This window comes from Hypanus sabinus, chromosome 9 (genome assembly GCF_030144855.1).
Source record: "Hypanus sabinus isolate sHypSab1 chromosome 9, sHypSab1.hap1, whole genome shotgun sequence".
Lineage (NCBI taxonomy): Eukaryota > Metazoa > Chordata > Chondrichthyes > Myliobatiformes > Dasyatidae > Hypanus > Hypanus sabinus.
Window position 1 is genome coordinate 43,046,320 of NC_082714.1, and position 144,179 is coordinate 43,190,498.

Here is a 144,179-nt window from a genome sequence, read left to right on the forward strand (position 1 = left end):
CCTCGCGCTAATTTCAAACCGGTGTTTTCCCACAAGACGCGGCGAAACCGGATGTGACGTCATCGCATGCCGATATATTTTACATGCAATGAATACACTTTAAACACTTCTAATTCTAACTAGAAAATACTATTGAATGAATTACTAAGCGAAAATATTATAAACTAAATAACTGTCGTAAAGACAGCACACTCCCCGCTTGACCTTCGTAAGGTCACAATGAGCAGAGTACAAAACTTAGTCTCTTAATCAGTCATTGGGTAGAAGTAGAATAACTTCTGTAACTGGCCCTTGGTAAATTTTCACATCGCCTTGGTTGGTAGTCTTCAATTCGATCTTCCTGACATGTCCATCCCCGCTAGGGAATGTAGCAGTGATTCTGGCCGTTGGCCAGCTGTTGCGGGTGGCTTGCTTGTCCCTGAGCAGGACCAAGTCTCCAACTTGAAGATTCCTGCGGGGTTCTGTCCACTTTCGTCTCTGTTGCAACGAGTGTAGATATTTCTGTCTCCAGCGGGACCAGAACTGATTTGCCAGAGCCTGGACTTGTCTCCATTGCTTTGTGTACAGATCCCTGTCTGAAAAGTCTCCTGGTGGAGGAGGTGCCCCTGCCTTCTGTGTAAGGAGCATTGATGGCGAAAGTATAAAGGGGTTTTCTGGGTCAGAAGACACAGGTAGGAATGATTGTGCGTTTATAATGGCTGTGACCTCTGCATTTAGGGTGCACAGTACCTCGTGGGCCAATCGCTGTATCTCAGGTTTCCTTTTCCAGGTTTTCCGTAAGGACGTGAACCGTTTGACTGCCTGCTCTTTGTTATCTGGTGAGCGCTGGCATGGTTCTCTGATAGGCAATGGGGCAACCCCATTATTTGCTTCATCTCTGAAGACCTTGGTGTCTTCGGTTTTTAAAGAAATGGTATCTTGAGCTGATTGTGCAAGTTTGTCGTCATACTTCGTTAGAGCGAAGACTGACTGGCCCAGCGACTCGTCGCTTGCCTCGCGCTTGTTAACGCCTTGTTGTGCTTCCTTGATGCACGGGACACTCGGGCAGGGTTGAAAGATTGAATGGCGGCCACTCTCTAGCACATTGGTCTTGAGTGTGTTAACCATCGGTTTGTGTACGTCACCGAGACACACCTCTCCTATCACCACCCAGCCCAGATCCAGACGTTGCGCGAAGGGGGCGTTGAGTGGTCCATTGATCTGCTGCCTAACCTTGTGTACCTGGATAACATCTCTTCCTAATAGCAGGAGTATTTCCGCTTTCGGATCCAGTTCTGGGATGTGTTTGGCGATGTGGTGGAGATGCGGCTGGTGTAGCACCGCACTTGGTGTCGGGATCCCAGCGCGGTTATTCATGATTTCATTGCACTCTAAGAGCGGAGGGAGACAGATGACGACTTTACCATCCAGGGACTCGATCTGGATGCCTTCTGCCTTCCTTCCTTGGGTTTCCATGTTGCCTGAGCAAGTTTTGAGGTAGTATGGGAACCGCTCACTCTCAATGTTGAACAATTTAAAGAACTCTGGACTGACTAGTGAACGATTGCTCTGATCGTCCAGAATCACATAGGCTTTGATGGCCTTGTCTTTGGCTCCTCTAGGGTACACCTTAGTGAGGCAGATCTTGGAACAAGAACGACTTGACTGAGCTTGACCGCAAACTTCTGTACAGTTCGTGCTGACAGCTATTGACCTAGAGTGAGCCTCTCCCTCCCCGCCGTCCTGTTGTGGGGGTGAAGGAGCGCTCTCGGTTTGCGGTGACAGGTCAGGATGCATGGCCTCGACGTGATCTGGGCTGTCACATTCCGGACACTTCACGGCGATCGTACACTCTCTGGCGAGGTGAGAGGTTGAGGAACAGCATCTAAAACATATTCTTTTCTCCTTGAGAAGAGCCGTCCTCTCTTCAAGGGGTTTTTCCCTAAACATTCTGCATGCTTTCAGGGGGTGAGGTTTGTTATGCAATGGACAATACTTGCCAGGGTCGTTGTTAGTCGTAAGGGCTTCGGTCTTGAGCACTGACACGGGTTTATCAATGTTGAAAACATTCGAAACGGATCTGCCTGGCTTGGTGTAAATCGAACTGCTTCCTGGACCTACAAGGCTAGGGTCGTTTCGCCTCTTCGCCTCCTTGCACACAAACCTAGTGAGGTACTTAAAGGGAGGAAATCGACCATCGTGGTCTTCCTTGTACTCTGAGGCAACAGTCAGCCACTTGTCCTGCAGCCCAAATGGAAGTTTGTCCACAATTGGTCTAATCCCGGATGGAGTATCTAGGAATACTAGACCAGCTGAATAGCCATCTTCTTTGGCGCCTTGGATCTCCATGAGTAAATCTCCGAATTCTCTTAACTTAAAGTGATCTTTGGCTGACACCTTAGGAAAGTTTTCCAGACGTCGATATAGCGCCGCTTCAATAATGTCGGGGGCCCCATATCTCTCCCAAAGTCTCTCCCACGCTTCGCTTAAGGCTAGCTCAGGTTTGTTGATGTACACTGAACGCATGCGTCTCACCTGGTCGCGTGATTCTTTCCCCAGCCATTTCGCCATAAGGTCCAACCTTTGGGTTGCACTGAGCTGGACCCCGTCAATCACGTTGGTGAATGTGGAGAGCCAAGCACGGTAATTTTCGGGTTTATCGTCAAACTGGTACAGTCCCGAAGTGACGAGATCCCGTCGTGCTAAATACTGCAGCGTGGGATCGGCTGCAAGCGGCATGCGGGCTGGAGAAGTACGTTGGCGCCCATATGACTGAGAACGCACGTTTCTCATGGAATTTGCCATCCTGGATTCAACCTCCGCGTCTCTTCGCATCGAACTTTGTAACTTTGGTGTCAAAGTATATTGGTTGTCAGCTCTTTCATTCTTGACTTCATCGCGGGGCCGCGAGGGTAAATTCTCTTCCTCGTAGCTGGGGAAGTTATCGAATAGGTATGGAGAGGGGAGACGAGCCTGCCTGTCTGCTTGATATTGTACATAGTCGCTCGTGCGTTCCAGTCTGGTCCTTTCTAAAGCAGAACTTGTTTCGGTCAGATCACGCGACCCTTCAGCTTCTTCTATGTACTCTGCTTCCACCCTGGCAGCTTCTCCTTCTCCTTCTAGCTGCAGCACATGCAACTCTGTCGATATTTTTGTCATTTCCAACTGGGTTTCGGCTTCTCTGGCGGCCTCTTCTCTTTGTCTGGCAGCCTCTTCTCTTTGTCTGGCAGCCTCTTCGGCTTCTCTGGCGGCCCTTTCTTTCTGGATTTCGGCTTCTCTGGCAGCCTCTTCTCTTTGTCTGGCGGCCCTTTCGGCTTCTTTGGTGGCCAGTTTCATTTTCAAAACTGCCTCTTGTTTGGCGTAATGCAGTCTCACCTTGGCGGCTTCTGCCTTGGCTCTTGCCTGTGTGGACTTACTTGATGTCGTTCTACTGCCCTTGTCGCTGGGCGCCATCGACTTGATCCCGGATCGAGCTGACATTGCAGCACTTGGAACACCTGATAACGCCTGGGTGGGCTTACTTGATGTCGGTTTACTGCCCTTGTCGCTGGGCGGCGTCGACTTGATGCTGGATTGAGCTGACATTGCAGCACTTGAAACACCTGATAATGCCGCTTTTTCACTGTAACGTTCTCCTTCGGGTGTAACGAAACGCCGAATTTAACGTCCGGATAAACCACAGCCAATGCAAACCAGATCGCAGTAAGATTAACCATTTACTGTTCACTCTTCACATTAACATATGGTGAAAAAGCGTTGCTCTCACTGTGATTTCTCATGCCTGCAAAACTACTTCTGCTCAGGTGAGCCTCGTGGAAAGCCCCCCCCTCGCGCTAATTTCAAACCGGTGTTTTCCCACAAGACGCGGCGAAACCGGATGTGACGTCATCGCATGCCGATATATTTTACATGCAATGAATATACTTTAAACACTCCTAATTCTAACTAGAAAATACTATTGAATGAATTACTAAGCGAAAATATTATAAACTAAATAACTGTCGTAAAGACAGCACAACTCGTATGTCACAAAATGTGTTTTTTTATGCGGTAGCAGTACAGTACAACACAATTACAGTACTGTGCAAAAGATTTTAGGCACACTAGCCTTGTATGTGCTAAGAATTTTACACAGTTCTGCAGGTCCCATTTACACTTGCTCAGCTATGATGTCATTGACAAAGCCTGACACCATGCTACTAATTCTAATACCATTCAGAATTCTAGCACAGCAAGAGGTTACTGGATGGAGAAATGAAGTGACTCGAAGCTTCCTTTCCTCACCACGGTAAAAAAAACTCACTCCCAGCCTGCAAATATACAAAGTGGGAGCAGTATTCAGTACGATACCAATAACTGTGCACAGAAACCCTGTTTTAAAATTACTTCCCAAATTCACTAGCCCAGCAAGAGTATGAACCTCACACTGATGGTGGCTGATGATACTAGAACTGGACCCCAAATGAGAGCAAAGAGATCATAATGGCCCTTAAAGCAATTTGAATTAACAGTGAACTATAAACATGCCAACAATTCTACTGAAATAAAACCAAAATCAAATTAAAATCATGAAATTATAATTAACAAGAGCAACACACCAGGACTGGCATTATAAAGTTTAACTATAGTTACTTAATGAGCAACATTTGCCAAATCTTTAACCGTAGAATGATCTCTATTACAGGAATTTTAAAGCCAAAGGTTTTGTGAATTGGTCACTTATTTGGAGTCAAATGAACCTATTGCGGGGAAAAAAAAACTACCTCAATGAATGCAATATCCATGGCCTATGCTTCTTCTTGACAGCAGCACTTTGACTAATTGATGTATTGGCAGTCTGCGAAGCAGTGTTCTCATTTACATCATCTGTTTCAAAATACAAATGAGTGTTGTTTCCATATAGACTGGATTCTTGTTCAATGCTAGAAGTGGAACTGATGGAAATACTGTCCTCATTTGTGTGTTGTGCTTCATCCATCACTCCATCAGTAATATTTTCTGATTCACCTGAAAAATAAACTAAACAGCTTGAAGTTCTTCGCAACATCTTCAGAAAAATTAGACACATTGAATCTTAAAGCAGCTGCAAATTAATTTTTATATTTTATCTGAATTACAAATGCTTGTTTGCTAGTCAAAATTGTGACAAATAGATTTAAATATGTAAAAAAGTGAAAATTCAAACGCTTGTCTGAACAAATGAAAAGGTACCTAAGGTTAAGTAGTGTGTACTCATGACTAAGTTGTTCTTAAGAAAATTCTAATTCAATTGCAATGTACAAGTAGATTTAAAAAACTGAACATTTAATACAAAACGCGGGTATATTTCAATTAGATGATGGTTAAAATGGGCAACAGATTGCATTAATTCAACCAGCAACGATTACTGCAATCAGCCCAGTTAATATGCCAGCCCTTCCCCAGGTTTTCTTAAGTTATGGATAAGTTAGTTAGATGGACTACTACTCTACAGTACAGAACTACAATAAAGTAAGTTCACTGAAAGAAAGTAATTATTACCTGCACTTGGCAACAGATTTTGTTCTTGGTAAATTGAAAGCTTTAATTTGCATTTAGCAGCTTTCTTAACAGTTTAATTTTAGAATACACCAAATTGTCCTTGGAAGTATTTGACTAATTTATAATTTCTCATTATTGACTTCAATTAACAAAATTTTAATGGATAACTGAATCCTTTAAAATGTATTTAAGTAGTACAATGGTTTATAATTGTAGCTTTGCATTTATTGCTAATTTTTACCTGCCTCCCATATGATCCTGTAATAAAATTCAAAATATATCAAGAACTATCATCCCTTCTTTAAATTGAATTGGGATTCAAAACTGCATCTTGGTCATCAAACTGATAGAAGCAGATGTGAATATTAAACTCATGTTCACATTTAGGACAAAACAGAACACATGGGGTAACTACATATCCAATCAGAAGAATATGCATGTCTTCAAAAGAAAATATCTTTGGCACAGTTGTTTTGAAAGTATCATCTGACCCACAATTTACATTCGAATACAGATGTGGTATTATACAATTTAGTAATCGTCTTATCCACTTGAAGGCTCCCTAGTAGATTTTCTGTTGCACAAGAGGAACTTTTAAACATTAGAACAATCTGAAATCTCAAGGCTGATAGGCCTGCTGATAGAGAAATTCAGTTTCAGACAGAAAAACCTTTACTTCAAGTTCATTAAACCTAAAAAAAATTATATTCAAAAGAGGAATGGTGACCTATTACCAGATCCCATTTGTTTTGATTCTGATAATCAATCTGTCCAATGCTTCATATGTATTTAAAAGTAAAAACAATGATTGAATTGATCTATTTGTAACTAATCTGCTTTTTAAATCTTCACATGTAGTGTTTCTTACTTTATCAAACCCTTTCAACCAGTAGAGCTGCTACTTGTGGCATTCATTCGCTGTCCTGGTCTTCACTCCTTCACAGAACTTTTGTTCTCTCTAACCTTCCCTGATATGAACCGGAAACGTTAGACGTTTTGAAATTGCAGAAGATGAGAAGTTATCAAGCTAAAACTTTGATCATCTTCAGACGATCAGTTGTATTTCCAGCATCTGTAGTATTATGCTCTTGGGTTTTGGCATCAGTTTGAATTGTTGATCCCAGATGATAGCCTGAACTGCCAAACATTTATATTCAATTAATCAATGAATTCTTCTTCCCAATTCACCGTCATCCACTGGTGGTGTTTTTGCCATTTCCAAAGCTGATACAAAACTCCTGGAATACTGACTTTCATTTTCACAGTATTCCAAAGCATTAAGTATGTTCCTGTTACCTTTTTCTTGGCCTTCTGTGGGGTTGCCTGATATATTTGGAAGAAATTAATCTGGTGAGCTTGTCAGTACTATGAAGTATTCCTATAGTATGTTCCAACATCTGATAGGGAAACCTAGAGATCATAGTTAAGGACATTTTGTTGTGTATTTAATACTTAAATAAAATTTGAGTAATTTTGTAAATATATTTGGTTAGCCATTTTGTTGTCTTGCATAATTCATCACAGGTTACATGTGGAAGTACGTGAATAGCACATGTCATTACACCACCACATAACGCGCACCTCACTAAAGTAAAAACTAAATGTAGACGAGTTATCCCTAGCTCATGTTTTTCTTTCAATTAGTTTTATATTTTGGAGTTACAAAACATAACATACCTGTGCTCAAAGACAGTGCATTCTCTAGAGTGAATAGTAACTTCACTAAAGTTGATCTCTTCTAGTACTTTATTCAGGTACAATTTGCATTAAAACAAACTTCAATCACATTACTAATTTTGATCTTTGGTCTGCTTCCATCTCAGTGTTTCAAGGAACATCCTTTTCTGGGATGCTATCTTCTATTCAAAAGTGCATGAAAAAGTTAAAGATGGTAATATTGACAAGGCCAAATTTAATCACACCTTGCTACTTTCCAGGTGGATTGCCATGTATCTGACTTTACAAAGCCATTTTTGTTAACAGTCAACAAAAATTAATGCAATACATATTCTGAGTCAAGAACTTCTGTCAAAGTGATACATGCAATTCCCCCCCAAAGACAAATCAGTCGAACTTAAGATAAACAAAGCAACAATGCTCATTAATCCTGGTCCTAGTCCATAGGCTAGCAGGTGTGCTGTTTGAATTCAGTCAGCAATTTCATAGGATTTGAGAGAGATTTACTGGATTAGTTGCCACTACTAGCGATCCATCTTTAGTTGTGGTGTTTGTGATCACAATGCATTTGAGACATTATAATGCTGTAACAACAGTAGTTTCTGTACTCACTGTCTTCATTAGTTTGTATAGCTTCTTTACTGGGCTATTACCCCCAAACCATTCAATCATTCTTGTCTTCATGCTGGTGAGGCACCACTGTGAGGATCATGTTTTTTGATTTCTCATATGCCCTCATTGCTGGGGGAGAAGCTCCATTCAATGTAGGTTGGCACTTCCATTGTATCCTGGATAATGGACTATCTGACTGACAGACCACAGGGTGTGCGGCTTCAGAGCTGTGTGTCAGACATGGTTATAAGCAGCACTGTGCCCCACAGGGAACTATATTGGCTCTCTTGCTGTTTACCATGTAAACCTCAGACTTTTAGATACAACACTAAGTTGTGTCATCTGCAGAAATTCTCTGATGACTCAGGAATAGTTGGGTATATAAAGGGAAGACAAGAGGATGTATACAAGGCCCTGGTGGAGGACTCCGACAAATGGTGCAAGCCAAATCATCTGTAGCTCAACATCAGTAAGACAAAGGAGATGGTGATGGACTTTAAGACTAAGCCTGCACTGCTCCCTATTGATGGTGAGGATCTACAAGTACCTGGGGGTGCACCTGAATGATAGTCCTGAGTGCAGAGGCTTTTTACAAGGGCCAGAGTCGCCTTCCTGAGGAGACTGAGGTCTTATGGAGTATGCAGGCCTCAACTTCACATGTCCTATCTGTCTGGTGTCACCAGTAAGATCTTCTATGTGGTGGTGTGCTGGGGCAATGGCATCAATATGGGTGATGCCAACAGGCTCAATAAACAGATTAGAAAGGCTGGCTCTGTTTTCGGAGTCAGACTGGACACACTGGAGGCTGTGGAAGAACAAAAGACTCTACAAAAATCCTAGCAATTCTAGACAATGTTTCTCATCCTTTGCATGCCACCTTGGCTGAACAAAAGAGCACATTTGGCAACTCGGACAACTGCGCTGCTCCAAAGAACACTATACATGAGGTCATTCTTACCCTCGACCATTAGGCTCTATAAAAAGTCAACTTAGATGGGGAAGTGATGATCCCCTCCTGTTTGAGGTAACTTTTTTTTATTCTTTCTTTTCTAATATTTGTATATCTGTGCACTTGTAATGCTACTGTGACACTAATTTCCCTTGGGATCAATAAAGTACCTATCTAATACATTCTTCAGCTGTCATAAAAAAAAGTCTTATGTTACATATTGGGAAAGAACTTGAAAGCAAATGAGATTTTTAAAAAGACCCTTATACATTCCTCTCTCATTAAAAGCTAGGATTTCCAATCTTCCAGTTCAATCAATGCAAATAAATTGCCACAAAATTATGTGAAAAACATTGAGTTTCTATGGTTTAAAATATTAAACAGTACCTTTCACAAAATTTAAACTCAATTCTCTTTGTTCTTTTACAACTATGCTCAGAATCCAATCTATTCTGCAATAATTTGCAATTACTCACCGGCATCTTCACAAACGCATGATTCCAACAGCTGTAAGTGATTGTCTGCAGTCAAATTCTGCAGAATTTCTTCCACTAACTTTAAACGATGGTGCATGCAACTCAAGCGCCTTTTAAGAACTGTAATCTTTCCCTTGTATTTTCTTTTAGTGTCCCTGTAACAGTTGTGCTCCTCTAGCTGGTTCCGGGTAAGTTGGACTCCACATCCCATCCTGCATGGCTGGTTCCAATGTTCGCAAACTTGTTCGTGAGCAGCAATATTCTTATGAAACATTTCAGTGGCACACCCTTCATACCTGCAGCTCACTATTCTATATTCACAAGCAGCTTTGTGCTTTTCATACTGTTCGAGTGGAAAAGTATACCGGCAACCATAGATTTTGTTTTCGCACTATGTAAACATACAAATAACAAAATAGCAGTGAGCAATTTTTGTTAAATTGAGCACCCAGAAACAAAAGCACTGATATCCTTTTATTAGGAGGCCAATGCAGAAAAAAGGAAATTAAAAAATGAGGACAAAGTCTAGAACAGAATTAAGCAAAATTATTTGAATCAATGCTACCTTAACATTTTGCAGGAAAATATCCAGCTTCTGAACAATAATACCCAACACAGTACACACATTTTTCATCCCTTAAATATTTGAAAATCAAAGTTAAAGTGCCTACTCATTCCTTTTATGCAACACAATACTATCCCAGACCAAGTCATCAGACTAAATACTAGGCACAAAAATTGATCTAGCTGAAATATTGTTAATTTATCTAGTGCTCAGGTGTTAACGATAGGATTTTCTGATTTGGTTGGTGGTCAATCGAATATGATGGCAGATGAGACTGTTAAAGGATTATATTTATCTAATGGGTTTAATGTTCTTTCAGCTTGTTCAGATAAGAACAAGGTCCATAGCGTAGTTGAGCCAACCAACTATAGCACTGCACAATGTGAAATTATTCAAATGTGGAAGCAAACAGGAAGTGGTAGTCTGGGCCAATAATACAAGAGTGATTGATACCAGAAGAGAGCAGGAAATGTATTCTGAGGTGGGTCATCACAGAGCGTACGATTAACAAGTAAGAGGTGGACTAAAGAAAATGCAGTGTAGAAACTAAGCCAGGCAATAAGTTTAGAAAAATCTCAAAAGTAAATGTAGTTTCCAGAAAGTGAAAGCAAGACAGAAAAGACTAATGGAAAATAAGGAGATTGGCGGGGGAGGGGGGGGGGTCAAATCAGGGAAACTTCAAACTGAGATATACAAGGCATGTTTTATTTAATTTAATAACACACACAGTGCTGGGTGCCTGGAATTCATAGCCGTGGTGATAAAGGACACAAATGTTGAGGCTCTTAGATAGTGAATAGATATGGACTTGGGTAGGCAGAAAAGACGCAGACATTTAATTAGTTTGGCACAACATCATGGCTCAAAGAGCTTGTTCCTGACGGTGATGTTCCATGTTCTTCCATTTGGTAAAATGTATTGTGTTGGTTGTCACAGGAACTAAGGTTGTGGCCTCAATTTCTTACAGTTTATATAAAAATGACTTGAAACCACAATTTTTAAATTTGTGAATGACAAACTGCAGATTGGAAAGCAAATTTTGGAAAGGACACAACATTGCAGAAAGGAGTATTGACAGTTTAAGTGAATAATGATCTAGCAAATAAAGCAAATACATTTAATGGCCACTTTATTAGGTACACATGCTCATTAATGCAAAAATCTAATCAGCCAAGCATGTGGCTGCAACTGAATGCATAAAAACACACAGATGTGGTCAAGCAGTTTGGTTGTTGTTAAACCAAACATCAGAATGGAGAAGAAAGGTGAACTAAGTGACTTTGACAGTGGAATGATCCTTGGTGCCAGGCAGGGTATCTCAGAAACTGAGGTTTTCACACACAACAGTCTCTAGTGTTCACAGAGAATGGGAGAATGGTGCAAAAAACAAAACATCCAGTTCTGTGGTTGAAAACGCCTCATTAATGAGAGAGGTCAGAGGAGAATGGCCGGACCGGTTCAATAACAACTCAAATAACCACATATTACAACAGTGGTGTGTAAAAGAGCATCTCTGGGCTATGGTAGAAGATCTCACTAGGTTCCACTCCTATACATAATAGAGTGGCCACAGTGTATTTGGGCAAAAATGTGAAATTGTCCATATTGGCAAATGAAAGCTATATGCAACCTAAATGGCAAAATACTGTAGAACTGTGAGTTGTGAAGAAATCCAGTACAGCATTCACAAGTCTGGAATTCAAGACCATATAGAGGTTATGCTTTAGTTACCTACAGGACATTTGCAAGATCACATCAAGAGAAGAGTATCAGCCTCCTTGAAAAAGAATTTAATCCTTGTAATTAAAGTGTTACAGGAGTGTGGCGGTGGATGAATCCAAGTACAGAACATGAGGGCAGAGACAGAGTTGGGAGACATTATTGACGTAGTGAGCGTGGAATCGGTATCCAGGAGCGATGCTAGACTTAGAACTGGCAGTCCTAAGAACCGTGAAATGAGGTTCCTCATACCAGAGTTGACCAATGAACTGGCAGTTCCTTGTTGTGATAACAGGGTCTTTATCCTGCATTTTCTGATGGAAAGCAGATGTGTGTCGTTAGTGGAACCTGGAAATGATTGGAAACTAAACAAGGGGATTGAGGCCCAATTCCTGAGGTAAATAGCAAGGTGGGGGATTGCCAGAAGGAACCATGACATAAAGATTTTCAGAAGAAATTTAGCAGAATGGGCAGGTTGTCTTAAAATGCAAACTTGAACAAGCTAGGTTTGTATCCACTAGGTCTTCAAAACAGGAGATTTGATTAAAACTAATAATCCCAAGGCATCTTGACAGGATGAGAGATGAAGCTTTCCATGAACAGAATTTAGAAAATGGCATTACCCATTTAAGACGCAGATGAAACAAAATTATCTCATGTTTAAGTTCTTTTCAAAAGGAGCAGCGGCAGAGTGAATAAATTGTTTATCAAGCAAATGAATCCTTTGCTTTGGAATATTTAATGATAAGAATTCTTAAAGAGTTCTTACTCTTGGTCTAAAGATTATTCCTAAATCTCTATTATACATACCAAAATGAAAGAGGAAATCTAGAGGCCTTCTAATTTTTGTTTCCATTCACCCTTCCCACACCCACCTCTAACTTCAGTATCTTTCAAGCTCAACTAGCACACTTCAGGAATAGCCCAAGCAGCACGCTTCAGGAATATACACAGAATCCAATATCTGTTTACAGAAGCCCTCTGTATACTACCCTAGCTTCAGGATGAGGATTTCAACTGATAAGTTTTCAGTTATACCTTAGTCAATTATACCCATAATTTACCTTCATTATTAGTCGTCCAATCATGTTGTGAATCATAGGTATCACAGATCGAGTCACACCTTTCACCTTTTTCCTGCAATATGGACAATCATGCTTCCTAGAAGACAATATTACATTAAGCACAAGGATGTTTGTGATTTATTGCCAAATGTATTGCATTCAGAATGCGCAATATGACCCATTCATTACCTTTTTAAATACAGAGCAGTTGCTTGTACCTTCTACATAATAGCAGTTCTGACTAGAAAAACTGGCTTATATTTATCTAAAAGGGTGGCAATAAGATTGTAGGTCTCACACGAGAGTGGCGATCTCAGGACTCCTACTCAGCCAACTACTGCCATCAGTTTTATTACAGGGATTCCGATGCATCACTGTTGATCTCCTCATGCATGTCCCGCTGAGGACAAAAACATCTGGAGATTGCAAAACTTAACCTGCCCTTGAACCTGCACAAAAGAGCAATAGAGAGAGGGACAGAGAGCAAGAGAGTGAGTAAAAGAAACATGGTTACATGGTTTAACTAGGCTTAGAACTCTTCTGATGGCCCAGAGTAATAATTTTAATACTGAAAAAAGTGACACTGGTTTGAATCAGCTGAGTGCCTGTTTTCAAGTGGGAGATTAAATCAGAGCCTGGTAGGAGCAAATAGCAAGTTTTACAGCAGCAGAGTGAAAATCTTTGGTTTATACATTTGGTACTCTTGTAGTACAGCTTGTAGGTATAATATTTTTCTGTATTAGAGTTATACAGCATGGAAACAGATCATTCAGCCCAACCAATTAATGCCAATAAGATATCTTCCTGAGTTAGTCTCACTGCACTGTTTCTAGCTAATATTCTTCAAGTTTTCCTAACCATTTAAACATTATAATTGTACCCATCTTTATCACAAATACCATGCAAGAGTTAGAATACATACAGGAACCAAGGAACTAAATACATTCTTATAATATTGGCAGACTCTTTACTGTTAAATATGAAATATGCCACTAAAAAGGGAAAACGTTTTCCCAAAAATTGACATACATCCTTTCTTTAAAATAAGTCTTCAAAAAAAGTCTAGACATACCCAGGTTTTGTATTTCCCCATAGGTTTAAAACCATTTATAAATAATATTCAAGATAATTTTAAAATGATCAAGTAGCTTTTACCTCACAAGCCAGCTTGAAATGCAGCCTTTGCAAAAGACATGTTGGCAGGAGAGCTCTACGGGACCTTTGAGCACGCCGTGGCAGATAGTACAGATGAATTCAGGATCTGGGGCATTTACAAATAGCTCGATATCATATCCAAAATCCTATTTAAAACCAAAATAGAAACGACAGAATTGGAAGTTTGAAACAAACAAAAATACTGTTGAATGTTAACAGGTCAGACAGTACAAAAGAAACAGACTTCAGATTTTCAATCAATGGCTTCTTATTTCAACTAGAAGATGAAGCTTTGTACTGCAATGTTAGTCTGGTTTCTACTCTACAGATGCTAAACACGTTAGCCTTTCTGTTTCAGGCTTTAAAAAAGAATGGTTACAGAAGAATGAAAAGATAAAAATGCTTACATCAATTCTGGGAAACTGAAATACAAAAAATAATCAGATAGAATTGGTCGAAGTATCACAGACACCGGAGACAAGCTAAATCTACCAAGTAGTGTTACACAGCAATTTTGCGAGTGGATTAGTCACAGAACAAATCTGGTCGTGCAAAATTAAGCATTTGCGGCAAACATCAAAAATATACACAACCAAAGGTCTGTAAAATCACGGCGGTGGGGGGGGGGGGGTGATTGCTGGGCGACGCCTATTCCGCGTGGTAACTCAATGAATAAACAAACAGTACCACACAGTACAGACCCTTCATCCCAAGGTGTTAAACCGAACTTTCACCCTACTCCAGGATCAATTTACCCTTCCCTCCCACAGTCTCCATTTTTCGTTCATCCATTTACCTATTTACAACCTCTTAACTGTCCCTAATGTGTCTCCCTCTACCACCACCCCTGCACACGTATCCCACGCACATATGTACAAAACTTACCTGATACCCCCCCACCATACTTTCCTATCACCTTAAAATTATATCACTCCGCCCCCCCCCCCCCCCCATTAGTCATTTTCACCCTGAGAGAAAGTCTCTGGACTTTTGCGAAGCCAACAGACGGAGGGATAAACATGTGAAAGAAGTTAAAGCAATATAGGGTAGAGCAAAAAGTGGGCGACTGGGAGAGAAGGAAGAATGAACAAGATAAAGTACTTGACGGACTAACAGCCATCATGACGGTACAATACAATCTGTTCCTATGAGGGAAGTCTTTGCCTCTGATGATGGAGGACGCCCGATAGAGACTGAGGACCATCTCATTTATGTCACGGTCAGTACACTGAAACGCTGAAAAGTAATACTTGACCACGAAAAAAATCGCATTAAATGGCAATACTGTAGTCATTTAGTAGAGAAACATGCACAGAATGCTGGAGACCGTTTAACGAAACACCTTAGACATTTAAAAAAAAGTTAGCTCGATTCGACCGGTCAATTTACGAGTACATTCTATTTTAAGATGAACTTAGTACCTGTACACTATACGCTATAGTACATAATTTCTTTACAGTCATAGTACACCACTACCCCTTACCTGTTCCGACTCCTGTTCCTCAGCCGATTCCATTCCAGTGAAACGTCAATAACTGGATAAAAAGTAAATTCTGTTTTTCCCTGATCAAGTTCTTACGACTCAGCCTCCAATCATATGTGGGGACTCTTGATTAATCTGTTACAAGGCGCGTTTCTTTAACAAAATCCGGCGTAACACGCAGGATACTTCTATCTGTAGGCACTTGAACACAGGTTGCTGAGCTGAGAATGGGGGCTTGTACTGCAAAACAAAACAACAATGTAGAAGCCCGTGGAGTGCAGAGAAATTGTAACGAGTGAATGGAATTGTAATCGAAAAGAGCTGAATCGCACGGGCCAGCCGTGAACACACTGAACTAGAACCGACTGCGCTGGACGCTGACTGCAATAAAAGGCAAAGCATATCTATGTTTAGAAAGGTGTTGTGGTTAAATGAGTTTTCGTTCTTTGGTACATAGACTAGATAATACAACTCCAATCGAGCCAGTTCTGATATGAAGTGCATCATGGTCAATCTATAATATCACGTACCTATATTTTTTTTTACTTTTAAGGGTCATGAGTTATAAATATTATTTTATGTTTTGCAATCTTCCATTGCTTTAGGCTGGACAACGTCAATGGGGAGAGGAAGGAGGGAGTTCTACCATAACCTGGACAACTTTTACGCCTTAACCAACACTTAAGATGCAAAATGATTTTGCTACTTATTTTGTTGCAATTTGTTTGTTTTCTTTAGGGAAAAATAGGAAGTCATTTTTTAGACTGCAACAGTGACTGCAGCTCAGAAAATGCTGTATTTCACTTATTTGTAAAGCAGTTTATGACAATCTTTTATTCACTTGCAATTCTTTTTTTTTAAAATTCGTATTACTTATATACGGGTCCTCCCTAGATTATGAATGCCTGATTTAAGGACAACCTGTACATATGAACAAGCATTTGAGTATAGGATGGATTTGCCAGTTGCTCCTGGGCCTCAGACATCGTGTGCTGTGTGGGAATTAGGTTGGAGGCAACATCACTGCATTTTGCAGAGACATTTGAGTGACTGAGTTAAATGCTCTGGTTGGCCCTTATTTTTGTGCAAGTATATTTTCAGAGAGCTTACAAACTGTTTTGGTTACAGACAGTTTTTGGGATTGGAGCCCTGTTGTAATCCAGGGAGGCCTATAGCAGTTAGTGTGATGCTATTACAGCTCGGGGCAACAGACTTCAGTTTCAACATCCTTTGTGAGCAAGTTCCTTACCGTGTGTGTGGGGTGCTTCAGAGCCCCCCTGTAATCTAAAGACCGTAGGTTATTTTAAATTATTCCATGATTAGGCTAGGGTTACATTAGTGAGTATAGGGCAGAGTGGCACAAAGGGTCAAAGGCTGTATCTCTAAATAAATAATAGTTACTATTGTATGGGCTAGCCGGTGGTGTAGTGACCTCATCACTGGTTCGAGCTGGATGGCCCAGAGTTCAAGTCCGGCTGTGTCCCAACCTGGGCAGCAACAGTATCTGCACAGAAGAAAGGCTGGCAACCTACCTCTGTATCTTGTCACAAAAAAACTATGGACAAATACACTATCCATAACATCGCCATGAGTCAATGATAACTCGACGGCACTCAACAACAGCAACTATTTTCATCTTAACAAATTGCTTTTTTCAGCAAATTAACATTGTTCCAATATGTTGACAGAATTGGATAGTCTAGAGGCATGATGCACAGGTCTCAATGACTGTTGTCCAGTTACCGCTTACATCCACAGTGATGAAATGCTTTGAGAGGTTGGTGATGAAACACATCAACTGCTGCCTGAGAAGTGACTTGGAACCACTCCAATTTGTCTACCAGCACAACAGGTTCACAACAGATGCAATTTTGTTGGCTCTTTACTCAACTCTGGAACACCTGGACAGCAAAGGTGCATACGTCAGGATGCTCTGTATGGACTACAAATCAAGCATTCAATACTATAATCTCCTCAAAACTAATCTATAAGCTTCATGACTTTGGCCTCAATACCTCCTTGTGCAATTAGATCCTCAGTTTCCTCACTTGCAGATCCTACTGGTTCAGACTGACAACAATATCTCCTCCTCCACAATCTCCATCAGCACTGGAGTGCCACAAGGCTGAGTGCTTAGCCCCCTGCTCTACTTGTATTACCTATAACTGTGAGGCTAAACACAGGTCCAATGCCATATTTAAGTTTGCTCATGACATCAGTGTTATAGGCCAATCTAAAGCTGAATCAGAATATAAGCCGGAGATTGAAAATCTGGCTGAGTGGTGCCACGATAAACAAACACAATGTCAGCAAGACCATGGAGCTGATTATTGACTTCAGGAGTAGGAAACCAGAGGTTCGTAAGCCACTCCTCATCAAGGGATCAGAGGTGGAGAGGGTCAGTAATGTTTAAATTCCTCAGTGTTATTATTTTAGAAGATCTATTCTGGGCTCAGCGCATAAGTGCAATTATGAAGAAAGCATAGCAGTGCCTCTACTTCCTTAGATGTTTGTGAAGATTTGGGATGACATCTAAAACTTTTGACAAACTTCTATAGATGTGTGCAACCTCCCACTTTCTGCAGTGATTGCTTCCGATGCAGCTGCTTTGTCCATTTATCCCTCACCACTGAGCTCCCTTCAGCTACTTACCCTTGCAAGCAGAACGAGTGCCATTCCGGCCTCCTCCCTCATTGCCATTCAGGGCCCCAAACATTCCCTCCTGGTGAGGCAACACTTGTGAGTCTGTTGGGGTTACCTACTGTATCTGGTGCTCCCAGCGTGGCCTCCTTTATATCAGTGAGACTCAATGTAGATTAGGAGCAGAAATAGCAGGCCACCCATTTCAATTCCACTTCCACTCCCATTCTGACATGTCAGTCCATGGCCTCCTCTGCTGCTGCAATGAGGCCACACTCAGGTTGGAGGAGCAACACCTTAAATTCTGTCTGGGTAGCATCCAACCTGATGGCATAAACATTGATTTCTCAAACTTCTGGTAATTGCCCCCTTCCCCGTTCCCATTCCTGTTTCCCCCTCTCACCTTATCTCCTTACCTGCCCATCACCTCCCTCTGGAGCTCCTCCCCCTTCCCTTTCTTCCATGGTCTCCCACCTTCTACCAGATTCCCTTTCCTCCAGACCTTTATCTCTTTCACCAATCAACTTCTCAGCTCCTTACTTCACCCCTCCCCAATCCTGATGAAGGGTCTCAGCCCGAAACATTGGTTGTTTACTCTTTTCTATAGATGCTGCCTGGCCTGCTGAGTTCTTCCAGCATTCTGTGTATATTGCTTGCATATGCAGCGTCTGCAGATATTCTTGTCCACGACCCAGTTCAGCATGGGTAAAGCCCTCCCCACCAATTGAACACATCTATAGAGTGCTGTCTCAGGAAAGCAGCTTCAATCAAGGACCCCCACCCCCCTGCCTATGCTCTCTCCCTGCTGCTACTATCAGGAAGGAGGTACAGGAGCCTCAGGACCCACACCACCAGGTTCAGGAACAGCTACGGTCCTCAACCACCAGGCTCTTGAACCAGAGGGGATAGCTTCGTTCAACTCCACTTGTTCCCATCTCATTTTTGATGATTTATTTATTATGTTTTCCTTTGTATTTGCACAGTTTGTTGTCCTTTGCCCATCGGTTGTTTGTCTGTCTTCTTGGTGCAGTTTTTCATTGATTCTATTATGTTTTTCATATGGTGACATGTATGTATGTACTATTACTTTGAATCGTGGCGCAGGCTCAAATGAGATAATATTTCCCTTGTTCCTACTTGTGCTGCCATGTTCAGAGGGATGTTCATATGAAGATTCTAGACACGAAACGTCCACTTGTCTATTTGCCCCCACAAATGCTGAATGACCAGCTTGCTTCATGGGGCTGAGACAATGGCAATGCGGCGATCGAGTGCAATATTATTAGCAAACGTGTTGATACGAGTTTTGGCCCGAAACGTCGACTGTTAACTATTTTCCAAAGAGGCGGCCTGACCTGCTGAGTTCCTCCAGCATTTCGTATGTGTGGCGTGAATTTCCAGCATCTGCAGATCTTCTCATGTTTGTTAAAACTAAACTCACCTGGCCAAAACAAACCCCCCGACGGGAACAGTTTGAACTGGAATTGGACGCTGACAACGAGCGGACGGACGAACGCTTTACCGCCCTGTTGCTATGGGAACGAGGGACCGAAATAATGTGGACGCTGTTCGTGATGTCATCAGAACGCACCGGAAGTCTCTGTTTGCTGGCAACGTGCTGCAAAGCAGCAGCCTGGTGGAGATCGCCTTGTTCTTTTGCTGATGTGGTGTGAGCGTGAAGTGAAGGGGCCGAAACGATGGCTGCCGGTGGAGTGCAGTTCAAGGCAAAGTGAGTGCCGCCAGCCAACCCTCCTCCCGCTTCCCCTGTTAAGAGATGAGTGCCGCTGCATGCTTTAAGTGGGTTTGCCATCAGCTTTTCTTCATCCGGTCATGAACGCTGCTCCCCTGCTACCCTGTTGCTGTAATCTTTCGCTTTAAGGTCACTGAATTCAGGATCTCATAAATAAGCATTCATTATATTGGATATTCATGGTTTCAGATGTCTTTGAAAACGACAAATAGTGCTGGAAGGAGCTCAGCCTGGTCAATCAGCAATTGAGCATCTATGAAGGGATTCGTTTCTGTTCCAGGCCCTTCATGTATATCTTCATGTGTTTACATGAAGAGTATTAACGTGAAACGTTGACTGTCCATTCCTACAGATGCTCCCTGGCGCGTTGAGATCAGAATCAGGTTTATTATCACCGGCATGTGTCGTGAAAATTGTTAACTTAGCAGCAGCAGTTCAATGCAGTACATAATGTAGAAGAAAATAACAAAAGAAAATAATAATAAATAAATCAACTACAGTATACGTATATTGAATAGATTAAAATTGTGCAAAACAGAAATAATATATATTTAAAAAGTGTTCAAGGGTTCAATGTCCATTTAGGAATCAGATGGCAGAGGGGCTGTTCCTGAATCACTGAGTGTGTGCCTTCATGTTTCTGTACCTCCTATCTGATGGTAACAGTGAGAAATGGGTATGCCCTGGGTGTTGGAGGTCCTTAATAATGGACGCTACCTTTCTGAGACACCACTCCTTGAAAATGTCCTGGGTGCTTTGTAGGCTAGTACCCAAGGTGGAGCCAACTGAATTTACAACACTGCAGTTTCTTTTGGTCCTGTCCAGTAGCACCCCCCACCCCCCATACCAGACAGTGATGCAGCCTGTCAGAATGCTCTCCACGGTACATCTATAGAAGTTCTCGAGTGCATTTGTTGATATGCTAAATCTCTTCAAACTCCTAATAAGGTATAGCCGCTGCCTTGCCTTCTTTGTAACTGCATTGATTATGTTGCGACTAGGTTAAATCCTCAGAGATCTTGACACCCAGAAACTTGAAACTGCTCACTCTCTCCACTTCTGATCACTCTATGAGGATTGGTATGTGTTCCTTTGTCTTACCCTTCCTGAAGCCCACAATCAGCTCTTTCATCTTACTGACGTTGTGCTAGGTTGTTGTTGTGACATCACTCCACTAGTTGGCATATCTCGCTCCTGTACACCCTCTTGTCACCACTGAGATTCTACCAACAATGGTTGTATCATCAGCAAATTTATAGATGGTATTTGAGCTGTGCCTACTCACACAGCCATGGGTATAGAGAGAGCAGAGCAGTGGGCTAAGCACACACCAATGAGGTGCGCCAGTGTTAATCGTCAGCGTGGAGGAGATATTATCACTAATCCACACAAATTGTGGTCCTCCTGTTAGGAAGTCGAGGATCCAATTGCAGAGGGAGGTACAGAGGCCCAGGCTCTGCAATTTCTCAGGATTGTGAGGATGATGGTATTTCTTCAGCAGCTCATTTTTTTTTTGCTGTGGAAAAGCATTTTGTCCAGTTCAAGTGACAGAGGCTTAATTTATATAACAACACAAAATACAGAAAAGAATTATGATTGATGACAAGTATGTATTCACCATGTGGCTGGTCAAGGCATTTTGGGTTCCAGCAAAAGTAGAGCTGTGCACATGCTAGTAGCTTTATTCTGCAATTTCTTCACCAGAGTATGGGAGAAGATACTCTCCTCTCAGTACTTAATTTAAAACTGGATTGGTATAGGTGCAAAAACCAAGTAACCATATAACAATTACAGCATGAAAACAGGCCATCTCGGCCCTTCTAGTCCGTGCCGAACGCTTACTCTCGCCTAGTCCCACCGACCTGACCCTCCATTCCTTTCCTGTCCATATACCTATCCAATTTTTTTTTTAAATGACAATACCGGACCTGCCTCTACCACTTCTACTGGAAGCTTGTTGTACACAGCTACCACTCTCTGAGTAAAGAAATTCCCCCTTGTGTTACCCTTAAACTTTTGCCCCCTAACTCTCAACTCATGTCCTCTTGTTTGAATCTCCTCTACTCTTAATGGAAAAAGCCTATCCACGTCAACTCTATCTATCCCCCTCATAATTTTAAATACCTCTATCAAGTCCCCCCTCAACATTCTACGCTCCAAATAATAAAGACCTAACTTTTTCAACCTTTCTCTGTAACATTGGTGCCGAAACCCAGGTAACATTCTAATAAATCTTCTCTGTACTCTCTCTATTTTGTTGACATCTTTCCTATAACTTGGTGACCAAAAAACAGGTTGATGTGACACGACTGTACTGAGTCAAACTGGATTTACACTTGTACTATTGTAAATACTGAATTAGTGTTTTTATTCATTTTAGAGATCAATTATTGCTGGCAAGGCCATCCCTAATTGTCTTTGAGGATGGTGGTAAGCTGCTATTTTGAATAGCTGCATTCCTGATTAAGATACCCCCACAGTGCTATTAGTAGGAAGTTGCACCATACAGAAACATGAGACTATAGATGCTGGAAATTATACAAATGATCGGAAAAATTAAGCAGGTTGAGCAGCATCCGTAAGGCAAAGAAATTGTCAATGTTTTGCATTAAGACCCAGTATTATAAAGTATTAACAATATACAATGGATTCTGGTTATTTGGCCAATTAAGTAGCTGTTCCAATTAGCCAAAATTTCATGGAAATGGTAAAAAAATGTATTTAAAAAAAAGACAACTGAGTAACAAATTATGCATTTAAATGAAATACAGAACAAATTAGAACACTACCAAAACTACTACAGTACTATAAAACTGTATTAGTTCCAGATAGTTATCAATAGAATTCATCCAGTGTTCACTGCCATGTAAATTAGCAAAATCAGCGCAGTCACCTACTGTAGATAATGGACTGCCGTCATACAATGTTTTTGAATATTGCATCCTCCAAATCTTCACTTTCATTGTATTATTCAAGATTATTGTTGATACCTTCAAATTCTTTGTATTTTCTAACTTGAAGTAGTGAAATACTTTTTTTTACTTCTGTGCATTTCTGGCTTCTCCAAGCTTGAATGCTTGAAATTGCAGTGAGCAAAATGGTTTTAAATTCTCTCACTGCTAATTTCTTGCCAACTGTCAGTATTTAAAGATCCCTGCAACTTTTCAACACACAACACATGCAACTGACGCTACTTAAAAACTTCACTCTAAGCACGGTGCAATGACTAATGGCCACACAAGTGCACACTAGATGCTAGTTAGAAACTGTGCAAGCAGCATCATGTCCCAAATAAAAGAAGGGAATGATGACTATTTTAACAGTTAGTTTTTGTTCTTTAAGAGTTGTCCCAAATAAGCATTTGTTCCAATTAACCAGAATACTCTGTATTTCAAAGTCAATTTTTTTATGGAAAAGATTATTCAAATAACTACAATATACTATGCAATATTTAGACTTCATAAAATACACTATTTCCAGTTTCCAATTAAGTTACAGCTATCACTGTCTACAACACACTTGACCTGAGGAGCTCATGTCGTGTGTGACTTGGAAGGGAGCCTGCAGGTGGTTCTATATACCTGGTATCCTTATCTTTGGTGGCAAAGGTTGTAGATTTTGGAGGATATGTTGTGGATAAATGCAATGTATTCTGTAGATGGTACGCATTGCTCTCAATGCTGATGGAGAAAATGAATGTTTATCGGTGCTGATCAACCAGGCTGCTTAGTCCTGCAGGTGTTGAACTTGAGAATTGTCGATGCTGTAGTCATCCAGCCAAATGGAGAGTATTCCATGACATTCCTAACTTGTGCCTTGGGTAGTCTGGAGAACAGTTGCTTGCTACAGGACATCCAGCCTCTCAGCTCTTGTAGCCATTGTACTTATAGGGCTGGTCCAGTTGAGTTTCTGCAAAAAATAATCTTAAATGAGCTATTAAGTGTTACGTGATCTTAGTTGTGACACTATACAAGATTAATTGGATCATGGAGTAGCGAGAAAATCATTAAAACTGGATTGGTTTTATGCATTACTGAGGACTTTGGGTGCCTTAGTGCTCGTAAGTGGAATTATATGATGCTGTGAGTCCATGGCTGGAGGTCTTTGCAGAGAAGTGAGGGATAGGCAGGTAGCAAGCAATGAATTAAACTGAGGGGTGGGTAGAGCAGCCAATCATTGCCGACAGAGCGTAGCGGCCTATTCTAACAAACCGCAGCTGGTGACCCCCACGGATTATTATTCCTGTATGATGTGCCCCGCAATTTTCCAGTAATGATGTTCCACAAAGTCGAAGAAACATATTTGATCCTTTATTAGCAACTAGCAAGACATACAATCTTGAAGCCTTACCATTAAGCGTGATGTCCAAAAGATGTGACATCCATCAGTCTCCAGTTCCAAGCTGCCCAGAACAAAGTACAAATACATAGCTTGTTCCCTATGCATTTACCATACCCCCACGCACATGACTAGTTACCATAATACAAATAATAAATGACGAACATGAAATATAGTGCAGATAGGGATCTGATGTATGGCTCATATAGTGAGAATGCTGTAATTATATCTTGTGTCCCTCAAAGTTGTGGATCTTCCACTGATGGGTGAAATGTTATTGATCTACTTAATAAATGACAGGACTGGCCATCAGAAAGCCCATCCAGGACTGTGCATGGGTATTCCTGCTACTTGTTTAGTTTATTTCCAGTCCTATTTAGTTTTTTAAAATCGTTTTTAATTCTTTTCTTGATTACTGTGTAATTCAATATTTGCATCTCTTCCAGCTATGCTATTTCCAGCAAAATTGAGCCATTTTACAAAGGAGGAAAAGTACAGGTATTTTTCAGTTTGATGAGATTTTGATTTGTGCTTTAATATTTGTAGTTACCAACTGATTCTCTTTTCTTCGTCATTTGTCTTTTTCCCCAATGTTTGCACACTTAACAGAATGGAATTGGAGCATATATTCTGTTTATTTTTGTAATGCAAACAGAACACCTTTCATTAAAAGTGAAATACTACAGATGCCAACTTTCTAAAATTTAAAAAAACAGTTGCTGTACATAATCAGGCAGCTGCTGTGTGGAGAGAGACAATTAACTTTCTTTCAAGTCATTGGCCAGCATTCGAAGTTTGAGTTAAACTGCAGATGCTGGATATCCAAAACAAAACCAGAATTCTGTAAGTGCTCACCATGTCCAGCAGCATTTAGTTGGCATCAAAGGTCAAGAACCAGTTCTATTAAAACATCTTTGGCCCCAAATATTGACCCTGTTTCCTTTTTCATTGATATTGCATCATTTGCTGAGTACGTCCAGAATTCTGTTTTTTTGTCATATTAGAGCTTCTACAAATGCAAGAAGTTTCATCAAAACAACCACTTTATGGTGAATAAACTCTTCTCGGGCTTCCAGCTGGGTACAAGTATCGATTATAACCGACATTTCGATGACAAATTTTGCTATCTTCATCCCTGATTACAAAGACAAACTCTGGCATCTTTATCAGGGATGAAGATGGCAGAAAATGTTATCGAAATGTTGGTTATAATTGATGCCAGTACCCAGCTGGAAGCCAGAGAAGAGTTTATTTCTCTCATACACTGAGAAAGTGCTAGATCTCTTTTCACAAATTTTATGGGTTATTTTGCCATACTTTAATCTCCTGTTCTCCATGGGAAAAATTTGAAATTTTTTTAAATGAGTTTTGCCATGTTCTTAAAAATATGCTATTCTTGTCTCTTCCAATATAGGTGAATAAACATGGAACATATATGTTCTGCTCATGTGGAACTAAGATCAATATCTTAGACATTGCAACAGGAAAGATCTCAAAGAGCATTGAACAGGTAGGGAATAACTGACGGGGTGCTGGACTATTTATGTTTTAGTATGAATGCTCATTCCCGTTGCTTCTGGGAATCTATTACTGCAAAACAAGACACGGTCTGCATGAGAAACTTTGCCTCCATGTCATCAGAGGACCTAGTATTGTACACTTGTACACCTGAACATATGCTTGACCACGAGTGGCCTAAAGACATTGATGTGCCAGCATGTCCTCTGCGCATTTGAGGAAAATAACCAAAATAAATGCTGCTGGCCATGAAGAGATGTGCAATGTTCCCTCAATCTGCTACCAACAAGCCAATATGTCCAGTAGCAGGCCATGATTCCCAGCATTGAAGTCCAGTGGTTAAACTTTTATCATTTGCCCAATAGATGCACAAAGGATATTATTCAAAATGCACTGGAAACTTACTTAGGGACATGGAGTTATAAATCCTCACTGTTACGTCCATTTCTTTGGCTCATGATAATTCAAAAAGTGGAAGCGGAGCATTTGAGATGACATTGAGAGATTAGAGTCTGTGTGTTAGGACCATGTGGAAGCTCTGCATAAACCTTGGAAGGAGCACATCACCTTCTAAACTACCCACCCCAGCACCTCCTGTCCTGTCTGGTGCAGCTTATAAGTCTCATACTGCATTGAAACACAGATTGAACAGTAAAAGATACAGATGGTGGAAATCTGAAGTGAAAGCAAAGAACACAGGACATACCTAGCAGGCTAAGCAATATATTTGAGGTGAGTTACTACTTCACATTGATGACCCTTCATCAGAACTAGAAGTAGCTCATGTTCTATTTCAAGGTTGTACTCATATTTCAGTTCACAAAAGTCGAACCTGGTGGCCAAGCTCCAGCTTTGAGTGTAAAAGTCAAAGTCTGCTGTTTTTGAGACCTCTCTAAAGTCCTTCAGTCGCTGCTTCAGCCATCATCTGATGTGATTGTCAATTTAAGAGTAGCTGGTAGCCACTGAATGATTTATAACCATCTTGAATCCTTCACTATTTTGTTTTAGAGTCTGTCTTCAATGTGGAAGAGTATTGTTAGTATTTCTGTTACATGTGTTAATTTAACATATTTTGTTTTTATTTTGTTATGAATATTTAAAAAATAGCAGTAGGTTGGACAATGGGTCAGATTGTGTATGATTTGCCCCATTGATTTGGAGGCCTCCACTATCTAGCCTTTTGCAAGACGTACTGGCCAGGGTACCAGGAGGTCCCATCTTCAGCAGCACGCCTTTGTCCTGTAACATCTCCCCAAGGTGTCTGCTTTGCTTTTGTTGATTCAAATTGATGGATATTATGTTCTCAAAGTACTTAAGTGTAAATTTTCTATTTTAGATACAAATAAATTTATTTATTTATTTGTATCTAAATTTAACTGTTTTAATTACTGGTTAAAATGAAAAAAAGAAGCCTAACACATAACCTTTCTAATAACAGTAAATTACCCGATTGGAATACTGCTTTGTATGTCACTGGAGTTTAGAAGAACGAGGGGCAGGGAATCTCATTGAAGCCTATTGAATATTGAAAAGTTCTAGATAGAGTGCAAGTGGAGGAGATATTTCTAGTAGTGGAGGAGTCTAGGACCTGAGGGCATACTCAGAATAGAAGTTCATCCCCTTAGAACAGAGATGAGGAGGAATTTCTGTAGTCTGAGGGTGGTGACTCTATGGAATTCATTGCCGCAGAAGGCTATGGAGACCAATTCCCTGGGTATTTTTAAAGCAGAGTTTGATAGGTTCTTGATTATCGCTGAAGCCCGAATGAGCCAAAGCCCTACCGCTGTGCCTCAGATCACTCCGTTGATGACCACTCCGCTATGCAGTGTCACCCTTTTATGCCTGAACCTTCCCTGCTATCTATTTCACGATTTGTGCTCCGTTTTTAGCCACTGATAGGCCACGTACAATGGACAAACACTCTTGAGGCTCCCTTTTTAAATAACCGCCACCGACCTGCAAGAAATCCCTCTTGGTAAGGCTCTGTTGACGCTGCTGATAGGCCACGTGCAGAATGGGTTAAGAGGAACAATAAATCAGCCATGACGGAATGGTCAAACAGACTCATTGGGCTGAATGGCCTCATTCTGCTCCTGTGTTTTATGGTTTTCATGCTGGCTTTACAGAACAAGTCAGGCCCCTTGTCTTAGTGTGTTTGGGAATTACTGCTGGACTTCAGCAGGAAGTCAAATCCTTGCACATTTCAGGCTTCCATGATACAATGTACGGACTCACAAAACCTTAAGGAAATTATGTTAGGACTTCAGTTGAAGAAGGAGATTGGTAAACTTGTAGGTATTTTACTTCTGGAATACTTGGCGTTGTTAATTGGTTTCTATCTAAAACGTTTGAAGAAGATGGCGCCCGTGATCAATGCGACCAAAGGCGACATCCAGCAGACAGTTCACAAAACTATTTTGTTTACTACTACTTTCAGATATGATTCTGCTGTGTTGGAATCTGGGATTTATGTTTTGATGGTGTGTTTTTGGGCCAATTGAGCAATCTGGGGCTTCGCGCTCTCTGAGGGAATTGGGTGAGGTTTCAAGTAGAGTGAGTGATCTGGAGCCCCAAAAGCCTAGACACTTGATTTCTCCCTGATTAAATTATCCAGCGATATTCAGATCAATGCGGATAAGAGCAGAAGGCAAACAGGTGTTCAGTGCAGTCTGCCTGTATTTGACTTCTTCCTTCTCTCTCTCTCTCTCTCTCTCTCTCTCTCTCTCTCTCTCTCTCTCCCTCTCCCTCTCCCTCTCCCTCTCCCTCTCCCTCTCCCTCTCCCTCTCCCTCTCCCTCTCCCTCTCCCTCTCCCTCTCTCCCTCTCTCCCTCTCTCCCTCTCCCCCTCTCCCCCTCTCCCCCTCTCCCCCTCTCCCCCTCTCCCCCTCTCCCCCTCTCCCCCTCTCCCCCTCTCCCCCTCTCCCCCTCTCCCCCTCTCCCCCTCTCCCCCTCTCCCCCTCTCCCCCTCTCCCCCTCTCCCCCTCTCCCCCTCTCCCCCTCTCCCCCTCTCCCCCTCTCTCCCTCTCTCCCTCTCTCCCTCTCTCCCTCTCTCCCTCTCCCCCCCTCCCTCCCTCCCTCCCTCTCTCTCTCCCCCTCCCTCCCTCTCTCTCCCTCCACCCCCCCCCACCCCTTCTGCGCACTGCTTCCGCAGGAAGTTGCTTCTGTTTGACCAGTCTCTCTTTCTCCTTCTCGCTCAATGTTGCCGGCGTCTTCGGTTTTGGACGAGTTTTAATTGACATGGATTGTGAATTGGACTCCATAGTTCATGTTATGTGCTTCTGGCTACTCTCTTTAATTGTTTTGTGCAATTTGATAGGGGCGGACTGGCTGTGCGGTCTGCAGCCAACAAACGACACAGCACTAAATCGAACTGAACTAACTGAACATTCCTAGACTGTTCCAATGACTGTAGGTTGATGTTTTATATTCTGCATTTTTCACTTGCTTTCTGCTGTTTGCACGATTTGTTCTTTGCACGGTGCGTGTTAACGTTTTTTTTGAACAGGTTCCATAATGTTTCTTTGTTTCGTGGCTGTCTGTGAGAAGACAAATCTCAGGGTTATATACTACATACATACTTTTTCGATAAATGCACTTTGAATCTCTGAAAGTACTATTTGTTCTGTTAGAGGGTAACAGTTGTGGAGTATTATACAAAGCTGGTCATCACTTTAATCAAAGGGACATTAAGGCTCATAATATACCTCTTTATAAATTGTGTTGGTGGCAAAATAGCTTACAATTACTTTGTATTATTTTTATGTTGCAGGGTATCTTTAGCTAGTCTCATGAGTGTATATTGCTTTGAATTGTCTCAATATTCTCATTTTCCTTGCAGGAGGATCAGGAAGATATTACCTGCTTCAGCATAAGCCCCGATGATGAGGTATTTATTGAAACTGAAATGCTTTACACACTTTCAAACTATAATTTAGGAATAAATGTATGATTATGCTAGTTCTGATATTTTGTTGTGCTAGCCTGCATTGGTGTACTGTGGTAACAGCAATTATGGTAATAGACTAAGTTTCCAGAGGTACTGAGAATGAATCTGAGCTTGGGCTTTGGGGTTCTAACGTTTAACTGTTGTTCATTCTTTGGGGCACTCCTCTGTTTTCATGGATGGTCGTGAAGAAAAAGCATTTCATGATGTATATTGTATACATTTCTCTGACATTAAATGTACCTTTGAAACCTTTGAATCCTACTTGAACTGAAGGATTTGAAATATAAAGCTTCTACATAAAGCTAACTAATTCAAGAAAGTCTATCTGCTTTTTTTAAGTCTGGCCTGTATATCTAACCAGCTCTATGTAACAGTTGATCCATTATATTATCCATATGAGAAGACATTGATCTGTACCTCCCAATTAGAGCACAGTGATTTACCTCACTGTGTTATATGGTGACTGTAGCACTGTCAATCATAATCAGTTATTCTGTAGAAAACAAGGATGGGTATATTACCTAGAAATTGTTGGGTGGGGCTTGTTTCCCAGTCACCACTTAGATACCCATTTGTCCTACACTTACAGTATATGATTTGGATCTGTAAGTCTGAAATTGCTGGTTGAGAGCATCATAGTTGGCAACTGAGCCTTGTGCAGTTTAACTAGGTCTTGTTTACAGGTTGCAAACGTGTTGTCTGAATCTGCTGCAAGCTATGGCAAAGCTGCATCCCATCTTTGCTGACTATCGGATTTGATAAGATGTGCAAATTTCAATGAGGGTCTTTAACCTACCTGCTGTATTATCCGTCCTGCTGCATCTAGATGATGCTTAATCCCACTTCACTATTCTTGATATTGATTGCTAATTTTTTTATTATTTCCTTTTTGATTTGTCTTTTGCAGACTGGGTTGTGCAGCCTTTCATACTTTCTGTTGGATTTATTGAGTATGTCCACAAGAAAGTGAATCTCAGAGTTGTATATAGTGACATATGTATACATATTTTGATAATAAATCTACTTTGAACTTTGATTCTTACATATTGCTTGACAGATCCTGGTGACTGGCAGTCGTGCCTTACTCTTGAAACAGTGGGACTGGAAAGAGAATATGTGTATTCGTACTTGGAAAGCTATCCACACTAGTCCAGTGGCTAGCATGGCTTTTGACTCTACCTCAACTTTGTTGGCCACAGGTATGACTCCTTACCTGCTTTTATTGCTTTTATCTGCTTTCAGAGTACAGGCTTGCCCAGTCGTGATTGTCCACACAAAGGTAATAGTGACTGCCAGATTGAACTGCTGTAGTGCTAGTGCCGTGAGTAGGGAGTTCCAGGACTGAGATCCAGAAGTGATGAACGTCATGGTAATGGTTCAATTTGGAGATAAATATACAAGTGAAGTTGTTCTACGTACTGTTGTCCTCCTCTCCACCTTTGTGGGAGAGATGGTATTGTGTTTTTAATATATATTTATTCACCAATTATCATTTTAGGTCATGTGGTCAATTTGTTTGATTTGTACTGTATAGATATGAAACTATTAAGGGCATGTCTTAAGTTGGGTGATTTAAGCCATTTCTGTTTGGAGTGAAGGAGGATGAGAGGTTACTTGGCAGAAGTGTGCACAATACTAGGCATAGAGAGGTTATTGCTTAGCAGGTGTAGGCAGGTAGGAGCAAAAGAGATGCTTATTGAGTATAACAAATGCAAGAGAATGCTTAAAGAAATCAGGAGGGCTAAAAGAAGCCATGAGATTGCCCTAGCAGACAAGGTGAAGGAGAGTCCTAAAAGGGATTCTACAGATTTGTCTCTGGCAATCCTTTTGCACTTAACATAACTGGTCCTTTGGAAGATCAGAATGGTAGTCCATGCACGGAGCCAAAAGAGTTGGAGGAAGTCTTAAACAGATTTTTTTGTGTCTGTATTTACTCAGGAGCCGAAAATAGAGTCTCGAAAATGAAGTTCGGCAAAGCAACATCAACTTCATGGGCCCCATGCAGATTATAGAGGAGGAGGTGTTTGCTGTTTTGAGGCAAATTAGGATGGATAAGTCCCTAGGGCCTGACAGGGTGTTCCCTTGGACCCTGTGGATGGCAAGTGCAGAAATTAGGTGGCCCTGGCATAGATATTGGAATCATTCTTGGTGACAGGTGAGGTAGCAGAGAATTTGAGGATAGCCAATGTCGTTCTGCTGTATTAGGAAGGCTTTAAAAATTAACCTGGAAATATAGCCTGATATCAGTAGTGGGAAAGTTATTAGCAGGTATTCTAAGGGGCCGGATATATAAATATTTGGATAGACATGGACTGATGAGGGATAATCAGCATGGCTTTGTGTGTGATAAGTCATATCTAACCGATCATAGAGTTACCAGGAAAGTGGATGAAGGCAAGGCAGTGGATGTTATCTACAGGACTTTAGCAAGCCATTTGACAAGATCCCACATGAGAGGTTGGTCAGGAAGGTTCAGTTGCTTGTCATTCAAGATGAGGTAGTGAATTGGATTAGACATTGGCTTTATGGGAGAAGCCAGAGAGTGGTAGTAGATGGTTGCCTCTCTGACTGGAGGCTTGTAACTAGTGGAGTGCTGCAGGAATCCATGCTGGGTCTGTTACTGTTTGTCATCTAATATCAACTGTTTGGGTGATAATGTGGTTAATTGGATCAGCAAATTTGCAGATTAGGGATGTAATGGACAGTGAGGAAGACTATCGTGGCTTGCAGTGGGGTCAGAACCAGCTGAAAAAATGGCAGATGGAATTTCACGCAGACAGGTGTGAGGTGTTGCACTTAGGTAGAAGTTACCAGGGCAGGTCTTACAGAGTGAACTGTAGCTCTCTGAGGATTGGTGTAGAACAGAGGGTCTGGGAATACAGGTCAATAATTAATAGAATGTGGCATCACAGGTCATAACGAAAGCTTTTGGCAGATTGGCCTTCATAAATCAAAGTACTGAGTACAGGAGTTGAGATGTTATGTTGAAGTTATACAAGATGTTGGTGAAGCCTAATTTGGAGTTTTGTGTGCAGTTTTAGTCCCCTATCTACAGAAAAGATGCAAGGTTGAATACTGAGGAAAATTTACAAGGATGTTGCCGGGTCTGGAGGACCTGAGCCTGAGTTATAAGGAAAGGTTATAGGTTAGGGCTTCCTTCCTTGGATCATAGAAGATTGAGGGGAGACTTGATAGAGGTGCACAAAATTACGAGGGGTATAAATAGGGTAAATGCAAGCAGGCTTTTCCCACCGAGGCCACAACTGGAGGTCATGTGTTAAGAGAGAAAGGTGAAAAGTTTAAAGGGAACAAGGGAGACAGTTCTTTATTCAGAGGGTAGTGAGAGTGTGGAACAAACTGCCAGTGCAAGTGAGCTCAGCTTCAGTGTTTGAGAAGTTTGAAAGTGTATATGGATGCTAGGAGTGCGGAGGGCTATGGCCCTGATGCACGTGTCAGTGGGAGTAGACAGTTTAACTAGATTGGCTGAAGAGCCAGTTTCTGTGCTGTACTTCTCTAGAGAGTGGAGAACTTGACTTTTTCCCAGGATGGAAATGGTTAATACAAGGGGGTGTAATTTTAAGGTGATTGGGGCATGTCAGAGAAGTTTTTTTACACAGTGGTGGGTGTGTGGAGCTCCCTGCCAGGGGTTGTGGCAGAGGCAGATACATTAGAGGCATTTAAGAAACTCCTAGATAAGCACATGAATGATAGAAAAATGGAGGGTTATGTAAGAGGAGCTTGGAGTAGGTTAAAAGGTTGGTACAACATCGTGGGTGAAAGGACCTGTTCTACGCTGTAAACTTCCGTGTTCTATGTAAGATACTTAGATTTGCTGGTTTTGTTTTTCAGGTGGATGTGATAGCACCATCAAGATCTGGGATGTTATCAAGCAGTATTGTACCCACAATCTGAAGGGCTCTTTTGGAGTTGTCCAGTAAGGAAAATTAACTGACCTAATGTTGAAACTTGTTATACTTGGCTGTAATGATTTAAGAATTTAAAAAACATTGCATTAAAAGTCAAAAAGTCTAAAATATAAAAGTAAAATAGGATGAAACTGATTACTCCTTGTGTTCTTGATGCTTTCAAGGACTCCTCGTCTCATGTTCTTAATATTTATTGCTTATTTATTATTATTTTTTTCTCTGATGTCTTTTGCACATTTTGTCTGTCCTGCGGGGTGTGGTTCTATTGTTTTTTGGATTTACTGTGCATGCTCACAAAGAAACGATTCTCAGGGTTGTATAAGGCGACAGGAATGTAATTTGATAAATTTACTTTGAACTTTAAACTTACCTCTTTCCCATGCTACTCTTCACTGGCAGCCTTGTTGAATTTCATCCTGACATATCACGTCTCCAACTTTTCTCCTCTGCGATGGACAATAAAATACGAGTCTGGAATCTGAACACGAGCAAGTGTATGACGATACTGGATGCTCACTACAGTGCTGTGACTTCATTGGCTTTCACTTTGGATGGAAACACGCTTGTCAGGTACTGCCAACATTAGTGATAGCTATGTGATATACAGTGTATCTTGCTGTTCTAGTCCTGCATTTTGAGTTAATCAATAGACTTGCACAGAGTGTTTGCTGGAAAAAATGTTTGTAATTTGTAAGCTATAAACAGAGTTTAGTTTTACAGCTGAACAAATTTGCTTCTTTGTTTTCCTTTACATGTGGCCATTAAAAAAAAAATATTTGAAATACCATTTTTGTTCTAAACATTTACTCATCAATATTTTGTGCATGCACTACTGCTAGATGACATCTCAGATCTTGATGATGTTAATGCATTGTAGCTACCATGAAATTTTAAAGATGATATGCAAACTAGAGTGAAGATTTAGTCTAACATTCTAGCTTAATAAAGCTTTCTTTTTCCATAGCTCTGGCCGAGATAAAATATGCACTGTGTGGGACTTGACGACCTACAAATCACAGAGAACAATTCCTGTGTTTGAAGTGAGTTGAACCAAGAATTTCTAACATTAACGTAATTCCTGAAGTGTGAAATTTTTATATAAAATAAATTCCTGCTATTATCCTCATCATGTGACTTTCAGCTAGGTAGATTTTTTTTTCTTTCAGATGTGCACGTGGGTTGTCATTTGTGGTCAAAAGGTGAAAACAGGCATTAGGTATTTAAGTGCTTAGAATAAAATATTCCTATTTGAACACCCAAATTTAATACACTGTTTAGGACCTAATTGTTAATGATCATAATTCAATCTTGCTTAAGGTTGTCAACTTGTCTAAGGGTAAATTCCCGACAGTAATCTGTCATGTTACCCCATCGCCAGTGAGCACTGATAGACAATTCAGGTGACAGTCAACCCTTGGCAACTTTGTCAAGCTTCTAAGTGATGGTTCCTTCCGTAAGCTTCATATCTTTCCATGATGTTTTGCATTCAACACATTAATTTCAGTTCAAGATCCATCAGGCAGCCTTTGAGGGTAAAAGGGTAATTTTGAACAGTTCTCCAGTTAACCAAATTAGAGAAGGAGTTAAGCCAGGTTGCAAATGGTGTAATTGATAAACACGAGGGATTCTGCAGATGCTGGGATTTTGAGCAATGCACAAAATGCTGGTGGAGCGCAACAAGTCAGGTGGCATCCGTGAGGAAGGGGAGAATCGGCGGTCGACATTTTGGGCCAAGATCTGATGTGCAGTCCTGATGACGAGTCACTGCCTGAAACGTCAACTGTTTGTTACCCTTCATAGATGCTGTCTGACTTCCTGAGTTCCTCCAGCAGGTGGTGCAATTGCTTCTTTTATTCGTTAGATGGTCTCCTTGCACAGTTTTGCCTTGACCACCCTTTCAGAGTCATTATTTTATATTTTCTTATTTCCTCGATGTGAAGATCATGCAGCATACAAGTCTTTGCCAACTCTTGAAACAGATCCACACTCTCATTTCTTTCCAAGTAACCTGTCTGCTTTTGCTGTCATGCCCATCAACCTCCCATATTTCTTGTGGCTCCCACCTGCAAGTAAAGAAATGAGAACAGATTCAGGGAAATTATCCATTTGGATGCTAGCCAGCAGAAATACACTTCTCAGTATTTTCTCTCCATGTCCCAGTTTTATGGGGGTAATTGGGATTGACTTTGTGGACCACGTGCACAATCTGTTAGTGAGTCCTGAAACTGTTTTGTGCAGAAGTAAAGATATTAACTTTTTTTTCAAAACTTTCTGGCTCAAGGGACAAAGCAAGATATGATCAGGTTTGATCAGTGTTTCAGTGATTGCTCTGGAGTTCTGCAAGAAGGTGCTAGACTGTTGCTTTGTGTTATATATCATTTTTCAGACGTTTGAAATGCAATTGTTGGCTATCTTGGTTTGACAGTAGAGGAAACTACTGGGATTGGTCGGGGATGGGAAAATGTTAAATAGAATTATGATCTAGAGAGTGATACAATTGGGTGGGAAAACAGGGTAGGTAAGTATTCCCACATACCTAAAGGACCCAAATAAGATGGTTAAAAAGGTTTGCTGGATACTTGTCTTTTTGGTTAAGGTACAGAATAGGAGCAAGATTGAACTGTATCAAATGGTCAGGTCATTGTGTAGAGCTCTGATCACAACTTTCCAAGAAGCTGTGATACCAGAGAGGTGACTGAGAAGGTGCCTGTCTCTATCCCCAGGCATATAGAACGTGGGGTTCAAGTCGAAGTTGGCTTTGTTGGAGTTGTTTTGCTTGGAGGAGGGGAAGCTGAGGTTCATAATATTTCCAGGCACCCAGTTCGATTGAACTAAGAAAGACACGTTTCCCTAGGGGAGTTTTGTAACTAAGGGGCATAGATTCAAGGTAACTACTAGAATAATCAAAGAGGAGTTGAGGAAATTTCCTTTTCGCCCAGTCAGACAGCTGATGGGCTTGGACCACTGAAGGCAGAAACCCTCATCTTATTTAAAAAGTTCCTGGGTAAACATTTAATTTTATAGCCTGCTGTTTGTATTGGGAACAGTGATTACTGTGCCTTGATCTGTTGAAAAGTAGCAATTTCTCTCCAAAAGAATGGCTGTCTAATTTCGTTATTAACAGTAATATCTTAATTTCTTTGTAAACCTAATTTGATTCTTGATAGGCTGTGGAAGCAGTGATATTATTACCAGAAGATGAGGATTTCACTGCGCTGGGGGTGATGAGCAAAGAACAGCATTTTATCACAGCTGGTAGCAAAGGTAAGCTGCAGGTAGCGTGGACAGCATCGATGGAAGAAATTGCTCTGAACTTTTGCCAAAAATGCATCTAAAACCAGTCAACCAGCGTGCTTATCCTGCTTATTTAAAAAAAAAGGACATAAATGGTTATGGTGAAAATTCCAGGTTTTATTTTAAGATCTAATTTTATCTGTAGGTTGATTGTAAATGAATATGTTTGTTTTTTTTTTAAAAAACGCCTCTTGTTCGAAAATGGTGTTAATCTGTAGTGGTGCAATATCATACTCGTTCCTGGTTCTTGGTAGGAAATTCTACCCATGGTGTTCCTATGGGATTTTTAACACCATTAGAAACATTGTTCCAGTACGTCCAAAAAATATTATCAATAATGCAATAGAAACATAGAAGCATTGCAAATCTACAGCACAATACAGGCCCTTCGGCCCACAAAGTTGTGCCAAACATGTCCCTACCTTAGAAATTACTAGGCTTACCCATAGCCCTCTGTTTTTCTAAGCTCCATGTACCTATCCAAAATTCTCTTTGAAGACTCTATCGTATCCGCCTCCACCACCATTGCCAGCAGCCCATTCCATGCACTCACCACTCTGGGTAAAAAAAACTTACCCCTGACAATGTATCTACTCTCCAGCACCTTAAACCTGTGTGTCCTCTTGTGGCAACCATTTCAGCCCTAGGAAAAAGCCTCTGACTATCCATACGATCAATGCCTCTCATCATCTAATACACCTCTATCAGGTCACCTCTCATCCTCCATTGCTCCAAGGAGAAAAGGCCAAGTTCACTCAACCTATTCTCATAAGACATGCTCCCCAATTCAGGCAACATCCTTGTAAATCTCCTCTGCACCCTTTCTATGGCTTCCACATCCTTCCTGTAGTGAGGTGACCAGAACTGAGCACAGTACTCCAAATGGGATCTGACCAGGGTCCTATATAGCTGCAACATTATCTCTCGGCTCCTAAATTCAATTTCACAATTGATGAAGGCCAATACACCATACACCTTCTTATCCACAGAGTCAACCTGCGCAGCTGCTTTGAGTGTCCTATGGACTCGGACCCCAAGATCCCTCTGATACTCCACACTGCCAAGAGTCTTACCATTAATACTATATTCTGCCATCATATTTGACCTACCAAAATGAACCACTTCACACTTATCTGGGTTGAACTCCATCTGCCACTTCCCAGCCCAATTTTGCATCCTATCAATGTCCCATTGTAACCTCTGACAGTCTTCCACACTATCCATAACACCGCCAACCTTTGTGTCATCAGCAAACTTACTAACCCATCCCTCCACTTCCTCACCCAGCTCATTTATAAACGAAGAGTAAGGGTCTCAGAACAGATCCCCGAGGCACACCACTGGTGACTGACCTCCATGCAGAATATGACCCATCTACAACCACTCTTTGCCTTCTGTGGACAAGCCAATTCTGGATCCACAAAGCAATGTCCCCTTGGATCCCATGCCTCCTTACTTTCTCAATAATACTTGCATGGGGTACCTTATTAAATGCCTTGCTGAAATCCACAATATACACTACATCTACTAGTCTTCCTTCATCAATGTGTTTAGTCACATCCTCAAAAAATTCAATCAGGCTCGTTAGGCACAACCTGCCCTTGACAAAGCCAAGCTGACGATTCCTAATCATACTTCTCCAAATGTTCGTAAATCCTGCCTCTCAGGATCTTCTCCATCAACTTACCAATCACTTAGGTAAGACACACTGGTCTATAATTTCCTGGGCTATCTTTACTCCCTTTCTTGAATAAAGGAACAACACTTGCAACCCTACAATCTTCTGGAACCTCTCCCATCCCCATTGATGATGCAGAGATCATCGCCAGAGGCTCAGCAATTTCCTCCTTTGCCTCCCACAGTAGCCTGGGGTACATCTCATCCGGTCCCGGTGACTTAATCAACTTGATGCTTAACAAAAGCTCCAGCACATCCACTTTCTTAATATCTACATGCTCAAGCTTTTCAGTCTGCTGCAAGTCATCACTACTATCGTCAAGATCCTTTTCCTTAGTGAATACTGAAGCAAAGTATTCATTAAGTACCTCTGCTATTTCCTCCGGTTCCATACACCCTTTCCCACTGTCACACTTGATAGGTCCTATTCTTTCACGTCTTATCCTCTTGCTCTTCACATACTTGTAGAATGCCTTGGGGTTTTCCTTAATCCTGCCCACCAAGGCCTTCTCATGGCTCCTTCTGGCTCTCCTAATTTCCTTCTTAAGTTCCTTCCTGTTAGCCTTATAATCTTCTAGATCTCTAACATTACCTAGCTCTCAGAACCTTTTGTAAGCTTTTCTTCTTGACTAGATTTATTACAGCCTTTGTACGCCATGGTTCCTGTACCCTACCATAACTTCCCTGTCTCGTTGGAACGTACCTATGCAGAACTCCAATAAATATCCCCTGAATATTTGGCACATTTTTTCCGTATTTTTCCCTGAGAACATCTGTTTCCTATTTAAGCTTCCAATTTCCTGCCTGACAGCCTTAAATATTCCCCTTACTCCAATTAAACACTTTTCTAACTTGTTTGTTCCTATCTCTCTCCAATGCTATTATAAAGGAGATAGAAATATGATCACTATCTCCAAAATGCTCTCCCACTGAGAGATCTGACACCTGACCAGGTTCACTTCCCAATACCAGATCAAGTACAGTCTCTCCTCTTGTAGGCTTATCTACGTACTGTGTCAAGAAACCTTCCTGAGCACACCTAACAAACTCATTTACAAGGATGTTGCCTTCTAGGATCTGTTTCACTATCTGCTCTTTGATATCCCCGTTACTATTTGGCGGCCTATAAAAAAACACCCAGTAAAGTTATTGACCCCTTCCTGTTCCTAACCTCCACCCGCAGAGACACTGTAGACAATCCCTCCATGCCGTCCACCTTTTCTGCAACCGTGACACTATCTCTGATCAACAGTGCCACGCCCCCACCTCTTTTGTCTCCCTTCCTCGCTCCTTTCTGAAACATCTAAAACCCGGCACTTGAAGTAACCATTCCTGTCCCTGAGCCATCCAGGTCTCTGTAACGGCCACCCATCATATCTCCAAGTACTGATCCACACTCTAAGCTCATCCGCTTTGTTCACAACACTCCTTGCACTAGAATAGACACATCTCAACCTTTGGTCTGAGCGCGTCCCTTCTCTATCACCTGCCTATCCTCCCTCACACACTGTTTCCTAGTTTATTTGTGAGCCAGCCGCCTCTTCCTCAGTCCCACCCCCATGTGTAATCTCTTTCTCTAAAATGATTGTCAACTTCGCTGGTACGTAAAACAATGCTCGTTTATTCATGGAAAAACAAGCTTTTACCAACCCGTTTCTTTTCCCCCTTAAATAATGCTTAAGAACCAACATTCAAACTATGTTCTTTGCCAGGCTGCTCCATATTATCTCCAGCCACACTTTGCTTACATTTAACGTTGCATCTTAAGTGTGTCTACACTTCAAGCTGAAATCCAGTGGGCATTTGTCTATATCTAACACCCTTGCTGGGCACTTGAGAGGTAGGTCATAGTGTCTGAGGTTTCATAAGCAGCAATGGGGTTCATTGCTCAGTATTCTGTCCATCTTGGGTTGACAGAGACTGATGCTTCAAGTTGATTTTTACTGCAATCTGAGGCCCTGCACAGCCACATTGCTGTGCCCGTAGAAGTCGAGGTTAGAGTCACATCTCAGCCTCGGGGTCTCTCTGTGCTGTTATATTCCTCATCTGATAGTTCCCTTCTCATTGGTGTAATATGCAGGTCACTTTACCTAAGCTCCATTCTCAAAGAAATCAGTCCCAAGAGCATGTCATGTCCTTCACAAAGCTAGCAAAAGGCCCCCTGGACTCCTGGATGTTCCTCTGCCTCCCATCAGAGGCACAGTCCAAGATCTAAAAGTGGAATCAACGTTATGTTCCCTCGCTGGGAAACACTGAGATCAGCTGTAAGGCCAGTCGCATCAGTGAGATCTTGTAACTGGGTAGAACCAGTGCTGTGCATCTTTGGCACTATGGAAACTCAACAAAGCTATTCTCATCCACTCATGTTATATTATAAACTTTGAACTGACCTTGAGTATGAATTTTGAACTACCTTTCCTCCTGTAACAAGTGAGAAGAAAACCTTGCTGTGGCTTTGATCAGCAGAATCATCCAGTAATTATTCTAAGGCTGGGGAGTGTCCATATCTTCCAGGGCAATGCCAGTTCTGTGGAAGGGTGATACATAATACTGATAGAACAGCATTAAAAAAACAGGAAAGGAAATTTGCGGCTGTGGAGTTTTTAATTTATGTTGATGTAATTAAATTGTGTTGAAAAAAATGACTCATTTAATGTCATCAGGAAATTTCTGATATTAAAAATGTGCTATAATATAGCCACCAAGACTAATTTGTAATGCAGCTGGATTTCTTGAATTATAAAGACTTAGTTTTGGATATTGACAGGTTAAGCAAATGGACTTGAAAACAAATGATGTAATAATGTGTGCAGGTGAGGTTACTCAATTGGATAGGAAGAATTTAAAAACTATACATGTTGAGAAGCATATAACTAATTTTGCTGTAAAATGAGATTAGGTGTTGTATGTGAATACTAAATTAGTATCTGGCTGCTTCAAACAATTAGGAAATTTTTCTTTAATTACACGAGGGTGGAGGTGGGAAGGGATGGCATTGAAGCACAAGTCAAGATAACCTTGTTAAATCTGTTCTGAGAACACAATTCAGCTTTAATCTCTTCATCCTGATTATGGCACTGAAATAATTTTTTGTACTTTTGCGATCTCTTAATTATCTGGCCAAACTATAAACTAAATTTCTGTTGTTCAATGTCTTCTGCATTAAGTTTTATTCATTCTACTCTTGTAAACCCATCTAATTCTCTAATTGTTTAAGTTTAAAATTCTTATCCAGCTCTTTAACTATGGATATAGCATTGACTATCCTTCTGCAACTCCTGCCTCTCATCTGGCTGATTTATTTGACCCACGTACTAGTCTACATTTGATGTCTACATTTCAGTAATTGGGGTGGCATTTTCTGGTATTTTCCCTCCTGGGAAATGACAGTATCTAACTGCTTTACTCTTCCTTTTACTATCTTGCATGAATCTAGTTTTGTTTCTTCATTTGAATATCTCCTTTGGCTTTTTGCCTGTATTAACTAGGTCTCTGAAGATAATTTTTTTAGAGTAGAGGTGTTCCATAATATCATTAAAAATATTAAAGCCGGTTAACTATTCTTAAATTCATCTTTCAATCCATAACACCTGAAACGATAAATACATGAACTAATGCCCATAATGATTTTAACTCTTTCAGATCTAATGCTTGAAAATTTTCTTTTGTTGTTAGGGATCCTTCGAATTTGGGACGCTAATTCTGGAAAATGCATATATTCTCAGTGTGTGGCTGGTAAACCTAACAAGGAAACTGAAGATGATGCTGATGAACGATCTCTGACTCACTGCATGCTTGTCCCAACAACAAGGAAGCTAATGACTGTAACTGCTGAACATAACATCCTTACTTACGATCTGGGCACTTTGACACTTGAACGACAGGTGAGTAAAGCTTAAAGAGTGACTTGCCACAGGCATAAAATTACTTATGAAATATTCAAATCTTTAATGGGATATAAATTTCATTGCTGTTCTGCTGCTGTGATATGATTTGCATAGTGTTCTTGATGTTTTAAATAACCTATTAGCTGTCCCATGACATTTTTATTATTTCCCCATCTGGAAATCAGGTTGCTCGTGTGGTCGGGGATGTTCCAGAGGAAGTTAGTTTAGTGCACATTGGGGAGGAGGGTGTCTGGTAGACAGAACACATTTGGAGGATTGAAGATCTGCTGGACATTGATAGATGCAAAGGAATTAATCAGGTGGTTAATGACAATGGATAGGGGAGGTGGGAACTGTGAAAATCATAGTGGTAAAGTTGTTGAGGTTTACTGGTTAACTTGCTGGACCTAAAAGGAAATTACCTGCTCCTTGACTCTGTGGTAGGACTGTAAAGACACTTACTTGCTTAATTTATATTTTGCCTCTAATGTTTGGATTTCCTGATCCTAGAAATCAACATTAGTGGATTTAATGAGAAAATTACAATGGATTGGTGACATAGTATATGGTTCCTGAATTTCAACTCTAAAAAAACAGATTGATTGCCCATCAGGTAGAACCTGAAGAAAGAGCAGAAAAGTTAACACATCAGGTTGCTGATCTTTCATCAGAGCATTTCTGTGGATGGTTTATCAAATTGAAGGGTTCTAATGAAGACAATGAGAGCACTGCTGGAGTCTTTTTTTAACCTGTCTTTCTCCCTCCTGCAGATTGGTCAGACATGCTGAGCATTTACATTTTAATTTCAGATTTACACCTGTAGTATTTTGGCTTTTGACTGCCTACTTGCAGTCAGTTTCTATACTAGGAAATGGCTGAGTTCAAGCGGGGAGAAAGTTTTGTTCGACTTCTGGAATTTTAACTTGACCTCTACAATCAACCCATGCCATCAGTCCCTTGCTGATTAAAGTGAACCCAGTACCTCTGAAATGACTAATGCACACATTCATGAAGATAGATAAAATCTAAATCTACCTTGGCCTTTTCTTCAGACTGCACTTCCATTACAAGGAAGAAGAAATTTCTTTGCCCTGTCTTTTTGGCAGAGTGGAAGCAACTTATAAAACCATTGCATTTTTAAGGAAATTGGAATCAATTATAAAGAAGAGGAATTTCAGGGCATTAACAGAGCAGTGGGATTTGTTCTGTTAGAATGGAATGGACAAGATAAAGAAAGTGAAATACTTTTTGCTTTTGATTCAGATGCAGGAGGTTAACATTTTAAGCAACCATTGGTCTCCCATATTGTACGTTACTTAATCAAGATAAAGGTTTAGTGATTACCTAAATGTTTTCTGAGCCATGGGGCAGATACTGTAATGTGCAACCACCAGTATTTAAATGTACACGACTGTCGAAGTTTTGTTTAATTTCTGCATTAATTGCAGTGCTAGGATTAAGTTCTAATGCTTTTCTCTTTTTAGTTTGTTGGTTATAATGATGAAGTGCTGGACGTAAAATTCCTGGGACCTTCTGACAAGCACATTGTGGTAGCCACAAACAGTCCGCAGCTCAAAGTTTTTGAACTAGCAACGTTAAATTGTCAAGTCTTGTATGGTCATACAGGTGAGTGGACTGTATGGGGAAATTGTTCTTTTTTCCCCCTGAGAAATTAGAATAGAGAGAAATGCTGGATTGCCCATTTTAGCAAATGTATTAAGTCTAATATGTGGGATTCTAGTTCTCCATTATCCCTTTGCATTTGTTCTCAGGATGAAGTTTTCCATTCTAGTTCTTTATTCCTTTGCCTCCACCATATTTATTTATTTATTTGTTTATTTTATTTATGACATCCAAGGGAGTAAAAATCAGATTGTGTTTGTCTGTTATTGTGACTTAGATGAAGATCAGACCATATTTTGAGTACTTAATGTAGAAAACCAGGTAATTACAAAGGGTTCACAAACTTTATCTTGCAACTGTAGACGGAGAGACTGCTACATCCAGTACCTTCACTCCGTCTGCCACAAAATGCAGATTTCCCGATGTCTGCCCATTCCAATTTGATTTTTCATTCCCATTCCAACGTTTCGGTCCATGGTGCCTTCTACTACTACGTTGAGGCCATACTAGAGCTGAAGGAGCATGTTCTGTCTGATTAGCCTCATCAATTTCGCTAACTTTTGGTAATTTCTACTCCTTCCCCCCCCCCCCCCCCCTTTTTCCATTCCCTGTTTTGGCACCCCTCTCACCTCTTCTCACTTGCCCGTCACCTTGCCCTGCTGCCCCACCTCCTTCCTTTTCCCCCACGATCCTCTTTCCTATCAGATTTTTTTTCTTCAGCTGTTTACCTCTTCCACTTATCCCTTCCCAGCTTCTTACCTCATCTTCCACCCATCTTCCCCTAACCTCACCTATCTTGTGCTCCTTCCATCCCCTCACCTTATTCTGGCTTCTTTCCCCTTCCTGTCCTGATAACAAATTTCAGCCCAAAACTTTGACTGTTTATTCCTCTCCATGATCTGCTGAGTTCCTCCTGATTTCCAGCATTTGTAGAACCTCTTGTAGGTTCTGAGTTCAGAGAATGAGATTCCCTTGTATGGACATGGGTGCCAAAAAACACTAATTATTGTCTTAATTCTAATATAAATCTATTCACTTCATATGGCACTTTGCTAAATTGCATCCTGTAGAAAATTGTATGATACATGATTTTGCAAAATGCTGCTGCTCACTCCATACATTTGAATTGATCATTTTAACCCTCTTTTAGCTCCTTGTTTTCCTCTCTGCATTTCAACATGCCTGATGAATGAGTTAAGGTTCGTTTCACTGTTATATGAATGCAAATAAATCCAGAGGAAAATCTTTGTTCAAAGAAGGAATAGAAAGTAGCATTTAGTACTATATGAATGTCTTCAATCAAATATCAATGATGTTTGGAAATAAAAATCACAAAGAAGAATCAAAACAGATAAGTGTTTTGGGTTTAGAAGAAAGTGTTGAAGGCTGGGGTAGGGTTCCTATGTGGAATATACTGGTGTGGACCTGCTTAATTAAATGGTTTATTTCTTTTCTATGAATACTTTTATAAACTAGCTCAGACCATTTTGCTTCGGTTTCCTGGGACCAGTGAAAGGAGGGCAGCCAAGAGCAATTATAAGCATGCACTTAGTTTTTAATTACAGATTTTAAAATTGTTTCAAGATAAGTAAACCTTGTATTGTTAAAATACTTGTGGTTCTCTTTGTTTTTAAAGGATATGTAAATGTCCTTGCTGCCTCCTGTGCTAATTTATTTGAAATGGAACACTGATCTGTTAGCCTTTATTCACAGTTACAGTCAAACAGCATGTTATAAAGCAGCTGTCTCAGTTATAGTTATTCTGTTCCTTGTTGTCTCAAATTATCTTTCTGAAATTTCCACGTTTGTTTTTCATCACAATTAGTCCAGCCAGGCAGTAAAATCTGACTGGAAGGATTTGCTTGAAATTCAACATTTAATTAATGTACGCTTAACATTACATGAAACTGCTTGGAGAATTGGATCGATATACTAAATTACAATATATGTAACTTTAAGTCCTTTAAAAAATTCCCACTGGCACATCCTAAGATCTTAACTAGCCTTTTTTGGCTTCAAACACATCCATCAAGATCTACATTTCCTTCAAAAATTTATCAGAATGAGGAAATATTCTTTAGATAACTGCATGTATATATTTCTAGAGTTCCATTTACTGAGATCAATAAATACTTTACTCCAGTGAATAAATAAATTGGTTGAATATAACTACTGTCATAGAGTCAGAGAAGTACGGCATAGAAACAGGAACTTTGCTCATCTAGTCCATGCTGAAACCATTTAAAACTGCCTTATCCCAATTATCTGCTCCTGGCTCATAGGCCTCCATATCCCTACTATCCATGTATTTATCCAAACTTTTGTTCAATGTTGAAATTGAGCTTGCATGGACCACTTGTGCTGGCAGCTCATTCCACGCTCTCTGACCCTCTGAGTGAAGAAGTTTCCCCTCATGTTCCCCTTAAGCTATACACCTTTTTTCCCTTCGGCAATGACCTCTAGCTGTACTCCCACCCAACCTCAGTGGAAAAAGCCTGCTTGTACTAACTCCATTTATACCCCTCATAATTGTGTATGTCTCCTGTCAAATCTCTTCCCAGTCTTCTACGTCCTAAAGAATACAGTCCTAACCTATTCAATCTTTCCTTGTAACTGGGGTCCTCCAGACTTGGCAACATCATCGTAAGTTTTCCCTGCACTCTTTCAACCCTGTTCCTATTTGCCTATACTTGCTATGCACTTCCTTTTCTTCCTCTTAACAAGAGCCTCAATATCTCTTGAAAACCAATGTTCCCTATGCTTTCTTTCTTCTTTTTCAATGTTTTTATTGAATTTCATATATAAAGAGAAACATAACATAATATAAATAGGTTATAAGTGCACTAGATTTGAAGTTAAATTTATAATAGGATAACAATATCTTATTAAATATCAGCCAAAAAAAAACTTATAATAAACAATCAAACCTATTTTGATTGAACATGAAAAAGAATAAAAATAGTCATCAAAAGAAAAAAAATGTAAAAATGCACGAAAAAATGTATATTAAAAAAAACCCTAAACTAACATGGGCAATAATACCAGTTTATATGAGTATGATAGTGTCAAAAACTCCGGAACTCCATACCAGAACAAGAATAAAAAGAGAAAAGGTCTGGATGAGGCCAAATTAATTCATATGAAAGTGTCAAATGAACGGTCCCCAAGTTTCTTCAAATTTAATTGATGAATCAAAAATAGTACTTCTAATTTTTTCTAAACTCAGACAAGAGATAGTTTGAGAAAACCACTGAAGTGTGGTAGGAGGGTTTACTTCTTTCCATTTTTGTAATATAGACCTTCTGGCCATTAATGTTACAAAGGCGATCATTCGTCTAATTGAAGGGGAAAGTCGACTACCATCCTCATTTGGTATACCAAAAATTGCAGTAATAAAATGAGGTTGTAAATCAATATTCCAAATTGAGGAAATGGTAGCAAATATGTCCTTCCAATAGTTATGTAAAGTGGGACATGACCAAAACATATGGGTCAATGAGGCCACATCTGAATGACATCTGTCACATTGAGGGTTAATATGAGAATAGAATCGAGCAAGCTTATCTTTAGACATATGAGCTCTATGTACGACCTTAAATTGTATTAAAGCATGTTTAGCACATATAGAAGAAGAATTAACCATTTGTAAAATTTTTTCCCATTTTTCTGTTGATATAAAGTTCTTTTTCCCACTCTTGTTTAATTCTACTTGATATTTCTGGTTGTATCTTCATAATCCTATTATAAATAAGAGCCACTAATCCTTTCTGACAAGGATTCAGGGTAAAAATCATGTCTGAAAAGTCTATCAAAGTTGAATTGGGAAAGGATGGTAAAACTTTATATAAAAAATTTCTAATTCGTAAATATCTAAAAAAATTAGATTTAGGTAAATTAAATTTGTTGGAAAGTTGGTCAAAAGACATAAAACTATCTTCAAAAAAGAGATCACGAAAACATATTATACCTTTCCTTTTCCATATGCTAAAAGCTTGATCTGTTAAAGAAGGTTTAAAAAAGAAGTTAAGTAAGATAGGGCTATCAAGAACAAAGTTTTTCAGAGTAAAAAACTTACGAAACTGAAACCAAATTCGTATTGTGTGTTTGACAATAGGATTGGATATCTGTTTATTGAGTTTAACTAAATCAACCGGAAGAGAAGAACCAAGAATGGAGAATAAAGAATATCCTTGTGCAACATTACATTCTAAATTTACCCACTGTGGGCACAATGGTGAATCCAAATCTAGTTTCCAATATATTAAGTTTCGAATATTATTCGCCCAATAATAAAATCTAAAGTTAGGTAAAGCTAAACCACCATCTTTTTTAGATTTCTGTAACTGTCTTTTACTTAACCTGGGATTTTTATTTTGCCACACAAATGAGGAAATTTTTGAATCAATGTTATCGAAGAAAGATTTAGGAATAAAAGTTGGTAAGGCTTGAAATAAATATAAAAATTTCGGTAAAATCATCATTTTAATAGCATTAATCTGACCAACTAATGATAAGGATAAAGGAGACCATCTAGCAGTAAGTTGTTGAATTTGATGAAGCATGGGTAAAAAATTCAATCTGAATAAATCTTTATACTTAGTAATTTTTATACCTAAATAAATAAAGTTATCAGTAACAACTTTAAATGGTGTCCTGTCATTCAATAAAGTTTGCTCATTTAAAGGAAATATTTCACTCTTATTCAAATTTAATTTATAACCAGAAAAACTACCAAATTGAACCAACAAAGATAGGATAGCGGGAATAGACCTATCAGGATCAGAAATATATAACAACAAGTCATCAGCATAAAGTGATATCTTGTATAACTTTTCATTACAAGTAATACCAAAAATATTAGGAGATTCACGAATAGCAATGGCTAAAGGTTCTAATGCGATATTAAATAATAAAGGACTTAAGGGACAACCTTGTCTCGTACCACAAGATAATTGAAAAAAAGAGGATCTATAATTATTTGTAAGAACAGAAGCAACAGGTTTATAATATATTAATTTAATCCATGATATAAAATTAGAACTAAAATTAAAATTTTTCAAGACATTAAATAAGTATGTCCATTCAACTCTATCAAAAGCTTTTTCAGCATCTAATGAGATAACACATTCTGAGGTTGTGGGTGAAGAAGTATAAATTATATTAATCAATTTTCTAACATTAAAAAAGGAATACCGATTCCTAATAAAACCAGTTTGGTCTTCTGAAATAATTTGTGATAATACTTTTTCTAATCTAATAGCTAAAATTTTTGTAAGAATCTTAGAGTCTACATTTTAAAGCGATATAGGGCGATAAGATGCACATAAAGTAGGATCTTTATCTTTTTTAAGAATTAGAGAGATAGTAGCTTCATAAAAAGACTGGGGTAATCTCTTCTTAGTAAATGCATCATTAAAGATTTCACATAACCAAGGGGAAAGCAAAGAAGAAAAAGTTTTTAAAAATTCTATAATATAACCATCAGGACCAGGAGCTTTCCCTGAATTCATTGATGAGATAGCCTCTCCTACTTCGGCCATAGAAATAGGAGCATCAAACACACTTCTATCTTCATCTGTCAGTTTGCGAATATTTAAATTGTTAAAAAAATTATCCATCATGGACAGATCGCCATCAAATTCTGATTGATATAAAGATTTATAAAAATCTTGAAAAGTATTATTAATTTCTTTATGATCAGTAGTCAGATTACCGTCTTGTTTACGAATTTTAATAATTTGTCGCCTAGTCGAAATAGCTTTTAATTGGTTAGCTAACAATTTACCAGTTCGATCACTATGAATATAAAATTGAGCCCTGGTCTTAATTAATTGATTCTCAATTGAAGAAGATAATAATAAGCTATGTTCCATTTGAAGCTCAACTCTCTTCTTATAAAGTTCTTTGGTAGGAGTAACGGAATAAATCTTATCAATTTCTTTAATTTTATCCACCAATAAAGCTATATCTAAATGTCTTTGTTTTCTTTTACCAACGGAATATGAGATAATGTGTCCACGGATAAAAGCCTTGAAGGAGTCCCAAAGTATTCCTCTGTCAATCTCTTCGGTATAGTTTGTTGAAAAAAATAAGTCAATTTGTTGTTTTATGAAGGTAATAAATTCTGGATCTTGAAGCAAAGTAGCGTTGAGTCTCCAAGATTTAGTATTAATGGAAGAGTCCGAAATCTTGATCGATAACTTCAAAGGTGCATGATCCGAAATGGCAATAGAATCATATTTACAATCAGTAACATCTGTTAATAAACGATGATCAATAAGGAAATAATCAATTCTAGAATAACTATGATATACATGTGAAAAAAATGAAAATTCTTTATCTTTAGGGTTCAAAAACCGTCATATTTCAGTAATTCCTGAATCAACCATAAAAGAATTAATAAGTAAGGCTGATCTATTCGGAAGAGTTCGAATAGGTTTAGATCTATCCATCAAAGGATTCAAACAACAATTAAAATCTCCACCCATTATCAACATATATTCATTTAGATTAGGAAGGGAAGTAAATAAACGTTTAAAAAATTCAGGGCAGTCAAAGTTTGGAGCATAAATATTAACTAGAACCACTTTTCGATTAAAAAGTGAACCAGTAATCAACAAAAATCTGCCCTGTGGGTCAGAAATAATTTCATGATGTGTAAACGAAATTGAGGGGTCTATAAAAATAGACACACCCCTAATTTTGGCAGTACAATTCGAGTGAAATTGTTGACCCTTCCAGAACCTAAAAAAGCATTGATTATCCTCCCTCCTAATATGGGTCTCCTGTGCAAAGATAATATTAGCATTCAGTCTATGGAATACTTTAAATATTTTTTTTACGTTTAATCGGATGATTTAAACCATTAGTATTCCAAGAGGTAAAATTAATAGACTTATCCATCATGCCAATATTGATTGTGTATATCATAAAAGGTTAAAAAGACACAAAACCCATAATTCAGGACGAGGAAAAAATGATTCAGGAGCAACCGGAGAAAATGACACCTCAACAATATTAATAATTTAAAGTTGGCCCATAAACTAAAAGCAAAAAAATAAAAAGCAAAAGCGTGAAAAAAGATCCCTACCCCCTCCCCCAACCCCTCGAAGAAAAGCCAAGCGGCAGGCGCACAAACTAATACTAATATTACCCCCATTTCAAGATGGCAACTCCATGAAAAGATAAAAAGAGATTATAAAACACCCAGATTTAAGTACAGGGTTGCAAAAAAAAAGAATATATATCAATCAAAATGAAAAAAAAGTAATATAATAAAGTAAAAGATCATTAATTAAAAAAGGATAGACGTTAAAGTTTGAAACAGTGTAATATGCCTTTAAAAAAAAATTCCATATTCAAATAAAAAAAAATGACGTTTCAAAAGCAAAGAGTTATGGGAAGAAGAAACGACATTTTGAAAAAGCCATATTACAAAATATAAATGTAAATTCACCAATCTATTAAAAAAAGTTTAAAAAAAAGGTTATCAAAATAGAATTAAAAAAGGATTCAATAATCACTACAATATAAAAAAAAGGTCCAAAAATCCAATACATTCGTCGCATTCTCAAATACAAGCAAACAAATGAATGCTTACGGAAAGCAAAGTCTTATGGGAAGAAGAAACGACATCTTAAAAAAAGAAATCATTATTACAAAATATAAAAATGTATATCCAATTCAGAAAAAAAAAGAGAAAAGACATTATAGTACAATTAAAAGAGCATCTATAAACCATGATAGTAAAAAAAAACCGGGTCTACAGACCAAAGTAAAAAGCTATAACGCAGCTTCATAAGTTAAAGCCCAAAACGAAATGGCATCTTCTCTCCAAAAATTCTTCAACATAACACATAGTTCAGCTTATGCTGGAAGATCGATGTTCTTCGACGAATTTCTTCGCATCTTCCGGAGTATTAAAAAAGCGTTGAGTGTCGTCACTCAACGTAACTCTGAGATTCGCTGGGTATCTTAAAGCTTGTTTAAGTCCAATCGAATGAATCTTTGCCATCACTGGTGGTTTAAAAGCGATTCTTGCTTTCATTACTTCAAATGAATAATCTTCAACAATACGAAACGTGTTGCTTCTGTAAGAAATCATACCTTTCTGACGAGCTGGTTGGATTAAAAGTTCTTTCTCCCGAGGATAATGGAGGCGAACAATCACAGCTCGTGGCTTGTCTCTCGAGATCGAAAATCTCAAAACTCTGTGGACACAATCAATAGTAGGTTTAGCTTTCAAAACATCAGCGCCAAAAACTTCCCATAATAAGTTAGAGAAAAATTCAGTTAGGTCACCAGATTCAACATTTTCGGGAAGCCCGATGATTCGCAAATTCTGTCTGCAAGATCGGTTTTCAAGATCGGTGATTTTAAACTTATAATACTCTACTATTTTAGCAGTCGACAGTACCTTCTTCTCCAGTGTTTCGATTGTACGTATTTTTTCACAAATTAACTTATCAAGAGCTGCGAACTTTTCTTCATGTCGTTCAATATCTGCTGCCTGCGATTGTAACTTGGTATCAAACGATCTAACGGCTTCTTCGAGCCCAGACATTTTCGCAGTAAGCTTATTTTCCAGACTTGTCATTTTACTTTCCAAACTTGAAAGTTTAGTATCCAGAAGATTAGAAATTGCCTCAATAGATAGAGGCTCTTTAGACGATTTCTTAGGTGCAGACATTTTAAGTTTGGAAAGATTAAATCAAGTATTATTTTAGAAAAGAAATAAATCATAAGTATCAACCCATGTAATAAAGATGAAAAGATTTGATTAAAGGGTGATTATAGTTTAAAAAATGAAGAGCGCCTAAAAGGCAGATGTTTACGTCGCCATCTTGAAACTCCGCCCCCCCCATGCTTATTATCTTTACCTTTTATTTTGACAGGCACATACAAGCTTTGTGCTTTCAAACTTTCGCTTTTGAAGGCTTCCCAATTTCCAAGTAAACCTTTTCCAGGAAACAGCTTGCCCCAATCCATACTTGCCAGATCATTTTTGATATCATCAGAATTGGCCTTTCTCCAATTTAGAATCTTAATCTGTAGACCAGACCTATCTCTTCGCATATGACTTTGGAGCGACTGCCACTGTGGTCTCTGGATGCAAAATGTTCCCCTACGCAAACTTCTCATTCCCTAATATCAAATTGCACATTCTGTCTCATTCCCTAATATCAAATTGCACATTCTCTCGTTAGGACTTCTACATACTGATGAAGGAAACTTTTCTGGACAGGTTTGACAAACTCTGTCCTATCAAGTCCTTTTACAGTATGAGATTCACAGTCAATATGTGGAAAGTTAATATCACCTACTATAACAATCTTATATTTCGCAACTGTCCGCACTCTCTTTATAAATTTGTTCCTCTAAATCTCTAGGACTGTTGGGTGCTCTGTAATACACCCCCATTAACGGGGTCATACCTTTCTTATTTTTCATTTCCACCCATTACGGCTTACTAGTCGAGTTCTCCAGTCTGTCTTGACAGAGCATTGCTGTGGCATTTTCCCTGATTAGTAATGCCACCCCAACTCCTTTAATCGCTTCTACTCTGTCACATCTAAAGCATGGGAACCTTGGAATTTTTAGCTGCCAGTCTTGTCCCTCCTGGAACCAAGACTCAGTAATGGCTACGTCATAATTCCAGGAGTTGATCCATGCCCAGAGCTCAGCCGTCTTTCCTACGATATTTATATGTGCAGTTCATGATACTAGTTGCACCATGCTTTTGATTCCTGACTTTGTCTGAGGTCTTACCAACATCTGTCTCTACAACCTCTCCACTAACTGTCCTGGCAGTCTAGTCCCCACAACTCTAGTTTTAACCCTACTGTGTAGCATTAACAAACCTTCCCACGAAGCTATTAGCCCCCCTCCAGTTCAAGTGCAATCCTTCCCTTTGATAGAGGTCCCACCTTCCCTGGAAGAGAGCCCGATGGTCCAAAAATACTCTGCCCTCCCTCCTACACCAACTCCTTAGCCATGTGTTAAACGGTATAATCTTCCCAGTTCTAGCCTCACTAACACTTGGCATGGGTAGCAATCCTGAGATCACAACCCTGGAGGTCCTGCCTTTTAACTTGGCACCTAACTCACTGAACTTCCTTTGCAGAACCTCATCAGTTGCCCTACCCGTGTGATTGGTACCTACATGGTCCTCGACTTCTGGCTGTTTACCCTCCCACTTAAGAACGCTGAGGTCTCGATTCAAGGTGCCCCGGGCCCTGGCACCTGGAGGCAACGTACCATCCAGGAATCTCATTCTCGCCCACAGAACCTCCCCTCTGTTCCCCTAACTAACGAATCACCTGTCATCACAGCAATATTCCTCAACCTCTTTCTCTTCTGGGTCACAGATCCAGACTCGATTCCAGAGACCCGACCACTGTGACTTTCCTCTGTTAGGTCATTTCTCCCCCCCCCCCCCCAGCAGTATCCAAAGTGATATACCTGTTGTTGAGGGGGATGCCCATTCTGCACTGGTTCCTTAACCCATTTCCCCTTCCTGACTGTCACTCAGTTTCCTGTGCCCTGCACCGTGGGTGTAACTACCTCTATATTTCTTATCTATCACCCCTTCAGCCTCCTGAATGATCCAGAGTTCATCCAGTTCCAGCTCCAACTCCTTAATGTGGATTGTTAGAAGCTGCAGCTGGTTATCAGGAACACTGGGCTTCCCACATCCCGCAAACAGAGCATTCCACTATCCTACCTGGCATCTCAATGTCCTAGCTGAACAAATATAAAGAAAGGAAAAAAACAAAACTTACCTGGAGCCTTTCTTTCCTTTGCTTTCTCTGACCGAAGCCTCTCTTGGCTGGAGCCTCAAAGAGCTAAAGCCTCAAGATTAGCCAGTCTGACTTTCCATTCAGACAATGGCCCCTGCCTTCCTTTAATTTGCCCTTGCCAATCAATCTTCAATGCAGATTGGTCGTTTGTGAAAGCTCTTAAGCTGCTGTGACCCGCTGCTCCCTTTTTCTGCTTGGGCAGTGGACCTGAGTGAAATCACCACCATTCGAACTTCCGATGTCCAGATTGGTCATTGCTCAAAGGTCAATGGAATGTATATTAGTATTTAATGTTTCCAAATTAGTATAATTGGCAAAAACGAGATTTTGATTTTTGTGTTCTCAACATCTTAAAGTGAAGTAGTCTTCAGGGATAGTGTGGTTTGAAATAGGTTCATGACTAATCAACATGCGTGACTATCATTCATTACTGTTTAAAAAGTATCATTCGAAAATACTTTTCAAACAGTGATGATTGATAATCATGCATGTTGATTAGTCATGAACCTATTTCAAACCACACTATCCCTGAAGATTAAAAGTAAAGAAAAAATGAAAGTTTATTTCAGTATGTTGGCCATTTTTGCTTCAGCTTCTCTTAATTGTCTAAGTAGTAATATGGTGTAGTTAATAGTTTAAAACTTTATTTTTTGGATACAGCGCAGAGTAGTCTCTTCAGGCCTTTTGAGCCATGCTATACAGCAATCCCCGATTTAAGTGTAGCCACAATGACCAACTAACCCACCAGTTAGTAGGCGTGGACTGTGAGAGGAAACCCACATGGCTACAGGGAGAACGTACAAGCTCCTTGTGGGCAGCAGTGGGAACTGAACCTGCATCACTGACACTGTAAAGCGTTGTGCTACCTTGCGGCCCCATATCAAACTACAAGCTATACATTGTTTTCTTTTCAGGAGGTGAGGGCGCAGTGAAATATAGGATGTTTATTTTTAAAAAGTGCTTTGTTTTTAAAGTAAGTATTGTTTCACAGCTGAAGAAGTTAATATTGGAGCATGTGAGTGAATTGGAAAAATACTTATCAAAACTGCTAGTGTAGTGTATTGATGGTTATAAATCTGCTTGATTGCAATGCTCATGGATATAATATAAATGCTGTACTGTACATTGAGCTGAGTACTAAATCCCAAATCCATGAGTATTTTTGTGAATGAGTTGTCATTGGTGATTCATCTTCCTCACATGATCTTACAGTAAGAAAAACATCAATTGGGCAAATTGCCATTTCTTCTCTACCTTGTTTAAGGCAGCTTTTTGTTCTTGTTCTCATTGTTTGCTAATAGTTTTCTTTCCTGCTGGTGTATCTGTTGGGGACTAACAGCTAGAAATAATAATACCTGAGCTGGGTATATCTTGACACAACAACAACTGGAGGAATTAGTTAAGTGTGGCTAGGAGGGGAGGGGAGAAAGCATTTCAGTAGTGCTTACACCAGCATTAGGGAGACAGGGAAATGAGCTTCACCTGAAGTGGGCTGAGAACCACGATTGAGCTTTAAATTAAATGATGCAGTGTAGCTGTAGATGGGGAGCAATGGCTGGAGCTTCTGGAGACAATTTGGAAGGTGCAGGAAAGATGCATTCTAAAGATGAAGTATTCTTTGATTTGTGAGAATAGTTCTTTCCTTTTGCTTGTTTTTTCTTTCCACTCTTTTCTATAAGTGTATACCCCAGATAAATACTTTGTGGAGATTTGTGATATATATGATTATATGATATATATGTACAATGTCTGAAATACATCTTATGAAAATGTTTGTTTGATGAACTTCAATAAAAAAAATTACAAAAAAAAAGATGAAGTATTCTGAAGGGAAGATGAGGAAAACGTGGCTGACAAGGGAAGTCAAAGACGGTATAAAAGCAAAAGAGATGGCATATAATATAGCAAAAATTAGTTGGAAACTTTAAAAACCAACAAAAGGCAACTAAACAAAACCATAAGGACTTAAAAGATGAAATGTGAAGGTAATCTGGCCAATGATATAAGAGGAGACCAAAAGTTTTTTTCAGTTATATAAAGAGTAAGAGAGAGATGAGCAGATAATGAACTGCTGGGAAATGAAACTGCAGAGGTAGTAACATGGAGCAAAGCAATGGCAGATGAACTGAATAAGTATTTGGTGTCAGTCTTCATTGTAGAAGGTAATAGTGGAATGCCAGAAACTCAAGAGTGTCAGCAGAAATGAGTGTCATTGCTATTACGAATTGCTATTGGGAAGATGAAGTGTCCGGAGGTAGATAAGTTAGTTAGACCAGACCAGATGGACTACATCCCAGGGTTCTGAAAGAGGTAGCTGAAGAGATTGTGGAGGCACTGGTAATGATCTTTCAAGTATCACTGTATTCTGGAATGTTTCCGGAGGACTGGAAAATTGCAAATATTACTCCACTCTTTCAGAAGTGAGGGAGACAGAAGAAAGGAAATTATAGGCTGACTTCAGTGGTTGGAAACATATTGGAGTCTATTATTAAGGACAAGGTTTCGGGGTACTTGGAAACACATGTTTTTCTTAAGGGGAAATCTTGCCTAACAAATCTGTTGGAATTCTTTGAGCAAATAACAGGATAGACAAAGGAAAGTCAGTGTATGGGATTTTCAGAAGGCTTTTGACAAAGTACTGCACATGAGGCTGCTTAACAAGATGAGAACCCATGGTATTATAGGAAAGATACTAGCATGGATAGAAGATTGGCTGACTGGTAGGAGGCAAAGAATGGGAATAAACATTCTGGTTGACTGCTAGTGGTATACCACAGGGGTTGGTGTTGGGACTGCTTCTTTTCATGTTATATCACAGTGATTTGGATTTTGGAATTGATGGCTTTATGGCCAAGTTTGCTAACAGTTTCGAGGTAGGTGGAAGGGCCCATGGTTTTAAGGAAGTGGTGTGCCTACAGAAGGACATAGACAGATTGTGAGAATGGGCAAAGAAGTGACAGATGGAATATAGTGTAGGGAAGTGCGTGGTTAGGTACTTTGGCAGAAGAAATAAAGGTGTGGAATATTTTCCAACAGGGGAGAAAATTCAAAAATCTGAGGTGCAAAGGGACTTGGGAGTCCTTGTGCAGCATTCCCTAAAGTTAATGCAGGTTGAGTTGGTGGTAAAGAAGGCAAATGCAATGTTAGCATCCATTTCAAGAGGACTGGAATATGAAAGCAAGGATGCAATGCTTTATAAAGCATTGGTGGGACCACACATGGAGTATTGTATGCAGTTTTGGGCCCTTTATCTAAGAGTAGATGTGTTGGCAATGGAGAAGGTCCAGAGGAGGTTCGCAAGGATGATCCCAAGAGGGAAATTGTTAACATATGTCTGATGGCTGTGGGCCTGTACTCACCGGAGTTTAGAAGAATGGTGGGGGGATCTCATTGAAACATTGAATATTAAACGGCATATATACAGTAGGATGTGGAGAGGATGTTTCTAAGAGTGGGTGAGTCTAGGGCCTGAGGGCACAGCCTCAGAATAGAGGGACGTCCATTTGGAATAGATGAGGAAAAGTTTCTTTAGCCAGAGAGAACTGAATCTGTGGAATTCATTGCCATAGACAGCTGTGGAGGCCAAGTCATTGGGTATATTTAAGGCAGAGGTTGATAGATTCTTGATTAATCAGGGCCTCAAAGGTTACAGAGAGAAGGCAGGAAATTGGGGTTGGGAGCAATACAATGGAATGGCAGAGCAGGCTCGATGGGCCAGAAGGCATAATTGTGCTCTTTTGTGTTATGGTCAAAAATATATCAATTAAGGACAAATGGCAAAAGTTCAAAAGTAGAAGCATTTTAGCAGAATGCAAAAGTAATCTCATAGTTAAGGATCCTTGTGTAAAGTGTGATTAGGTTAGAATAAAATAGAATTGTATATTCATTTCAGGTAAATAATAAGGCTAAAACTGGTCTCAGACCTGAATGAAGACAATTACTTGGCACAAAAGATAAGTTTGTTAAAGCAGATTGGGAGTTTACTTAAGAGGTATGACAGTTGATTAGTAGAAATATGCAACGAAGTATTAATCCCAACGGAGACCTGTGCCGCTGACTACTAATATTATAAATGAAGAGGGAATCTATTTGCATTAGAACGTATCAGGGCCTTCCTTGAATGAAAGGAAGGATTATAATGTTGCAAAGAAAAGATGACTCAAGAATTGATAAAAGGAAAAAAAATGGCACATGAAAGTAAGCTAGCAAAGAATACCAAAATGGGTTGTAGGAACTTGTATAAAAAGAAAGTAACAATCCTTTTAGAAGCTGTAAAGTAATATTTTCCGAGGTAACAAGATTTAAGCAGTGATCTAAAGCATTTAGATCTTAGCTATGACACAATATATAATGCTGTCATCTTTTAAGGTAGACATGTGATTGCAGGTCACATTCCTGACAATGTGGGCTGATACACTCATGCAATACCAAGGGAGTACGTTAGTGCTGGGAATGAGATATCAGATGAGATATTAAATTGAAATCCTGTCATCACTGAGATGTATGCAAGAGGTTGTGTTGAACTGGTATTAGTTTGGATAATTGGGCATTACAGTGGTACAGCAGTTAGCGTGACACGATTACTGCTCAGGCGTCAGAGTTTGGAGTTTAGTCTCAGTGTCCTCTGTAAAGAGTCTCTGTGCCTGTTCTGTGTTGTATCTCTAGGGAAAAGATATTAATCCCTCACCTGTAACTCTCATGATCACGTTTTTGTACGGAAATGTGCTTACAAATCATTTGCCATATTTCCTGTGCTTTGAAACAGTTTGAGAATTTAATTTCCTGTAAATCACAGTGCTTCACCCTGAGTTCATTAAAGGTTCTTTGTAAATGTGTCTTGGTGAAAATCTGCATGTAATCCATTAAAATTGTCCAAAAAAGTCATGCCCAATTGTAGCATGTTGTCTTAAAAAGAGTGAATTTTGAAGCATTTTAAAATCCACTAGTTTACATCTGAGGTTATATTAGTGTTTGCTGGATTTTTTTTACAGTTCCACAATGAAATGCTGTCTTTAATCTGACTTTAATCTTATGTATAAGATTTTACAAATTAACATGCCTCCCCCCCCCCACCGCCCAAACTTCAAAGTCATACTGACTGGCAGTCTCTCAGCTGTGATCTGATGCTGTATTCCATCTGGAGTTCAATAGTACAGTATGAACTTAGTGAATTCCCCTGAATTTAAACTGGGGGCGCTGCCTATTGAATCTGTGCTGGATTAGATAATTGATTTGAGATGAGTTGCCAAAGGGCATAAAGGTGAGCATGAGGTGAATTATATTTTAATTGTTCTGATGATTTTTAAGTTTTTTTTGTGATTTTTTAAAATGTTTGTTTTAATTGTATATAGATTTCTATCTTGAATGGTTCTGCATTTCAAGGATACTACCATTTAAAGTTTTAAAAAGAACTTTAGAAATTAGCCTGTGTTTATGACAAAGCTAGGAATTTGCATCTTGTAAATCTGCAGCAGTGCAGTGTCAGAATGGTGAACAATGTTTCTTATGGCTCTGAGTGCCAGATTCAATCCTGATTTTGGATGCTGGAGTCTGTATATTCTCCCCATGACTTTATGGGTTTCTGTCAGATTGCACATCTGTGCAGTCAGCATCTTCTCATGTGCTGATGAATTAATCTGTGACTGCAAATAGTCCCCTGGTACAAGTGGTAGAAAGAATCAGAGGGGAGTTGTTGGGCATGTGAGAGCGTAAGTTGTAGGGATAAAAGAAAATCCGGAGATGATGAATGAGTTTTATTGGATTTTCTCTGCTGGGAGCTGACTAGCTTGTACCTAGTGAGTCATAAAGTCTCTTCATCTACTGTGTCATGATAAGTAATTAATGTCTGCTAAATCTGTTCGCTAAATCATAGAACACTTTGTTTTTGTTTTTATTTTTAGACACAGTGTTAGCTCTGGATGTTTTTGAACATGCTGCCACATTTGCCAGTTGTTCAAAGGTATGATCTATTTTCTTAAAAGATAGAATTGTAAGGATTTAACAGGTTATTAATCAGTATAATAAACGCCTCTAAATTTTTTCCGCCATGTTTCAGGACAGAACGATTCGAGTCTGGCGAATGAATGAAAAGACTGGCAAAGTGAAATGTGTTGCGCAAGGGTTAGGACACGCCAACTCTGTTGGTATCATTTCCTGTTCTCGGTAAGAATTTTGTCAAAAGCTGTCAATTATTTTTCATTAGTTTCAAAGTTACTTTTGCTGTAACTAGCCTTTGTTTGGAACTGAGATAAAGAAATCAATACTAAATTAGTTTCATCTTAAAATTATTATCCGCATCCCTCTAGACCTGTGTCTGCCCTAATTTAGCAATCTCATCAAACTCCAACTCACTGGATGATTTCTGCAATTCTAGACTCTTACACACTGAGACATCGAGCAGTATAGCATGAAATCAGGTCCTTTGGCCCAACGAGTCCATGCCAACCATGGTATCTCCAATTTCCTGTATTTGGTCCAAATTCTAATCCCCGTCCCTGCACATACCTGTCCAAGTGCTTTCTATATGATAGTATTGCACCACTTCCTCTGGGAACACGTTCCGAATACTCACCAGTCTCTGCGTGACAAAATTGCCTTCAGATTCTTTTAAAATCTTTTCCCTCTCAGCCTAACCCTACGCTGTCTAGTTTAGGACTCCCTTACCATGGGAGTAGACCATCCGCCTATCCATGCCTATCATAATTTTAAACATTTCTGTAAGGTTGCCCTCATTCACCTGAACTTCTCCCTGTAACTCAGGCCCTCAAGTCCTGGCAACGTCCTCATAAAACCTTTTGGCATTATTTTCCAGTTTACCATGTCTTTCATAGAGCAGGATGACAAAAACTGTACAGGAACTTCCAGTGCGACCTCACCTCTGCAATATAATATCGAAGCTCTATATCTACTGCCGTGACTGAAGGCCAGTGTGCTAAGCCCTTTTTTTCACTGCTGTATTTACATCCGAGTTTAGTTTCACTTGGTGGCTCTAAAGCTCCCTCCTTAAATCTTGTGAACAATTGCCACCTCCATACCCCTGTTAAAATGCTTCCTAAAACTTAGAGCTTTCTTATTTGACACCTGTTCTAATGGCTCATTTTGTGCTTAGAAGTTTTATTTGACAAAATGCTGTGTAGTTATTTAAGAAGTTTTTACAGGTTTCCCCCACTATCTGAAGGTAAAGGGTTCCTATGAAATGGTTCATAAGCCAAAATGTCATAAATCGAAGAAGCAATTACCATTAATTTATATGGGAAAAATTTTTGAGCATTCCCAGATCCAAAAAAATAACCTACCAAATCAAACCAAATAACATATAAAACCTAAAATAACACTAACATTATAGTAAAAGCAGGAATGATCAAAATCGGGAGTACAGCGAGCTGAAATCGATTTGGAGAAAAAAAAAACGCACCTACATGCATGCACAAACAATTGCCTGCACAAGGCTTCACAGTCATTGTAGTCAATCTCAGGGTAAACACACATATAAAGCTGGTGTCTTTTTTTCGTAAAAGCAAAAATCCTCTTTGGCTAGCGAAAACAGGTAATAATGTATGTCTTTTGTAACAGTGAGCTGTCGTAAAGCGAACGTTCGAAAAACGGGCCACCTGTATTACATTAAACATTATTTAGATCTAAATATTTACAGCAATTGATATAGCAGTTGTGTACTGAATTAAGGCTCCCTCCTGCCAATAAGCTTTCACTGCCTTCCAAGTAGTGTGGCTATTGCTTTCAGACTTTATTTCCTGACGATGAAGCACACCTTTTTCTGTAGCACAATTTCCGTATTCCAGCTTGTCTTTAAGTGGAAACTTGCAGATGTATCGTGCCATCGTTGAAAGTGAGAAGATGATTGTTGATACCTCTAGCTGATAAAGTGCTTATCATCTGTCTACTGATTCAGAGATCTCTCTACATTACAACCTGATTGAATGTGTGTACTATATCTTAATTACAGATTGAAGGAAAACTTCATAGTTAGTGGTAGCCAGGATTGCACCTTGAAGCTGTGGAACCTTACAAAGTGCCAAGCCTCTAGGAAAGATGATAAATCTGCAGAGCTTGAAGTTCTTCGTGCTAGTTTGACAGAGAAGGCCCATGACAAAGTAAGAGATTGCATATTCTTGTCTTTTGATTAATGCTAGAACAACAGTGAACAATTGCACCAAACGACTGTGTTTAAGAGGAAAACAAGGAAATGTGGTGGATGGGACTGGTGATTCTGGGTTATCTATAGTAATTTACACAACGCACTAAATTCTCAATTGGTTCTATGTTTATTTTGGATAGGCAAGACCAATGGTCATTTTTTCTTCCTGCAACCATATAGTACTATCAAGTCTCCCAGAATGCTTCTGTGTTCTCTGACTGTTGTTTGAAAATAACCTTCATAGACTTGGGAACGACGTAACTAACTTCACTATCCGAGCAGTCTCACCCCGTCTGTTGCTAATGATGTCAGACTGCTTATTTACTCTCTTTAAAGAGACTGCTCTCTTTACTTGGCTAGGCAACAGTTTCCTCCCCACTAAATGTTGGGAAGGTTGAAAAACAACAGGATTTGGGTTCTGCATATCCACACCACTGATTCCATCCATCTCCTGGCAAATTGACTCAATTTGCCTGCTCTGGTTCGGAGTTAAATCTTGGAGCCAATATCCGTTTCATTGCAAGCAGTTAACCTCCGTGTCCATTACATCCCTTTGACCTTTGACGATACTTTTGCTGCTAAAACTCCTATTTTGAAGGGCAGTGCACCTATTAAAGATCACTAAATTGAAGTAAGTATCATGGAGTTGTAAGGTAGAGAAGTAATGCATGTTGAAACCCTGGAAAGAGGTGGTTGTGATGAGGGATTAAGAAAAGATAAATGGGAGAGACAACTTCAGCTCTAAAGAACAGGTTAAATTCTGACCTCTAGAATTTGTTCATTTAGTGACTGCTTGGGTACATCTGGATTCTACAATTTTCTCTAATATCGCAAAGATGTGCCCAATAGGTTAATTGGGCACTGTAAATTGCCCCTTGTGTGTGGGTGAGTGGTAGAATCTGGGAAGAGTTGATAAGACTGTGGGGAAAATTTTTACAAATATTTGTGTGACTGGTTGAAGTGTTGCTTCTGTGCTATATGAGTCTAACTACCCTTCCATTTGTTTCTTCAGTGTCAGCTGCTTCACCTCCCAGTTGGCCAATTCCACCCTTCTGTTTCCTTTAGCTTGGTATTAGATTTGTAGTTCATGTTATATAAGCAAGTAATGCAGAATATATCATGGCCATCTTCATTGCATTGGTTCTTAACCCCCTAGTGCCTCAAAGACTAAAGGTCTCATGGTAAACCTCCTCATGTGGTTACCACTTCCCTATCTTTGTAACCTCCTCCTACAGCGCTATCCCACAAGACTACTTCATTCCATAGACTTCCCGCCCACATTTTTCTGCGTCCCCACCATTTAATTTCTGCATTTTCACTCCTTTCTCCTCCCCTCCCCCCAACCCCACCAGGCTCTGGAATTCACGCCCTGAAGTTTTGCCTCTCCGTTTATCTTCTTTAATCCCTCCTCAAAAGGACTTCCCTCTAGGGTTTCAACGTGCATTATTTCTCTATCTCTCGCTTAGCTTAAACACTGATACTTTTTTTTTCCAACTTACAGTGATCTTTAGAGTACCATAGAAATGCATTTGTAATGATGAACCATATTGCATTGTGAACGAAAATTTTCATTAGTTATGACAAAAGATGATTTTTAAAAAATGTTTCCTCTTTGTTATTTTGTAGGATATAAACAGTGTGGACATTTCTCCAAATGACAAGTTGATAGCAACAGGCTCCCAGGATAGGACAGCAAAGCTCTGGTCATCTTCCAATTTCTCACTCCTGGGAGTATTTCGAGGCCACAAACGTGGGATTTGGTCTGTCCAGTTTTCTCCAATGGATCAAATCCTTGCTACCTCATCAGCAGATGGCACTGTCAAACTGTGGGGACTTAAGGACTTCAACTGTTTAAAGGTGCAAAGCTTAAATTGAAGAGAAGGAAGGCATATCTTTGTGTGTGGTGGTTAGGTTGAATAAAGGCCATCTGGCCTCCTTATTAGCAATGCTGGCAATGGTAATTAGGTATCATAGCACATCAGATTCCTTAACACCAGTTTAAATCCAGGGCAGGAATTGGAAGTTTTAGGATGGGTGGTCAAGAAAAATTTTGATCCATTTGAACTTGCTCATATTAGTTGCTTCATTTCAATTGGCTATTGTTTCATGGATTCCTCCATGAATTGATTCATCAAGAGGTGGGATGAAGAATTCAGTGTTAACAATTTTTGGGGCAGGCAGCTGAGCAGGAAACTGTATCATTAAAGTTCTAGAAGTAACATCTCCAACCTTTTCTTCCTTCTTCCTGATTAAATCTGAGATCTTTCACTAATATCCAATAGCCAGTATATTGTGCTTTTGATAAAATTACTTTTATCAATGCACAAGTCAAATGGTCTCCTCTCTCTCAGCGATAGGAGGTCCATTTTTCTCCCCTATCGGATTCCTCCTTCAGCCCTTTACTGTTTTCACATCTTTTCCTAGCTTCTCGCTTCACCCCCCCCATCCACCCACCTTCTCTCCCCCCACCCTCCCTATTTACTTGGCCTCTTTTCCCTCTTTCGCCTCCCGCCTCACCTTCTTATTCTGGCTTTGTTCCCCTACTTTCCAATCCCAATGACAGGTCTCAGCCTAAAGGGTTAACTGTTTATTTGTCTCCATAGCTGCTGCCAGGCCTGCTGGGTTCCTCATGCATTTTTCATGTGTTCCTCCGAATCCAACAGTGGGCCTTTTTTTATGCCTACTGTAGATCTCAAAATACTGCAAAAGTGAACAGGGGAACTTATTTCCTTCCTTCTGTTACCTTGCACATAGGTAACAAAACTGTTACATAGCAGTTTTTCACCAAAGCAAGAGATGTAACACCTGTCCCATTGCCTGCATTCTTCCTGTTCTGGGCCCAAAAAAGCTCCCTGGATAAATCAGTATCTTAGTGTAATATACTTGCTGCTCCTGAAATCTTCCCTTCAACCACGGGTTCCCAACCATGGACCCCCTCGGTTAATAATAGGGGCTCATGGGCATAAAGAAGGTTGGGAACACCTACACTAGAGGAAAATACTACAGTCACACAGATCTTGGCCACTTCATGGCATACCTTCATTCGGTCAACAAGCATGGCCTTGAGTTTCTGATGATTTGTCATGATTGATATCTCTACTCTTTAACAGTCTCTAGACCCCTTGTACCAACAAAAGGCATAAACTCAAGCTTACTCTTCATCTTCTGACTAAACACTTTATAATCTTGTAGATATTAGGTAGGTCTTCCATTGTGCAAGCTCACTGGTCAGCTGTAGAGAGGTCATGTTGCAACTCTACAAATCTCTAGAGAGACCACACAGAGTATTGTGTTCAGTTCTGGTATAGGAAGGATGTGGAAGCTATGGAGAGGGTGCAGAGGAGATTTACCAGGATGTTGCCTGGATTGGAAAACAAGTCTTATGAGGCAAGGTTAGCAGAGCTGGGACTTTTCTCTTTGGAGCACAGAAGGATGAGAGGGGACTTGATAGAGGTCTACACGATTATGAGAGGCATAGATAGGGTGGATAGCCAGTACCTGTTTCCCAGGGCATGAATAGCAAACACTAGAGGGCATATGTACAAAGTTAAGGGAAGGAAGTTTAGGGGAGACATCAGGGTTAAGTTTTTTTACACAAAGGATTGTGGGTGCCTGGAATGACTTTGCCAGGGATGGTGGTGGAGGCTAAAACATTAGGGGTATTTAAGAGCCTCTTGGACAGGCACATGGATGAAAGAAAAAGAGGTTTAAAGTGTAGTGTGGGTTTAGTACTTTTTGTTAAGGAATATATGAGTTGGCGCAACATCGAGGGCTGAAGGCCTGTACTGTGCTGTAGTATTCTAGCTGCACTGTTGACCACACTTGTTTCTTGCATCCTTGTCTCCATGAGATGGCAGGGGAAGGGGCTCCAGAGTAGCTCTCTGGATGGAGAGGTACAATCATCTAGAAGGGAAATAGTAATATCAAAAGGCACAACAAGAGAGTCCGTGTGTATGTCAAAGGAATTCAAAGCTATTCTAATTAAAGGGAAATCACTAGTAAAATAAACTCAAAGCGTTAATTAACATCGGGGTTTACCGTATTGTTGCTATCACTAAGATGGTTGAAGGACTGGCAACTGAATATTCCAGGCACAGAATATTCAGATGAGTCAGAAGGATGTTAAAAGGGGAGGAGGATATTGCACTACTTTATTATTGAGGGAGAGGATCTTAGAACAGGGATTCCCAGCCTGGCGTCCATGGACTCTTTGGTTAATGGTCAGGGTCCATGGCGTAAAACAGGTTAGGAACTCCTGTCCTATGAGGCTCCTCAAATTAGGCCATTTGGGTTTTGTCATTTTGGTAGGAGCGTATTACAGACCTCGCAATAGTAAACAAGAGAAGCAGGAACAGACACGTGGCAGATAACAGAGAAATACAATAAAAATAAAATAATTAACTGGGATATAATTCCCTAAGTATCAAGTGAGGTTGTCATGGTGTTAAAAACTGAATTTTTGAGGTGTGTCCGGGAGAACTTTTTTCTGCAATATGTAGATACATCAACAAAGGGGAGAGAAATAAATTAACAAACGAATGGAAATTCAGGGTCATAGTTGCAGACAGTATGCAGGAGTCCCACAGTGTAATCATCCAGTCTGCACTTGATTTCTCCATTTATAGTTGGCTCCAAGTGCAGTCCATTAGATTAGTAGACAGGCAGTTGAATTGCTGTTTCATTTGGAGGGACAGTCAAATTGGGATGAAGGAATGGCCACAAACCTGGCTAAGGTTAACAATTTACAGAATAGTTTTTTTTTTGCTGTCATGTAACAAATCCCCAGTTTACTGCATGGTATAGTTTCCATTTTATCCCGTTTCATATTAACTAAATGTTTATGTTCTCAGACATTTGAAGGCCATGATGCATCGGTACTGAAGATTATTTTTGTCAGTCATGGAACTCAGCTGCTAACAAGGTACAGTCTATAAAATAGATTGGCATTAATATTGTAATTGGGTCTCATCATTCCTTTTCAAAGTGCATTAAAAGTGGAAGAAAAGTTTAAAAAATAAAACTTTAGAGCCCCTCAAACCCTACCTCCACTTCATTTTCTTGCTTGTGCTAAATATTCTTTGATAACTTATCTAACAAAAATCCCTTTCAACCATAATTTCTAGTGACCAAGCATCCACTGAGTGGGGAACTAAATTCCCTTTTTTCTAGTGTGTTTTACACAGAATGTTCATGCTCTGGCCTAGTTTTAAAAAGAGGAGGTGGTCTTGTATCCACCCTGCGGAGTCCCTGATTAGGCTGTCGCTCAGTGCGTGGCACTATTACAGCTCGGGGCATCAGAGTTCAGTTCAAGCATCCTCAATAAGAAGTTTGTATGTCCTTTTCATGAGCGTGTGGGTTTACTCTGGGTGTTCTAGTTTCCTCCTACAGTCCAAAATCACTGGTTAGCACGTTAATTGGTCATTGTAAATTGTTTTGTGATTAGGCTAGGGTTAAATAGATGGATTGCTGGTCTGTGTGGCTTGTTGGGCTGGTAGGGGCAGTTCTGCACTGCGTCTCTAAATAAAATAAAATAAAACTCTAAACATGGGAACCCACAACAAAATTGTACAACCTGTTTGCATAAGTTAAACCTTTTAAGCTACAGTATCACAATGTTCAGGCACTTGAAGTAACATTGTGAAGCAACATTTGTTCCACACAAGGGCCAGGCATTTGTCATCTTCACCAAGGGCGGATTTAACCATCTCCCCTTAACATTTAGTGGCATATCTGAGGCTCCAACCCACAACCTTGTTGGTGTATGGTCACTGGAAGGACAGCAAATGGTGGCTCACTGCCATCATCTCAAGGGCATTTACAAAGGAAAATTGAATGCTTGTTCTTGACGTTCCTGGAAAGGAATTTGGGAAAATCCATGCTCAATTCACAAGATTTACAACTGAATTTTCAAACTATATATTATTTAAGCTGATATTTATTGTAGCACATAGACCTTCAAATCCTTTCACTCTTCCACAGCATATTTTTTTGAAAAATTAGTTTTAGTTTATCTTTTTCATATTAGAAGTAGATGCCTGTGCAGTTTTTCACATTGAACTCCATCTATTATAAATTTGTCCTTTTGTTAGCTCTATCTATAATCCCTTGTGACTTCTTGCACAGGAAAGCAATTGACTGTGATTCCTATTGATGTTGTATAGAAACTTGGATAGACTATTCTCCTGGTGAAAATGCAAAATGTGTCATCTTCAGGGTTAGTTTGATTTGCAAAAGTTCCATAGTTATATGCAGTCCCTGGTGTGCAATTAATTATATCTTAAAGATGAATTTGGAGAAGTCACTGCCATTCAGAACAAAAAAAAACATTAACAGCAGAAAGAGGCATCTTTTTTTTAATATTAGGTGGAAACTTCTGACGAATGTAAGATTCTCTTTGTTTCTTCTCCATCTCTGCCATCCAACTTCCTGCTTTACATTCTTCTCTTTGGATTCCCCGTTACTTATTTGTACTTCTTTCCACCCATCTCCCCAATTTTCTTCTTCATCTTAACCTATTTATTTTTTTTACCCAACCAACCTTCCTGCCTTGATTTTATGAACTCTGGAGGGGAGTTTATATATCTTTTAAACTGCAGTAATAAGAGGAGTAAATTTGTAGTGCAAGAGATGTATGCTGTAAAACCTGACCACATCAATTTTTAATCTCTGATCAAATAATTTAAAGAATTCTATTGTAAGTTGACAGTTTCTTAATCAATGGGTTTATTTTCTTTTTTTTCCCCCCACAGTGGGTCTGATGGTTTACTGAAGCTTTGGACCATTAAAACCAATGAGTGTGTAAAAACATTAGATGCCCACGAGAATAAAGTGTGGGGTTTGCACTGTAACAAGAAAGATGACTTGGTTGTCACTGGATCGGGAGATTCATGTATAATTATCTGGAAGGTACAATAAGTGAAATCACTAATGTGGTTCTGCTTTATTCTCTTTTTCAATTAACTGGACGTTGTGTTTTCAAGAGTTTTGTTGTTCAGATTTTTACATTCCATTTTCTGCTGTCACTCTTGGCCAGGGAGAGAGTTCTGTTTGGTAGCAATGCTTGCTTTCTAAGAATATGATGAGACAAACACTTCTGTTGCTTTGTTCAATAAAGGGATGAAACTTGCATCAAATATATTTCAGTGAATTATGTAGCAATTGTCTGGGCACTAGACTATTACCTTTGGGCCTTTGCTTGAATCCGCGAGAGATAGAATGAAGAAAAATCTCTTTTCATAGTTGTAAGTACTAGACTGTACGTGGGCTTGGAGAAACATCTTTCAAAGCAGGTTGATTCTGCAGTACCACTTCCAAAGTTGCTGAGTCAAAGCTTGATATTGTGGTTTGTCGAGCTGGAGTAGACAGGAATGATTAATGTTGTGCACTACTTTTCCCCAACCACTATCCTTCATCTTTACTCATCTTCTCCTTTATGCTGTGCAAGTGCCGTATGACTCCATGACTCAGTCGAAACCTCTTCAGGCATTTTTTGTTGACAAGCCTGTAACTGAAGGGCATTGTGGGAGACGGAAGATAAAGTTTCTGTAGCTTTTTGTATTTTGGCTGCTTTAAGTATATTGAAATGCTCCTTTTGTGTGTTTCAGGATGTTACAGAGATTGAGCTTGCAGAAGAGCAGGCCAAACAGGAAGAGCAAATTTTAAAGTATGTTGTTTAAGTAACTAAATAAACAAAAGTGGTGAAAATTCTGGGCAGCGTCAGTGGAGAGGGAAATGAAGTTAGCATTTCTGATGTAAATCTATCAACTTGAACCGACAAATTTTGTGGGAAAAAGACTTTTAATGATGCAGAGAAATGGGTTAGCGGAAGAAAGAAGTTTCTGGGAAGTAGTTTATTAATTGACAAAGGGGTCTACTGTTCAAGACAACAGGGTGTAATAATAAAAGCTTGGAAACAAAAAAAGGTTCAGAGAAAGTAAAACCGGGAGTTGCAATGATTCTAAACTCAGTGATTTGGTTTAAAAGGCTGTGCCTAACTGAAAGATGTTTTTCTTGTCCATTTCCCTTTTGTTAGTGCAGTGGGAGAGTAGAAATAAAACATGTAGTGTAGGTTTTATATAAAAGGGTGATTGGGCCAAAGGGCCTGACACAAGTGCTGTATAACTGTGACCTACTGTGCAATGCTGAAGATGCAGTTACGGAATGAAGGATTAAAATTAAGTAACCAGACTACTTACACAACATGTGAAGGTGCTCTACAAAAGTCATCTAATCTGCGGTTTAAAGTGCAGTGTAACAATGAAGGAGATCTAAATCTTGTCATCAAATATTACTGGATAAAAGTAAGATGTAATTCTGTAGCATTCATTATTATATAGGAGGTATCTTTTAAACTTGGATTAAAAATTGACACAAATTATGGTATTATTAAAATATCCCAAGTGCTATGTTTGTCAAAGTGATTTTTGCTCCAAAGTCTTATTAAACTTAACATCAATAAAGCATACTAACCAAGTCTGAAAAATATAGTTGAATTGGTCCATCAATTCTTTGGACTGAAATTATAGAATACAGCAAAGATGAAAGTGTTCACTTTTGGTGTTGGTGCTATTGTAAGTGATAACAGATATGAGATCCTTTAAATGATACTGCACTAATGTGTATTTTTTCTGTTCTCTTTATTCTTTTTACTAGAACACTAAGCTTGGGTGCTCTTCTTTGTGTTACAATAGTTCTTTGACTAATTAAAATTAATCTCTCTATTCCAGACAACAAGAATTATCTAATTTATTGCATGAACGAAAATACTTGAAAGCTTTAGGATTAGCCATCTCTTTGGACCAGCCCCAGACAGTACTGATTGTGATCAAAGGTAAATATGATGCTTTTTCCATCACAGATTTTTGCTTAATTGGTATGTATTTAAACAGAAGTTGAATGGTTGTAACTAATGTAATTTGTAATCCTCTTTCAATTGTCATACTCCAGACCTCACAGTTCAAAGACTTTCACTCTTTTGACCCCCATAAAATGCTTTGCAGTCTATGAATTATTTTTGAAGGAATATCACTGAGAGGGATGTTAGATAATTTGGAAGATGACTAGTCTTAGTAGTGTTTATTTGAAAAATGGCCAGGATGTCACATATTATGACCTAATTGGTGGAATTCATCGACTTTGAATTCTACTAATTAAGCCAAATCTAACACTTGTCAGAAGATTGTGAGTTATCTATAAGCATAGAAGTCTTCCATTGATACAAAATTAATAGTATTAAGTGAATAGTATACAACACCAAACTGAGGCCTCATCTGGTCATTTGGATGGACCTAAGTTTCTGTGGCATGAATGGAACTGGTTTATTATTGTCATGTGTACAGAGGTAATGAAAATCTTGTCTTGCGTATTGTTCATACAGATCAAATCGTTACACAATACATTGAGATAGAACAAGGTAGAATATTAATGATGCAAAATAAGCTATATCAATTACAGAGAAAGTGCAGTGCAGGTAGACAATAAGGTGCAAGATCATAATGAATTTGGATGTGAGGTGAAGAATCTCTCTTATGAATTATGTAACAGCTGAGTAGGAGCTGACCTTGAACATGGTAGTACATGCTTTCAGGCTTTTGTACCTTCTATCCGATGGAAGAGAGGAGGAGAGAGAATATCCAAAGTTGTTGGGTCTTTGATTGTGCTGGCTGCTTTACTGAGGCAGCAAGAAGTATAGAGAGGCCGTGAAGGGGAGGCTGGTTTCCATAACATGTTTAGCTATGTCAACAACTGTCTGCAATGTCTAAACACAAAATTCTGCAGATACTGTAAATCTTGGAAGTCAGATAAAATTCTGGAGGAATTCAGCAAATTAGTCAGCATCGATGAAGGGGAATAATCAGTTCACATTTTGAGGCATGACCCTTCGTAAGCACTAGAAAGAAAGCGGGTAGAAGCTCAAACAAGAAGGTGGGGCACAGGGAATCTGGCAAGTGATAGGTATGATTAGGGTGGGTGGGTAGGGAAGGGGTGATGAAGTAAGCTGGGAGAGGATAGGTGGAAGAAGTAAAGTGCTAAAGAAGAAGGAATCTAATAGGAGAGGACAATGCACCATGGAAGAAAGGGGAGGAGGAGGGGAACCAGAAGGTGGTCATATGCAGGTGGGAAGAGAAGGGTTGAGAGGGTAACCAGAATGGGAAAAGAGAAGTGGGGGGAAGGGAATCACCAGAAGTTCGAGAAATCATTGTTCATGCTGTCAGGTTGGAGGTTACCTAGATAAAATATGAAATGATGCTCCTCCAACCTGAATTTGGCTTCATTCTGCTGGTAGAAGAGGCCACGGACAGACATGTCTGTATGGGAATGGGAAGCTGAAGTGAAATGGTAGCCGCTGGGAGATCCTGCCTTTTGTGGCAGACAGAGGAAAGATGTTCAGCAAAGCACAGGCACCCAATTTGTGTCCAGCCTCACTGACGTAATGACCCCAGCAGACTTGTGGGCGATGAAGTGTCACGTTACCTGAAAGGACTCTAATTGAGTCTGTGGCTCTAATTGAAAAGTTCTGTCCTCAGCAAGCGACTTGCCCTTGTCCCCTGTGCCCTCACCTCGGAGATATGTGCCTGCCATGATGCCGAGTTCTTCTTCCACCACCTCTATCAACTGACTCCTTTGACAGGGACTCCCCACCAATGACCCCTTCTCCCATCTTCAACCCCCCCCCCCCTCCCCTCCTCTCTTGGACACCCTACTCTGCTTTTTTTGCCTGTTCTGGGTCTTTTCACCTCTAACTACTGATGAGACAACTGTCTCAACTTCACCCCTCTTCTCCCCATTCTAACCTCACCCCTACTGAACACACTGCCCTCCACTCTCTGTACCAATCCCAACCTCACCACCACCCTCCACCGTCTGACGGAAATTGTTCTCAACCTGAAAAATTTCTCTTTTGGCTCCTCTCACTTTCTCCAAACAATAGGTGTAGCATGGGCACTTGCATAGGCCCTACTTCAGTCTATCTATTTGTCAGCAATGTGAATCAGTCCAGTTTCCAAGCCTACACTGGTAATGCTCCATTATATCGACAACTGTATTACTGTTACTTTCTGCACCCATCCTGAGTTCATGATTTTGATCAACTTTGCCTCCATTTTCCACCCTTCCCAAGAATTTACTTGGTGCATCTCTGACCCTTCTCTCCCTGTCTCCATCTCTGATGGCAAACTATCCCTTGACATCTTTTACAAACCTACTTAATCTAACAATTATCTTGCCTATACCTTTACCAATCTGTCACACCATCCTCTATCTCTGCCACACCTGTTCTCAGATGTCCTCCTTTTTTCCCACCACCATCAAAGCTGCCCTTGCCTGCATCTTCTCCATTTCCCCATCCTCTGGCCACCATCATTCTCTGTATCTGTACAATTTCTTGCTGTCACAAGCAGAACATTAGCCGTGCCAAGCCATTGAGCATCCAGGATAGAATGCTTTCTGTGGTGCTTCAATAAAAGTTGGTAAGGGTCTATGGGGACATGCCACCTTTCTTTAGATTCCTGAGGAAGTGGAGGGGTTCTTGGCTGTGGCATCTGCGTGCTGGGAGCGGGACAGGCTATTGGTGACGTTCATTCCTAGAAACGTGAAGCTCTTAATTCTCTCAACCTCAACACCATTGACTAAGACAGGAGCATGTTGACTGTCCCCTTCCTGGAGGCAATGACCAGCTCTTGCTTTGTTGACCTTCAAGGGAAAGGTTGTTGTCATGACACTGTTACTAAGCTCCTTATCTCCTTCCAGCATTTCAACTCATCTTTATTTATGATGTGACCCTCTATGGCAGTATCATTTGTTAGAACCGAATCTGGCGATGCAGCCATGACTGTAAGGGGAGTATAGGAGGGTCTGAGGATGCAATAACCAGGCATTTTGCCTTGTCGTGCTGGCCACACTGTTCCCTTCAGCCAATATTATTAAATTCAAGTTTGTCATTCAACCATATACGTGTACACTGTCAAATAAAACAACATTTTTCCGGACCAAGGTGCACAACACAGTACATATAACACACAACACAATGTTAACACAAATAAATTAACAAATAATATATATTCCATAAGTTTGATATTTAGTATAAAGTGCATTTACAACGCAAGATTAGAAGTTAACAGTATAACTCCATTGGCACTTCATACGTAATGAGACCCAGACGGTGGCAGGGAGTTCATGGCCTGGGAGAAGAAGCTGATTCCCATCCTAACAGTCCTTGTCCTAATGCTACAGTACCTCCAACCTAATGGCAGGGAGGCAGAGAATGTGGGATGGATGGGAGGAATCTTTGACAATGTTAAGGGCCCTGCGTACACAGTGCTCCTAATAAGTGTCTTGGATGGGTGGAAGAGGGACCCTGATGATTCTCTCAGCAGTTCTCACAATCCTTTGTAAGGACTTCTGGTCAGATGCCTTGCAAATCCCATCCCAAACAGTACTGCGGCTGGACAGGACACTCCTGTGATCATTGGTTAGAAGGGGAGGGGGTGGAATTCTTGCATCCTAAATCTCCTCAGAATGTGGAGATGCCGCTGTGCTTGGTTAAAATAGATTTCCAAAATGAGTTGGGCTATTATTACTTTGCAGTTCTTGGGAGGAAGTTTGCACAGATTCTCTGAAACTTTTCTTTGCAGCAATACTCAATTATCACCTGAGTTTACTCTGTAAATGTTTTTGCCTCTTGCTGTCACGAAAATGCACATTTTTGTATCAACATACATATCTTCGGATCCTTTACATGAGGAAAGGTTATCATTGCATTATGTATGTTCAATAACTTCTACCAAATTGCACCTGTAGAAAGAACTTTCTGGTTAGTTCAAAATATCTCTGTCCAATATTTCCTTAGAAACACTCAGCCTAACTCAAGGAAGCTGCAAATCAGTGTATTTCCCAAAATGTTACCTTCCTTCAGCATGGTCTAGTAGTCATCCAGAGGTGTACGTAATGTTATTTTGAGAAGTGGCATGTACATCAACTCGTGCTGGAATGCCGTTCTGCAGGTTGCCAACCATTGGAGTGAAATGAACTTGTGCATGTATAATTACATTCCTTCCTCCGGGTTAAAATTTGACTACTAGTTGTGCTTTTTGTCATACCATGAATGTTATTGATGCCCTTACTTTTTAGGAGCTGTGATACAACCTCTAAATCTTTGCAAGTCCTAACTGAAAATACTCAGTCATTTTACAAGAGGAGTACACCAAATCACTGCTCAAGTTTGTACTTCAATTTTCAAATCTATTTGGTTAACTTGACTCAAAGCTGTCCCACCCTGTCCTGTTCCTTGTTTTTCTTAGTCCCCAAAAATATATCTGTCTCATCCCTTGACAGGGCATGCCACAGGGTAGAGAATTACAAAGGCATGTAATGCTCTAATATTCTCAGCATCTGCTGATTTTCTCTCGTGTTTGTAACACTCTGTTCTTTTTGGTTTCAAATGGTTAACTGTTTTATCTTGAGAACAAACATTTAGTGCTGGATTCTTGGGCTTCTCTGCAACTAGCATATCAACAATTTTGTTTTAATAAGGTCATGTTCCAAAACCAGCAAGGATAGCCCTCACATTCCAAGAGTAGGTCCAGTCCCCTCCACCGCCTATAGCAGAAGCCCTGGAAACTGAGAAGCAACGTTAACAGCTGTGCCTACCAGACTACAGAGGTACACTAAGGACACAGAGGCCAAGTGAATAAATCCAAAGAACCAGGAAAGTCATTAGCACAGTTCCAGAGTGACAGCATGTCAGTATCTGCACCAACCAAAACAGCAACTGAGGAGTACTGGAAGAGTATATGGGAGAAAGAAACATAACATAACAGCCGTGCCCAATGGCTGAAAAACCTACAAGCGAGTCTCTGAAATATCCCAGAGGAAGAATCAGTCATCATCTCAGCAGTAGGTGGGTAGCAAGTATGAAAAGCTGAACATCACTAGGGCCTGACATGATCGATGCCTTTTGGCTCAAGAAACTAACAGCACTGCATACACATCTGGCAGCTCAAATGAACCAGCTGCTAGAAGCAGGCTCCCACACCCCCACCCCGACCGACAGTACTCATAATGAAGGATCCTCACAAAGGAACATTGAACCGACAAACTACCGGCCTATAGCCTGCCTGTCAACACTGGAAGCTCCTGTCAGGCGTTGTAGACACAGTGCTGAAGGAACGTGTGTAAGTTCCTGAGCCCTGCTCAGAGAGGGATTGGTAATGGAACCAGAGGCTCCATGCACCATCTACTAGTAGACAGAGCAGTCATTTGAGACTCCATGATCAGGCAAACTGACCTGAATGGATCGGCTATCAGAAAGTATACGATTCAGTGCCCTATGCATGGATCCTGGAGTGCCTGTGTCTGTACAACGTCAACAAGTCACTAAGGTGCTTCATTAAGAACTCATTGGGGCATTGGAGGGCAATGCTAGACGATAATTCAAAGCCAAAAGCACAATTGATCATCAGATATGGAATATACAAGGCGATGCACTATCCCCACTACTATATTGCATAGGCTTGAACCCTCCCCCCCCCCCCCCCCCCAGACAGATCTTCTCAAGGAGTGGACATGGGTCCAGGTTCAAGAGTGGACTGATCATCAGCCGCCTCCTGTAGATGGATGACATCAAGCTGTATACCAGAAGTGAGAGAGACACTGACTCACTCATCCACCTGACAAGGGTGTACAGCAGAGACATCGGCATATCACTTGGACTTGGATGGTAGTGAAGAGAGGCAAACTCATCAAGACTGAAGGAGTCGAGTTACCCTAAAGGCCACATCCCAAATGTATAGGACGGCTACAAATACCTGGGGACCCTGCAGGCACATGGAAGCCACACTGAGGACACGAGGAAGGCTGCAACATCCAAGTACCTTGAAAGAGTGAGACAAGTACTGAAAAGCCAGCTAAAAAGGAAGAACAAGATCAGGGCCATCAGATGCCCAGCCTTAATAGTGTGCTGGCCAAGGTGTGAGCTGAAAGCCGCTGATATCAAGACCCGGAAACTACTAACAGTACATGGAAGATTCCATCCAAAGTCCAACGTTGAATGACTGTAAACCTGCTGGAATAAAGGAGGATGGGGATTTGGAAGTGTCAAGGCCACAGTCCTGAAAGAAATGTGAAACATCTATGAGTAAGTCTGGAAGATGACCCCTGAGGATGACCCAGTAGGAGAATACCTCAGACAGCAGGTAGGGTGTATGGAAATGGAAGTGGGTGAAGCAGAGCCAGAGGACCAGAGGCCAGGGCAGGACAAGCCACCGCACGGGATGTACCATCACTGGATATCAGAGGTGGCTGACGTAAGAAAGACTTACCCAAAGGTTGGAAATTCCAGGGCTGAGGGAAGGTAGAGGCGCTGCTCGTGGCTGCACAAGAACACGCGCTGAGTTGAAGAGCAATAGAAGTAGGAGTCTTATCACACTAGACAAGACCCAGGATGCAAACTGTGTAAGGAATCTGCTGAAACCATCCAGCACCTAGTGGCAGGGTGCAAGATGCAGCTAGAAACAGCAGACACTGAACGGCACAACCAAGTTGCAGGAAATTTGTTCAGGAACATCTGTGCTGAGTATGGATTGGACATCCCCAAGTCCAAATGGGAAACACCCGAGAAGGTAGTGGAGAATGACAGAGTTAAGATCCTGAGGGATTTTCAAATACAGACTGATAAGCAGGTAGTGGTCAACCATAAGCAAGTACTGGCCAGACATAGTCACACTGGACAAGGAACAGAAGAAAGCAGTAGCAATTGATGTGGCAATCCTGAATGACCAGAACATCAGGAAGAAAGAATATGAGAAGCTGGAGAAATGCCAGGGCTTAAAAGAGCAGATCGAAAGGATGTGGAAGGTTAAAGCCAGAGTAATCCCATTTGTGATGGGAACGCCTGGGGCTGTGACACCTGGACTATACGTATATAAAAGATAGCCAAAAAAAGGTGAAGTAGTGTATATGGGTTTATTAGCCATTCAGAAATCTGATGGTAGTGGGAAAGAAGCTGTTCCTAAAACATTTCTAAAATCTGTGTACAGTATTCCCTGTACAGTCAACTCAAAGCTCTATGTAATAATAGCACAGCCTTTTGCTCATATTCCAACACAAAGTCCAGGTATGACCTATGGCAGGTCATTGTGAGAGTGAAAAGGCAATCCGTATGAAATTAGAGACGTGACAGCTGAGACAGGCTTTGAATGGCAACACATCCTATAAGGCGAATCCTAACAGCATAGACAACAGTGCTGCTGGACTCTCTTCTGAGCTAACACCTTTATGTACACTTTGAAAGGGGGAATAACACTACACCTATGTGAATACTCACAGCATCTGGTGACCCTATAGCTTTTGTTTCGGAGGCTGATGTCAGAACATTCTTCAAGGTAAACCCTTACTATCAGGCTCCAGCAGCATACTTGGCCACGTCCTGATAGCCAGTGCTGACCTACTGGCTTGAGTATTTCAGAACATCATCAACCTGTTGATAATTCTCAATTGCTTCAAAGAGGAATTATTAGACCAGTGCCCAGTGTTACGAATGTGGAGCAACTCTGAGGGGCCGAAGGGTGCAAAGTCGACCCCTCCTTTTTGAGAATCGCAAGATCGCTATTATTTCGGTTTTGAGACCCAGGAAATGAGAGAGATACACAGCATGTCAGTAAAGGGAGAGACACAGGATAACAGCAAAGGCAGTTGTTATAGACACTGCAGAATACACAAGGTTTGGAATGTCTCCTGACATAAGAGGAACGGAACCACTGATTACTGCTATTGTCTCTTGGAGAAGGAATTGTGTATTGAGTAATGCTCTATTCATTGAAACCCCTCAGGGGGCAACCAGAGTGGTCTGGTTGAGGGATTGCATCATCCCAACCTGATTGACATCCGAGACCCCGTGAGTAAGGATAAAAGGAGGGTCTGGGGAACAACCCCTTTAGACGCACCAGGAGAAATGCTAGAAATCCAGTGACAGCGTTTTATAGCAAAAGCCGGTGAGAGCTCGTGTGTGTCCTCCCTTGCCTGGGTGGTGGGCTCATCACGGAAGAACGGTTTAGCTAAAGGAGAGGTCATACTTGAACGGCCACAGCAACAAGACACCGACGGATCGAAATCATAAAGGAAGGTTGGCAAAAACAATAGCGGTAACTGTTCCCATTCTTCTATCTCTCTCTCTCTCTCTCTCCAACAATTGCAACACAGCGACAAACAAACAACGGCAGCCTGTGTGAACTGAAACGAACTGTATATTTCCATCGGACAATTCATTATCCCCTAGACAACGATAGAGCTTGTTTCTTATTGATTATTATTATACCCGCACTTTTAGGTTTAGTATTGACGACGTATATTATCTGTATATTTGCATTGATATTATTTTTGTGTATTTTTACTAATAAATACTGTTAAAAATAGTATCATCAGACTTCAACGGATGTCTCTATCTTTGCTGGTAAGTGACCCAGTTACGGGGTTCGTAACACCAGGAAGAGCAGGGTGGGCTGCCAGTTGACCACGAGCATTCACATCTACTGTAATGAAGTACTTTTAGAATTGGTTATGGCTAGAATTAACGGCTGCCAGGGGAAGGATCTGGACTTGCTGCAGTTTACCTACCACTGCAACAGATCTACAACAGATGCAGTCTCACTGGCTCTCCACTCTGTTTTAAACATCTAGACAACAGTAAAACATACATCAGACTGCTGTTTATCGATTACAGCTCAGCATTCAACAACGTTATCTTCTCATTGTTAATCGCAAGCTTCTAAATCTGCATCTCTAAACATCCCTCTGCAACTGAATCCTTTACTTCCTCATTATAAGACCGCGGTCAGTATGGATCCTCACTGATAATCCGCACAGACACACTCCAAGGATGTGTGCTCAACCCACTGCTCAGTGTTCTACCCTCTCTACACTCAAGACTGTGTGGCTAAGCACAGCTCAAACATCATCTGTAAATTTTGAGATGGTAACTGAGGGTAAAATCTCAGATGGCAACGGGGAGAACACACACCAGTCCTCTTCAAGAAGTCAGCAGTGGAAATAGGAGCAGCATTGAATTCCTGGCTGTCAACATCTCCAGGGATCTATCCTGGACCCAACACATTGGTGCATTCACAATGAATGGATGTTTGTGGCTGTACTCCATTAGGACTTTGAGGAGATTTGGTAAGTCATGAAAGACACTAGCAAATTTCTATAGATGTATACTGGAGAGTATTCCGACTGGTATAGAGGGTTCATTGCACAGGATCACAAGAAGCTGCAGAGGGTTGTAGACTTAGCCAACCCTCCTCATCATTATGGACGTCTTCAAGAGGCAGCACCTCAAGAAGGCAGCATCCATCATTAAAGACCCTCATCATCTGGAGCATGCTCTCTTCTGGTTACTACCATCAGGGAGGAGGTGTAGGAGCCTGAAGACCCAAACTCAATGATTTAGGAAGAACTTCCCCTCCAACAGATTTCTGAATGGTCAATGAACACTAATTACCTCATTACTCTCTTTTTTTGTGGCCTGCACGTCTAATCAGTTGGAACTCACTGTAATCCTTGATCTTTTAAGTTCCTGTCTGCTGCATAATAGACTGCCACTAACACTTTTAGTGTGGTTAAATTGTATCGCCCCTCATCCATTTCTAAATCTAAGGGGAACCAGCTTGAGGGACTGGAGCCCATAAAAGCTGCACATAGAAGATATCTAATCCCATTGTTAGAATCATGCACAATCCCACTTTAGTATATTGTTATTCATGTGGCACTTTTACCATATGTGGATGCTCCAACCTATCAATCTTTCAACTTCAATTACCTGAATTTTGTTGATTTATGTGAGCTTTGATTTCTGAAACTTTGTTTAGTGTTCCCTAGCAAACTTGGAACATTCTTGGTTATCTTTCATTGCACTTGATTACTGATGATGTGCTGCTTGTATTTGGAGAAATTGAGCTTCGTTTTACATTTAACCTTTGGGAAAAGTCAAAAAAAGGGACTTGAAGGTGTAGCAACAATAATGTGGTCTTTTGAGGATTGATGGCTTTAGTAGCTGTGTAAACTTGGAACAATTTAAGTTAGTTTCACATTTCTCAGTCTGGATAAAGATGGGGGACTGGGAAAATAGTGAACTTTGTATGGGATATATCATCAGTGAGTGAGTACAGTCAACAGAAACAAAAGTAGAATTTTCTAGCGTCTTCTCCTTTCCTTCACAGTTGTGAAGAAGGGTCTCAGTACGAAACAGTGACATTTCCATTTTTTTTACATCCATTTGACTCAGGACATTATTTCATTGACATATAACATATTCACAGCCCACAGTGTCTTGCTTTTAGACTTTTCCAGGTTCAGTTGGCTAAGCGAGCTAGTGGCCCGGTGGAGTAGGCTCTGAGAGATGTGTATTGTTTAGGCCTTGAATCCTGGGCCCATTTTCTTATTGATAGCTAAATACTGCCAAAAGCCTTTAAATTGCTTTCAAATACAACTGATGGTCTGAGACATTGAAAATCTATTCAAATAGATTTCAATAATTTAAAAAATAAAGTAGTATAGAGAAATGTTTCATTGAAGATACCTTGCAAGGGATGATAAATAATCAGGTTAGCTGTGGGTCAGAAGTATCAGACTTCCATGTTTGCCTAGATCTACATGAAGGCACAAGATGAACTGGCTGTAAACAATTATCAGCTGCAGATTTCCCCAAACCATCAGTAGTCTGTCAGCTTGAGTTAGCCAGCTTGTGTTCTTGCTCACGACATAGTTGGGTGGAGTAAAAGTGTTCCATGCATGAAAGCAAGTAAAATATATTTCTTAAAATGTCAGCCAAATGCTGATCATGCAACTGTAAGCACATGTGCAGATGATGTGATTGATTCGGTTAGAATTTAGTGATTAACTGTGACATGCAAATGAGCATTAAACATAGACTGTTCTTTCCTGAAATCTGTTCTGCCGTTTGATTTTATCTTGGTTGATATAGCTTAACTACATACAGTTTATGATCCTTACTACTGTAATGCTTAATACCATTGTCATGTGAATATTTATCAATCTTATTTTTGCTAATTATAATTCCTACTACCTTTGTGACATTAGCAACTTAGCTACATTACTTTTGGTGTCTCCATTAAAGTCACTGAGGTGAATTACAGATGGTTGAAGCTCCAGCTTTAACAGCTTAAGAGTATATACCAAATTTGCATTTTCCCCAGGTATGAAGAAGTATTTGCTGACTTCATCCCTGAATTGATCAGGTCTAATTTGAAGATCATGCCCCTTGTTCTGGCCCCTTTACCAAAGTCAAACTTAAGAGACTGACTAGTGATCTTAATGACTCCCTTTAGATCACCCAGTAAGCATCAGTATTGAAGGAAATATGAGCCAAGTTATATCTTCATAACTGGTATTTGGTGTTAGTTAGCTAGAGCTTCATTGTCGTTGCTATGGACAAAGAGATTGTAGTGCTGCTCAATCTATTGTGCTGTCTCTAGTTTCTTCCAGCTGCGGCTGGTGCCTGGCTTGCCTTGGTGATAATAGCGATCTCTAGCGGTATGTGTTCTGTGATACTGAGCTGAGAGCTATCAATACTCTTAATACATTTGATATTGATATTCGGAAGTTCTTGTCAGCTATATTGTTGAACGTTTGCCTGATTGGGAGAGTTTGAAGCCACTGGTGCCATTTTGAAATATGGATGCATGAGAAAAAAGGACTGGGCTATAAGATGACAGTGGCCATCAAAAGCAGTAGAAGCAAAGCTATATATGACAATCACTCTTGATGTCATGGACTGGTGAATTCCTCACATGCCCTTCAGATCAAGCCTGCTTCTTAGAATGCTGGACCATATGTACTCATCAGCTTACAGACATCTAGTCTCTATAATCCCAATACATTTACGGGGTAGGTGGTGAGCAATTAAACAGGTAGGGTGGGGTTTATTGTGTGTATGTATCACTATCCATTATAGTGCAGAAGACAATGCGTGTAGTGATTTTTCAGTTAGAATTGCTGAATTAATGATCAATCTTGGGCTTTTGGTGGAGTCACCGCCTTGTAAAATCTAGTCTACAACCAATTCGACCCTGGAAGTGTGAAAATATAAAACAGAAACAGCTGAAAACATCTAAATTCTAATCAAATCTGATTAATTTCCTACTGAACATTATCCCAAACAAACAACCGAAGTATGATTGATGGTAGCTACAAGGTCTGCATATCAAACTCGTAATTCCAATCCGAATAGGAGAGAATTAGGTGAACTCAAAGCTCATTTTCTTTAAATGATCATCGATCCTAGAAAAAGATCTGGCAACGTATTTAGAGATTCCTGAACAGTTTAGTTTGGAGCAAAGGACAGTCAGTTGTGATCAAGATCAGCCATCTTAATTGAAATATTTAGTGTAACAAATGCTTGCTCTTTAGTTGAGATTAGATATTGTAATTGATTAACAAACTCTTTGCAGTCTGTACACTGAATCAGGTAATGGCACAGATACGTATAATTGTCACCATGTGACAATTGTGTCTATGTTCATTTGTGTGCCATTGATCTCTAGTAAATGGCAGGACCATTTGGGAGAATACTTGTGTGGTTAGATCACAGTTTACTTCAAAGCTATATTATGCCCTTCATGGGTTAGGGAATTAATAGTTTACTGGTCCTTGTCCCTCCCAGACAATTACATAGTTATGGGAGTGCCAGAGGCAGAAGTGTTTCTTGACATGCCAATGTGGCATCTCTCTTTTTCCACCTCTCATTTTAGAAGTAGTAGAGGCCAGTTCAGTTATGTCATTTAAGGTAAAATTGGATAGGCATATGGACAGGAAAGGAGTGGAGGGTTATGGGCTGAGTGCGGGTAGGTGGGACTAGGTGAGATTAAGGGTTCGGCACGGACTACGAGGGCCAAGATGGCCTGTTTCCGTGCTGTGATTGTTATATGGTTATAAACTTGTATCTGATATTCATTCACTCATCCCTGTGGAATGAGGCTGTTAATTGTGGTAGAGAATAGCCCTTTGACCTTGTGTGCTTGACATGTACATTGTTTATAGTTCCAAAGAAATTAAATCATGCTTTGGTCTATTTGTACAGTGCTAATTGGCAATTATGTAGCCCTTTCTCAGCAACCATCTTTTTATCATCTTGCTATACCCTACCCCAAAATTTAACTGGGTGCACGAAGGTATAAAGGCTGTGATGGACCTTTGTTTTCACCTTGATTGTGGTTTCCTATGAATTCATTCATGCAATGTGATGAACTTTGACTGTTCTCTCCTCCTCCTGGATATGTTGGCCTGATTTTATCATTCACACAACTTGGAGGGGAGAAAGGGACTTGGGACTCCGCAGCATATGTGCCCAAATTTTGACATCAACTTGTAACAAAAGCATTTATCCAGTTAATTTCACGTTGATGGTGAGTTTGCTCAGTTGCCGATGAGGCTTTTGATAATGGTGACGCAATTAAATACCAAGGGGAGGTTGCAAGGTAAGGCATTCCTAATACTCATGGTCACTGACTGGGAGTTGTAATGTAATGGTTATTACTTCTCATGAACCAGCCAAAATCTAAATTGGTTGTAATGCAAACTGGAGTCCAAATCATACATTAGTGTCATCTATTCCTTGGTAGGTGTCACAAAGACTTTGATGGAACCCGCCCTCGCTCTGCTATACTTGGCAGCTTTCCACTTTGGTAGTTTTACTGTGTTGTAGCGGACTTGGAAATGTTGACTAGTAGCCGGTGAGAACTGCAGCTGTGTGCTCTGATAAGTAGCAGGTAATGTTTGAACCTGTCAGTGGACAATCAGAAATGGTTGAAACAAATTCCCTTGACATCATTTGCTTATGATCACTGAAATCCCCCACCACCCACACCAAATAGCCCCCTAGACCAGCCATGTAAAGTGCAGCCACAGATTAGAGGCTAGTATTTTCAGTTAGCCAGGTTAAATGCACCTGGTGTTTAATTTTAAAGTTTTTTGGGTCTGTTTACCCACTCTGTATTTCAGCCAGAGACAGCGCAAACCAAGTTAATTTGTCTGAGCTTAGTTATCATAAACTGTAAATTGGAACTACGCTATTCTTGACATGGAAAAAATATGCTACTCAATTAAGTGTAATTATATAAATAGGCATGTTTTATTTGACTGCTTAAGCTCATTAATGATTAACTGTTTCTGTTGAGTGGCCTCCTGAGTCCAGACCTCTCAGAGCTACTAATAATCATAATCTTTACACCATTATATCTCCTTGAAATGCAAGTTTTAGCATTTTTAATGGTTATGGCAACTTGCCTGTTGTTAATTTAACTAGATTAGTTACATTAGTGATATTAAATAAGAGATTTGAATCAGCTGGAACAGTTAAAGGCCTAAAGATGAAATTGATTATCATAGAGTTTTTAAAACTGTGATGAAGTACTTAATTGTGCTGTTCCATGGAGGAGTGATTTCAGGTTAGAATGGATAAAGTAAGCCTACTTGGCTTGAAGGAAAGAAGGTTTAGAGGAAATTTGATGGATGTGCGTGGGATCATGATGTGTTGACAGGGTAGATAGAGAAGGTTGATGTTGTTAGCAGATGGTTCATGGATTGGATGCAAATTTAAAGTGAGGGAAAAAATATAGAGTGCAAATGTGATGGAGGTATTTAGAGTATCATCTGAAATTTGCTGCCGGTAAGATTTTTGGAAAAAGGTTCTTCAACTAGAGATCGTAGCTCAAGGGTGAAGTGCAAAATGTTTAAGGGGAACATGAGGAGAAACATCTTCACTTAGAGGCTGATGAGTGTGGAACATGCTGCCACCGCAGGTGGTGGATGGGATTTCTATTTCAACATTGAGAGAAGTTTGGATATGTACAATTATGGGAGGGGAAAGGAGGGGCTATGGTCCGAGGGCAGGTTGATGGGACCAGGCAGTTTAAATGAGTCTGCAAGGACTAGATGGGCTGAAGGGCCTGTTTTTGTGCTGTAGTTTTCTAAGACTATATGAATTTTAAAAGGGAAGTGAATGAGCATTTGAGAGTAATTGTCAGGGAGGGGAATGGGAAGGACTGAATCCCTCCAGGCGGAGCTGGTGTTGATTCAGTGGACTGCACGAAAGAGCTACGATTGTAAATATACCTACTTATATAACAGTTGAACTAAATGCATAATTGAACAATAAAATAAACTTGTTTGCACATAAAGTATAATTAAACTAAATAATAATTCCTGGTGCATTTTTTTATAGCTCTTCTTGGTGAATGTAATGGAAAAGAAAAACTGGAGTCAACAATCCTCAAGTTGCGACAGGATCAGAAAGGTATGGCTGTATCATGAGACACGAGCACAAGAAAGTTGCTGGATGAGTAGGCCGTCAATCCTTCAAACATGCCCTGCCACTTACTATGATCATGACGAATCTGTGCTGGCCTTGGCTACCTCTTCTGTGCCAATTCTGCTTATTGCTCTATCCCTCAATCTATTGAATATTGATCCATCTCCAGTTGTGGTTAATCAGAACCCACTACCCAACAAGGCAGAGAATTCCACAGATTTACCATCCACTGCAAGAAGAAATTTCTTCTTACCTTAGTTTTAAGTGAAGGGTCCCTTATCTTTGCTCACAACTCTCCCACTTAGCACACCTACGGTTGCAGGAAAAAGTTGTGAACCTGGTTTTCTGCATTAATTCTGCAAATGTCACTCCACTCTTTAAAAAGGGAGGAAGGCGAGAGAAAGGAAATTATAGTCCAGTTAGCCTAACCTCAGTGGTTGGGAAAATGTTGGGGTTTATTATTAAGGATGAGGTTTTGGGGTACTTGGAGACTAATGATAAAAATTACTCAAAGTCAGCATGGTGTCTGTAAAGGGAGATCTTGCCTGACAAATTTTTTGAGGAAGTTACAAGCAGGGTGGACAAAGAGGCAGTGGATGTCATTTACTTGGATTTTCAGAAGGCATTTGATAAAGTAGCATACCTGAGGCTGCTTAACAAGATAAAATCCTATGGTGTTACAGGAAAGGTATTCCATCTGCCACTTGTTTGCCCGTTCTTCCAATTTGTCCATGTCCTGCTGCAATCGCTTTGCTTACTCAGCACTACCTACCCCTCCACCAACCTTCATATTATCCGGAAACTTTGCCACAAAGCCATCAATTCCATTATCTATATCACTGACAAATAATGTGAAAAGAAGTGGTCAGAGGCTCACATGCTTTTTTTTAACATAGACTGTGATTGTTGAGATGGTGTACTTGGTATTGACGAGCAGAAGTACAATTGTTTGTGTTTGGTATCAGTTTAGGCAGATTGTGTTTATTGTTGTGACAGATGAAGATCAGACCACATTTTGAGTAATTAATGCAGCAAACCAGTAATTGCAAAGGGTTCACACCTTTTCCTGCAACTGTATTTTCTGTTGGAGAAGCTGGAGATGAAACAAGTACCGTAAATTCCGGACTATAAGCCGCTACTTTTTTCCCACGCTTTGAACACTGCAGCAACACTGCGGCCTATACTACGGTGCGGCTAATGCATGTTTTTTTTCATGTCACCAAAAACATTTTGCCTCGTAACAGTAGACTGTTATGAATCCCGTAAGTGGAGAACTTACCAGCAAAGATAGAGAGGTCCGTTGAAGTCTGATGTCACTATTTTCAAACATTTTATTCGTAAAGGGACACAAAAGTAGGGTAAATACATACATTCAGATAGGGCACATTGTCAACACTCAATCTAAAGCGCGGGTACATTAATAATCATCATTATTAAGTGAGCTCTGCTGATGTCTAGGGGTTACTAGATTGTCCGTTGGAAATATAGAAGTCACTCAGAAGGCTGCCGGCCTCAGCCCTTTGAAAATCGCTGGGTTTCACGTGGGGCGACCGAGAGAGAGAGATTGGGGGAGAAGAGAAAGAACTTGCCGAGTCTTGATGAATCTTCCGTGAAATCGGGGGAGCGTTGGTTTCCTCTCCCCGATGTTAGTTAAAAGCGGTTTCCTGTGATTCCAGCCACAGATTCCAATCCCGGAATCTAACGCACGTAGCTTCCTTCAGAATGGCTTCCCACTTCTGCAGGACCACCCTCTCGTGTCTTCTTGGTGCGTCTGAGGGCTGTCCCCCGAGACTCTCCTTTATAATTCCTCACGGGGTCGCAGGAGTCAGTCAGGTTGGGATGATGCAGTCTCTCTCTCAACCAGCCCACCTTGCCCGAGGGCTTTTCACGTGGTCTCCATGAGACAATAGTCGCTGTCCCCTTATTCTGTATCCCAGGTGGAATGTGCAATTTGTATTTTTATGATCCCAGCCCCCTTCTTTGTGAGAATCGCAAGAGCACCCGTCGAAAGGTGGGGGGTGGGGGGGTCAGTAGACCCAGTCGGAGAGAGAGAGAGAGAAACGTGTCAAATTGCAGGTACCACCAGGGATACAGAATAACAACAGCGACTATTGTCTCTGAATGTTTGTATTAACCCTACTTTTGTGTCCCTTTATCAATAAAAATGTTTGAAAATAGTGACATCAGACTTCGACGGACCTCTCTATCTTTGCTGGTAAGTTCTCCAGTTACGGGATTCGTAACAGCACGTTTCTCTCTCTCTCTCTCTCTCTCTCCGACTGGGCGACTGGGTCTACCCCCCCCCCCCACCCTCGACGGGCGCTCTTGTGATTCTCACAAAGGAGGGGGCTGGGATCATAGCAAGACCAATAAAATTGATGAGTAGTTCACAGAGGTCCAATGAAATTGTACGATAAATCAAGCGCACTTTCACAATTAAATTATTGTAAATCAGTCATTTGTACTCACCCTCATCAACATGGAAAACACTCGAAGAAAAGCATATGATGCAGCTTTTAAGTTAAAGGCGATCAATAACTTTTCCTGGTAGGCTGCAGTATATATATTTCTTTACCAGTCGTTAGGAGATATTGAAATGTTGTTCGTGCACTGTTCAGTAAAAAAGTATATGCAACGTAATTTGTGTGTTACCGATACGTAGGTATATTTAAAAGTAGCTGTGTTACAGGCACTGTTCGAAAAAAAGCATTTGCAATATGTATTTGTTTATGTTACCATACGGATTTAATTAAAAGTTAAAAAATCCTCACATGTAATATCTTTCTGTGTAAACATATCACATTACAACGTGGGACACCTGCGGCTTAAAATCCGGTGCGGCTTGTACAAGTACAAAATTGATTTTCTTTCTAAAATTAGAGCATGCGGCTTTTAATCAGGTGCGCTCTGTAGTCCGGAATCTACGGTAGATAATTATCTTTTACTGTTACAAAACTGGTATTTGTTTATTATTGTCACATGTGAAAAGATGCAGTGAAAAACATGTCTTGCATACTGCTCATACAAATCATTACACAGTGGATTGGGTTAGAAAAAGATAAAGCAATAACAATGCATAATATAGTATAAAAGCTGTTGAAAAAGTACAGTACAGGCAAGCGATAAAGCCCAGGATCGAAACAAGATTGTCAGGCCAAGAGTCCATCTTATCGTGTAAGATGTCCATTCAAGAGTCTTGTAACAGTGAGGTAGAAGTTGTCCTTGAGCTGGATGGTTTTCAGGGTTTTACCTTCTGCCTGATGGGAGAGGGAGAAGAGAGAATGTCCAGGGTGGACGGTGTCATTAATTATGCTGGCTGCTTTATTGAGGTAGTGAGAATTGTAGACTGAGAGCATAGTGGAGAAGCTGGTGAGAAACTACTTTGACCAAAGCTCTTCAGGTGCAAATTTGGTGTGAGAAGGTCAAATCGGAATCTTTCTTTCTTGATGTTGGGAGACGTGGTCACCTTAATCCTTTTGAGCTTCATTGTTCCATATGCACATCGATAGATCACAGGTAAAAGAAACGTTGTCACAAAGGTTTATTGGTTTTTATGTTACGGAGAATGGATTCCTGAGCTATGTAGAATCTTGACTCACTGAACCTCAGGAAGGGATATAATGTGCGTTTGTCTGTGTGTTATGGTGCAGCAGGTAATTAGGAAGAAAAACAATCCATTGACCATTATTCCAAAAAAGATTAGAGAACAAGAGTAAAGACATCTTGCTGCAGTCATATGGTGACACAGTAAACTGTAGATGCAGGAATCTGGAGTGAAAAATGAACAAACAAACAAACTCGGTGGGTTGAGCAGCATCTGGGGAGGCAAAAGGATAACTGACGTTACAGGTCAAGAGCCGGCATCAGTCAAACTATTTTGTATGTCACCAAATGTAACGTGTTCCACCATTCAGCTTTAGTTGCAACATGTTATCATTTTCAAGCTTTATTAAAAACTTGGTTCTGTTTTATTAATGCAGCTAGAAATGGATCAAAAACATCACCATCTTTACTGTGTTAAAGCAGCATCTATGAATAACAAGATTTTAAGTACCTGCAAATTGTATTCATAAGAACTCCATTGAACCACCTGATGGTTATGGTGGTATATTATAATTACTTAATCAAAAATAATATTTAACAGTTAACATAAAATGTTTAAATGCAATTTCCATAGAGTGAATTTTTTTCCTGATCTTATGTTTGACATTATGCACTGATTTGGCTAAATTCAGACAAATCAATTTTGGAGACAGCATGTCTATGTGCAGTTATAAGCTCTTACAAATTTTGTTGCATTGTCTCCTATGATAAGATTGACTATTGCAGAGTTATTTTTTCTAAAGCTGTGTTCCACTGTATATGTTGCATATACTGTAAATTGCATGCTGTAAATGCATCTGAAAAATTAACTAGTGTACTTATTTTCCTTAGAGTCTGTTTTAAAATTCTGCATGGTATGGAACACAAACTCTAAAAACTGCCATGAAGCTCAGCATGTCATCCAGATCCTCTTAAGAAATGAAACTCCTGAGCATTTTCTTCAGTACAATGGAATTAAGGCTGGTCTCGAGGCACTGATTCCCTATACTGGTAATTTGGCTATTATACCATTGATGTAATTTAGTTTGATTTCAGTGAGTCTCCTTGGGTACAGCTGACATTGTTGTTCAGTATTACTAGATTGAAGAGTTAGTGCATAAAATGTGAGTGATTAATCCATTAATTTCATCCTTTCCCATCATGTGACACTTCCTGTCATTGACATAGATTCCCATAAGGTATTAAACTTCATGCAAATCATTTTAGCAAGGACTACGTGAGAGAGGTCAAGAGGAAGAGCATTTGGTATTTTATTGCTTATGATTATTTTTACTTCTGATTTTTGTTATCATGCTTTATCATATGACTAATTTCATATCATTTTATTGTGCAATATGTTTTATCTCTTGAGATACGTTGTTAACTGAAACGTTATCTAAGATAATGATTCAAAGCAGATTTATGGACTGTGCTTTAGCTACAGCCTAGCCCCAGAGCTGTAAAGAATTGTTAATGTTTCTTCCAATTTATGATGGTTTTGTTGTATGCATTTACCATGCTCGTCAATTTTTACTGCTCAGCACCAGAATACACATGTCTAAAAACTCGCAGTCAGAAAAGCTCAGAGTCACACTATAGTTATGACTTCCATTATTGACTCTCAAGTGATCTTGAAATGTTCATTACTTTACATCGGTTTTGGGTAGATGATGATTAGCTTGAGCTGATTCTTCTTTCTTGAGTTGATTTGCCTTTTATTGAATGCTTACAGAGCGCCATTTGCAGCGAGTCAGCAGGATGTTGCAGGCTTCTATGTTTTTGGACTATATGTGGCAGAATATGAGACTGACTGGGAAAGCCAAGTACGTATACATCATATATAACTGTCAAGTGTACATGTTTGAACTTATCAGGGAGGTGCAGTAAATTGCAAATTCCATTGATACTATTGCAATTTCAGTGTAAATGAGACCAAGGTGTGATAGTCCATATCATATATATCCTCCAACTACCTTGAATTTCTCACAAAGGCTTCTTGCTTTATTACAACACCAAGACAACTAACCAAACCTACAGATGATTTCTGAACGTTGGTCTTCAATTGCCTTGCAGTCTTTATTGCTTATGACTAAACTACTTGACTAACGTATCTCTAGTGTTGCCTAGCTGAAATGACACCTCTTGTTTTCTCTTATTTCCTCACTAATTGTAAGCGTAGCATTTTCAAGACTTCTTACTGCCATTCTATTACCTTTGCACACCCCTATAATTTGTACTTTCTCATCACACACTACAAGCTGTCAACAATCCTGTGTGGACATTGCATCCATTCTGTCCCCTAACTGCAGATAGATTTCAGAAATATTTGTATCACATTGCTTATTTAATTCCCTAGTGTTCTCCTGCCACAGCAACCAGTGCTTCTGAGTTCTACCACCAATTCTTGATGTTATTCCAGCTAAGCAATGCTGCCAGCATGTAACAGAGTGTGTAGTATGTTTACAACTGATAGTTTGAGAGTAAGCAACAATTGTCGAAAGTACAATATCTGAGGAAATTAGAACTGTTCATCAATTAAAGATAATCTTGTCATTGAGTTGCCACTTTGGTATTTTATCCCCCAGTGATACTGATCCACAAACTGAGGCAATGGAGATCACGCCATCATTTCCACTGGACGAAACAGCTAATGAGAGCAAAAAGGCTATTATACCAACAAACGTTTGTACCCAGAGGTACGAATCTGAAGAAGATGAAGACAGTGATACTAACTTTATTGCATCGGACAATGGAAGTTGCAACAAGCTAAAGCATCTCCCACCCAGTGGGGAGTACTTCAAAGAGAATCTGGAGCCTCAAAAGCAAAGTGACAGTGATTTGGAGGAAGATGAGAGTGCTGGTGATCAGATAGAAAAAATAACTGTAGTAAAAGTGAAACAAAAGCGACCTAATACCAGAAAGAAATCAAAATCTGCCAAAAAGAACTGATGCTCCATCAACTTCCAAAACGCTGCAATCTTTGTAGCACACTGTAAAATTCCTTAATATTAACGGATTTGTATTTTGTTCCACCTGTGCATAACGTATGCATTTGGAGTTTTAATCCATATAATTTGTGAATTTCTTCCCTTCATATGAAAATAAGCATGTGATCTTTAAAAAGGACAATTCTAATTTTATATTTTCTGTGCCAGATATTTACAATAAAGTTTCCAGAATGTTAAGCACAGTTTTTTGTAATCATTATGATCATCACTGGGCAAAACGTTGGTTTTCATGTTACAAAGGCTTACTACATGGAGTATTATCACAGCTCAGTTTAACCTTAGTGATGGTAAAAAGGATAATTCAAAATTTTCTCCATATAACTACAATATAAATTGTTCATATGTTTTGTGCATTGGCATGCTGAATGTTAATTTTTCTAAAATAATGAACAATCCGTTTGAATTCACTTAAATGTTATCAAAAATGTACCTTGCGAATGTTGAATCATCTTCTCCTGGACATTTTCTATCTTCAGCTTAGGAAAAGTTTTTCCATGGGCCACAGAGTGAGTAATCAAATTGGGGCAATTCAGTTTGAATAATCTTGACATTCTGCTAAAATGGAGTAATTAAAAGTTAATCTCAAAAGCCAGTAGAATGTTACTCCTGTTATTGAATAGTACCATTCCAAGAATTCATAAAGTTGGATTCAGGTTTTGCATTTCTGGCCTTTGTAATGGTTTTTAATTCCGATCATTTTGTTTTTGCAGGGCAGAGATTGAAATTGCAGTAAGTACTGTTATGTATCCCATAACGGGTTAAAAGAACCAGCAGAAATGGAACACGCTTGGAATCTTGTTTTGCTATAAACAAAACACTATTTATTAATATCTGCATAATATAGTAATAAAACCAGATAAATCAAACAGGTTAGCTGAGTTTATGCATATGTAAGTGTGTAAATATAAAACCCCAAACTTCTTCAAGCTTAGGTGGTAAATGGTACAGTCTTACAATGGTATAGGAATGAAGTCAGTTCAGTTCATGATATTGACTTGAATAGAATTGAGGAGAGAGAAAGGTGATTTGTTTTCCAGGTAAGCCGATGCCATCGATTCTTCCACGTTGCCCTCCTAAGTCCTGTTAAAGTCACCAACTGACCACACAAAAGGGTACCATCTTCACGCGGTAAAAAAACACACTGATAGCCTTCCAACAATCACCCCTTTTTCACACTGCAAGCAAAACCCACCCTCCATGGGCACTCAAAGCTCATCCAGTGTCTATTTCTTCCGTGTTTCTGCTGTGTGTCTTTCATTGACCGAAACCATCTTGACCCTGTGCCAGAGGACCCTCTTACAGAGGATCATCAGACCTTGCTTATCCTAAACAAACCGCCACTTGTATAAACAATCGCTGCTCACCATAGCAACCCAGCAACTCTGCAGTCAGTAGAAATCCAAAAACACAAAAGTCAGTCTCAATTCTTTCAGTGTTTTAAAGTGAGAAGCCACAGAAAAAAAATGAACCCTAGGGGTACTTAACAGTACAGAGATGCAATCAGTTTGTGTCCAGGATAAGACCATATCGTTGTTCTGTGCTCACTATCTTGCATCTTGTTGGCTCCATTAATATGTGTAAATCCCAATTCCAGTATATGAGAAATTTAAAAAAAAATTGTCCCCTGATGAATGAGAAATGAAATATATTTTGCAGTTTTCTGTCACTCACTTGGGATTAGATGGTACACCAGTAACTTTCAGATGTGGCAGTCATGGTGAGTTCTGCCACAAGTTCATTGGAGCCTGAATAAATTGCATGTGTGCGTTTAAGATGGCCTCCCCAAATAAGACCAAGATGTCCAAGATTTGGAGGGTCTGAAACATGATTCTTCAGAGAAGAATGTGATTCAATTATTTTTTCCCCCAAAGATTCCCAAGGGCTTGTGAGCAGGTCTTTACTCTTTTGTATACTGAAATGTATCCACAATCTCATGAAAGTGCCCAAGGACCCAGCAGCTTCCAAGCCATCTGCATGGAAAGCCATGATTAAAATGCAGCAGGACTACCAAAAGCAAAGTGGATGAGAAAGGAAGGAGACTTCATCTGGTTTCAAAATAACGAATCAGAATTGTCTTTAAAGCCATGAGCATCATAAACACCTTTCTGGACATTGTGCTAAAGCAGCTGAGACTCCCAAGCCATCACTTATATTAAGATTCAGACTACCTCGTGCTGTAGCCTCATGACCTGACCAAGTACACTGCCATACGAAAGTGGTAACCAGGTGCTCCAAACAAATAAATGTTTGAAATTTGAAGCCCAAACAAATCTCCACATTTGGTTATCACACTAAACTTCGGTGAGGAAACCCTTAATTAATAGAAGCAATGCTCTTAACCAAAAACAGATGGCTGTTTCCCCATCTTTCTTCAATTAGCACAGCTTAAAAATTATTGCAAGATATCACTGGAAGAGTGTCTGCCACATCCACAAGCAAGTACTCCTACGTATTAATTGTGTCCTAGTTCAAGTTTATAGAGCTCTTACTTATTAGGAAATTGTATTTGCAGAATGCTTTTGTGAGTGGGAGGCAGTGTGGTGCTGATGGTAAATCATGCTGCTTCCTCACAATTCCAGGGAGCTGGCCTCAGTCTACCTCCAGTGTGTTTGTGTGGAGCTTTGCTGTTCTCCCTCTGGTTGTTGAACTTTCCCTGGCTGATCTCGTTTCCTTCCACATCCCAAAGGTATGGAAGTAAGCTCGGGCATACAGGTTGATTAGTTAATTAGCCTCTCTAATTGTGCCTAATGTGTAGTTCAATGGTAGAATCTGAAGATATTAATATAGAGAGAACAGGATTGCTCGCCAAATGACCTAACATTATGAATTATGGGTATGGAAAGACTTTAAGTGACCATTGTAATTTGAAAAAAAAAATGTATTATGTTGACGATTTTGCTCATCATTAAATCATGTTACTTAGTTTAAACTACTAAATAGATAATGTAACAAGCTCAGTTCATCTACAAACCCCTGCAGAAGATGTGAATATGGTTCTTGGTAGGGCTGACCAGAATTCCTTATCATTAAAGTAATCCTGATTCACGGAGCAATACAGCCTGGATACAGGCCCTTCGGCCCAACAAGTCCTTGCTGACCACAGTGTCCACCCTTATAGTTCCAATTTCTCATTGGGCTATGTTCCACTGTGTAATTATCCAACTGCATCTTAAATACTGTTGTACCTGCCTCAGCCACTTGCTATGACACCTCACAACAGCAATCTGCTACTTGAGTCTATACCTTAGAAGATATCGGCTAGATGGGGAAGAAAAGTGATTTTACTGTGCTACCAATGAACTGTCCATTCCCACAAGAGCTAAGTGCCTCCAGCTTCAGATAGGGATAACACATCACCCTACGTTACCAGTGGCCCGGTTCAACCCCTGCCACTGTGTGCAAGGAATCCGCACATTTCCCCCCGAGATGGCATTGGCCTCCATCGGTTACTTAATGATTAGATTTGTCACCTTCATACTTTTCTAAAATACTGTAAGCAATTTACATTTTTCATCTCCCGAGATTCCCACTGGTAGGTGAGACTAGAAATAGGGAGCATAGCCTCAAGATTCGGGGGGGGGGGGGGGGAGTAAATTTAGGACGGTGATGAGGGAGGACCTGCTTTTCCCAAATAGTGGTGAATCTGTGGAATTCTTTGCCCCATGAAGCAGTGGAGGCTACCTCAGTAAATATATTTAAGACAAGGTTGGATAGATTTTTACATAGTCGGGGAATTAAGGGTTATGGGGAAAAGGCAGGTAGGTGGAGGTGAGTCCATGGTCAGATCAGCCATGATCTTGTTGGATAGTGGAGCAGGCTCGACAGGCCAGGTGGCCTACTGCTGCTCCTATTTCTTATGTTCTGGCCCTGAGTGTAGACAATGATGAGCTAAAAAAGAGAGAGCTGGAGCCTTAGATGTAATTCTAGCTTCTCAAACCATAAAAGCTATAATGATGTTAGAGATTTTTAAATAATAATGCAACTGGAAGCCAGTTATAAAACTTATACAGCTCTTTGCTTGCTTCAAAATTACATTGCAGTTCCTTGTTCCTCCTGTGAGTTGTGCACGGAGAACCTTAATATGTTTTCATTTGTGGACAATCTCTCAGGATCAAAAATTTGTGTATTCTGAAGTGGTTAGTAAGCCCAGTATGGGAACCACAGACTCTGACACCAATAGTGACAGTTGAGTAATTTGAAAGGTCGTTTGTGTCTTCTACTGCTTCATAGGGCCTTGGAGCACTCCCTTTGCATTGCCATTTCCATCGTGGAGAGCCAGTTTCTGTGCTGTAGCACTCTATGAAATTGTGGCACAGCTTTAATGTGTTTTAACTTCTGACCTCTGTAGGTTAAGCCTTGTCCAGCCTTCCTTAGGTGTTTATCCATTGTTGCAGGTCCCTGATCTGTTGCTCCTGGACCAGGTTCAGAGCTGGCTTTGCTAACATTTGAAGCCAGCCTCTGGAGCTGTGAGACAGTGGCATTACCAGCTGTACCTCTGTGCCACCCTGAGAAACGTGACCCTGAACCACTTCTGCAGCGCCGTCCTCCAACCTGGGATTCATTCTTTAAGCTTAACATTGGTAACTAAAGTATCTCATCCTTTTCAAGTTCCAGTCCACCCATCTATCTCCCTTACCACTGCAACTTTTGGAATATTCCTTCTTTAGTGAAGGTTGGAAGACTACTAGGAAGAGGGACTTGAGTAACATTGCAAGACTGGAGATGGAGGGATTGTTCTCCTTAGAGAACAAAAAGCTTAATACTTGTTTTCAAATTATGTTGGCTTTTAGAGATAAGGTGAAGCAGTGGCCACTAGCAGGAAAATTAATAACCAGAGGTTATCTAAATATTGTTGGCAAAAGAATCCTGATGAGAATGAGGATCTCTTTCATATCCTAGTGAATTATTACCAACTGGAAATCACTGCCTTGAAAGTATTGTGTAAACCGATTCTGTAGTAGTTTTCAAAAGGAAAGTAGTGCAATCAAGAGGGTTGAGTGTGATGTTCTCCTAAGGAGCTGTCTGTTGGTGGGTCCTCAGGTGGCTGAGGAGTCCAATCTGGGATCCACCTCTCTGTGTAGTGTGACCAAGAGTAAGTAGTGGCTGAGGTGTAGTGAAAGAAAAATAGGAAGAATAAGAGAAAGAAGTTTTTTAAAAAATGAGAGAAAAGTTAAATGAACTACATTATCAGTATTTCTTAAAAACAATTTATCACTTGAAGTGAGATGCCAGTGCTTAACAAATTCCAGATATGTAAACTAGAGATAAATGGGTGCCATGGTAGATGTTAGCAGGGTACTATTACAGCTCGGGGCATCGGAGTTGTGAGTTCGAACCCGGCGTCCTCTGTAAGCGGTCTCTGCACATCCTTCCTGTGGAATGCATGGGTTTTCTCCAGGTACTCTGGTTTACTTCCAAAGTCCAAACACCTGCTGTGTACATTAGTTACTCGTTGTAAGTTGTCCCGTGATTAGATTATGGTTAAGTCGGGGTTGTCAGAGGTTGCTGGGCAGCACAGCCAGAAGGGTGTATTCTGTGCTGTGGTATCTCTAAATATATCAGATAAAGCACATTGCACAAACAAGTGAAAAAGTTGGTCACCACAGGGATAAGATACAGAGCTGAGGCATTTCCTGGCCCATCATAATACTGGTGACAGCTTCAGGCATTAAGTAATTAAACTTTGCCTAATGCTTCGTGTAAATTGGTATATTTTTAAAGTAGTAACAGACGTTCAAGGAAAGTTTTGGGGACTTCCAGTGGCTGTAATGGAGTAGGTTGCACTAGCTACGTGCTCCAAAATTATTTGCGTACTTTGCTGTTTAGACCTATCTCGGTGAGAGCACCATGAGTAGTAAGCTGTCAAAAAAAGAGACTACTTTAGAGGCTTTGACTGAAATGATTCAACAGATGTCAGAGAAACTCGAAAAATTGGATAAACTGGATGACTTGGAATCCAGGTTTGATTTGTTACAGAATTCCTTCGACCTGGTTAAATCTGAACTGAAAACGCTTAATTGGAAACTTTGAAGTATACAGCAGACTGTGAATGACCACAAAATTCGTATTAAGCTACACAAGGAATCTCTGCCGGTGTTGCAGAAGGATATCGAAGGTTTCAAGAAAATTTCTAAGGAACAACTTAAAAAATACGACGCGTTACTGCAGAAACTTACAGATTTGGAGACCAGGAACCGGAGGTGCAATATCAGAATTCTTGGACTTCCTGAAAAACTGGAGGTTAATCAACCTATTGATTTTTGTGCTCAAATGCTGAAAGATTTATTCCTTGATATATTATTGGAACTACCAAACTTTGAGCGCATTCACCGAGTTACCCCGCCTAATTGGGATCCTGCCAAACCTTGCTCTATTACCATTCGCTTTTATGACTATCAGATTAAAGAACAGATCCTTTGTGAATCAAGGAAGAAACGTATATTACAATTTCGTGATCAACAGTTTCGGATCGTTCAAGATTATCCACCGGAAGTTCTAAGAGCTAGACAGGCTTAAAGAGGTCATGTCTGATCTTTTTAAGCTTGGCTGTCGCCTTTCTCTCAGAGATCCGTGTAAACTCAAGGTTACTACTTCTGATAATAAGGTTTCTTGGTTTATGAAGCCTGAAGAAGCTAAGAAACTTTTACAAAGTCTCCATCCTTAAATTCAACTTTGAGTTGTTTTATGTTAAATATTTTAATTTCAGGTGTTCAAGTAATTGGTGTTTTGTTGATAACAAGGTTTCTTGGTTTTACGAAGTCTTAATCATTTGTTTGACTAAGTACCTGGTGCCTTGTTATCTTTCAAACTATGCAAAACATGCAGGCAGACTGCATCCATTTTCTCTTTTGCTGTTTTTCGCAGTTCTTTTTAAACAATACGTTATATTCTCTCAGTGTTATGTAGGAAGCTATCTAAACCGCTTCCCTTTTTAATTATCTATTTGTTTCTTTACTCTTTTCTTGCACCCGCGAGTACATGTTGTTTTACTTATTGATTTTCCATATTTGATTTTCCTTATCTGTCTTTCCTTTTTTACCGAGACTAATACTTATATTTTCCCATGGTTTTTTTTAATCGTAATTAGGAAACTTGTTTACTTTGATTTTTTAAAATATATATATATATATATATATATATATATATATATATATATATATTTACAATTGTTTATTCAGCGCAGCTATACATGTATATATTTTCTGGAGCCACCGGAGTTTTGGGTTGGGAACGTTGGAATTAGTCTTCAGCCTCCCTTGGCTGATTTCTCTCTTTGTGGGGAGGGAGGGGGGAAATGGGTTCTTCTATAAAGCTGATTGGATGTTTTTACTGTTTTGCTTATTCACTACCTACACGTCTGTGATTACCTTTTATACATTACTAAAGGATACTTGATGGATTCTTTTATTAATATACTCAGTTTTAATGTGAAAGGTCTAAATAACTCTGTTAAATGAAATAAGATTTTCTCTTATATCCGGAAACTTAAAACTCATATGATCTTTCTCCAAGAAACCTATATTTGTAAAGATGATATTTCACGTTCTTTCAAAGGATGGAAGGGTATACATTTTCACTCACCCTTTCAATCTAGATCGAGAGGCGTCTCTATCCTGTTTGATCAGAATTTATCCTTTATTCAACATAATGTAATTTCTGATACAAATGGGTGCTTTGTTATTGTTTCCGGTAGTCTTGGGAGTAACCTAATTGCATTTGCGAATGTATACGCTCCAAATACAGATGACTCCTTGTTCTTTGAACGTCTTTTCTCTTTTCTGCCTGATTTGAATCGGTATTCCTTAACGATGGGTGGAGATTTTAATTTTTGGCTTGACCCTATATTAGATTGCTCTTCAAGTAAAACCCCTGTCACTAATAAATCATTCTTACTTTTTAAATCTTTTTTATCTCAATGTGGTATTCTTGACGTGTGGCGTTTTTTACACCCTCAAGAAAAGGAATATTCATATTTCTCTCAGGTTCATCATATGTACTCTCGGATTGATTATTTTTTTATAGATAGAAACTTGCTTCCACTGGTACGATCCTGTGATTATAAGGAGATTGCTTTGTCTGATCATGCACCTGTGCTTCTGGCTTTAAGGTTACCTGTTTACTCTGTACCGAATAGAAGTTGGCGTTTTAACTTATTGTTATCTGATAAAAATTTTCTAAAGTTTTTGGAAAACTATATTACTTTTTTCTTTAAAGAAGATTTTAAAGGAGATACTGCTGGTAATATAGTCTGGGATACTTTTAAAGCATATATTTGTGGAGAAATTATCTCTTTACCTATATAAAGAAAAAAGCTGACAAAGAAAGGTCTGACCTAGCAGTGATATTAAAAGATCTTGATCGTAAGTATGCCCTATCTCTAGATCCAAGTATATATAATAAGCGTATTGAAATCCAATCCAAGTATAATCTTCTGCTGACTTACCCAATTGAACGACAGCTGTTGAGAGATAAAACTCAATTTTACATTCACGGGGATAGAACTGGTAGTTTATTAGCCAATCACTTAAAATCTTTTACAGTTAATCGTCAAATCACAGAAATTTTTAAAGATAATGGAACTAAGACATCCGACCATTCTGAAATTAACAACGTATTTAAAGACTTTTACCATAAGTTGTATCAGTCTGACTCTTCTTCAGATGATACCTATATGAATGCTTTTTTCAGTAATATCAGCATTCCTACATTGTCTGCTGATAGTCTAACACAGTTAGATCAGCCTATTTCCAATGAAGTGGCTGAGGCTATACGTGCTTTACATTCTGGTAAGACCGCAGGACCTGATGGCTTTCCTGGGGAGTTTTATAAAACTTTCACTACGTTACTTACACCTTATTTATCCTCTGTTTTATCAGAGTCCTTTAAATCAGGTAAACTCCCTCAATCTTTTTATGAAGCTTCTATTTTTCTTATTCTTAAAAAAAAATTAAAATCCAGCTGAATGTTCTTCATACAGACCGATTTCTTTATTAAATGTTGATGCAAAAATTTTAGCCAATATCTTAGCTCGAAGACTTGAAAATATTCTACCATCTATTATATCACATGACCAGATAGGATTTATTAAAAATTGTTACTCACATTTTAACATATGTCGGTTATTGAATGTGATATATTCACCAACCAAAAAAATATCAGAGTGTATATTATCCTTAGATGCAGAAAAAGCCTTTGATAGGATTGAGTGGAATTATCTTGTTAAGACCTTAGAAAAGTGTAATTTTGGGCCTAATTTTATTTGTTGGGTTAAATTAATCTACTTGTCTCCTACCACTCAGGTTATTACTAACTCCCAAATTTCTAAGCCCTTTAAATTACAGCGGGGAACTAGGCAAGGATGTCCTCTTAGTCCTTTACTTTTTGCTTTAGCTATAGAACCCTTAGCAATAGCACTTCGAGAAGCTAAGGACGTTTCAGGTATACTAAGGGAAGGTATGTCTCATAAAATTTCATTATACACTGATGATATCTTACTTTTTATCTCTAACACTGAAACTTCTTTACCTTTGGTTCTTTCTTTAATCTCCCAGTTTAGTTCTTTTTCAGGATATAAGTTGAACCTACATAAAAGTGAGCTATTTCCTTTAAATGACCTAATGTCATCAAATGCCAAATTTCCATTCAAAGTTGTTACAAGTCAATTTACATATTTAGGTGTAGCAATTACTAAAAACTTCAAGAATTTATTCAAAGAAAATTTAAACCCCTTATTGAATTATGTGAAAAAGACGCTTTCTAAATGGTCCCCTCTTTCTTTATCCGTAATTGGCCGAATTAATTTGATTAAAATGAAGATTCTTACGAAATTTTTATATCTTTTTCAGGCCTTCCCTATTTTTATTCCTAAAACGTACTTTGATTCTTTAGATTCAATTTTAACCTCTTATATTTGGAATAATAAACAAGCTCGTTTAAGTAAAGTTTACTTACAAAAAAATAAAGCGATGGATGGACTAGCCCTACCCAATTTTAGGTTTTACTATTGGGCTGCCAATATAAGGAATATTACTTTCTATAGTTGTCATAAAGATTGCCCATCATGGGTCTCCTTAGAAGTTAATTCTGTAAAAAATTCCTCTATTGTCTCTCTGATCACGCTCTTCTTTTTCAGCAAATAAAACAACAGATAACATAATTGTTAAGCAAACTTTAAGGATCTGGTCTCAATTTAGAAAATTTTTTGGTTTAGCGAATTTTTCATTATCATCTCCCATTCTCCTTAATTTTTTTTATCCCTTCCATGACTGACAAAGTCTTTAAGGATTGGGATGAACTAGGTATTAAGTGCTTTTGGGACCTGTTTATCTCAGGATCTCTTGCTTCATTTGACCAATTGTCAAATAAATTTGCAGTCCCAAAATCACATTTTTACAGATACCTTCAAATTAGAGATTTTCTACGTTTCCAATTAGCTACTTTTCCTATAGGTCCTGATAAAAATTTACTGGACGATCTTTTAAATTTAAAACCTTTTGTTAATGGTTCTATTACTGGTATCTAAAACTTGTTGATTGATTCTAGACAAGACTTTTTAGATAAAATAAAAAAAGCTTGGGAGGATGACCTAAATTGTCAGATTTCTGATGATAGATGGAATAAAATTCTTAAACGGGTTAATAAATCATCTTTCTGTGCTCGTCATTCTCTTCTACAATTTAAAGTGGTTCATAGAGCTTACATTTCTAAACAGAAGCTCTCCAGTTTTTACCTGAATGTTTCTCCGCTTTGTAATAAATGCAACTCTGCTGATGCCTCTTTAATTCATATGTTTTGGTTTTGCCCTACAATTGAAAAGTTTTGGCGATAAGAATTTAATAACTTCTCTCAACTTTTTAGGGTCCAATTTGACCCAAATCCCCTTACTGCTTTGTTTGGTATTATTGCAAATGAAGATATAACTTTAAATACTCCTAACTGACAGGTTTTAGTTTTTACCTCTCTTTTAGCAAGAAGAGCAATCTTGCTTAAATGGAAGGAGTCTACCCCTCCTATACATCTTCAATGGCTATGTGATATTATGTCGCATTTAAATTTAGAAAAGATCCGCTGCTCAGTCTTAAATTCAAAACAATCTTTTTATGATATTTGGGGACCTTTCCTAAATTACTTTTCCAATTTATAAAGTTTAACAGTGCACAGACTTTTATGTATATTTTTTATCTTCTCTTCTTAAGTGAATATGTTTTTTTTCTAATTATCCATTGTCATCCATCAGCTTTTTTCTTTGGCTGTTGGTAGGGGTTGACTTTGATTATATATAAAAAAATTTCTTTTATGATGTATGACTTATCTTTAAATTTTTGATTACAGAGTGGTATACCTTTATGTGTTATGCTATAACATTTTGATCAATTTTATTACAATATATGAATGTACACAAGTTATGTTGAGATGTATCTTTGTGTTGCACTCTGTAAATCTTTTTTTTCTTCTGAATAAAAATATTGTAAAAAGAAAGAAAGAAGGAAAGGTTTTATGATTTTTAAGGAATATACATTCCCTTGAGAAATAAACGCTCCACAGGGCATATGATTCCAATTGGCTAGCTAAAAACGGTTTAGGTGGCATGAGAGCTAGGAAAATACAATCAAAAGCGTAGAAGTAAGCCCGGGGGGCATGCAAGTATTAGAAACCTACAAAGATGATCAATGAAAATTGAAGAGCTGACAAAAAAATGAAAGAAAATCTCTGAGTTTGAAAAGGAAGAATATAAGAAATAAACAATATGAGACAAGGGTATTTTTATGGGAATAAGGAAGTTACAGAGAATTTAACAAATGCCAGTGATAGGTATTGCACAGGAAATAGACATTCGGGATCGACAGGTTACTTTCGACCTGTGATTAATGGAATGCCTGAATGATCAGTGCTAGAACCGTAGTCATTTTCAATTACATAAATGACTAAAGATTCTATGTTTGCCAACAAAACAACAATAAATGGCAAAGTCCACAGACCCCTTGGTTAATTATAGGGGTCCATGGCATAAAAAGGTTGGGAACCCCTGTTTTAGAGTCTTAAGTAATGGAGGAAACAAATAGAGGAATAGACTGTCTTAAAGGCAATAAAGAACCAGGATTCATACACATAGTGGCCACTTTATTAGGGAGAAGATGTACCTAATAAAGTAGCCACTGAGTGTACTTAGACATGTTCTTGGCCTTCTACAGCTGTAGCCCATGCACTTTAAAATGTTTTAACATGTTTTGCATTCAGGGTTGCTCTTCTGCACACCACTGTTGTAATGCATGAATTACTGCCAGCTTGAACCAGTCTGGTTATTCTCCTCTGACCTCTCTCATTAACAAGACATTTTTGCCCATAGAAATGCTACTCCCTAGACTTTTTTGTTTGTTTTTAATGCCATTCTCTGCAAACCCCAGAGACTGTTGTGTGTGTGAGAATCTGAGGAGATCAGCAGGATCTGAGATACTCTATCCAGTACACCTGGCACCAACACAATCATTCCACGGTCAAAGTCACTTAGATCACTTCTTTCCCATTCTGATGTTTGGTCTGAATAACAATTGAGCAGCTTGACTACATCTACATGCTTTTATGCATTGAGTTGCTGCCACATGATTGGCAGATTAGATTTTGCAGTAATGAGAATGTGTACAGTTGTACCTGATAAGTGGCCACGAAGTGTAGAATGCAGGTGATCGGTAGAACTAAGAATGGCTTGCCATAGAAATTTTACACAGCTATTAAATTATTGGACATTGGCAAATGTGTTGCCTCGGAATAAAATGAATTTCACAAAGCCTTTGAAAGAAGCATGGTTTCAACTTCACCAATATCTGCACGAATGTTGACCATGTATAATCACAATACTATGAGGAGATATTTACTCTTTATAAATGAACACAAGAGATTTTGCAGAGGCTGGAAATCTTAAGCAACACACAAAAATGCAAGAGGAACGAAGCAATTCAGGCAGTGTCAATAGAGGAGAATAAATAGTCCGCTCAAGGCTGTACAGATCTGTTTAAAGTTCAAAGTAAATTTAATACCAAAGTATATGTCACCCTGAGATTCTGGCCGTGTTCGTATGAAGGCTGCTTGCCTTGCTGAGTTCTTGCAGTTGTGTGTGTTGTTCATAAAGTGAAAAAGGTGTGTGAAATGTTCTACAGAGCAACTGGACTAAGAATCGCAGCAAAATTTTAATATTAAGTGTCTGATAAATGTTTTGTTTCAGGTCGGGCAAATGATTTGCATCCCACTTAATTTACAATTGAATTTAATATACCATTGAATAGCAGAATGAACACTGACAAATCAAATGTGTCTTTAACACTGTAGATTCCTGTGATGCATGCAATATAGGTCCACAATCCCTTATCCGAAATCCTTGGGGCCAGTTGTATTTCGGAATCCAGAATTTTTACCTACAGACATTTTGCTGTGGATCCATGGCTACAAATACCTGCTCTAACCCTGGCCAAGCTAATGTGTTATTTATCTGGCATTCTGAAAATCAAAAATCTGAAGATGCCGTGAATCTAAAATGGGGACGAGGAGTAGCTTTTGATTGTATTACAATAATTTAAATAACCAACGTGTGTGTAGAAGAGTTGTTTTCTTTTCCAAGCTAAGTCAAACAAGTTCCTTCAGGCAATAAATGAAGCGTATTCACACATAACACATACTTATATAAGTTTATTAAAACTTTAAAATATAATATATATGGTAAATTTAACATATTTATAAAGAAAGTATACAATGGAACAAAGGAACCAAGAATACGTAAACACAGAGGACAGAATAAGCAAAACAAAATATTTATCCTCCATGGTAACATGTCTTAATATAAGTAGGTGATAGATAATAAAACATATGTTTTCCATTATGGAAAATACAATACTGTACATTCAAATTTTAATTCAACAATTGTCTAACGACTGTATTCAGATAGCACTACTGATTTTCCTTTCAATAGGTGATAATGTAGTGTTCTTGCACTCTTTAAATTGTCCACAGTTGTTTGTTCATATGCCTACTTTATACACAAAGTTAAGGTACCACAAAATTTTACAAGTGAGGGCCCAAGTTCCAGTTACTGAAAGTTTAGTATTACCCTTGCTTGATACTCAATATTTTGTTAATTCTTTTTGAAAGAAAAAGTATACAAGAGAATTGTAGATATATCCTGTAGCTTTTTGTCAATTGACAGTCATCCATTAAAAGTGTATTAGTTCACATTATTGAACTAACTTTTAACAATTTTGATGCAATAAAATGGCATATTTGATTGTTTCGGGAGCAGTAAAGAAATATGTTGTTTACACACTAGCATGGACAAACATTGTAATGGTATACTGCCTTTTAAAATTATCTGATGGCAGATCCACATTTTTTAAAAATTACGGCAACTGAGGTTTCCAATAGAACACTTGTTTGCATTTTCAAGCTTCATTGAAACACCATTGTATTTCCCTCACATACCTTGATCAAAGAAAGTTCTGAAAAAGGGTCTTTGACCTTGAGTGCTGGCTCTGTCTCCCTCTCCACAGATGCTGCCTGATCTGCTGAGTATTTTCAGCATTTTCAGTTTTTACTTCATATTTCCAGAGTCTGGAGTTGGTATTTTTTTTGATTCTCAAACTTGTATGATGGTATCTCTAACTGAGAACTAATTTATTCATTGAACAACTTATATTGATTAAATTATTCAATTAAGTAATTAAATTTATGTACATTTTGTCATTATGATTAATCTATTGAAAATTATTCCTAGGTTTAGCTCACTATGACTTTCTAGAATTATATAATAAATCTAGAGTTACATAATCATTTTCATTGAAATTACACTAGTGTATAGAGTTAAATACCACCTCAGTTTATTTATTTATTTAGAAATATAGCACAGGATAGAGCCTTCCAATCCATCGAGCTGCACAGCCCAGCAGCCCCCAACAACCCTGATCCTACCTAATCACGGGACAATTTGCAATGGCCAATTGACTTACCAGATTTGTCTTTGAACGTGGGAGGAAACTGGAGTGTCGGGAGAAAAGCCCTGCATTTCATGGGGAGGGCGTACAGACTCCTTACAGAGGACGCCAGGACTGATCCACGATGTCCTGAGCTCTAATAACGTAGTGCTAAACGCTACACTTCTGTGGTACAAGATAAAGACTGCAATGCAGTTGAAGACTTTTTAAAAAATAATATGGTAGTTAATGTTCTTTGTGACAGAATTTAAGGATTGAAATATTAAATCCTTTAAGTAAAAAATGGCACATTAACCAGAACAAATCTTTAAACTAATAAGATATTGGAAAATCTGGTTACCAAATTTTCCAAATGAATATATAAAAACTGCAGCTTCTGCATACTTTTGTTAACTTGCTTATTGTTTGAATAGAAACAATAGTTCATTTCTCACTGAAACTCTCAATGAGTGATTTCAACTTTTTTGGTATGTTTAATGGCAAAATTATTTTGGGATTTCATAATCATGTTCTTGGTTAAGGTTGTACATCTTGACAGTATTTCTTCTCTCTGTGGCCTTGGTGGTATCTTGGGTACTGGATTTGCAGTAGAGTTATTCTCACTTGTGGAAGCTTCAAGGATGTTTCTTAAATCACTCCCTTTCTCATCAGAATCATTCAGATTTTTAGATGTGAATTGGTTCTTTTCAAGCAGTTCTGACATGTCAACAGAGCTTTGAGAGCTGTTGAGACTGTCTGAACCGCTGTCTTCAGATAAATGTGACTTGTTTGAACTTACAGTGGACATGCTACCATCATCACTCAAATTTTCTGACTGATCTACATCATGAAAGTTTAACTCATTGTCAAATACGTTTTCATCAGTCAAGCAGTTAATAGACATTGATTTTTGCTGATACAGTCTTTTGGTGACATCTTTGGTATTTGTAGTTGACAAATAATGGCTAGTATTGTCCGATTCTGCATTACTTGATTGAATATATGGATCTTTGTCAGGAAGACTGAGGTTTGGGGTAGATTTGTACATGGTTGCCTTGGTGAGGAACTGGAATTTTGAATGCGGGTTTCTGTACTGCTGAAGATAGACAGATGGGACATATCCAGACCGTCCATTATACCTGTTTATCAATAAAATCATGAAAGTTAGTCTTTAAGTTGCTTCACAGTTTTCAAAATGCACAGTGGTAAATTTAATGCTTTGTAAATTGTTGATACTAATTAGAGCACATTTAGAATTTCTCCCAGACTCCAAAAGTCCTGATGCCATTTCCTATTTAGCTATGCCTTGATATAATGAAGGTGTTTTTTAGACTCAATATTTACACTTGAAACAATAACAGTGGGAACTATATTTTATAACATTCATTGCTATGAAGCATTTTGAGATATCCTGAATGGGATGATGATAAACTTTTTAAAAAGCTATTTTACTTTGTCACAAATTTAAATCAAAGATTTTGCTACATTTAGAAGCTACATAATTATTAATAATTTCAAATCAAGTACAAATCTTGCTGATTAGATGTAATTCACAATTTATCGCTGACACTATTGGTGAAGAATTAAGAAGAAAGTAAGACAAACCTGGCAAGCCACCATCCATCAGTAGATTTCTTTAAGACTTCAACCATGGCTCCAACATGCATGGATAGTTCATCTTCATTCTTTGCTTCATAGCTTTCAATAGCGTAATACTGAGATCCATAATCTACAGAAACTGAAAAAGACCAAAATTATTTTTTCAAACATGTTGATGTTGCTAAATAATTATTTGATGTATATTAAGACATTGCCTTCCACTTAAATAAGATCTACAAAAAACACAGGGATCTTAATTAGCTTTCACTTGTCAATTATAAAGGTAAAAGAGGAGAAAATAAGCACATCTTGACATTTTTAGATAATTTTCTGGAATGCAATTGATATTGGGGTTTAATGGCTCAAAATGTGGGTCTTAATTTTGTATTTTCTTTCAGCCTGAATGTAGCACAGAATCAGACTCTGGAATTTAACAGTGTGATAGCTTTCATAGATGCCAAACAGTGCCAAATTAAGAAAAAGATAGAAGAGCTGTTTAAGGTTGAGGAGAAGAGATAAATTCTACAAGTTATTAAGTGTTCAATTACAAGCTGTCTACGTGCCTTAAATACTATCATACTAACTTCATTATTATTTATTTATTATGACTGTTATTTTGTTTATTTTTTTCTATATTATGTATTGCATTGAACTGCTGCTGCTAAGTTATCAAATTTCACGACACATGCTGGTGATAATAAACCTGATTTTGATTTTAATTAATATGCAAAATAATTTAAGTTTTCTAGTATACAAATTAGAAATTGTCAAGAGATTTGTATATTATACTGCAGAGATCATATATAAATGATGTCCCTACAGTCCTTTGGTATTGATCTCATCTCTAATTGCCCCATGCTAATTTTTGTTAAATCTAGTTTCTGTGATACATGGAGACCCATTTCAGAGAGTAAAGCAGCCTGCATGGAGGGAAATGGATAGTCAACTGGGCAGCTGAAGAATACAGACATGAAGTATCAGCCATCCGTTGCCCTTTTAGATCCTGCCTGACTCACTGTCTTTCTCTAGCATCTTCTGTTGCTTCTGGGTGACACTCCAGTACTCAAAGAGATGCCTGGACATATTGAACTTACCATCTATTTCACTCTCCAATGGCATAGACATGAGACTCCTGAGATAAGGAGCAGGAAACCAGGCTAACTGTTTCCGTTCATTTTCCACAAGCCACCAGCCTACAAAACAAATTTTGTGACATTTTAGATCAAGAAGTTTTCATGTGAATATCTACATCAAACATCTATTGCTGTGATCAAATAATGCAGACATTGGGGAGGGCGTGGAATTACATAGAAAATTCTGGAAATTCTCTCTACAGCTACAGATACATAGTAGTGTAGCAGTTAGTGCTTTGCTTTGTACCACTTGCAGTTACCGATTGGGGTTCAATTCCCACCACTGTCTGTGAGGAGTTTGTACGTTCTCCCCATGACTATGTGGATTTCCTCCGGGTATGCCGGATGCTTCAGTTCCCTCCCGTATTCCAAAAAGACGTACGGTTAGGGTTAGTGAATTGTGGTGCTGGAAGTGTGGTGATACCAGCCAGCTGCCTGGCACAATCCTCACTGGTTTAATTTGACATAAACACCACATTTCACTGAACGTTTCAATGCACATGTGACAAAGAAAGTTAACTTTATCTTGGATACTTGATTTGCAGAGTGAGGCAGAGTTAATAGTTCAGTTTCTGATGAGTGCCTATCAATATTAAATGCTTTTCCCCATATGTGCTGACTGACCTGATGAACATTTCTATTGTTTTCTGGTTTATTCCCATCAAACTTATGATCTGCTTTGGTGGTAATTATCACTTTCATTTTAACAAAATGAATTACAAAACATACTAGTTCTTGTATTTGTTGAAATGTTGAACAGCTACACCAATGCTTAGTCTGAACCACCCACTAAAAATCGTTTGGATTTCTTTTTTTTCTGGAAACTTCCATTTAATTACTGGAGTGAGCTATAGTGCCACATAACATTGTTTCTGCCACACCACACCTAATCAGGGCTGTTTTATATCATTAATATTTTCTAATGGACGTTTAAGAACCTTCTCCAAAATACGTTTAATTGAAACTGCAGAATTGGAACCTTTCAGTAGCAGAGCTGATCGAGTCTCCTCATCCCTAAGCAAAGCACTACGCATCACAATGGGTCCTCAAACTAAATCACAAACAGGAGAAAATCTGCAGATGCTGGAAATCCGAGCAACGCACACAAAATGCTGGAGGAACTCAATAGGCCAGACAGCATCTCTGGAACAGAGTACAGTCGATGTTTCGGGCTTAAACACTTCGGTAGTCCCACTGAGTTCCTCCAGCATTGTGTGTGTGTGTTCCTCAAACTAAATAATCGATCTCCTATCTGCTCCCGTGATGTGACTGCAAAGAGGAAGTCCGGGTTTGTTTCAAAAAAATATACCTGATGGGTTCTTGGTAATGACATCAACTACTTCGTCCTCCAACACCTTAAACGGATTGTTCCTGGTATCTTTTCCCTCATAAGTAGCAATGCACTTGTAACTCTCCGAGGCCATCGGCTGCGTGATGGTTTCGATACTTTTTGCGCGTGTGCGCTTCCATGTATTCTTTCTCCGTCCGATTGCAGATGGCATGATGATAACACTACAAAGACAAGGTTTGTATCAATACAACTGATCAACGGGAAATAATCTTTAGAGATCTGATACTGGGGTAACCAGGTACAAATTCAAGTAACCCCTAATAACTTTTTGGATGGACTGATTTGTACTTCGTAAGCTCACCTGTCCGAGGGGAAAGACGGCGCCAAGTCACTTTCGGTGGGGAGGAAGAATTGGATAACATCTTGATCCTCTGAGATTTTAACACTGGTTCGCAATAGCTCGGAGCAGTAATGTTCCAGTATGCCCATTCTGAGGACCGACTTACTCACTTGAGTGCGCCGTTTTTCCTTCCGGGAAACATCTGCAAGGTAGGCAAAATACTTCACATTCTGAGAGGTCATCAGTAGAGCACTTTTGGTGATAGTTACTGAACAAATTGACGAGTAGATTGTTTTAAAGTAACGCGAGCCATGTAAAGTTTATCTCAAGAATTAAGATTATTTCTTATAGTTTTATTAACATTTACCAAAACCAAGACACATAATTCTGTAGTTGAGTTTTGGGTTTTTGATCTCAAGTTTACATTCATCTTACCTTGGAATTTTGGAATCATTCGATCCGACTTTTTAATGCGCCCTGCCTCCAACGGGAACTTCTTTACAACCGTTTTCTGTCATTCAGAAGAAGTAAAATAGATAAATATGCCAGCACTACAGAAGAGGGGTTGTTTAAAAGTTATCTAGTTTTGGAATACTTACATGGAGTTTCTTAAACTCGTCAAACGTTCTGTACACAATAACATCATTTCGATCCGACCACAGAACGGAGGCAAGGTAAGACTGTGAATGAAAAAAAAATTGTTTAATATAAATACTAACGTACAGCTAATAGAACTATTAAAGAACACGGGGAATGAGGACAACATTTTAACCTGATACTCGAATAATACAGGACGGGACGTTATTTGCATCTATTTATAAATAGTTATAAAATAGATTACCTTTTGCTTTTTGTGTCGTATTAATCCAATGATTCGAACGTTGAGCGGAAATCTTTTGTACATTTTTGCTCCCAGTAGTCCGATGCTTCACCAGAGCTCTAAGTTTCTGACTCTGTTCTCTGAGTTTGTGACTGTTGTCGGAGTTTGTGACTGTTGTCGGAGTATTTATAGGGATACCTGTTCCTCCCTCTTTGCCAGCCAGGTGACGTCGCGGCGCGGCAGTGTCAATGTTCAGACCACTCCCGTAGCCTAGTCACATTCTGGAGTTTCTGCTCTTTGCTGTTAACGGGAAGGAAATTCTACAGTGACGCTAACTACTTCCGTGACCCGCAGTGGGAAATGTTTTGCATCGTAGAATTTCAGGTAGGATGCAAAATGCTTGGGAAATAGTCCCGCAGACAGGAAACCAAAATGAACCAATAAATAAATAATGGACCAGTGTGAGAAAATGAGCAGATGCTGGAAAATCCAACCATCCACCCCCCCCCCCCCCACACACACACACACACACACACACACTCACACCCACACACACACACACACACACACACACACACACACCCACACACTCACACACACCCCCCCCCCACACACACACACACACACACACACTCACACACACACACACACACACACACACACACACACACACACACTCACACACACACCCCCCCCCCCACACACACACACTCACACACACACACACACACACACACACACACACTCACTCTTCAGGCTTGTGTTGTTGTGGACCAGGGTGAGTTGAAGCATTGAAACACTGGAACGGCAGACCTTGGCCCGGCTGTTCCTCCGCCCCATGCCCTGCCAAATGACCTCTGAGATGCACCTGACCCTCTCCCCCCTGCGCGAAGAAGAGGCTTGGCGGTTTTCTGTTTTCTGCCCTGGTTGGAGGCGCACAACCCGGTGATTTCAGCACCTCACGTCGTTGCTTGTTAGTGTCTCTCGGCAGTAACTAGCACAAGGCAGCCCGACCGGCTCTGTGGCCTTACCAGAGTTGGTAAGGTAGAGTTGCACAGAGTTTTCTTGCAAGAAAAAATACTGCGTTCCCAGAGATTGTTCTCTTTTAACTGCAGATCTCCCAAGATGATCGGAAAGCTATCCAGCTAATTAAGGGTTGGAAAGATTCTTCCAAATGCTGATTTCATGTAAACCATTTTAATCCTAAACTTCTAAGTTTGTTCTCACAATTCCATTCCAGGCAAAGGATCATGGGACTGAACAAATTAAACCTCTTGGCATTTTAAATACATATAACATGCCTTATTGTACGCTTCAAAGGCAGTAATTTCAACTTCATTAGTTAAAAAGAAAAGGTACCAGTGCCTAAGAAGAGTTGTGTGAGCTGCCTGAGTGTCTATTGACCAATGGCACTTGTATCTACTGTGATGAAGTGCTTTTGAGAGGTTTATCATAGCTAAAATTAATTCCTGCCTAAGCAAGGTCTTGGACCGATGGAATTTGCCTATTGCCACAATAGGTCTGGAGCAGATGCAGTCTCACTGGTTCTCCACCTGGCCTTGGATCACTTGGACCATAGTAATCCCTATGCCAGGTTGCTGTTTATCGTTTACAGCTCAGCCTTCAGCACAATTATACCCTTGTGACTAATCAGCAAACTTAAAAACCTGGCCTTCTACACCTTCCTCTCCAACTGGATCCTTGACTTCCTCATCGGGAGACTACAGTCTGTGCAGATCTGAAATAACATCTCCTCCCGGCTGGCAATCACACTGATGCACCTCAAGGATGCAAGCTTAGCCCACTGCCCTACTCTCTCCACACCCATGACTGAAACACCATCTATAAATTTACTGACTGCACAACTATTGTTGGCAGATTTTCGGGTGGTGATGCATAAGTGTACAGGAGCGAGGTGGGACAGCTGATTGAGCAGTATCACAGCAACAACCTTGCGCTTAATGTCAGTAAGGCCAAGAAACTATTTGTGGACTTTGGACTTAAGAAGGGAAAGTCAAGGGAACGCATACTAATTTTCATCAAGGGATCAAAAGTGGAAAGGGTGAGCATTTTCAAGTTCCTGGGTGTCAACATCTCTGAAGATCTATCCCGGGCCCGACATATTGATGCAATCACAAAAAAGCCACAACAGTGGCTATATTTCATCTTAGTTTGAGTAGGCTTGGTATGTCACTAAAGGCACACACAAGTTTCAACAGATGTACTGTGGAGAGCATTCTAACTGGTTGCACCGTTATCTTGTATAGAGGGGGCAACGGCACAGAATCGGAAAAAGCTGTAGAATGTTGTAACTTCAGCCAGCTCCATCATGGGCCCTGGCCTCCCCAGCCTTGAGGACATTTTCAAAAGGCAATGCTTCAAAAGGTGGCATCCATCATTAAGGACACCCACCATCCAGGACATGCCCTGTTCTCATTGCTGCCAAGAAGGGGAATCAATAAGGAAGTCCAGGAGCCTGAAGACACACAGTCCATACTTCAGGAACAGTCTCTTCTGCTCCATCATCAGATTTCTGAATGGACAATGAGGCCATGAACACTACCTCTGCATTTATTTCTCCCTCTCTTTTTGCAGTACCTGTTGAATTTAATTTTCATATATACATGTTTATTTATTGTTGATAATGGTTATTATTATGTGTTGCAAAACAACAAATTTCATGACAAACAGTATGGCAGTGATATTAAACTGGATTCTGATTCTAACAATCTTCAATAATAATAATAATTGTAAGGAATAATGTAACTTCCCTTAGTCTATTGATTTGGTCACCTGGAGATTTGTGAATATGATTTATTGTTCCACTTGATTTCTTGATATGATAATGTGAGAACAATGATACAGATTTTTCTTTAATAAGTAATATGAACAGGAGAGAATTCTCGTCTGAGCTGTCATTAGGTAGTCTGGGAAAAGATTTAAAGGTGTCATCTAAGGCATATTGAAGAAATGCAACCACCCCACTGACCCCTGAGACAGGTGATCACAAAAAGTGGTGACTGAGCATTCCAGATAGTATTGAGAACCTAAAGGCCATACATCCTGAACCAAAAGGCCTCTGTGTTTGTGATGGACAGAGTGGACCACTGCCCAAGCTACCCAGCTTCCTGCTTTCATCAATCACCACCTTCCCATCTAAGGACGTGCCCGCTGTTTTATCTTGATCTGCCTTTATTGAAGTAGGGACATTTAGATCAGTCAACCATAAATAAGCAATGGGAATTTTCTGTTAATACTACACTCTGTTAATACAAGGACTTGGACCAATGGAATTTGCCTATTGCCACAATAGGTCTGGAGCAGATGCAGTCTCACTGGTTCTCCACCTGGCCTTGGATCACTTGGACCATAGTAATCCCTAAAGTTACAAATATTAACTTTGTCTCCTTAATCTACTACAGGAAATCAAGACTGTTATAATCTTGGTACGTGCTTTTTGACTGCATGCCTTCCAGATAGATCATTCCCTATGCAAATACATCGAGGGAGCACAAAAGGACAAAAAGAATGCAGAATATAGTATTACAGTTACAGAGAAAGTGCGGTGTGTGTAGACAAATACAGTGCGTGAGCCGTGCTGAGATAGATCGAGAGATGTTCACAAATGATCTATCCAAGAATCTTAACACAACAGAGTAGAAGCTGCCCTTAAGCCTGGTGGTAGATATTCTCAAGCTTTTGCCTCCTCTGCCCATTCGGGTGGGGGGTGGGGGAGGTGGAAACACAACAGAACGACCAATGTGGGAGGGTCCATGACATGTTGGCTGCTTTCCCAAGGCAGCTATGCACTTAGAATTATAGAAGGCCTTCCTTAAAGTGCTGTACCAAGAGCCTTAGTGGGAAATAGTTGGTGTAGCAGGTACTGTCTTAACATGGGGAGAAGATTGGTTGCTCAACAGGAAATAGATATCAAGTGTACAGGCCAGCCCTGGGTAATGAGCAGGTTGTGCTTGTACAGAAACAAATTGGTTGATTTTGTTCATAGCTCAATAATACACAAGATTAATTCCATATGGTAATCATACCTCTGCAATATTGCAATGAATAGTATCAAAATCAAATAAAACTAGTAAGAAAGAGCAGTTATTATTAAGCAGAGAGAGAGAGGAAACAATTTCTGCTGTTGAAAGGTATCGGACTACTAAATTTAATAATATTGTAGGTATTCAGTTGTATGTGGTCAGGCTCCTATATCCTAGGGAAAACCTGTAAAGGGATTTCAATCTGGTTGACAAGTGGTGTACCCCAATCTGGTTGGGGAGAAGAGACAATGTCCGGGGTTGGTGGAGCCCTTGCTTATTTTGGCTGCTTTACTGAGGCAGCGAGAAGTATAGACAAAGTCCATAGAAGGGAGGCTGGTTCCCGTGATGTTTCCGTGAATCGCCGCTGTTTCTTGTGGTCACTGGCAGAGCAGGGGCCACACCAAACCATTCTGCATCTGGACAGAATAGTCTCTATGGTGCATTGATGAAAATTGGTAAATGTCGAAGGGAACATGTTGAATTTCTTTAACTTCCTGAGGAATTAGAGGCATTGATGAGATTTCTTGACCATGACACCTATGTGGTTGGACCGGGACAGGCCTTTGATGATGTTCACACCTAGAAAATTGAAGCTTTCAATCTCAACACCGTCGATATAGGTTGGAATACATGCACCCCTCTTCCCCACCCCACCTTCTGAAATCAATGATCAGCTCTTGTTGATATTGAAGGAAAGGCTGTCGTCGTGACACTATTTAACACAGATCCTGATCTCCTTCTTATAGTCCAGCTCATTGTCATTTGACTCGGCCCATCAGCTGCAAATTTGTAGATAAAGTTAGAGCAGAATCTGGTTACACAGGGTGTGCAGGGAGGTCAGCAAGTCAAGCATTCAGTTGCAGAGGGAGGCATTAACTTCCAGGGTCCAGAGTTTGGAGATAAGTTTGCTTGCGGTACTACAGAAGGCCGAATTGTAGTCAATAAACAATAGACTGATGTAGATGTCTTTACTGGCCAGATGCTCCAGAGACTAGTAGAACCAGGGAGATGGTGTCCACCACAGGCCTGGCTGTGGGCACATTGCATTGGATCAAGATCGTCTGGAAAACTGGAGTCAATGTGTGCCATGACTGGCCTCCATCGGCACTTCATGATATTGATGCTACTTCTTTGAAGGGCAGTATCACTGTCCTTTCAAGTCTTCAAGGTACAGGAAGTAGATATTTGAGGAGGAAGGATATTAAAGATTACTGCAGGTAGATGGGAATGGGGAATTTTGGTTGAAATCAAATCATCCATGACCCTACTTAAAAGAGCAAACTTGAAGAACCTGCTTCAAGTAGGTTCAACCGAAGAACCTACTTCTGCTCCTGTGTTCGTAATACACAAGTTTGCAAGAAGAACCCTTTCCTACCGTTGCTAAATTGAGGAAGTTTCAATCTGGTGCACACGTGTGTCTGTAGTAATAGCACAAGATGGCTTAAATGAAAAAAGTGAATCATTATTTAATGTTGGAACAGCAGGTGGAGCTCTTCTGAGACTCCAGATTGTTGCTCTGGTCTGGTATTTGGTGAAGCAGCAACTGCTTGGCCCAGCAAGTTTTAAATCTGGTGCCATCAAATTTGCAGAGCTGCCATCAGGGCACCAATTTAATTTGGTAAAATATTTCCATGTTAACAAAATTTGAGATACAAAATGAAAATTTACTCAAGTTATGTGAAAAAATTACAAAATGTACAGAATGAATAGGATTAGTTTACTAAGGTCGCAGCAGCCACCCACATTAGAGATTTACCTTTGAAAGTGAAAGTGTCATCTTTTATTACTACCTGCAACTGCCAGTTCACAGCAGGAGGCCACTTGTGGTTTGTACAGAGTGAACCAGCAAGCCTTGGGGTGAGCCATTGTCAACATGGGGCAATTTCTGTGGTCTGGCACTGAGTTTCAACCTGCACTTTTGGAGATTGAAATTTTATTCTGCAACTAACCACTGTTGGTCCAGTCCAATGGTCCTTCATATTGGCAGTCAATTTTTTTGTCTTTGCACTGGACTGCTTCTGCAAAACAACAGATTTCATGTTGTATAAGATAGTGATAATAAACCCAATTCTGGTCCAGCTTCTGATTATTGTCGAGAACTGGTCTGTTTCCTCAGGAAAAGCAGATACAAAACAAAAGCAAATAATAATACTCTGCACATGTTGGAAATGTGAAATAATAGCCAAAAGTGCTGGAAGTGTTCAGGCAGCACCTGTGGAAAAGGAAACAGAGTTACAACTTTGTGCCAAGAAAATAAGTTTTTATTGATGACTTTTTCCAAGTCAATGAATGTATACAGAAGACAAAAAGAATAAATTATATAGAAATTCATACTACTGCCATCTTAATTATTGGTCAGTGAGCATATACTTAGCCTTATTTCACATGAGGCTGATTTAATAAGGTCATATTAATAAAACATCCAGAACAACACACTACATCTCAAATTATGCTTCTCCAAAAATATAAAGCCTTTTTGTGATACATTTGAAGTCCGGGTGAATTTGTTCTGGTCAGAGCAATGGATTTTGTTGATGAAGGCTTTAAAATGTCTTGGATCTCAGAGAAATTGAATTATATAAACTTAATATTAAGTCTGCAGATTCTGGAAATCCAAAGCAACACTCACCAAATGCTGAAGGAAATACTGTCCCAAGGAAGGGTCTTGGCCCCAAATGTCATTTGTTTATTCCTTTCAATAGGTGCTGCCTGACCGCTGAGTTCCTCCCACATTTTGTGTGTTTGTTACTTTGAATCGTATAGGCTGTGATTTATCGGTGACGAGCATGATAATAAGGAAGCTCAAATATTTACTTAAGAAGTTGATAGTTCCCCTAATTGAGCAATAAACTAAGTAAAAAGCAGGCTAAGACTGGCAGTTATTTGTGGAAAAAAATCACTTTAAAGAATATGTTGATGGCAAATCACTGACCTAGGTTTCTATTTGTGAACATATGTAGGAAGGTGCATAAGAATCTTTAACGGTACCATTTAATATCTTACCCAAAGCTTTATACAGGTGATTCTGTTCCAAGTGTGAAATGTGTTATTATAACAGCCATGGTACTTCAGCTCTGAACCTTCATTCAAACATATGATAAAAAGGACTGAAAAAGTCAGTCCATTCAGTGAGCCTTTTCTCAGCAATTGCATCCTGATAATCTATCTGGTTCCCCCGAGTCTAATCCCATAAATACTGTGCCTTTGCAGAATGTTGATTAAATCGTATGAAGCCATTTCAGAAAGACCTCTGGGAAATCCCTCTGCAAGACTCAATATTTAAACTGCTCCAGAACTCTTTGGTTGCGCAAAAAGCAACACAATTACAACATACGTCAAATTCAGGTTCAAAGGTGAGGCGGGTGAAGCCGATCCAGGAGCCTGTTGGCTGCAGGGCAACAACTGCTCCTGACCTTGGCGATATGACTCCTGCACGTCCTGCCCAACGGTCGTAGCAAGAGAGGGAGGTTGGTCAAAGGCAGGATTAGTGCACTGAACTCATTTTCTGCTCTCATCTTCAACTTTGATAAACTTCTAAAGAAGTGTAGTGGAGAGTATATTGACTGGTTGCAGCACAGACAGGTATAGAAACACCAATGCCCTTGAAGGGAAAACACTATAAATAGTAGTGGATACGGTCCAGTCCATTGTGAGTAAAGCCCTCCCTACCACTGAGCACATCTACATGGGGCAGCATCCATCATCAGGGGCCCCCACCACCCAGGTCACGCTCTCTTCTTGCTGCTGCCATCAGGAAGGAGGAACAGGAGCCTCAGGACCCTCACCACCAGGTTCAGGAACAGTTATTACCCCTCAACCATCAGGCTTTTACACCAGAGGAGATAACTTCACTCAGCTTCACTTGGTTCACACAACTTACAGTCTCACTTTCAAAGACCCTTAGAGTTGTAGAAAAGTACAGCACAGAAACAGGTCCTTTGGCCCATCTAGTCCATGCTGAACCATTTAAACTACCTAGGAAGCGCACCATTCTTGCAGCCGGAAAGCTGCTGAGCGACTCTGCCACGTTGAAATACTTGGTGTTGTCAGCGGAGATTTCTCACTGCACGAATTGGGCCTCAGCTTGTATGAACCAAGTGACGGCATTGTACTCCCAAAGCTCCAGCAGTTTCAAAACTGGCTGACATGTTCAATAACTCTGGAACCGGCCCAGTGCATCAGGGTCACCAGTGTTATTTTTCACAAATAAAATGATGTGAGATGTTTTATGTTTAAGAAAAACAGTAACAACTCATTCATTGTGCTTCAAACATTGAACACAAGGTGCGATTATAGAAACTTACATAACTACTTCATCACGTCAGACCAGCTTCTTAAAGTGGTTATGAATTATGGACGTTTCCACCAATTACATTACCCTACAGTACTCCCACACAACCTCAGTGGAAAAGCTTGCTTGCACTTACCCTATACTGTAAATATTCCTCATAATTTTGTATACCATGACAAATCTCCCCTCAATCTTCAATGTTCCAAGGGATAAAGTGCTAACCTATTCCATCTTTCCTTATAACTCAGGCCCTACAGTCCTGGCAACATTCTTGTAAATTTTCTCTGTTCTCTCTCAACCTTATTTACATCTTCCCTGTAGGCAGGTGACCAAAACTGCACACAATACTCCAAATTGGGCCTCATTAATGTCTTGTACCATTTCAACGTAACATCCCAAATCCTGTACTTACTACTTTGATTTATGAAGGCCAATGTGCCAAAAGCTTTCTTTACTACTCTATCTGCCTGTGACTTCACTTTCAATGAATTATAGACCTGTATTCCCTGATCCCTTTGTTCCACAGCACTCCTCAGTGCCCTACCGTTCACTGTGTAAGACCCACCCTGGCTGGTCCTGACGAAGTGCAGCACTTCACTCTTGTCTGAATTAAATTCTATCTGCCATTTCTGCCCATTTTCCCAGCTGGTCCAAGCTCTGATAGTCATCCTTGTTATCCTCTACACCCTCAATTTTGGTGTTATCTGTAAATCTGCTGATCCAGTTAACCACATTACCATCCAGATTATTGACATAGATGGCAAACAACAACAGACCCAGCGTCAATCCCTGGCCTCCAGTCAGACAGGCAACCATTTACTACCACTCTCTGGCTTTTCCCGCAAAGCCAACATCTAAATCAATTTACTGCCTCCTTTTCAATGCCAAATGACTGAATGCAGGATCTTGTGAAATGCCTTGCTAAAGTCCATGTGGAAAATATCCACTGCCTTGCCTTCATCCACTTTCAGAATCAGAATCTGAATCAGGTTTATTATCACCAGCATGTGGCGTGAAATTTGTTAACTTAGCAGCAGCAGTTCAATGCAATGCATAATATAGCAGAGAGGGAGAAAAAAATAATAAATAAGATAAAACATAATAATAAATAAACAAGTAAATCAATTATGTATATTGAATAGATTATTAAAATTGTGCAAAAACAGAAATACTGCATATTGAAATAAGTGAGGTAGTGTACAAAGCTTCAAAGTCCATTTAGGAATCGGATGGCAGAGGGGATGAAGCTGTTCCTGAATCTCTGACTGTGTGCCCTTAGGCTTCCGTACCTCCTACCTGATGGTAACAGTGAAAAAAGGGCATGCCCTGGGTGCTGGAGGTCTTTAATAATGGATGCTTCCTTTCTGAGACACGGCTCCCTAAAGACGTCCCGGGTATTTTGTAGGTAGTGCCCAAAATGGAACTTTCTCAAAGAACTCTATAAGATAGGTTTGACGTGACCTATTAAGCACAAAGCCATGCGGACAATCCCCAATCAGTCCATGTCTATCCAAATACTCATATATTCCATCCCTTAGCATACCTTCCAATCACTTTCCCACTACTTACGTCGAGCTCACCAGCCTATAATTTCCTGGTGTATTTTCAGAGCCTTTCTTAAATACCGGAACAACATTAGCAATCCTTCAATTATCTGGTACCTCTCCTGGTGCTAAGAATAATCTAAATCTCTCTGTGGGGCCCCTGCAATTTCTGCACTTGACTCCCACAGGGTCTCGGGGTTCATCTATTCCAATTTGCCTCAAGACAGCAAAGACCTCCATCTCTGTCACAAACAAGAGAAAATGTGCAGATGTTGGAAATCCAAGGAACACACACAAAATGTTAGAGGAACTCAGCAGGCCAGGCAGCATCTATGGAAAAGAGTACAGTCGATATTTTGGCCCAAAATGTTGTCTGCACTCTTTTCCATAGATGCTACCTGTCCTGCTGAGTTCCTCCAGCATTTTGTGTGTGTTACCTCCTTCCCTGTAATCTGTATGGGGTTATTGAATTCAATGTTGCTTTGCCCCACTTCTATAGACTCTTTGTTCATCTCCTGAATAAATACAGATGCAAAAAATCCATTTAAGATCTCCCCCATCTCTTTTGGCCCCATGCATAGATTACCATTCTGATCTTCCGGAGCACCAAATTTGTCCCTTGTAATCATTTTGCTCTTAACGTATCTGTAGACTCCCTTATCATTCTCCTTCACCTTGGCTGTTAGGGCAACCCCATGTCTTTTTTTTTGCATGATTGATTTCTTAAATGTTCTCTTGCCTTTCTTATACTCCATAAGTACACCATTTGTTCCTACGTGCCTATATCTGCTATACACCTTTTTTTCATAACAATGGCCTCAATATGTCTTGAATAACAATGTTTCCTAACTTTGTTCTCTTTAACTTTTATTTTGACAGGCATCTACATGTTTTGTTCTCTCAAAACTTCACTTTTGAAAGCCTCCCACTTACCAAGTTTACTTTCATCTCCCATTCTCAATATTTATTATTTATTGATTATTATAATTTTTCTTCTTTTATATTTGCACAGTTTGTTGTCTTTTGCACACTGGTTGTCCACCTTGTTAGGTGAAGGCTTTAATTGATTATATTATGTTTATTGGATTTACTGAGTATACCCACAAGAAAATGAATTGTATGAGTTGTATGAAAATGCTTTGTATATGGTGACAAATATGTACTTTGATAATAAATTTACTTAGAATTTTGACTGATTTCAATCTTGCTCGATGCTTTAATTGGTACAGACTAATGGAGCTGACCATGAGTTTGTGTTCCACCATCAGACAGCAATGCAGAGTATACCCCCAGTGATGGCTGCCCTGGCTGTACCTGCATTCACAGAACTCTAGTTTGCCGAAAACTCCAGACAATTTCAAAAGTGCCAGATCATTTACTTGGCTCAAAAGTACATCCTTAAAAGGGAGAGTCACCTTAAAATTCACCTTCTGTCGTGGGAGACTGTTGCTTAAATTAGGTCTTATCTATATGCCAAGCAATGATCTAACCACCTAATTGTCTGCACATGAAGATAGCAATGTATGTCCTCAAAATCATAATTTTGTATTTAGGTGTAACTGTTAAACTTGGTACACTTGTAACTTCGAAGACCGTATCCACTTCATTCATCATTGTAAGACTTCTTTGTCTTGTGTTCAATAGCGCAATTGAACAATATTTGTTTTGCCTAATGCTTCGCACATGTTTGCACAGGGCTTTATGTGATCTCTTTGCTAATCTGTTTCTTATAATGTGAATTGCATCGTGTAGACATGTTTACGTTCGGAGTTGCCTTTATTAAATGATTCAATTTACTAAGCTACGGGCCAACTCACAAAAAGTGTTTGGGTTACTGTAGGGATGGATTTGACTGCTGGTCTGTTACAGAGCTGCAGGTATTTTCTGTCTTGTAGGAACTCAGTTCGTGGGCATAGTTCCAATTTGTGAATTGTTCAAATTACTAACCGTTCTTTGAAACTGCCATAACCTGGGGAGGACCTGTATAAACAAATTCTACTAAGTAAATGTGGCTTTCTGAACACAAAACAAATACATCTGTTAGGTGTATTTTTCTAGTGGTCTCATTAACATAGGAATCAATTGATGAAAGCAGTGACTTTTCATCTTAAGACTCAATTCCAAAATGTCAAGTTTCCCTATTTTCCTTTCCAAAGTTCAGCTGAATTGAATGTCATGCATAAGTAAATGGTAAATAATAATACAAGTCAGAAGTTGTGTCTTACTTCTTAACTCATTTGTAAATAATGAGTCTTGATCTGTGGGGATAAAAAAAACTCTTAAATCTCCCCACATATCTTTCAGTGGCCTTCAAACTTCTCTGAAATCATATTTGCTTATGAGACAATGAATGTAGGTTTTCTATGTTGTAAACTCCTTTCTAATTTCTTATGGCTATGATTTTGTCTTTGGGGAACTTATTAATAATTTACATTTTAAACTTACCCTGCTTGATCATAGGGTACTGAATTATAATAATGTTGGAAGTTGGAAGCTCTTTTAACATGCAACTACAAACAACAGGCAGTTGTGAAATGTTGAAGTGGAAGTTGGTAGGTTCTTGATTAGAAAGGTTAAGGTCAAAGGTTACAGGGAGAAGGCAGGAGGATGGGGTTGAGAGGGAAAATAAATCAGCCAGGATCAAATGGTGGAGCAGACTTGATAGACAGAATTTCCTAATCCTACTCAAAAGCAAAAATTCTCAGGGAATCTGTCCTGAGGCTGACATACCGATGCAATCATGAAGAAGACATGCCAGTGGCTATACCTCATTAGGAGCTTGAAGAGATTTGGTATATCATCAAATTCTTTAGCAAATGTTTTTGATGTAGGGTGGAGAGCATTCTGACTGGTTGCATCACCGCCTGGCGTGGAGGCTCCAAGGGACGGGATGACAAAAGGCACCTGAGGGTTGCAGACTCACCAGCTCATCATGGGCACAAGCACCATTGAGGACACCTTCAAAAGTTGGTGATTCTGAATTCATTTGTAACCAAGTTTTGTGAAGATTATCAACTTCTTGGTCCCACATGGTAGGTGGTCCTGGCAGGTTAGGTTGCACAGGATCCACACGGAGCCAGCAAGCTGGCTCAATGTTAAGAAGCAGAGGGTGATGGCTGAAGGTGGATTATTCAACTGGAGGTCAGTGACTAAATGACATGCCATCGCTCAGTGCTGGGAACTCTGTTACTCACTTTTTTAGGCTAATGATCTGGATATGAATGCAATGGTACGATTAGCAAGTTTGTTGACAACACCAAATTTGGGGGTCTTATTCATAGTGAAGTAAGCTGCAATGAATTACAAAGAGATCCTGATCAGGGAGATGGGTTGAGGAACAGCAAATGGATTTCAGGTCAGAAGGATCAGTGATGCATTTTGGACAGTCAAACCGGGGTAGGTTTTATATAGTGAACAGAAGGTTACTAACCGGTGTTGTGAAACAGGGAGAACTGTGAGTGTACGAGCACCTGGGTGGTGAAGAAGGCATTTAGCATGCTAGCCTTCGACAGCCAGGGTACTGAGATAAGCAGAAGGGATATTCTGTTGCAGTTATACAAGTCATTGGTGAGGCTGCATTAGAGTCTTGTGTGCAGATTTGGTCACCTAGTTACAAGAAGGACATTGTCAAACTGGAGAGGATGCAGAGGAGAGTTACAAAGATGCTGCCTAGACTAGTGGGCATGAATTATAGGGAGAGGTTGGCTATTCCCTCATTTATTCCCTCTTTATTCCCTCATAAAAGTTTATAAATTCATGAAGAGCATGGGTAAGGTGGACATTCCTAGTCTATCCCCCAGGGCTGGGGAGTCCAAACCCTGAGGGCACAGATACGAGATAAGAGAGAGACATGGAAAGAGATCTGAGAGGTTACCTCTTTACACAGAGATTACCCTGAATGAACTGCCACTGGAAGTGGTCAAGGAGGGTACATCTGCAACCTTTACAAGGAATTTGGAGAGGCTTGAAGTGCTATGGGGTGAATGTGGGCATCTGGGACTAGGGGAGGAGCTGTGGTCATCATGGATAATTTGGGACAAAGGGCCCATTTTTGTGCTGTATTATTCAATGACTTTATCATTGTGTTGTTAAAACAAAAATTGAAACAAAACATCTCACAAGAAAACACTTGATAGTGTTTAAGATAGTGTTATCTTAAACAAATATTACTAACTTTCCTGACCCTTTCAAAGCTTTCTGATAAGGAAGTTCCTGTTAATTTTGCACCTGTCTTCACAACAATATCCTTGTTTATCATAGAGGGTGGTTGCAGTTGTGAGTTGCCCCCCTTTCCAAGGTAGTCAGCAGCAATGAGTGAATTTCAAAGATTCCTGAAAGCTTTAAGCAGTAAAGAATAGCAGTGACATTGTGTAACTTACATGAGATGAAAAATCACCAAAGTGGTTGCAAGTGAAATGAAGGAATTGGTCATCAGTGTAACACACACAAGATGCTAGAGGAACTCAGCAGGCCAGGCAGCATCTATGGAAGAAAGTACATTTCAGGGCGAGACCAAGGCAGAAACATTGACTGTACTCTTCTTCATAGATTCTGCCTGGCCTGCTGAGTCCCTCCAGCAATATTGCATGCGTGGCTCAGATTTCCGGCATCCACAGATTCTCTCTTGCTTGTGATTGGTCATTAGTGAATGAATTCAGCCGATAAGTCTAAAGTATAAGTTTAGGTAGCTGATGAAGTGGAGTCAACACTGCAACATCTTGGGGTAGAAACTTGGGGCATGGTGCTAAATAGTGAATAGAGAAAACCAGAAACCAGTAGCTGCAGTTTATCTAATAATGATTCTGAACAATGATCTTTGCTTTAAGGCTGTTCTGTCTTTACAGATTATGTCAAATGACTGTTGTTTGGGTTACACTCATGTTGATTGAAAGCTCCAGCAAGGCAGTCTGTGTGGAGTTGTTTTCAATGACACAAATTCCATTCGTGTGCACGCTCTACAAGTGTTCGATATCAGGAATGTGCAGGAGATACTTATCTCACAATGTCGATGAGAATAGCACGACAAGGAAACAGATTTCAAAAACAGCTAAGTTGTTACCTGTTAGTTGGGTGAATCTGGAACTCAAATTCATTGTAATGAGTTCTAGTTTCTAATTAAAGTACATACATGTCACCACATACAAACCCGAGATTCAATTTTCTAGTGGACATTCACAGTAAATGCAAGAAACACAATAGAAACTCAGTTTGACCAGCTTCTCTCTCATGCCTCTGTAATTCCCCTTACTCCACTGCAATATTGATACATCTGATTTTAACTTCTCAAACTGCAGGGTGCATTTTGTCATTTTATGATCAGTGCCTACTCGTGGTTTGTTCACCACCAAAATTGTGTGAGAAGTAGTGCATGGCCATATTTAGGGCGTTAATCACAAATTGAAGCTGCCTTGCAATGCTTCCAGCTATGGATTTAGTGCAGCCATTAACTATCCTGTTAGCGGAGGAGGGATGAGTCTTGCACACCATCTAAACTGAAAGGGAGGCATCGGTTCTTGATGGGAGGACGATTTACACCAATTACTGACTACAAAATTCTGATGGCCATTCTTCATCTAAAGTCTGCTTTTCCCATGATTGAGGGCTATATTAATGCCTCAATTTGACCACAACTTTGAATCTGGTGCTACAGTTCTCAACCTTTTACTGTTTATGACCCACTTTGATTTACACCTGTGGTCCCACACCCTCAATAGTCTAAAGTTTTGCTTTGGTCAACTGTATTAATTATTCTAATATTCAGACAGTATTTATGTTTAAACAGAATATAGCTATGTTAAATATAACATTACAGTTGTAAATGAAAAATAAAATTATTTCATAGCTCTGAATAGAATACTTAATATATAATGTATATAATATTCTTCCAACCAGCAACGAAAAAGCACTCAATCTTGTTACTTTGGGTATTTAGTGAGATCCTGGTGACTGATACAAATTAGTAGGTTTTTGAGAGTCTGGTTGCAACTTGGTTAAAGATAATCGAAGATCACCTCTTTTGGCAACATCAAGATAGTTACGAGCTTTTGATAGCAGGTGAAGAGTTTGACTAAAACCACATACAACTAGATAAGAGGTGGGGCACCCAATTAAAGACAACTTTGCTTCTCCCAGGGTTGTGGAAACATTTTAAAATATCTTTAGTTACCCAGGAATCTTTGCTTGCTGTGTTTGAATTTTGCTTGAGATGCTATTTCACTCTGCAGCTCAATAAGACATTCTTGCAATTCACATTCACCCCAAACAGACCCACCACCCAATATGGAATAGGCATCTTCAACCGGTCTCTCAACCAAAATACCATATCAGTGTGCTGTTGTTTCAAATGATGAAGATAATCAATCAGATCATCATCCTGCAATTCTTTTTTTTAAGGGTGACCAGTGAAGGGAATTGTATAAGCTCACAATATCCAGTATTGTTGCTGAAAAGACTGAGTTTTCCAAGGAGCTCAGCAGACAGCCCTGAATGGTGATTTGTGCATGGTCCAAGCAGCAGCAGAGATAATGACTGATGTACTGCACCACACACACACACTCACTCTTTTGCTACTTCAGATGCATCACATGTTCCCATTCATTTCATTCAGGGATCCAATTAAATTATATATATTCTTTTTTTTTTATTGACATAGTTTTGTAATATTTCACAGTAAACTTATCATGGCCCAATCAGAAACACCTGTGGCTCCCAGTTTCTTGATTTTTTTTACTCATGTCCCCTGTGAAATCCACATGGCCCGCATTGAGAACCACCGATCCCAGTGTATTAAAACTAAATTATACCAGATTTGCTTTGCCGACCCTGACATATCAAAAGCTACATTAAGCAAATGGGAAAAATCCCAGATTTCCAGAAAGAAACTTGCTGCTGCCATTTAACTGTATTGACATTGGACTCGTTAGAGAAATTTGGACATGGATCTCGTGCTAGGTTGGAACTGCACAGGGTGACTGACTCATTCAGTTCAATGGAGGCAAACAGTTCGGAAGGAGATTGGCAAGTTTCAGATAACTAACATTTCTTTGAATGAATTGGGATAATGTCAATATACTTAATTGTTCAGAATTTTGATTTTTATTGATTTTTGAAACCAATGTAATTTTATTGGGTAAATTTGTCAATAGTATGTTTTTTTTTAAAAAAGTTTTTGTTTATGAATGTCAGAAATATTCAAAGATGTAAAATGCTGGTGGAACCCAGCAAGTCAGGGGGAATAAAAGTCGACGTTTTGGGCTCCCTGTATGCATTGAAAATTGGTTAACAATGTGAAAAGTGCAAAATTTTGGTGCACAAGCTAGAAGTGCTAAGTATTTTTAAGAGATTGGGCAGCATTACCTGGGTATCTTTGCACAAAAGTCACTGAAAACTAACCTGCTGGCAATTAAGAAGACAAATTGTAAGGTTGGCATGGTGGCCTTTACACAAAAAGATTTGAGTACAAGAATAAAAGATGTCTTACTACAATTATATGGGGCTCTGGTAAGACTACTGTAGAAATAATGTGTACAGTTTTGTTCACCTCACCTGAAAAAGAGAAGGTACAACAAAGATACACTGGCCCATTTCTTGAGATGGTGGAGCTTTCAAGAAAGAAATAGGCTAGCCTCTATTTCCAGGAGTCTAGAATGGGGTTCAATAGACAATAGGTGCAGAAGTAGACCATTCGGCCCTTCGAGCCTGCACCGCCATTTTGAGATCATGGCTGATCAACTACTATCAATACCCGGTTCCTGCCTTGTCCATATCCCTTGATTCCCCTATCCATAAGATACCCATCTAGCTCCTTCTTGAAAGCATCCAGAGAATTGGCCTCCACTACCTTCTGAGGCAGTGCATTTCAGACCCCCACAACTCTGGGAGAAGTTTTTCCTTAACAATGAAGGGGTCTTCACAGACCCCTTGGTCTGGAAGAATGAGAGGTAACCTCACTGAAGCAGACAAAACATTTTAGAGAGCTCCACATAATAATTGAAGAGTCTGGAACAAGGATTACTGTCTCAAAATAATGAGTATGTTGTTTAGGGCTGAAATGGGCATGTAATTTTTGGAATTCCTAATGCCCAAGAACTGTGGAAGCTTGGTTCCTGAGTGCACTCAGAGTTTCTGGATATCGGAGGAGTCAATGGATATGAAAGGACAGGAAAGTATGCCATGATTATGTTTATTTATGAAGCAGGCTTGAAATGTCAATTAGCCTACTCCTGCTTTACCTCCTATGCTATTGTGTTCCAACAGATGATACCTCACCAACAGCAACCTCTTGTACTTCCTGCTACAATCAAACCATTCTGTTTACTCGATTTTTCAAATATGCTCACTTTTCCTGAACAATTGTGGTGAGCAAACCGCAGTTGTCTAAACGCCACAGCGTACTCATAATGAGCATCTTAGGTTGTTAGAATCTGACAAAGAAGACTTGGCATTTAAGTTTATTTTCTCTAATTAGACATTACAGCAAACCACCACTCCTTAGCAAATCACTGTTAATAGAATGTTTATTGGCAGAGATGTAAAGTGGTTATTCAATGTACTCTTGGATTGCAAGTATTTAATAAAATGGGATTATTCATTCTGCGATAACAGCTTGTTTTGATTGCACAGTTGACTGCAATATATCTATAAGCACTGTAATTAAAACACATCTCTGTTGTTCATATCAGCAAGCAGGAAGTAAGATGTTAGAAAAATAAGCTCTTTATGACATAGCACTGTTACGAACCCCGTAACTGGGTTATTTACCAGCAAAGATAGAGGCATCCATTGGAGTCTGATGATACTATTTTTAACAGTATTTATTAGTAAAAATATACAAAAATAATATCAATGCAAATATACAGATAATATATATCAGCAATACTACACCTAAAAGTGCGGGTATAATAATCAATAAGAAATAAAGCTCTATCGTTGTCTATGGGGATAATGAATTGTCTGAAGGAAATATAGAGTTCGTTTCAGTTCACACAGGCTCCAGTGTTTGTCGCTGTGTGGGGGGGGGGGGGGGGGAGAGAGAGAGAGAGAGAGAGAGAGAGAGAGAGAGAGAGAGAGAGAAAAAAAAAAAAATGGGAACAGTTACCGCTATTGTTTTTGCCAACCTTCCTTTATGATTTCGATCTGTCGGTGTCTTGTTGCTGTGGCCGTTCAAGTATGACCTCTCCTTTAGCTAAACCATTCTTCCGTGATGAGCCCGCCACCCAGGCAAGGGAGGACACACACGAGCTCTCACCGGCTTTTGCTATAAAATGCTGTCACTGGATTTCTAGTGTTTCTCCTGGTGCGTCTGAGGGGTTGTTCCCCAGACCCTCCTTTTATCCTCACTCACGGGGTCTCGGATGTCAATCAGGTTGGGATGATGCAATCCCTCAACCAGACCACTCTGGTTGTCCCTGAGGGGTTTCAATGAATAGTACTGTACTCAATACACAATTCCTCCTCCAAGGGACAATAGCAGTAATCTCTCTGTCAAATAGGAGACATTCCACCTTGTGTATTCTGCATTGTCTCTTTCATCACTGACATGTGTATCTCATTTCCTGGGTCTCAGACCCGAAATAATAGTGATCTTGCGATTCTCAAAAGGGTGGGGGGGCGACTTTGCTCCCTTCATTCGTAACAGCACTTTGGTTATTTAACTACTTGCAATTTTAAAATAATCTGATTAAAGTTTAGAGAGATTGTTTTTAATACTTGTTTCCTTGCCATACTTCCATAATCATTTCCTACTCTTGTTCCAGAAGCAGAATTGACATACGAGCTGGTGCCAGAAGTGGGACAACATTTTGGGTGCTGAGAAGTTCAAAGAATGATTGGGCGATGATCCAGGGGAGGGGAGGATTCTGTTGGGAGTCAGTAGGGGGTGCTGATGTAAGGCCAAATTCAAATGGATGAAGGTAGAGGCTGGAGGATTTGAGGGTTGAGAAGAGGAGGAGGAGAGGGGTGAAGGATCAGTGCCATGGGAAGCCCCTACGGAGGGGAAGTAATGGAGGGAACCTAGATCAATATGGTTGTCATTCTTGGGTTTGGGCTTGATCAGGGAGAAAGAAACTCTGAGTTTGCAAACGGTACACACAGCTGCATCTCAGGAAACAATACATAGTACTTCAGTCAAAGTTGTAAAGCAGCATGACATCAATCTGTGCACATCTGATTGAAACCACTGGCAGAAGCGTGGCCCAGAGCCAGGCAAGCTCGATACCTTTCATGCACACTGTAAGGGGAGAATAAAGTGACACCTGCGTGAACCCCTGCAGCATTTGGTGACCATGCGATCTCAGTCTTGGAAGCTGTCAACAAAACATCCTTTAAGAGGGTGAACCCTCGCAAGGCATCAGGCCCTGATGGTGCACTGAGAACCTGTGCCAGCCAACTGGTGGGAATGTTCAAGGACATCTTCAATCTCTCACTGAAGAGATGGTTCCCACCTCCTTCAAAAAGGCATCACTCATACCAGTGTCCAAGAAGAGCAGGGTGAGCTGCCTCTGTTGCACTCGTGTTGAAGTGATGAAGTGTTCTGAGAGGTTTGTGATGCCTAAGCTAGGATTTGGACCCACTGCAGTTTGCCTGTTGCCATAACTAGTCCACCGTGGATGCATTCCCAATGGCTTTTCACTCGGCTAAGGATCTCCTGGACAAGAGCAATACCTATGTCAGTATGTTGTTTATCAATTACAGCTTGGTATTCAACACAATAATACACCCAATACTAATCAATAAACTCGAAAACCTGGGCCTCCATACCAATTTCTATAACTGGATCCTTGATTTCCTCATTGGGAGACCACAGTCAGTGTGGATCGGAAGTAACATTTCTTCACTGACAATCAACACCTGCATACCTCAAGGATCATGTTTATCCCAACTTCCTTTACACCCATGACTGTGCGGCTAGGCACAGCTCAAATGCCATCTATAAATTTACCGATGATTCAACTATTGTTGGCAGAATTTCAGATGGTGACAAAGAGGCGTACAGGAATCAACAGTTTGAGTAGTGTTACAACAACAGCCTTGCACTCAACATCAGTAAGTCCAAGGAATTGATTGTGGGCTTCAGGAAAGGGGAAGACGAGGGAACACACACCAGTCCTCATTGAGGCATCAGCGGTGGAAAGGGTGAGCAGTTTCAAGTTCCTGAGTGTCAACGTCTCTGAAGACCTGTCCTGGGCCCAACATATTGATGCAAAGGCAAAGAAGGCACGACAGTGGCTATATTTCATTAGGAGTTTGAAGAGACTTGGTATGACACCAAAGACTCTCATACATTTCTACAGGTGTACTATGGAGAACATCACCATCTGGTGTGGAGGGACCACTGCACAGCATCAGAAAAGCCTACAGTAATTTTAAACTCAGCCAGCTTCATCATGGGCAACAGCCTCTCCATCATCGAGCACAATCTTCAAAAGGTAATGCTTCAAAGAAGTGGAATCCATTGTTAAGGACTCGCATCATCTAGGATACACCTTCTCATTGTTACCACCAAAATGAAGGAGAAGAAGCCTGAAGACACATTCAACATTTCAGGAACAGCTTCTTCCCCTCTGCCATCAGATTTCTGAATGGGCAATGAACCCGTGCACACCACCTCACTATGTTTTTCCCTCACTCTTTTAGTTGTACTTGCTTAATTTATTTTAAGTATATAATTCTTATTATAGTTTATAGCCTTTAAAAATTATTATGTACCGTAATGTACTGCTGCCGCAAAACAAAAAAAATTAACGACATGTTCCAGTGTTATTCAACCGCAATCTGGTTCTGACAGAGTGCACACTGAGCCAGTGAAGGAAACAGATATACAGGATGGAAGGAAGTGTGGAGGAAGAAAAGAAGGAATGAAGGAAAGATGGAAAGGAGAGAAATTCAAAAGGGAACAGAAGGGAACAAAATAGCTAATACATAATTATAAAAGAAAAATGTGAATTTATATAAAATCTTTGGTGACCTTGGGACATCAAGTCATCACAAAGAAAATTTGTCACCATTTTCTAAAACACAGAAAATGGTTAAACAATATAGTTGACTCAGGGATAAATCAACCGGAATTATTTGCATGCACAGTTTATTGTGAAAAGGGAACACATGAAAACTTCAGAAACTGATGACTGAAAAATTAACATAGAATAATTAAATTGACAATTCTCTTATGTGCATTATCACACATGAATTAGTTTACATTTTTGCAGTCACACACAGTGATAATACTTTGCTGATTCACCAAAACTGTAGTTACAAAAACAGTAATATTTTACCACTTCAAGGATGTTTTCCACTTTTACGGTTTGCCATGAATGATTCACTAAATTCGGCACAATTAGATGTACATTTTGGAACATGTCATAACATATTTGCAATTACTCGATGAAACTTCTAGGAGGTTATTAATGAGTAAACCGGATTTTTCTCTATATTGCATTCCCTGCAGATTGCAATCTGAGTAATCTACATAACATTCCATATAACAATTGCAATATAATTGCAATCTATATAACGTGCTGTGTCCCTCCATCCCAACAAAGGATCTTGGTCCCTCCATTTCCTACAAAAGGAGTGTGTCTCCCTATTCCTATAAACGATCCGTCTCCATTGCCTACAAATGACCTGTGTCCGTCCATCCCCACAGATGAGACAAGGTACTAATCATCATAAAGATGGGTGCCAGAGCATCCCTTTGATGTTAAAGTAAGTAACAAGTTAGTGTAAGTGAAGGTTTTAGAGAACATGTATAATTATGGGTGGTTAAATTTACACTGGAGTTTGCTCCCATTCAAGATGCTTTCTAAAAAATGTCTTACCATTAGTTATGCACTGAAGGTTTTTCACCAAGCTGGTTAGGAAGATTAAACAGTGACACACCTAACACATTGAGTTAACAGGCAGAATGTATTAGAGGCTCTAAAACAGGCATTCCTGACCTTTTTTGTGCTGTGCACCAATACCATTAAGCAAAGGGACCATGGACCCCAGGTTGGGAACCCCTGCCTTAAAAGATGCCTGTCATTCAAATCTGAACTGCTAAACCTTTTGCTTTTTATCCAGCCAGAACCACATGACAGTTTTTGTTTGTAGCCAGTGGGGTTATCTGGATATGTGTGATGCAGCTATAAAGAAGGCAAGACAGCAGCTATATTTCAAAAGGAGTTTGAGGAGATCTGGTTTATCAACTGAAACACTCAAAAACTTCTATAAATGTACCGTGGAGAGTATTCAGACTGGCTGCATCACCATCTGGTGTAGGGGTGGAGGGGGAAGACTACAGCACAAGATTGAAGTAAGTTGCAGAAACTTGTAAAATTACTCAAGCTCCATCGTGGGTACTAGCGGCCAGTGTCCAAGACATCTTCAAGGAACGGTGCCTAGCAAGGTGATGTCAATCATTAAGGGCCCCCCATCTCTCAGGACATGCCTTCTTCACACTGTTACTATCAGGTAGGAGGTACAGAAGCTGAAAGCACACACTCAGATTCAGGAACAGTTTCTTCCCCCCTGCCATCCAATTACTAAATGCCCATCAAACCCATGATCACTACCTTACTACTTTTTATTTCTTTTTTTTGTACTACTTATTTTAACTTAACTGTTTAATAGATATATTTAATGAAATTCAGCCTTTTCTCTATATTTATTTATCATACATTTCTTTGTCCTGCTGCTGTAAAGTTATCAACTTTCATGACATAAACCATATTAAACTGGATTCTGATTCTGAAATTACAGTACTCTAGCCTCAGAGACTACTTATTGCTGCAGACTCCCCCAAGCCAGAATTCAAGTTGTAATTACCACCTATTTTTAGCCCTCATTTGTGATTAACCATACAGACCCTGCTGAACATAAAAGGGTGGTTGTTTTTTTATATTGCTGCATCCAATATGTTGAGCACACTATTAGGAATGCATATACCTAAATGTCATTCAAACCACTTTCTTGTACACAAAGTACTATTGTACAACAATATTTTGAGGCCACATCACTCTCTGAATTAAATAAAAGAAACATTCTGATTTTCTTAGTCCACATGTTTTTTTTTCAGTCCTGTCATCTAACTACAGAATCATTCCAGATATGAAGGAGGTTACCACTTGCAGAACGGGCAATGGTTGGCGATATCAGGATTTGAGAGCTGTGGTTAATGTGTGAAGTTGAGATTCTGCTGCAATCTCCAAATTTGGGGTTTTGGGTATCCAAAAATGTGAATGGATGAAAGATAAATTTGAAGTGGCGATTGTGGAAGTTTTGTCACAGTCATACCAAATGTCCACATGCCACTTGGAGTTGTTTGCTTGTCTACACTTTCTCCAGAACTATCTCCAATCTACAATGCTACAAAGCAGAATTCCATATCACCAACAGCTTCACCTGGTCCCTTCACACTGATGTGGTGAAGAAAAAAGTGCTTCAGGATACATATTTTCTTAAGCGTCTGAGAAGATTTAACTTGTCCATGAGAATTCTCTTGAACTTCTGCAGATGTACAATAGAAAGCATTCTGACAGATTCCAACTCAGTCTGGTATTCAAGACACCATGGCGGGATTGTCTACGGAGTCTGTGAGTGGAGGCTAGAAACAGGAAGTGGGCAATAAATATTACTGGGTGTTTTTTTTAATAGGCTGCCTAATAGTAACAGGGATTTTGAGGAGCAGATAGGGAAACAGATCCTAGGAAGGTGTAATAATAACAGTTGTCATGATGGGAGATTTTAATTTCCCAAATATTGATTGGCATCTCCCTAGAGCAAGGGGTTTAGATGGCGTGGAGTTTGTTAGGTGTGATCGAGTCTGTTAGGTGTGTTCATGAAGGTTCCTTGAAACAATATGTAGATAAGCCTACAAGAGGAGAGACTGTACTTGATTTGGTATTGGGAAATGAACCTGCTTAGGTGTCAGCTCTCAGTGGGAGAGCATTTTGGAGATAGTGATCATAATTCTGTCTGCTTTACAATAGCATTCAAGAGAGACAAGAACAGACAAGTTAGAAAAGTGTTTAATTGGAGTAAGGGGAATTATGAGGCTATCAGGCAGGAAATTGGAGGCTTAAATTGAAAACAGATGTTCTCGGAAAAGTACGGAAAAAATTTGGCAAATATTCAGGGGATATTTGTGTAGAGCTCTGCTTTGGTATGTTTCAAAGAGACAGGTTAGTTATGGTAGGGTACAGGAACCATGGTGTACAAAGGCGGTAATAAATCTAGTCAAGAAGAAAAGCTTACAAAAGGTTCCGAGAGCTAGGTAATATTAGAGATCTAGAAGATAAGGCTAACAGGAAGGAACTTAAGGAAAATAGGAGAGCCAGAAGGGGCCATGAGAAGGCCTTGGTGGGCAGGATGAGGGAAAATCCCAATGCATTCTACAAGTATGTGAAGAGCAAGAGGATAAGACATGAAAGAATAGGACCTATCAAATGTGACAGTGGGAAGTGCGTATGGAACCGGAGGAAATAGCAGAGGTACTTAATGAATACTTTACTTCAGTATTCACTATGGAAAAGGATCTTGGTGACTGTAGTGATGACTTGCAGCAAACTGAAAAGCTTGAGCATGTAGATATTAAGAAAGAGGATGTGCTGGAGCTTTTGGAAAGCATCAAGTTGGATAAGTCACCAGGACTGGATGAGATGTACACCAGGCTACTGTGAGAGGCGAGGGAGGAGATTGTTGAGCTTCTGGCGATGATCTTTGCATCATCAATGGGGACGGGAGAGGTTCCAGAGGATTGGAGGGTTGCAAATGTTGTTCCTTTATTCAACAAAGGGAGTAGAGATAGCCCAGGAAATTATAGACCAGTGAGTCTTACCTCCGTGGTTGGTAAGTTGATAGAGAAGATCCGGAGAGGCAGGATTTATGAACAATTGGAGAGGTATAATATGTTTAGGAGTTGTCAGCATTGCTTTGTCAAGGGCAGGTCATGTCTTATGAGCCTGACTGAATTTTTTGAAGATGTGGCTAAACACAGTGATGAAGGAAGAGCACTAGATGTAGTGTATGTGGATTTCAGCAAGGCATTTGATATGGTACCCCGTGAAAAGCTTATTGAGAAAGTAAGGTGGCATGGGATCCATGGGGACATTGCTTTGTGGATCCAGAACTGGCTTGCCCACAGAAGGCAAAGAGTGGTTGTGGATGCATCATATTCTGCATGGAGATCAGTCACCAGTGGGGTGCCTCAGGGATCTGTTCTGGGACCCTTACTCTTTGTGATTTTTATAAATGATCTGGATGAGGAAGTGGAGGAATGTGTTACTAAGTTTGCTGATGACACAAAGGTTGGAGGTGTTGTGGATAGTGTGCAGGGCTGTCAGAGATTACAGCGGGACGTTGATAGGATGCACTTGTCACATGGTGTGAGCAGAATCATCTGCAGCTTAATGTGAAAAAGACTAAGGAGCTGGTGGTGGACCTGAGGAGGGCTAAGGCACCGGTGACCCCTGTTTCCATCCAAGGGGTCAGTGTGGACATGGTGGAAGATTACAAATACCTGGGGATATGAATTGACAATAAACTGGACTGGTCAAAGAACACTGCGGCTGTCTACAAGAAGGGTCAGAGCCGTCTCTACTTCCTGAGGAGACTGAGGTCCTTTAACATCTGCTGGATGATGCTGAGGATGTTCTACGAGGCTGTGGTGGCCAGTGCTATCATGTTTGCTGTTGTGTGCTGGGGCAGCAGGCTGAGGGTAGCAGACACCAACAGAATCAACAAACTCATTCATAAGCCAGTGATGTTGTGGGGGTGGAACTGGATTCTCTGATGGTGGTGTCTGAAAAGAGGATGCTGTCCAAGTTGCGTGCCATCTTGGACAACGTCTCCCATCCACTCCATAATGTTCTGGTTAGGCACAGGAGACTCATTCCACTGGGATGTAACACTGAGCATCATAGGAAGTCATTCCTGCCTGTGGCCATCAAACTTTACAACTCCTCTCTCGGAGTGTCAGATACCCTGAGCCAATAGGCTGGTCCTGGACTTATTTCCACTTGCCTAATTTACTTATTATTATTTGATTATTTATGGTTTTATGTTGCCGTATTTCTACACTATCCTTGGTTGGTGCAGCTGTAATGAAACCCAATTTCCCTCGGGATCAATAAAGTATGTCTGTCTGTGCAAAACGGGCTGATAAGTGGCAGATGGAGCTCAACACAGATAAGTGTGAAGTGATTCATTTTGGTCAGACCCCACTTGGAGTACTGTGCTCAGTTCTGATTGCCTCACTACAGGAAGGATGTGGAAGCCATAGAAAGGGTGCAGAGGAAAATTAAAAGGATGTTGCCTGGATTGGGGAGCATGCTTTATGAGAATAGGCTGAGTGAACTCGGCCTTTTCTCCTTGGAGAGATAGAGGATGAGAGGTGACCTGATAGAGGTGTACAAGATGAGAGGCATTGATCATGTAGATAGTCAGAGGCTTTTTCCCGGGGTTGAAATGAGGACACAGAGGACAGAGGTTTAAGGTGCCAGGGAGCAGGTACAGAGGAGATGTCAGGGGTAAGTTTTTTTATTCAGAGAGTGGTGAGTGCGTGGAATGGGCTGCTGGAAACAATGGTGGAGGCGGATATGATAGGGTCTCTTAAGAGACATTTAGATAGGTAATTGGAGCTTAGTAAAATAGAGGTCTATAAGTAAGCCTAATAATTTCTAAGATAGGAACATGTTCCGCACAAATTTGTGGGCTGAAAGGCCTGTATTGTGCTGTAGGATTTCTATGTTTCTAACTGCACAGAGCCACCTTGTAAAGAGTGGTGAACACTGCCCAGTCCAACAGTCCCTTCCATTCAGTCGGTTTGCATGGTCTGTTGCTTCAGGAAGCTTGACAGTATTATCAAGGATGCCTGAAATGGTGTCCATTCCACTTTCTATTTTCTTTCTTCTGATTAAAACTTGGATCAACCAGGTCAAAATAGCTTCTTCCCCACTGCTATTAGGCTTATGATTCAAGCTTATCTTTTAGATCCCTTTCCTGTGGTGCTGCCACATTCTAGGATTCGTAATTTAACATCTCTTGGTTGTTTTATTTTGTTCTGTTCCTCTCACTTTCAGTTTGAACAACACTACTTTCCAAGGACATGGAAATGACTATGGTAACCACTGGTCGCATTAGAGCCAACAGATCTCGACAATCGCAAGGGACTACAAGGTGTAGGATGTCTCGGTTCACTGTACTCACATTCAGAGTTGAGAATAAACCTCATTGAAATCTTAACCACGTTGTCATGTGCCCCATGAGCCACTGTGGCTTACCGTAGAGTGTTGGGCTTCTCGACTAATTGTTTGAGCTACTTAGCACATGTGCTTTCAGTTTTATCAAGTTAATTATGACTGCCGCATGTTTCCTGTCTTCTATGATCATTTAAAGGGGACTCTTGTTGTGCTCTGGGAACGCAGTCCTACTGTATGAATGGGAGTACGAGTTGTCTTGTGATGTTGGTAATCCTATGTCCATCCTGTAGTTTCCATCTCTTCATGGGGAGTCTGCCATCCTTCAGCCCTCAGTACCAGTGCTTACCATGACTGAGGCTGCTGTCCACCACATCTGGATTGAGTCAGTGCCAGTGACCACCATGACAGGGAGAGTCTTCTCTTCCTCTGCTCTTGGTTCCAGTCCAGTGAGCATTCACCATGACACACATAGTTCTGTCCACAGCCTATAAAATTGCCACTGTTTTACATCTTCAATTTTTTTCTTCTTTGGAAGACCTTCAGGGTCAAGGATGAGTTGCTTTAAGATCAGTGTTGTGACTGTTGAGGCCAAAGGTGGACGCATAGACTTGACCTCAGATTCTTGGTATCTGTCTGGTCCCAACAAATAGACTCAGTTTTCAATGCCCTCTGAAATGTTCCTTCTGTATTTTGATGGACCACATCATAAATGAGGATGAACTCTTGAGGTACAGGAGGGTCTTTGTGTAGATCTTTACTTTTGAGCATCACTTTTGGAGGACCTCAGCAAGTCAGGCAGCATCTATGGAGGGAAATAAACAGCTGATGCTTCAGGCTGAGACCCTTCACTGGGTCTGGAAGGAAACTGGAAGAAGCCAGAAGAAGAAGATGGAAGGAGGGGAAAAGGTACAAGCTGGCCAGTGATAGACAAGAACAGGTAATGGGGAAGGTGGGTAGGTGGGGGAGAGGGGATGAGGTAAGAAGCTGGTAGGGGATAAGTAGAAAAGGTAATGGGCTGAAGGAGAAGAAATCTAATTGGACAGGACAATAGACCTTGGAAAGTGAAGGTGGAAGGAAAACTGAGGGAGATGAAGAGCAGTTAAGGAGAAGAGAAGTCATGAGAGTGCAACCAAAAAGGGGAATTTACAAAGGGAGAATATTAAGAAATAGTCAAGACAGTGGGGTCAATGGGACCAGACAACATCATAACTATAGTATTGAAGACCTGTGCTCCGGAACTAAATGCCCTTCCAGACAAATAGTTCCACCTACCAACAACATAGAAAGCTGCCCACAAAAAAAAAGGATGAATCCAATCTGGCTAATTATCAGCAAATCAGTCTAATCTCAAAGTTTAGCAGAGTAACGGGCATTGTCTTTGACAGTGTTATCAAGCAGCATTTCCCCCCCAATAACCTAATCATTGATGACTTAGTTTTTGCAGATTCTCTCATGTTTGTGAACCTATTCATTGATGCCCAATTAAATCAATAATGCAAGCTTCAGGACCATTGCAAGAGATCATCAGGACATTGGCCTATACCAAACATCTTCTGTTTCTTCACTGGTGATATTCCTTCATCATATGGGAAGAATGTTTGCAGATAATTAGATATTGTTCGAATCTATTCACAACTCCTTACTATGCAAAGTAAGCAGTTTATATTTGAATGCAGCAAGACACAGATAACATCCAGTAAATGGAAAGTAGCATTCATGCCACAACAATGATCATAACCTTCAAGACAAAGTCTAACAACGTACCCTTGACATTCATTACTGGCAACAAGTCTCCATCATTAATATCCTGGGAGTCATCAAATTCCAGAAGATCAACTGAATCAGCCAAGACTACACAAGCAACTCAGCTATTCTGAGTTGAGTGAGAGCACAAAACCTTTCACTACCTGAACCGCACAAGCCGGGAATGAGATGAAATATATTGTATGTTGTTATAATATTTACCTGGAAGAGTGCAGCACCACCAACCTTCAAGAATCTGAACACCATGCTGGAGTAAGCAGATCACTTGCTTGGTACTTTATCAACCATTTCTAAACATTTACAGTCCTATGCAAAAGTCTTAGGTGCATAGATATTGCTAGGGTGCCTGAGACTTCTGCACCGTACTGTATTTGCCAACGTGGAGCAGAGAGCAAGTTTGTAAATCTGGCAGGAGCAGAGGATGTTGGGAATGGTGAGGATGGAGTACCATGGGTGCAGTGTGGGACAGGTGGCAGAGAAGGAGTGCCAGGGGAGGGGGTGGTGTGGGTGCAGACAACCCAGCCCTGAGACACCAGGCAAGGTCTTTTGATTCCAAACAATTGGT

At 39.9% G+C, this 144,179-nt stretch overlaps 3 protein-coding genes and 1 long non-coding RNA gene across 6 annotated transcripts; 1 reads left to right on the forward strand and 3 right to left on the reverse strand.

Annotated features, from left to right (window-relative positions):
* Window positions 1-3,987: 3,987 nt before the first annotated feature.
* rnf151 (ring finger protein 151) lies at window positions 3,988-19,382 on the reverse strand. 3 transcript variants are annotated; one of them, XM_059979564.1, is made up of 7 exons: window positions 19,281-19,382; window positions 15,200-15,439; window positions 13,717-13,862; window positions 12,562-12,658; window positions 9,214-9,604; window positions 4,743-4,986; window positions 3,988-4,289 (listed from the first exon to the last, which is right to left on the reverse strand). In XM_059979564.1, the coding sequence occupies exons 2-7, from the start codon at window positions 15,230-15,232 to the stop codon at window positions 4,130-4,132; spliced, it is 1,071 nt and encodes a 356-aa protein (XP_059835547.1). In that variant the 5' UTR covers window positions 15,233-15,439; window positions 19,281-19,382; the 3' UTR covers window positions 3,988-4,129. The 3 variants fall into 3 exon arrangements, with proteins under 3 accessions (XP_059835547.1, XP_059835548.1, XP_059835549.1); XM_059979565.1 differs by lacking the exon at window positions 19,281-19,382 and having other exon boundaries at window positions 3,991-4,289; window positions 12,562-12,634; window positions 15,200-18,217; XM_059979566.1 differs by lacking the exons at window positions 3,988-4,289; window positions 19,281-19,382 and having other exon boundaries at window positions 4,840-6,822; window positions 15,200-18,220.
* Window positions 19,383-19,429: 47 nt separating this feature from the next.
* Window positions 19,430-94,099, forward strand: tbl3 (transducin beta like 3). Its single transcript, XM_059979567.1, has 23 exons — window positions 19,430-19,568; window positions 24,374-24,425; window positions 25,342-25,437; window positions 29,282-29,329; window positions 30,447-30,588; window positions 33,239-33,323; window positions 33,715-33,885; window positions 34,280-34,355; window positions 36,483-36,579; window positions 41,962-42,170; window positions 43,658-43,799; window positions 60,496-60,554; window positions 60,651-60,757; window positions 62,559-62,706; window positions 64,377-64,607; window positions 67,601-67,671; window positions 69,500-69,656; window positions 70,355-70,413; window positions 71,477-71,580; window positions 86,983-87,054; window positions 91,504-91,662; window positions 92,384-92,474; window positions 93,237-94,099. Exons 1-23 carry the CDS (start codon window positions 19,537-19,539, stop codon window positions 93,598-93,600), a joined length of 2,772 nt encoding a protein of 923 aa, XP_059835550.1. The 5' UTR covers window positions 19,430-19,536; the 3' UTR covers window positions 93,601-94,099.
* Window positions 20,629-33,824, reverse strand: LOC132399320 (uncharacterized). The gene is made up of 3 exons (XR_009513961.1): window positions 33,686-33,824; window positions 23,940-23,991; window positions 20,629-23,498 (listed from the first exon to the last, which is right to left on the reverse strand). It is a non-coding gene; the product is annotated as an uncharacterized LOC132399320 (long non-coding RNA).
* Window positions 94,100-107,370: 13,271 nt separating the features above from the next.
* On the reverse strand, window positions 107,371-114,220 carry noxo1a (NADPH oxidase organizer 1a). Its single transcript, XM_059978663.1, has 8 exons — window positions 113,818-114,220; window positions 113,576-113,656; window positions 113,412-113,487; window positions 112,998-113,178; window positions 112,655-112,857; window positions 111,307-111,405; window positions 110,219-110,351; window positions 107,371-109,752 (listed from the first exon to the last, which is right to left on the reverse strand). The coding sequence occupies exons 1-8, from the start codon at window positions 113,878-113,880 to the stop codon at window positions 109,077-109,079; spliced, it is 1,512 nt and encodes a 503-aa protein (XP_059834646.1). The 5' UTR covers window positions 113,881-114,220; the 3' UTR covers window positions 107,371-109,076.
* Window positions 114,221-144,179: the final 29,959 nt, after the last annotated feature.

What these genes read in the sequence shown, in the direction of transcription:
- noxo1a (XM_059978663.1), bottom strand. Translation starts at nt 113,880, where the DNA reads ATGTACAAAAGATTTCCGCTCAACGTTCGAATCATTGGATTAATACGA. An exon ending in CCGTCTTTCCCCTCGGACAG is followed by an intron (nt 112,858 to 112,997) that starts GTGAGCTTACGA and finishes TTGTCTTTGTAG; the next exon opens with TGTTATCATCATGCCATCTG. An exon ending in CATTACCAAGAACCCATCAG is followed by an intron (nt 111,406 to 112,654) that starts GTATATTTTTTT and finishes TTTGTTTTGTAG; the next exon opens with GCTGGTGGCTTGTGGAAAAT.
- tbl3 (XM_059979567.1), top strand. Translation starts at nt 19,537, where the DNA reads ATGGCTGCCGGTGGAGTGCAGTTCAAGGCAAA. An exon ending in GATGGAAACACGCTTGTCAG is followed by an intron (nt 33,886 to 34,279) that starts GTACTGCCAACA and finishes CTTTTTCCATAG; the next exon opens with CTCTGGCCGAGATAAAATAT. An exon ending in CAGAGAAGGCCCATGACAAA is followed by an intron (nt 62,707 to 64,376) that starts GTAAGAGATTGC and finishes GTTATTTTGTAG; the next exon opens with GATATAAACAGTGTGGACAT.
- rnf151 (XM_059979564.1), bottom strand. Translation starts at nt 15,232, where the DNA reads ATGGAATCGGCTGAGGAACAGGAGTCGGAACAG. An exon ending in AGGAACAGGAGTCGGAACAG is followed by an intron (nt 13,863 to 15,199) that starts GTAAGGGGTAGT and finishes GGTTTTAAATAG; the next exon opens with GATTTTGGATATGATATCGA. An exon ending in TGGATATTGCATTCATTGAG is followed by an intron (nt 4,290 to 4,742) that starts GTAGTTTTTTTT and finishes GTATATTTGCAG; the next exon opens with GCTGGGAGTGAGTTTTTTTT.